The 140666-nt window shown below is 53.5% G+C and overlaps 1 protein-coding gene across 2 annotated transcripts; it reads left to right on the top strand.

The window, feature by feature from the left end:
* The first annotated feature begins 46182 nt into the window (after positions 1 to 46182).
* ABR (active BCR-related) lies at positions 46183 to 139296 on the top strand. Of its 2 annotated transcripts, none has more exons than XM_012657312.1 (22): positions 46183 to 46754; positions 68190 to 68288; positions 74161 to 74346; positions 79978 to 80085; positions 83173 to 83233; positions 88049 to 88101; positions 88672 to 88812; positions 90598 to 90719; positions 92222 to 92387; positions 95210 to 95332; positions 95706 to 95781; positions 96272 to 96376; positions 97382 to 97456; positions 100362 to 100459; positions 100798 to 100929; positions 129908 to 129967; positions 130241 to 130350; positions 131058 to 131197; positions 132292 to 132426; positions 133305 to 133408; positions 135823 to 135972; positions 136632 to 139296. In XM_012657312.1, exons 1-22 carry the CDS (start codon positions 46473 to 46475, stop codon positions 136719 to 136721), a joined length of 2616 nt encoding a protein of 871 aa, XP_012512766.1. In that variant the 5' UTR covers positions 46183 to 46472; the 3' UTR covers positions 136722 to 139296. The 2 variants fall into 2 exon arrangements, with proteins under 2 accessions (XP_012512766.1, XP_012512768.1); XM_012657314.1 differs by lacking the exon at positions 46183 to 46754 and adding an exon at positions 60272 to 60432.
* Positions 139297 to 140666: the final 1370 nt, after the last annotated feature.

Here is a 140666-nt window from a genome sequence, read left to right as displayed (position 1 = left end):
TCACTATCTGCTAGCCAGCCAATGGCTTAGCCCTTCTGCACCTAAATTTCTTCTTCTGTAAAATGGACATGAAAGCAAATTGGCTTATTGTGACGACTGGGTGAAATAACCTATGTAAAGCACATAGAGCAGTGCCTGGCATCTAAGCAGCACTCAATAAATGCTAGTTGTCATTAATTTTATTTATTCGACATGCATTATTGGATGCCAGTCTGCCAGTAATGCATGTTGGGCTTTTGGCGTAAAAAGCACTAACCTGGGGGCACAGTGCAGTTATAGTTGCTTCGGAGGCCTACCCGAGCCTCATTCAGCCGCTGGGCTGAGCACTGGGTGTGCTCCGATGAAAAAGATGCAATCCCAGCTTCGAAAGAGCTAATCTGCCAGGGAGGGTGCAAACTCTTGGTCTGTTTTCAATTGAATGTGGAGGGCTCCCCTTCCCCTTCTCCCATCACCTGTGCATCGAGCCTCTGCACGTGCTGGTGTTCCCTGCCTGGCCCCAGCCTGGGAACACAGCCTTTTCACCAGCAGTGACCTCCGGATGGTCAAGGAAGCAGGGACTCCTGGGGCCTTCCTATCGTGCACAACGGAGCTGAACTGCTAATGTGAGACAGGAAGAAGAAAAGTGAAGATACCCAGTTTGGCCCCATGGACTGGACAGGGAATGTTTAGAGAGCACTTGGGGGCGGCGGTGTGATGGATGCAGACTCATGCCTGGGGGAGCATTGGCTGGTACAGGTCTGTACTTAGCTGAATGAGGGAGGTCTGTCTACAAGAACACCTCCCTGCTGCTCTGACAGATTGGGGCTGATGGCTGGGATTAAGAGCACTTCAGGGTAGCATCACCTTTGGCAAAGTACAGATGACAATGACTCTTTAACTCTTTGTTTCCCAGGGCATGGTGTTAGGTCTCCCCAACCTCCTCCCTCTTCTCAGTGCCAGGGATCTGGAGGCTTCTGTTCTAGTCCCAAATCACTGTGGTGTTCAAAGGCCCACATACTGTCTCTATGGCCAACATTAGAATCAGGCTGAGCAGTGTTAACATCTACTGGAGACTGTCCAATAAAGGCATCAAGGGAATCTTGAAGTAACTGCCCTTTCTCAAGACACGTATATCTGATATACACACCTGGAGATGGAAGAGCGCTGGTGCAGGGTTTCCTATAGGGAAGGTGATCTCTAACCCACAGACCAACAAAGATTTCCAGGGACCTCTGACACCCTGCATTCACCAGTCAGCTGGCAGTGCAGGCAGCATGCTTGGCATTTAAGAGCACAAACAGACTGCCTGGGTTCAAGTCCCAGCCCCCACTTAACTTGTATGGGTGGGTTACTTAGCTGCTCAGTGCCTCTGTTTTCTCATCTGGGAAATGGAGAAAACTGAGATAACAGTGATGTTCACAGTGAGATCATTCTTGTGAACAAAGCACCGAAATCGAAGCCAGGCACACAGTAGGCATTTGATGTTAGCTATTAGAAGTGTTCCTCCCTATGGCCTCCAAGATTCGTCTCTCCCGCTACCCAATATTGTGTGCGGAGTGGAAGGTCCTCGGCAGGATTAAACAGAATGTAGGGAAAAAGCAAATTACGGCAAAGCTAAGGAGAGCAACTGCAACATTTTAGCTTGAAAGACGCTGAAAATAGCGTGTTCAAGCCTTTGTGGATAAAAATGTAAAATGTATGCAAATGTATGTGACTCACACAGAAACATACATCCATGGCTTCCTCACAGTCAGCACCGGATGTGGCCATCAGGAAAACCCCCCACAGTGTGGGGAGAGGGCCCAGGCTTTCTTGGTTGTTGTTGTTGTTGTCATTGGGCAGGGGACAGTGCTGCTGCCTCCCTGGGCTGGTGGCTGCTGGTGGCAGCAGCTCATCTCCTGTTTCCATCTCTCTCCTGGGTCCTGTGCGTTCAAAGAGCTCCATGTGGGAAGAAGAGAAGCCCTTGCCCTTCTCTGCCCCTCTGGCCTCACCATCCTCCATCTGTTCCTTGGAGAGCCTGCTTGTTCCTCTCCCATGCTGGAGCTCTATTTCTGGAGCATCTCATTGGAGATGCACGCCCCCCTCCATGCCAAGCTCCAGGTGCCTGCTCAGTCCTCCCTATCTTATGTGCGAGTCAGGGACGGTGGGAGGGAGACAGCTGAGCAGGGAGGGGCAGGTAGAGGCAGAACCAGTGCCTGAGCCAGAAGGGTTGGGGTAGGAGAGAGCCAAGTGGACTCAGGAAGAGGCTAATGTTGAAAAACATCTGCTGCAGCCACCTGTAGAGGCTTCCACACCCCATCTCCCCCTGCACCTCTCAGGGGCTCACCCAACCTGCCATGAGCTGGTGGCCACCATCTCCCCTTGGGCAGCTGCAGAGGCCTCTGCCCTAGCAGCTCGTGGGGCTGGGCACAGGCTTCCTCTCAGCATCATGAGTGAGGGTCTGCTTCTCCCCTTAATAACTTGATCTACAGCTGTTTGCAATGATGAGGACCCCCCCCCCCGCCCCGACACACACACAGTGTTCCGTAGATGCTGACAACACTGCCCTCCACAAAGGCCAGGCTCAGCTTAACCTTCCTGTAGGCCTCTGTAGAGCTGGGTCCCATGAAGGTTTTGCCCTTAACTGCCTGTGGATGGGGTGGGGTGGGGACTGCTCCATTATCAGAAATGTCACTGTCTGAGGTAAATAAGTGGCTCAGTGCAGGGCTCCCTGGTGGGCCCCACTGACCCCCCTCCTGTTTTGGCTGGAGGAGGTCTGCAAGACCTTATCTATGGGAAGATTGGCATGGGTCCCATAGAACCAGCACACAGGGGACAGGCATAAGGGCCCCTCAATCTCTTCACTGAACGTGGGGGAGGGGGCCTTTGTCAGAAGGAATTTTGCTTTTAAAGGTTCTGTTCTCAGAAATATCTTGACCCCAGACTTCCCTCAACTTGTACGGATCATGTATACAAGCTGGGCCCCCTGGGCTGTGGCTAGGTATCCCCGAGAGGGACCCGGGGTGGGGGAACCAGTGGACAGCCCGAAGCTTCTCCTGTACCCCAGTTTGTCCTCCCGCCCAGAGGGGGCATGTTGGAGACTGGTCTTCCTCCTCAGCCCCTCTTTGACCTCCGCCCCCTGGTGTGTAGGGCGGGAACTGGCGCGCTCTGAGGTCATGGGTGTTTAAATGGAGGAGGCTCTGTTGAGGTTTGGAAGGAAAGAGTACCCGGGCAGCTGAGCCTTCCGTGCGGCGCTCAGGACATTAACCCCGTCAGCGCCGGCCCTCAGGCTTGTCTAGGGGAGGGGCCTGGCAGCCGCACCGGCACCCGAAACTGCGCTTAGAGATCCTGGGGTGGCAGGTGATGTCACCCTGCGGGCCCATAGGTCTCCTCGCGGCACCTGGTCTGCGGATTGCCAGAATTCTGCTGAGCCCAGCGAGGGCAGGAGGGGGAGCCCGGGTCTGCGCCGCAGCCCGGAGACCCCCGCGGGACCACTCCTCGCACACCGCTGGAGCCCCTCTGGCCTGGGCGTCAGTGGGGCACAGCACTGCTCCCCACACCCCGCGCCCGGGTCCGGAGGCGTGCTGCAGCTAGGGGTGGGGGCGCGCTGGAGCCTCGCGCCGATTGGTCGCGGCCTCCGCCCCCCGCCGCTGGGCGCCGCACAGCCCCCGGGAAGTTGCTAGTTGGCCGGCGGGCTGCGGGGCCGCGACTCCGGGATCCGTCGCGCTGCTCCCGCGGCCGCAGTGGCCGGAAGGCTTCCCGGGGGCTCTCGCCTGCTCTCGCCCGCCCTCGCCTCCTCCCCCGGCAGCTCGGGCTCGCTCCTCCCTGCTACCTGTTTCCCTGCCTCCCCCGCCTCCACCCCGCGCTCGGCAACTTCGGCCTCGGGAGCCGGCCGCCCCTCCCGGCTCCCCGCCCGCGCCCTCCCTCCTTTGTTGTGCGATGAGGGTCTGGTTTCCGATCTGACGGAGCCGCCGCCGCTGCCGCCGCGGAGCTGCGGGCATGGAGCCGCTCAGCCACCGGGGCCTGCCGCGCCTGTCCTGGATCGACACCCTCTACAGCAGTACGTGTGCGCTCGGACCGGGGAGGCCGGGCGGGAGCGGGCCCGCGGCGCCCCGACGGCCTCGGGTCTCGAGGTGCCGGGCTTGCGTGGGAGCCGCGCGGGCGGGGGCCTGCGCGCTCTGCTGGCCAGGTGTCCAGCGGTCGGGAGCGGCGTGGGGCCTCCCGCGATCGACCGGGAGGGGTTCCCAAAGCGGACTTCAGGTGGGTGGGCGGGGGGCCGTGGGCCGACGGGGCCAAGAGAGCTGTGTCACCCCCTCCCACCTGTTGTGTAATCCGGCATTCCCAAACCCTCAGGAAGAGGGATGAGTCCTTTTAGGGTGCTACCTCGGTTTCCAGACTGGCAGCTTCTCTGTCCACACGGAAGCGGAACCGTCATTTTGGGAAAAGTCCTTGGTACCCGAGTTTGCCACCTCAGGGACATCCTTAGCCGGTTGTGTGGTTTGGGGTGGTGGGGGTGGGATCGGATGGGAAAGGAGACTGCAGGTACCGATTTCTGTGGGGACCACTGGATGGAGGAGCTAAAATCCCGGGCTCAGCAATCTTTCCTGCCAGCCTCATCACCACCCCCACCCTCATCACCACCACCACCACCTCCAAGAAAAAAAAAAAAAAAAAAAAACCTCCGGTTCTCCACCCCCTCGCTCCCAAATCTGCTTGGAGCATGTGATTGCTTTTGCAGGGCCAGGGAGGGGGGGCGGTGTGAGGGCGGATATGTAACTGATCACCGGTACTTCCTGGGGTCTTGGGCTAAACCCTGAGCCGCCCCCACCCTCACACAGCCTTGCTTAGGTGGCTGAAACGCCACTGCCCCTACTCCCCACCCCTCCTTTGAGACACCTTCCCTAGATGCTTTCAGTGATGTAGGAAGAGGGTCCTACTGGCCTCTGAGGAAGATAGTGAGTGGATTTCACCCTTCCTGATCCACCTGAGTGGGACCCTCCCGCTCTCTCTTGCAACATCTCTCAGCCCAGAGTTCTGATGTATTATAGGAGTTGGGGGAGGCAAGTGGGGCCAGGTTCTGGTCCTCGACACTGGATGCCATAGGACAAAGGCATTTTTAAAGGTCAACCTGGCTCAAGTTCCTTGATAACAGTCATATTTTGAGGTGGGGAGTGGAAAAGGATGTTGCCTTGAGCCCCAAGGTCTTGCACTGGAGGCTCTGCAGTGCTCAACTTTCAGCCTCTGACCTCTGCATCCCCTTGGGTCCTCTTCCTTCCCCTTATCTTCTTTTTCCTCCCCCTTCTCCTCCACCCCACTTTCCTTCCTCTCCTCCCCCCAGGAGCTCTCCTAGTGATGGTTTATTCTGCTTTGCTTTTTCAACATCAAAGGGGCAAAGCTGGATCCCCTGGGCGTGGGTCCTGCGCCAAGCGCAGCCACTCCATCTGCTCCTTCCCCTGTAGAGGCCAGCGTCGTCGGGTGAAGGTCAGGCCCATGGCTGTGTGGCGTGTGTATGCACGTGTGTCTGTGTGAATGGGGGCACACATCTGTTCTGAGCCCTGATGTAGATCAGCTTCTGACCCGAAGGAAGGATTAGTGACCCTCTCTTAGCTGTGCTGTTGCAAATAAGTCATAACAATGCCTCATATTCACATGCCGCTTGTGTTCCTGAATATTTATGGCTCTTTGCAAAACCCAGTACTGGTTTCCCTATTTCCCAAAGCATGGAATCCAGTGGAAACCTGTCTCTGGCTTTCTGTTCATTGCTGAAGAAGATTCCCCGACCTGATCATTTCCAAGTCTTCCCCACCTGACCCCTCTCCTCCTGAGCCTGGAGCAGAGAAGCAAAATTGCCTGAGGCCACCTTGGAAATTCCTGACCAGAGGAATGCTGGGAAAAGGGAATTAGGGGAAAAGGGAATTAGGCCAAGGGCATCTTAGGGGGTACCGCTAACCAGCCCTCACTCAAACAGGCTGGCATCTGAGCTGTCTACCTACTGCTGCTGCCCTGGTCTCTGGGCTCCTGGAGCAGCCTGGGGGACGGGATGGGAGGGGGCACTGACTTGGCAGCAGTGTGCGGAGTCCCTGCCTCCCTCTTCAAAACAGCTTCTTTGAGAGCCGTAGCATGAGGCTTCCTGGGGAGGTGCTGTACAGTCATGTTTGGGCTGTTAGCCATCAAGTTTCCTCTTGACAAGAGCCTAAATTAAAACAAATACCCGGGCTGTCATTTGCCTGGCAGCATGGTTTTGTGGCTCCCAGAGGAAGTTCCTGCCTCTCGGGAAGCTGTTTGCTTACAAGGCTCACAATCCTGGGGTGGCAAGTCCCCACAAGTGCCAGATCCATCAGGAATTGTAGAGGGGGTACACCCAGGGCACAGGGCAGCCAGTGTGACTTAAAGATGTGAATGACTCTGTGCTAGAGGTGCCTTGTAAGTGTTGCTGCTGGTACCAGTGATAATCGCATCTCCTGAGTACCTACTGTATGCCAGGCCCTGTGACAGGTACTTTGTCCATTCCCTCCAAGCCTCACAACTTTGCAGCTCTTACAGATTAGGAAACAGGGGCTTAGCACAAATCATTTATCCAAGGCCACATAACTGACCAGTGACAGAGCTGGAATTCAGATCATACCCTAGAGCAGTGAGGAGGACTCTGAGTGTCACTGGGTATGTCTAAGCTTATTCGGGCCTTAGGATATCATGCGATGGAGGACATCTCTCTCTGTGTACCTCTGTCGCAGAGTTCTCCCTGAAATGGTCTAGCAGGGTAAGTGGCTTTCAGTGACACTGACCCCAACCTGTCCCTGTGCCTCTTGCAGCACCTGGGGACTGGGCCAGGAGCCCAGGTGGGGATGGCTGAGGCTCTGTCTGAGTCCACTGAGGCCAGTGGTTCTCTACTGCTCAGGTGCCAGTCTGCCAACCGGCCCTGTCCCCACACACTTCTTGCCTTCAGAATTGTCAGCTTATTCTTTCTGGCTTCAGCGTCTGTTCCAGGAGGAGTGTGCATGCCCACTTCCATCACAGGGTGATGGTCATTTGATAAGGGGTGGGCAGCAAGTCCCCTCTCTCCCCTGTGGTGGAAGTTCTGAAGGGTTGGGGTCATGTTGATTTGTCTGTCTCAAGGAGATGGGTTGGGTCCCAGCTGCCGGTGTGATCTGGGACTGACTAGAACAGGGTCCTATGCTACAGACAAACTAGAGTGGCAGATAACGGTTCCAGCCACCCCAAATTCCTGTCTGTGTGCCACTCATTGTCCTGCATTGATGTAATAATGTCAGTTTCACCCCTCGATACCTTGCCCAGGTTTTTTCCCTGACGCTGGTGTGACTCTTTGGAACTGTTTTCTTCATTATCTTAACTCCTTTGTGTCTTTCACCACCCTTCCACTAAACACCACTTTCTTTTTGTTTTCGTCTATACCATGGGATCAGGCTACATTCAATTAAATTCTGTGGAGTACCCCCAAGATGGGTAGCGGCTCTGAAACTTTCTCTGTCCCTCGGAGCGGAGACAGCCCTCTGAGCAAGACCTGGATCGAGACCTATGTGTGCCCCAGGCAGGCTAATAATCTGGCCCCTCTTCAAAGGGAAAGTCTTTAAATTGTGTGTTCAGTATTTATTTAGAAGAGAGGAGGAGGGCTGCATTTCAGCTCTCTGCCTTTGCTATTTCAGCCTCTTTTTTTTTTTTTTTTTTTTTTTTGTCCTAAGCAATTCAGTTCTGGTCCCAAACATACCTACCCTACTGAGCCAATCAAAAGCCTGCAGTTTCTTGGACCTTGTAGAAGACAGAACGTGACCATCTGTTGGTACTACAGCCTGCCTTTTAGAGCCAATTTCTCTTACCCCAAGCAGTATTTCCAAGGGATATTTTGGTCTCTTGTGATATTTTCACGCCCTTTATAGACTCAGTGTCCCATCCATGGGCCAGGAACATATATGGGGCTATGAGGATACAAACCTATCTCCGGGTGGTCATGACCCTGCCTAAGTCTTTCATCTCAGTCCTACATTAGCTACACCAAGGACCAAGCCACTGGTCTGACAGACCAGGTGAGTTTGATCAGAGCAGCTTGCTGGCCCCAGCTGCATCAGGTCGCCCCTGATGTGCTAGTCAACACCTGCTGACAGATGCTTTCTTGTCTCTGAATAGCCCCAGTAATTGATTCCTTTTTGTGAACAGCAGCCCATAATTGTCATGGCTGCTGGAGTCTCAGAGGTGGGGCTGGCAGAAGAATTAAGTCTTCTACTCAGAGAAACTTAATTCGTTGTTGTTGTGACTGTTGTTGTTATTGTTCTTTGGGAAAAGGAAGAAATTTGTGGAGAATTAGCTAGAAAATACTGTTAGGGGGACAAAGGATGGGGGAATGGTGAGAAAATTCTGCGTCACTCTTGGGGGTAGGATAGAAGACATGAGCTGTCCTCTGAGACATGATCTGCTTTCTGAGACAATTCTGGTACCTTCTTTATGCCTACTCCTCTGTAAAGTGGAGCTATGATGTCTCTCATGGGTGTTGTGTGGATTAATTAATTAGTGTTTATAAAGTGCCTTGAAGATGAGGAGTGCTATTGACATGCTCAGCTGTCCAGCTCGTCAAGGCCCTCATCATTGAACAGGGATCTGTGAAAGGCTTGCAGATGAGTTTGGAAGGGGCTGGAAAGGGGATGAGGGGCCTGGCAGGAACAGTATTGGACCAGTTTTCTAGGTAGTGCCTAGCCCAGTGCCGCACGCGATAGTTTTCAGTTGCATGAATATGCGAGGGAAAAGAAAACTTCTGGGTTCTTAGCTCCTTTAACTCCTAACACCAACAGAAATCCCAGAAACCTGTTAGCTGGCCCATTCACAAGTTTCCTGGTGTGTGGATTTGGTAATTGTAGTAGCTTGTAGTGCAGTCAGAGACCCCCCCGAGGGAGTCCCGCGCTTTGCGAGGGCTTGTGTTTGGAAGGCTTCCCTGCCAGTGTTTGTGCTACAGCTGTCTGGCTCAGCTTGAGCCCTTTGGGGCAAGCCTGAAATGAGGCAGCTTCAAGACAACCCCAGGTCCTTTGGCTCCTGCCAGGCCCTCGGCAGTGGTAGGCTAAGGTGATGCTCTGGGGTTAGAGTACACGACCCCGATATGTTCTACCTGCAGGGTCCTGAGTGACTGCTTGTACCTGTGGAAGAGGCCTGCAGGCTCACCTGTCCCTAGAGCTGTGATAGAGGAGGCTGCATCTTTTAGGGCAAGATGTGGTCAGTTGGAGACATGGGTGCCCCTCGTTGGCAGAGGGCGTGTTCCACTGGTCCCTGAGGCTTGGGGAGAATGTCATCCAGACCCTGTGAATGGGGAAGAAGAAAGCAATCGGGGCAGCAGGCAGACCACCAACTGCACCCCAGATGGGGGTTGAGGATAATGCCCAAGCCTACCCCTGCCTGAGGCATCTGGCAGAGAGCCTTGTGAGGTGGGGCCAGCTGGTGCTATGATCACCGGTGGGTGGGGCAGCCAGTTCTCGGTCCCCAGATTCAGACCTGATTTGGGCCTCTCCCTCGGCTTTGTGACCCCATGCTGTATTCCCTCTTCTCCTCTTGCCTTCCTTCCTCACCACACACCAGAACAAAAGATGAATATGGGTTTACTGGCCACACAGAAAATGTCAGGGTCAGCCTGGTCTTCGGCAGATGGAGCCAGAAAGGGTGGGCTCCATGGGGAGTTGAGTGACCAGGTGCCACTCCCTTCTTTCTTGTCTCTTCTCTCACCTCTGATGCCTTCATGTCCCTCTAGATTACAGGTAGACGTGGCAGGTGTGATCTGGCGTTTTGCCTAAGGTGAGCAAGGTCTCCAGAAGGGGGTGGGTGGCTGGAAGGCCTCAGGTAGACCAGTGCCAAAAGAGCTCAGAGTGCTCATTACTCCGGGTGGCTTGGTTGTCAGTGGAGTGGGGCTGCCTAGAAAAGCCCAGTATTGACTGGGGATCTGTGGGTTTACTCAGGACTATTAGGGAAGGATGTGACCATAATTCCCTTCATGGGATTGAAGGGCTGATCCTATTAGTGTGCTTGGCTAACCCCTTCCTCCTGGGCATTGCCTCCTGGGCAGCAGCAAGGGTTTAATGGATCAAGATTATGGGGACCAAAGATGCTGTGTAATTAAACCCAGTTATTTCTCTGGCTGGGGAACAGGAACATCTACTCCCTACAGCAGCAATTGATTTTCTCAGTTGTGGCTACCCTGTCTAGCTGCATGTTACCCTGGGCCCAGACAGCTTGTGGGCCATCTTTTTGAGTGAGTCTCTCCCTCACTCAAAAGCTGCAGTTTTAGGAGAAAGATCCCTCTGTGAGAGTTCTGGGGTCAGGGTGGTAGTGTGTGCTATGTGACGGCACTCCTCTTTGGGACATGTGTCTGCATCCTGCAGGGGGACATAGAAACTGCATCTGTGCATCTTCCAGATTCACTGGGCCCATCTGTCCTGCGTTCATAGAAATCAGATTTTTCCATTTGGTCTAGAAAGAATAGAAGAGAACGTAACATTTAATCAGCCCTACTATGTGCCAGGTGCTGTGCTAGGTACTTCCCACATTATCCTGACAACCCAAGAAGAGGACCCATTATCATCCCTCTGTTTTATAGATGAGAAAACTGAGGCCCTGAGAGGTTAAGTTATTGCAGAAGGTCTTCTAGTTTGAAGTGGATCAAATCTGATCTCTCTCTGACTCTATGGCCCATTCAGCTTCCAACAGCAGTAATGATTAAATCCAGGACTGATTGAGTACCTACTGTGTGTCAGCACGGGCCCAGGCACTTCACATGGTCATCACCAGGACTCAGCAGCCCCCATCTTATGAGACTGGAATTATTATCTCTATTTTATAGAAAGGGAACTGGGGCTCAGGGAAGTTAAGAATTAATTCAAGGTCATAGAGCCAGACTGCAGGCCAGGAATTGAGCACCAGGTTGGCCCGACTCTAAACTGTGCTCTTTCTCCCACGCCCCCTGGCCCTTCACAGCAGTGCCAATGAGGGCCCCTTGGCAGCTGGTGTTTCACTGAGGTTGATTGATCTGGTTCATCTCTCTAGCTAGAGTGATGGTTGTGAAGACCATGTCTTTCCTCTCCCCCATTATATGTGGGCAGCTCTCTGTCCCCGGGTATCCCATAAGCACCCACCTGTGGGGCTGCCCCTTCCTATTGGGTGGCCCTAAGGAAAGCTCCCCTTATGGGCACTTGGAGCCCATATGCCAGTATTACCTTGTTCCTAGGATTATTGGCAAGAAGTGCTGATTGTTACACACACACACACAAAAGAGAGAGAAAACAGACTTTGGGGGTAGGGATGGGTATAACTAATGCCCAGTTTCCAGAGCAGAGTGGGGCCAGGGGCAAGGAAGTGGGGACTGGGAGAAAGAGAGGACTTGGCAGAGCCTAAGCACGCTGGCCCTGCTCTCGGGCCTTTTAAAATTCACCTCCACAGTTTCAAGAGGAAAATAAAAAGAGCCCTCAGCCATAAATCAGGCCACTGAGCACCAGAGTCCTTTGCTGAGGCCCAGGGCCGGTTGGGCTGCAGATCCAGCAGCTGTGTTTGAACTCACCCACGCACAGCATGTTAATGATGGGGTGCTTGGTGCAGGTCCTTTGGCCCCACTCCCCATACCCACTATGGCCTCCAAGCTCAGAGGGTTCCCTGCTGGGAGGCCAGTGAGGGTTGCGGGGAGAAGCCTGTGCCTGGGGGCTTATACCTTAGCAGATCCCCCTTTGGCTGGGACCCTGAGCCAAATCAAACTGTTCCGTAGCTCTGGATTCTGGCCAGATGAAAAGCAACCCCTGACACATCTCTCTTTGGACCCCATTTCCCAATGAAAATTAAAATAACAAAGCAATTCATTGGACACCTAATGGGTTCCAGACTTGAGCTGGTGTTCTCACATTCATGATCTCATTTAATCCTCACAGTAAACCTGGGAAAGGTTGTTACCCTCATTTTAAGGATGAGAAGGGGGGTAGCCGTTGTGAGTGGCCTCTGCTGGTGACTTTTGCCATGGGGGGCACACAAGGTCTCCTCTGCCCTCCTCTGCCCACCCCCATCCTGAGGGTAGCTCAAGCATCTGGCCTTTATGAGTGCCTCTGTCTAGATGAAACCCACGTCCTGCCCACCCCCATTTTCTCCCTGAAGGGCCAACTTTGGTGTTAATGGAGCAGAAAGCCTTGGTTGTTACTTTTCTAGTGCATCACTGAGAGGGTTGATGAGACCAGCTGGCGTGCCACCCAGCCATGTGGAACAGCCACTTTTCCTTGATTTAAGCCGGCAATCATTTTGCAGACCCCATGGTAGCTCCTGACCCAGTGTTCCCCGTCTTGGGAGGCCTGGGTGGACCAGTGGGCACCATGTGCCATCTTTGGGTGTCGAGCCTTCAGAGAGCAAAGGCAGGAGCTGATTTCATCTCCTACTCCTGGAAAGGAAGGGTGGAACACAAATTTGTTGTCAGAAGAGCTGTTTCTAGCCTGACGACGCTGTCATAGCTGGTCAGCCACCACCATAGCCAGGGCCTTGTAGCAGAAGCCTGCAGTATCCTCAAGCCCCCTCCCTGAGTGAAGGATCCAACCCCCTTTCCAGTTGGCTGTAGCTGTGCTAAAGCCATTTCATCTGCCTCTCCTTTGCCCAGAAACCTTCAGTGGGGCATTTGCTTTCTCACCACATTTGATCCAAACTGCCCTCAAGATGCGCAGGCTGGGGGCCCTCTTTGTTATCCATTCTGATTTTCCAGCTTCCCAGCACACCCCCCTCCTCCAGCCAGTGAGGCCCCTCACTGAGCTGCACCAAACCTCTGTGCCATGGTGAGCCCCTAACCAGCCTCAGCTCAGCTACCGCTGTCTCCAGGAAGCCCTCCGGGCCTTAGTAAGATTCCCTAGCTCAGAATCCCTAATGCTACTTGCTCTAGGCCATTTGTCACTTAGCACTTTCTTATCTATTGTTTTATAGTGTTTTCCTATATAGTGTTTCATGCCAGTTGTCATTTCTTCTCTGCCAGATTCTAAACTCCTTAGAGGCATGAAGAACAATAACAAAGGCTGCCATTTATAGGGTGCCAGACATTTCCCATGCACTTTACAAAAGATATCCCATTTACTCTTCCACGACCTGCTGAGGTCTTAACCATTTTTATTCTGTTTTATGGATGAGGAACCTTTTTTCCCAAGACTTCCCTAAGGGAACAAAACCCAGATCTATCTGGACGCCCCAGCCTGTGCCCTTTGCCAGAGGTACCCAAATGCCAGGACCTTCGGAATGAGACCTCAGGGTGGGGCGCAGGCATCTGTATGTTTGAAAAGCTCCTCTGCTTGCCTAGTCCCATTTCGGGACTGACACTTAACCACTGCGTGGTTCTCCCTTTCCCGTAACACCCAGCCACACACTGAGCAAGTGCAAGCTTGGGAAATGCTTGGTGTGAATCGAGGGGTGTGAAGAAAGGCAGTGCTCCGGGGCACCAGGGCCAGCTCAGGGAATCATGGAGCAGGGAGGGTCCAGGGAGAGATAGAGCTGGGCGTGAGGAGGGCAGAAGGGCAGTGGAAAAAGGATATTGGAGAGATCAAAGCAGGGACCCTCTCTCTGCCCCAGCCACAAGTCAGGGTTTGCCTAGACCATAGTAGATTAATCACCTGGGGTACCCTGTGGAAACGCACCCCACCCCCTTGTTTAAAGTCTCTCGTGGTAGAAATGCAGATTCTGATTCAGCGGGTCTGGGGCCTGTGACTCTGCATTTCTAGCAAGCCCCCAGGTTTGCTGCCACACTGCTGCAGCATCCGTCCCCTGAGCCTGATTGAGGCACTGGCCAGTCTAGCGTCTTCCCAGGTATGATAAAATCTAAACTCTTAGCATAGTGTGGGGGCCTTTTCAGAGTCTGGCTCCGACCCATGCCTAGCCGCAGCCTCACCTCCTGGTGCCCCTACCACACTCCTGACCCTGCGGCCACACTGAATTCTTCCCAGTTCCCCAGATGCACCACACAGGGTCACAGTTTGGTTCCTTGTGCACTTGCTGTTCCTTTGCTGGAGGAATACCTTTTGGCCTTTCTCAGCCAGGGGAAGAGGAGGCTGAGTGTTACCTCCTTGGGTAATCATTGACTGGGGAGTGGGCTCTAGACCCAGACCCCCCCCTCCCCAGCAATGGTCCCAGAAGCATGGAATCAGGTGACTCGATTGTTCTGCTTTGAACACTTGCCGTTCCTTGCCACCTTAGAATAAAAATAGACCTGAGAATGACGGAAGTGAAGCCCCACCTTGGAGTCTGGGAGAGCAGAGGTAGGGCCCTCCCAGAGAAGGCCATCCGTGGAGGCCTGGGCCGTCCGTGTGGGCTCTGGGGAGGCGCCGGGGTCTGTGCCGTGGACTCAGAGAGGCCGAGGCGCTGTCACGGCTGCTCTCGCTTGCTAGTTTTCTCTCTTGGCTATGGAACTATTTCAGGACTTCCTGAGGGGTTTCCTCTGGAGCTTCCTAAGTTTTCTCCTGGGCTTTTTGCCTCCAGGTCCCAACCCCAGGCAGGGGCAGCTCCCGGAAGGGCTGTGGGTGCCACCCTGGCTGACAGCAGCCCTCTTGTGTACCTCCCACCCCGGCACTGGTTTTGGAGGAGTAGTAACTCCCTCTCCCTGGGAGAAAACAACGCTCCCCCTCTAGGGCCTGAGGGGCAGGTTCTCATCACAGGGCTCCAGGCCTGTTCCCTCTTCTGAGAGGAGGGGTGCAGCGGGAAGGAGGCGGTGCAGGGTGCTGCTAACAGGGAACATGGCCTTTGAGTACCTGCTTGGACTGTTGTTATCTCGGGCAACTTACTTAACCTCTCGTGAGCTTCATTTTCCTTACCTCTAGAATGGGAACAACTTTACCAACCCTACCTAAAGGGTTGCTGAATTTTTTAGCATGTAAAAATACAGGATGCCCCGTTAAATTGGAATTTCAGATAAACAAGAAACAATGTTTTACGTATATCCCATGCAAATTTGGGACATACTTACATTAAAAACTTATTTGTTGCTCATCCACAGTTCGTATTAATTGGGTGTCCTGCATTTTATCTGGTGTTTCTACCACTGAATTAAGTATGTATGGAACACTCTGCAAGGGTCCCATCTGGATAGATGTTCCTTTCTCATTTCATTACTTTCTTCTGTCCTTCATGCCACCCCCTGGCACCCAGAGGCCAAGCTGAGGAAAAGTTTCTATGGAGTTGTCACAGAAATACTGAGATTGTTTTTGGAGTCGACACAAAAAATCATGATGTGATTGATGGAAAGAGGCCAGTGATAACAACTATATTAACCTAGCACTTGCTGTGTGTCCACACTCTTCCGAGCACTTTATGTATGTTAACTCCCTTATTCTTCATAATAATCCCATGAACAAACTTATTATCTCTGCTTTACAGATGAGAACACTGAGGCACAAATTTATTAATACTAATTTACAAATGTACAAATTTATGCCTCAGTCTTCTCATCTGTAAAGAGCAAGAAATTAATGTTCTTGCTCTTAGCCAGGCCCCTGCGGTGCATCTTGCTTACCAGTTGCTACAATTAAAGGACATACGGTTTCTTTAAGGTCAAGGACATGGAAACCCACGGGGATGATTTCACAAGGCAGGTGATAATGCAGCCTGCTCCCAGAGGAGGTGTGACTTCATAGCCAGAGGGTTCAGCCAGGCATGAGGCACTCACGCTGGGGTTTATGTCTTCCTGCCCACCACGCCCGGCTGTCCTGGAGACACTGGTCCTGTGCCAGCCTGTTCCAGGTGCAAACAACCCCGACGCATCCCGGAGTGTTCACTGAGAGCATCCTTGAATTGAGTGTCCCTAAAAGGCCTGGTTTCCAGGCCTGTCTGAAGTCCACGCCTACAAATCCTAATGCCTGGTCCATTTCAGACTTAGTAATTCACAAAGAATTGTGCCATGATGTGATGTCTTCCTTCTCCTCGAGAATCTTCACGATTCTCTAGGATAGAATTTTTTCCCCCACTATAAACTGGATGTATGGAGTTATTGAGAATTAGGAAAATACCTAAGAGCAGAAGGAAGGAAATCTACTTCCCACTGTCCCACCCCCTGAGAAGAGCCCTCCTTCTTGCTCTTCTCTGCCACCAGGGTCTGGCCATGCAGCCTGGCGGTAAGCTCCTGGCATGGACAAGGCTGAAGGAAACCTGACAGCCCCGCATCCCAGCACCAACCCTGGGTGCTTTTATGCCAAGGGGATGAATGGGAAAGAAGGTCTGGAAACCAGCAGGTGGCACCTCCCTTTTCCCAGAGTCTTGGCTGGCTCCTTGGGATAGGGCGAGCTGAGCCTCAGGCGCCTGCAACTTCGCCTCAAGGCCGACCTGTCCTCACCCCAGGTCTGTCCCAGAAGCAGGAGCGTTGTGGAAGTGCCTGTTGTTACAAAGGGCTGCCCCAGTGCTGCTCCCAGCTCGGGACCAGAAATCAGAGTTTGCAGAGTGCTCAAGTGGGTAGCACTAGTGACCCTGCTGGGCCTGGAGCCCAGATGCCAAGTTTTCCCCAACACTTTTCCCACGATGGGCCTCCAGCTTCTCAGTATCGTGGTCTTTTCTCATATTCCTAAGATTAAGTTGGGTTAACGCAAAGAGAAATGTGAGATCCAAGAGATTTGCCTGTTGTTTCTGCTACTAGCTCCTTCTAGTTCTCTGCCATCTTCCTTTCTTCTTGTCCCTTGATTCAGAGAGGCCCTGGTTCATCCATCCGGAGACCAGAGTCCCCAGCCTGGTTACTTACTGCCGCATCCATCAGGGTCCCTCAGGAAACAGAGAGCATGCTCAGACTGGGGAGTCTGGGGAGAGCTTATAACAAGACCATGACCAAAACATGGGCAGGGCGAGGGGACCAGATGTGGGGGTTCCCAGACCTGGAGACAGAGGCCGTGTGATCAGGGCTTCTGGGCAGGAGCTGCAACCTTCAATGGAGCATACGGCCCGGGTGGCCCACAGGGAGGAGCCAGGGACAGAATACCCCGGCCTCATGCCCCTTGTGCCTCTGGTCTCCTGCTGGGGCAGAAAACTGGGTGGATAAGCAGGGAGAATGGACTTGGAGGAGCACCCTCCAGGAAACTAGCCTGTGTCCAGGTAAAATCATTCTCTCTGAATCTCTCCCTATCTGCAAAGTAAGGGTTATGTATAGCCGCCCCGTGTATGTCCTGGGGTTGTTGTAAAAATCAGCTAAGAAGATAAATGTTGACCATGTGTGTTAACCATACTGCTTTATGCCAGAGTAAGGGATAATTGTTGTTATTGATAAACACTGGGTACCTGCCACGAACTGAGTCTTTTTTTGGAGCGGGGGACAGAGTCTCACTCCGTTGCCCTGGCTAGAGTGCCGTGGCATCAGCCTAGCTCACAGCAACCTCAGACTCCTGGGCTCAAGCGATCCTTCTGCCTCAGCCTCCCGAGTAGCTGGGACTACAGGCATGCGCCACCATGCCCAGCTAATTTTTCTATATATTTTTAGTTGTCCAGCTAATTTCTTTCTATTTTTTTAGTAGAGACAGGAGTCTCGCTGTTGTTCAGGCTGGTCTTGAACTCCTGAGCTCAAACGATCCGCCCTTCTCGGCCTCCCAGAGTGCTAGAATTACAGGCATGAGCCACCGCGCCCGGCCACGAACTGAGTCTTTTAACATTCTCACTTCTGCTGGGAGACTCTAACCTCTGGAGGATATGTGGGTAAAGTGGGTAAAGGAAGGAGAAATTGCAGAATTACAAAGCCTGGATTTGAATCCCAGAGCTCTCACTTAATGTCTATGCGGCATCGGGTAAGCCACTTAATAAGCCACTCAGCAGTGAAATGCACCTCGCAGGGCTGGTTTGGGGTTCAGAGGGGAATGGATGCTATTATTACTATTAGCCAGTGGCGTGGGACATGGTTAGAGGACTTAACAGGCGTCCTCAGTCCAGTTTTAAAAAGACTTCACCTCTGGATGGCTGGGGTTTTCTGAAAAGCCCAGAATAGGTGTTTGGAAGGAAGTAAGAGTTGGGGGCCCCAGCCCTTGTGCACCTGAGAAGGGAGGGCACACCTGGACTGGGAGTCCTTATTGTCCGTATAGAAGGCTGCACAGGCTGGCTGCCACCTGTCCCTTTCCCGCAGCCAAGGCACTCACCAGCAGCACTTCTCAGGATGGAAAGGCTAAAGACCAACAACTTGATCAAATGACAGTATCTCCACTGGACAAGTGTCCCACCATGACAGATTTCCATATAACCCAAGTTTCCTTCTCAATGCAGGGACTCTATTAAAAGTTTTAATAATTCACGATGGAATATGCTCTAAAATGTACTACATCTCTCCTCCCCTGCCTTCTTCAACAGAGAACAGTAGCAGCACTATTAAACCACACGTGGGCTCCTGGGGGCGGGCACTGGCTGAGTCATCTGCTTCACCGCCCCCCCTCCTCGGAGCCTCGTACGCACTCAGGGTGTGGTTGTTGCCTGAACTCAGCTCCAAAGGGCAGAAATTTTGTCACTTTTCTCTTATTATACCTCTGGCAACTGGAACAGTGCCTGAAACCTAAGGAATATTTGGGGAGTGAGTAATTGAATGAATGAATGATGGATGGTCTGGATTTATCCCAGTCTCTGCCTTCATCTTCACATGGCATTAGCTGTGTGTCCACATTTCCCCTTGTGTAAAGACACAAGTCATGCTGCACTGGGGTCTACCCTAATGACCTCATTTTACCACGATTACCTCTAGGTCATATTCTGAGGTACTGGGGTTAGGACTCCAACGTATCTTACTCGGGGATCACAGTTCAACCCATAACACTCCCCCTCACTGCCCCTGCCACCCACTGCAGACAGAGGTAACCACTATCTTGAATTTCACGTTCAGCTTTCCCTCTTCTTTAGAGTTTTGCTATTTATTTATATATTTATAAATTATATAAATAATGTTTATATATTATTCCTACATAATATAACTGTGTGGTTATTTATATAACTACAATTTATATAAATAGAGTCACAATATAAATATTTTTCTGTGCCTCGCCTTTTTCTGCTTAAAATTATGTTTTTGAGGTTCATCTTTGTTCTTGCCTATAGCTCTAAATTATTCATTGTCAAAGCTGCCTAGAATTTCATTGTAGGAATAAACTACAACTTATTTAGTGGTAATAATGTTACTTCTGCACTTTGGGACAAAATCCATAGTAGGAAAATCATTTACATGGCAGCACGCGCGCACACACACACACACACACACACACACACACACACACACACACTTGAAACAAGTTCCAGAAAACAATACCCACCCTTGTTAGGTGAGATATTCCTTTTCAGTCCATTCCAAGAGGTGAGCCACCAAACTGCATGATCCGTTAACGGGTTGACCTGCAGTTTGAAATAACGCAGGGCTGAATACGCCCCATCATGGTCTACCTCTGTGGCCAGAAGGCAGGCATGGGCCATGGTCCCATTGTTCTTACCAGGCTGTCTGCTCTCACACATCCATTGGCACAAGACCCCACTGTGTCTTCCATCTGTCCTGACTGTCAGCTTCTCCCTGCTTCTGCGGGGCCTGTCCTAGCTGTGGCCTTGCCCTTGTAGTTGCATCTCATGGGCTGTGGCCTGAGAGGCCAGCCCCCTGGGCATGTTAGAAGTATGTGTACTGTAGCATTACTGATTTAGTCAGGTGGCAAGAGAGAGGGTAGTGTCTGGGATCAGACTGCCTGAGCTCTAAGCTTGGCCACTCAGCAGCTGTGTGACCTTGGGCAAGATTGACCTCTCTGTGTTTCAGTTTCTTCATCTGTAAAATGAAGAAACTGCCTACCTTATAGGGCAGTGTGAGGATACAACAAGTTAATTATTGTATATGTGTGGGCTTTTATTATTACTGAGCCTGCTGTGCATAGGGGCCTGAAATTGATCTAATTCTTTGCTAGTCTCTCTGGACGCAATGGCTGTGTTGGAACGAGGTTAAATGCTTGTTAAGAGGAAGCTGGAGGTGGATAGAAGAGCCGGTTCTGGACTCAGGCTGCCAATGGTCAGATCCCAGCTCCACCATTAACTAGCCATGTGGCTATGAGTGAGTTATTTAACCTTCCTGTGCCTTGATTTACTCATCTACAAAATGGGGATTATGATAGAACTTGTCATGTAACCGTTAAGAGGATTAAATAAGATAATGCACATAAAGCTTTTAATACAGCATTTGGCCCTACCTTCCACTGGTTACCCGGCCAGAAACTCAGGAGGTGGCTTTTTTTTCAGACATAAAGAGGACACTGTTACCCTGTGCGAAGGGAGCAGCCACCTGGCTCCAGATTCCCTCTGAGTTCTTGGAACTGCTGCCTGCGTGAGCCTACTGCAGCCAGATGCCTGGTGTCCCCACAAGGTGTGTGCACCTTAGAGCCTCACCTTCCCTCTGGTGTCAGCTGGTGGTGACGGTGTCTCAGTTCGGGTCCCCTCGGGGCTCCCATTGTCCTAGGGAGGATCGTATGGTTGGAACTGAACCAGAGGTCACCTGGGCACCAGGCACTCACAGCCCCACAGGGAGCCCTTTCCTTCTGTCCCTGATGGCTGGCAGTGTCTGGTCACCCATGTACCCACCCTATTCTTGTTATAGACGTGAATGCAACGAGGAGGAGGATGGTATGGGATGTTTCCAGGCCACTGTTGTCCACCACACGCACCTGAGTCAGCATCTCTCCCCAACCCTCCACAGCTGGTCAGCCCCTCCCTGGGCACGCCCCGCTGCCAGCCACCTTATGGCTTCTCCAAACCAACATCAGACCAAGGCTCTCTCCTGCTTAAACCCTCCCATGCTCCCCATTGCTCTCTGGGAGGAGTCCGCTACCTGGTGTAACCTTCTGGCCTCTGGCCTGACCCTGCTGGCTTCTCTGGCCTGTCACTCGCCCCACCTTCCCCTCGTACCCGCACCTTAGCTCTAGTAACACTGAGCCCTCAGTGTTCCACGTTGATTCTTGGCTCTGTACCCCTACGAGTCACCTTCCCTTACTGCTTGCCTGATGAGGTCCTTCAAACCCACTTATCATCACCTCCCCTAAGAAGCTCCCTGGTCCTCAACAGAATGAATCACTTCTGATAATGCTCAATTTAATGTAATAATTCAGAACGTGGACTTTGGAGCAGACTGCCCTGAATGTGAATCTCGGCCCCACCACTTACTAGCTGCGTGATCTCAGGCTGGTTACCTAACCTCTCTGTGCCTCAGTTTCCTCATCTATAAAATGGGAACTCTGGGAGTATATATCTTGCTTTTGTTTTTTGAGACAGGGTCTCACTTTGTCACCCAGGCAGGAGTGCAGTGGCCTCATCACAGCTCACTGCAACTTCAAACTCCTGGGCTCGAGCAATCCTCCTGCTTCAGCCTCCCAAATAGCTAGGACTATACCATTATTGGCTTATTTTTCTATTTTTTGTAGGGACGGGGGTCTCACTCTTGCTCAGGCTGGTCTGGAACTCCTGGCCTCAAGCAGTCCTCCTGCCTTGGCCTCCCAAAGTGCTAGGATTACAGGTGTGAGCCACTGCGCCTAGCCCTGGGAGTACTTACCTCATTGTGAGGATTAAGTCAGCTAATACATGTGCTGGGCACATAATCAATGCATCTGTTCATCACATGTCAGCCTCATGAGCACAGAGGCCGAGTTTGTTTTACCTCCCAGATATGTCACTGTTACCTAGCACAGTGCCTAGTGCATAATAAGTGCACATTATCTATCGATTGAATAAAGAAAAGCTACCTTCACCTTCCTTGTAGAAATGCCTATTCTGATCCTCTGCCCATTTTTTAGTTGGGTTAGATGTCTTTTATTTTCATTGTAAAGTCATAAGATTTCTTTATATAGTCTAGATACAAGTCCCTTATCAGATAAATGGTTTGCAATTTTTTTCTGCCATTCTATGGGTTTTCACTTTCTTGACATTGTCCTTTGAAGCATAAAAGTTTTTAACTTTGATACTTGTGGTCTATGTTTTCTTTTGTTGCTTGTGCTTTTGGTGTCATACCTAAGAATCCTTTGCCAAACCCAAGCTCATGAAGATTTTCCCCTGTTTTCTTCTACGCATTTTATAGCTTTAGCTCTTACATTTACATCTTCAACCCATTTTGAGTTAATTTTTGTATATGGTACAAGGTAAGGGTTCAACTGCATTCTTCTGCATGGGGCAATCCAGGTGTCCTGGTACCATTTGTTGAAAAGACTATTCTTTCCCCATTGAATGGTCTTGGCACCCTTGTTGAAAACCAGTTAATCATGGGTATAGGAATTTATTTCTGGACTCATCTGAGTCTACTCCGTCGATCTGTGTGTCTAGAAAACCAGCTCAGCCCTAACAGTTCACGGCCTCTGCCCATCTGCTCTCAGCAGGCTTGGAGGCTCCCTCAGGACACGTTACCGGGACATCCCAGAGCTGAATGCCATCTCCCAAGTGGCCCCTGGAGTTAACCACTTCCCGCATCTGTTAGGGTGACCACTGGGAGGGCCCAGTGTGACTGGCTCCCGAGGGAACCCAGGGAGGGAGCTGGGGAGGTATGCTTTCCCTCCTCCTCCCAGTGCCGGCCTCGCGCTGGGGTGCAAGGTCCCAGGGCAGCACCTGTTTGTGCTGAGGCCCGGCTCCTATTGGGTGGATGCCCTCCATGAGGGCCAAGTAGGAGGGAGCACAGGGCGGGACGTGGCTGTTGGGATGGAGAAGGGAGCGGGGCCTGCAGGAGGGAAGCATTCCTGGCACCTGAGGCATCTTCACCAGGACGGCAGCCTTGGGAGGGAGAGCCCCGCATCCATGGGTAGGCGCCGCCGTGAGGCTAGAGGATGCGAGCATGCCAAGCTCTCTTCCCTGTTTCCTCAGTGTGTGCATGGTGGGTGGATGGGTGGCACTGGGCGACCTGACCTCCTCCTCTCTGAGTGCTCGTTCCATGAGGTTGGGGACATGGATGCTGTAATAGGTCGGGTGGCCCTTGGCTGGTATGTCCTCAGTGTAGAGTGAGTAAGACTCCCCAGGGCAGCGAGAGACCCTTGCAGAGTGGGATAGAGAGCTGCGAGGCGGGGCTTGGTGGTATCATGGGGACATGTAGCTTGCAGGGGAGTTCTGGGACTTGTGGGCACGTAAATGAAAATAAGGCAGAAAACACAACTGAGCTGAGAACGATAAACCTGCACCTGTTGAATTCTGAAGAGCCCGGCTGCCTGTGGGCCAAGAGAAGTGGGGGTGCTCAGCGGGTGGGGTGCTGGCTGAGCAGGTGGGGAAGGGGCCGTGCGGTGGTAGAGAAGCCCACGGTACAGTCTGTCTCCCCTGCCCCAAGGTCTCCGAAAGCCTTGGAGATGGGACATGGGAGGAGAACCCACTGCTCACTTCACGGCCTTCATCCCTTAGATCCAGCGCTGGGAACAGAACTGGGGGGAAAGCAGAGGTTCCCGGAGGCTGTGGGCCCATCTCCTCCCTCTCCATTTGCTCTGCCCACTCACCCGCCCCCGGTGGGAGCAGCGCTGGGTGAGGATCGGAGTTGCTCACTGCTGAGGATTGCGTCAGCCCCGCCTGGCACGCTGAGCGGAGCCTGTTGCTATGGCGACCACAGGCTTCAAACCAGCGAGAAGGATGAGGTAGTCACAGGGTGTGGTTTCCTCACCTTGTGATGCTGTCATGTGGTACGCACGCAGGTCTGGTGGGCACTGCACGCCCAGCCCTCCCACGGATGTGCTGTCTGCTTAGGGGGGCACGATGGGGAGGCTGGTCCAAAAGCCATATGGCTGGGTGTGTGGGACTGAAGGACACAAGTGGCCGTGCCAGGCCCACTTGGTGTCGGGGGGCCTCCCTTGGTCCTTCTGTCTAGTTCTGGGGGGAGGGATGAGATGGGGATTTGACCAAGTAAACCTGATTCTGGGGAAAGAATGATTCTGGTCCAGAATGCACCCCCTCTCCCAGAACAGAGGGCTGCTCTGACTTCCAGCTGATAAAACCTGCCCGGGCTGTGTCATGAATCTTTTTTAACCACCTGACAGAGCTAATCATCTTGCTAAACATAACAGGCTGCTTGGCCAAGCAGCACAATAGCTCGGTTCAGATCTCTTCTCTCATCTTTTGCCTACAATGGGAAAGGAGGTCAGAAGTCTGTGTTCCGGACACACTGCACACCTGCTGTGTGCCGGGCATTGCAACAGACAGCGTCCTGTCTTTTCATCGTACCCTTTCCCCAACCCTCGGGAAGAGGTAATGCTGTCCCTGTTTTGCAGAAGAGCAAGCTCAGGGACCCGGAGAGATCTAAGTGACTTGCCCGAAGAATTAAACCAAAATCTTTGGGCTCCATGTCCCTTTTGGATGTCAGATACCTCCAGAATCAGGCATCCTTAGGATGTCCAGTAAAGAAACATTGTACCTCCTCTGGTGGAGAAACCATGACACTCTATCCCCAGGGAAGAACACGGATTCTGTGTGAGGAATGGTTGACCAAGGCTCTTTCTGATTCCTGATTGGGAGGAATGAGAGCCGTGGGGGCACGGAGGGTGTAGCCCGTGGACAAAGGAAAACCCAGGAAGCAGTTGGTAAAAGCAGGGCACACACTGACAAAGCCCAGAATTGGTACATGGACTGACCTTGGGAATTTTGCTCGGGACCCTCTAGGTTTTAAGGACCAAATGTCAGATTGCTCAGCAGAGAAGGGTTCAGTGAACTGGTGCAGAGTAAATAAGTTGCAGAACCAGGACGTCTGCGAGAGCCAGGCAGTTATAAGATCTGACTTGCAGAGTTTACGAGGCATAGTAGTAGTCGTTAATAGTCTTCTAAGTGCGCCTTAGAGATATTTACTCATTTCATCCTCATAGAAACCCTGTGAGTTCGGGTGCTATTATTCCATTTTGAAGATGAAACATGCACAGAGAGGTTAATGATTTGCCTAAGGTCACACAGCTAGTAAGAGGTGGAACCTGGGATTCAAGCCCAGGCCGTCTGGCTCCAGAACATGAGCTTTTATCCAAAATATTCTGTTGCCTCTGCTCTTACTTTCTGGAAAGATGACAGGAAGTTGGCATGCTGTCAAGGACTATGTGTGTGTGTGTGTGTGTGTGTGTGTGTGTGCGTGCACACGCATGTACCAACATACCAGGGATGGAGGGAGGGCTCAGGACTGTGCTTGTGAGCTTCTGTGTGTCGATGGCTCTGCCCTGTGTGTTTGTGGGAGCCCACAGAGACCTGTGTCTTGGGTGCATGAATGCTCCTCCCTTCTTGCCCCTGCCTGTGTGGCTCCCAGGAGGTCGGGTGCTCGCTGCCTCTGGTTTAGAGATATGAAGGATATTGCTTCAGACTGTGTACTTGGATTGCCCATCCAACCCTGGCGAAGGGCTCCGGGCTCCCAGGAGGGAGCTCAGATCTAGGGCTGAGAGTGGACGGCAGCGACAAGAGGAGCAGGCAGTGAAAGCAGGAAGTGCAGTTGCTGTGTGGGGCCATCCCTGTGGCTCCCCTGGTACTCGGGCAGCCTGTGTGCTGCTCACAGAGTATGCAGCTGAATACAGCCCGAGAAGACACCGAACAAGCTGACCTTCCTCCTGGTGTCTTTCCCAGGGCCAGGACTGTGGGGAGAAATAACAAAAACAACAACAATAATGTCAGTGACAATAATAACAGCCACTAACATTACTTACTATGTACCAGGCACTGTTTTTAGGGCTTTACCTGTACTAACTCATTTAACTGTTACAAAAGCTCTATGAGATAGTGTTGTTATTATTATCTTCATTTTATAAATGAGGACACTAAGGCACAGAGAGGTTAAGCAAGTTGCCCAAGATCACACAGCTGAAACTGGGATTTGAATTCGGGTAGCCTGGCTCCCGAGACAGAACAATTCAAGCCCTATACCCTACTATCTCCTCTCATGGCTCCTAGAGGAAGCCTCTGGACTTGAAACCCTATTCTTGCCCCCAGTTCAGAATCTTGCTTTTATTTTTCCTGGAGACTGGGATGTGCCCACTTGCCTGCGCACGGGTCCTATGTGTGAGATGTGGCTTCTGACATCAGGCGTGCCCTGATTTTTGGAGGAGCTGTGCCCCTTCTCTCCGCTCACACTCACATGCCCAGGCATGGAAGGGACCTTTCCAGGAGCTCTTCTAGGAGCAGGGATGATTGACCTGTGGCCATTGCTGCTCCAGCCTCATCCCGCTGGTCTACCTGCCTGCAGTAAAGACCTGCAGCAGGGCAGGTCCTGCCAGCCCTGTGGGCCTGGTGCCTGTCCCTCTCAGCCTGTCTTCTCTGGCCTGTGGTCTCCAGCCACCCTTGCTGCGAGGGCCAAGTTGAGACATCTTATCCCCATGCATCCCCTGTCAACCCCTGAGCCAGGTCTGGTCCTGAGCTCGGTTCTTGGAGGAGGCTGCCTTCCTGTGGGAGGTGCAGCTGGCATCTCTTAGTGCCAGGTGGGAGGACGGAGCTGTGCAGATCTGAATGGAGGACTCAGGAGGTGGCAGAGGGGTGGGGCAGAGCCAGGGAAAGCAGTGACCTGGGGGGAAGTTTCATTTCTTGCCATGACCCTGGGCCATCCTCCATGTTCTCTGAGACATCGCCCATTGGCATTGGTCGGGTGTAGAGACAGGTCGAACTCTAGAGTGGGTGTCCAGGTGCTGCCTGGTGGGGGAGGGAGTATTGGAATTAGAGCTGAGAGATGCCTGGCAGCCCCTGCTTAGGGCTGAGCCAGGCTTGTCTTGTGCCAGGAAGTTGGCAGCAAAACAGAAATGAGCTTTGGAAGTGGAACCTGCCTCTGTAATTCAGAAGGTGACTCCAAAGCCCGCTTTGGAAGCTGAGTGGGCTCCGGGCTGAGTTCAGTCCCCTTGCCTCCTGCTAACATGCAGGAGTTTCTGTCTCTGGTATTGTTCCTTTGCTGTCTACTTTTTTAAAAAAACTATATTTTATTCTATTTTTAAAATTGTGGTGAAATACGCATAACATAAAATTTACCATCATACCATTTTTAGTGTACAGGTCAGTGGCCTTAAGTTGTTGTACAACCATCACTACCATCCATCTCCAGCACTCTTCTCATCTTGCAAATCCGAAACTCTGCACCTGTTAAACAACTTCCCACTCCTCCCTTCCCCCAGCCCCTGGCAACCACCCTCCTCCTTTCTTCTTTGGTGATTTTGACTACTCTAAGTACCTCATCTGAATGGAATCATACAGTATTTCACTTAGTATAATATCTTCAAGGTTCATCCATGTTGTAGCATGTATCAGAATTTCCTTCCTTTTTAAGGCTGAATAATCATCTTTTATATGTAGATGTCACATTTTGTTTATCCATTCATCTATCGATAATTACTTGGGTTGCATCCACCTTTGGCTATTGTGAATAGTGCTGCTGTGAAAATGAGTACTTCCCTGACTACTTCTGGGCTTGCTTCACACATCAGCAGTAGGTTATCCTTGGAGCTTAACCTGGCATGGGCCCATGGACTAGGTCTTGGGACAGTAGGTGGGTCATCATGCTGGTTGGGAAGGCCCTCAGGTGCCCACTTCTATGAAACCCTAAGCTCTTGGCACCAACCTACTTGCTGGAGGACATTCCAGACTTCCTTTCCCTCTGCCCCCAGAAGAGGGTACTAGGTTCCTTGTTCTGAACCTTCTGTCCTGAATAGGAAAAGGGTCTGGCTGGCATGAGTGGTATTGGACTGTCAGGTACTGTACTGGGAAGTGTGTATGGAACTTCTTTGAGACTTGGGCTGGCCAGCTGACCATACGTGGAAGAGCTGAAGGGTGGTGGTGCTAGGGTAGACTGGTTATGCTGTGGAACCAAATTAATCCTGAAATCCCCATGACTTAACACAAGCCAGGTTGTTTCCTGCTCACACTGGTCCATCCCAGGTAGGCAGTGGCCTGTGCTCCACAAGGTCACTCAGGGATCCAGCCTGGTGGAGACTGTACCACCTGGAACCTGTGGCCTTCCAGGTTCCTGCAGCAGGGGAACAGGAAGAAAGAAGAATTGTGCACAGCTTTCCACCAGTTCAGCCAGGAAGTGGCCCATGCCATATCCATGTATATTTTGTTGGCCGGAACTGATCATTTGGCCCTGACTAACTGCAAAGGGACTGGAAAGTATGGTCCTCGATGTGCTCAGAAAGAGAGGAGAATGGGATGTGGTTGAGCACGGGTGGTGTTGACCACACAGGGGCAAGTGGGTTATGTTAAGGAAGACGGCCCTTGAGCAGCCCACTCTGTGGCCAAGGTGGCAGTGGCATGGTGGCAGGTGCCTAGGTACTGAGGGGATTCAGTGTCACTGACTTCTAGACGAAATGGCAGAATCATCGTCATCTTCTTTACGTGCCAGGCCCTGGGCTGAGCTATTTACAGGAGTATCTTGTGGAATCCTCACAGCCATCCTATGTTCCATTTCACACCCGAGGAAACCTAAGCTCAGGACCACACGCTTGCCTGAGGCCACATCCTCTAAGTGGTGGCTGTGCTTGGTGGCAGGTGGGTGCTTATGCCAGTCGAGAGGCCAAGGGCTGACAGTGGGAACCAGAGGTGGCAGGACCACAAGGAGGTGTGTGGGTATGTGTGTGTGTGCATCCACACATGTGTGGATGTGGGCAAACAGCAGAAACAAGCTGGCTGGGCTTTACCCTTCCCCAGCTCAGCCCTCACCTGGCTTTGCGCCACCCCAGAGGACAGGTGACATTGGTGACTGGGGAAGAGACTGTTAACTTGTCCTCTCATCTCTCCTTGGATGACACAAGAAGTTAGAACAGGTATAGTCACCGTGGATTTGGAGCTGAAGGAGGGGAGAAGGAGATGAGCTATGAGGCACCCTCTTAGAGCCCTGTTCCATGGTAGAATTGTATTTAAGGTCAAGGAGGCTCTGGTAGAGAGCCAGTGGCTCGAGCCACATGCCAGCAAGTGTGGCTGCCCAGCAGCGTTGGGCAGAGGTGCGGTGCTTCCGTGGGTATGCGTGCGAGTGTATGCGTGTTGGCAGTGCCTAGGCTGACTTTTGCAGAGAGGGGTGGGAGCCTGGAGCCATGTGGCTCTGGGGTTGAAGGGAGCCCTGACGTGGAAGGCAGGGGTCTTCGATTCTGGTCCTGGCTGCCACCCAGAGGCAAGGCCACTTTGAGAGTCATACTGAGCTCTCTGGACCTTACATTACTTATCTGTTCTCTGAACTGTCCCTTCCTACTTCTCAGCACTAGATTGACAGTCATTTAATTTTTCACAAATACCCTAAGGACTCATGAAACCATAGATGGGAGGGGGGCTCTGAGGAGGCCGTCCCAGGCGGGTAATAAGTGCGGTTGGATTTGAAGGTCGTCCTCATAATGGTCCCTTGATTCTCCCAAGTCACTGAGTCGTCACCTCCTGGCCACTCCGCCCTTCTGCCACTGTGGGGCCGAGAGGAATTGCCCACCAGGGAAGAGGGGAGGGAGAGCGGAGCCGTAAATCAAGTCAGTCCAGGATCATTACTTGTTATCAATTCTTGAGGCGGTTCAGAGGGGAAGCAGGTTAAAGCTGTTAACTCTAATGAGGGCCAGAGCTCCTGTAGGGTTTGGTGACCCTAGGCGACCTCCTGGCCCCCAGACCCTAAATAATTGAATTGGTTGTGATAGGAAGAGATGAGAAGGGATTTTTAGGGGATTGTATGAGCCAGCCAGCAGTTATAGAGCAACTGCTGTGCGCGAATACTGTCCTGGGTGCCACAAATCCTATGTAGTAAATAGAAGGGGACGGTCCTTGCCCGCCAGACTCCTGCCACCTAGTGGAGAAACCTGGATATACCAACACCCAAATGAACACAGACTTATTTCTTTTTAGAGGATTGTGTGTGTGTCTGATCAACCGAATGCTTTATTGTTTGTGAAATGCTCTTTTTGTTTAGCATTTCTTATTGCTCTTCAGAGCAGCCCTGTGAAATGTCATCCCCATTTTGCAGATGAGGAAGTGGAGGCTCCAAGAGAAGGAGCATCTTGCCAGAAGTTGTGTAGAACAGGACGCAGGACCCAGATCTGTCTGACTGCTGGCCTCTTGCTAGTCTCACTGAATCCCATTGACTGGTGACAGGCCCCTGGTGAGGGAGCTGGGGTGCCAAGTCGTGCCGGGGGTCTGTTCCTATCACCGCGTCTGGTACATAATAACTTAGGAGGTGTTTGTTTAATGACTATTGCTTATTTACACATGCAGTAGCTTTCCCTCCCTTATTGGCAGGGTCCTCTGGGCATTCTGCACCACTATTCCTATGTGTTCAGTGGGCACATAACTGTCTTTCCTACAGAGTAATTAGGAATGTTAGGCCCCTCTGCCTGGGTGGGGGATTATGTCAAAGCACAAAAAACAATGAACTTGGTCCAAAGAGCAGGCTTTAAGTTGTGGCTCAGTTTGTTTATAAGCCACGTGGCCTCGGTTGAGACCTAGAATCTCCTTGAGCCTCAGTTTCCCCCATGTAAAATGGGGCCAGTAGTAGCTACCCTGATAACCTCCGTGGGTTGTGAGGATAAAATGAGATCCCGGCTGTGGGCTTGCTGTGCACCCTGTAAAACACAGTGCAGCTAATAGCGTTTCTCGCCCATTCCTCAGAGCCTGCAGCCTGGTGAGGCCACGCTCCCCGCTCTGCCCGGGCGCCTTTGGCAGCCTTCACCCTCTTCCCCTGCTGCTCATGTCCCAGACCTAAGGTTCCTTTATCTCAGGCTTTGGAGCCTTTGGCTTCTCCAGGCGGCCACGGTCTCTGCCTCCCACCCCCTTGAGGGATCCTGGAGGTGGTTGATCAGATCTCGTCTCCATGGCAACCAGAGAGGCCGTGCCGCACCCCCGCGGGGCCTTAAGTCTGTTCCCAGCAGTGGGGGCGGAGCCAAAACTTAGAACTCTAGCGACACCAGCTGTACCTCCACGAATGAGCTGCCCCATTGCCTCTGCCCCCGCTTCCAGTTGCCCCTTTGCTGCGTTAAGGCCGGGCTCTAGGCTTACCTGAAGGCCCCCCAGGGTGCTGGTGGCTGAGGGCCCGGAGCATAACTGCCCACGGTTTACAATTAGAGCCAAGCCCCTTCTGTCCGCCCCCTCCTCTATTCCCAGGCAAACCCCACAGTCCCTCAATTCAAGTTCAAGCCCTGCCTTTTACACACAGCCTTCCCTGTGTGTACTGAGTTTATCACGCTGCCTGGCTGATGGCTTCACAGGGCCGTTTCAGAGTCTGGGTTCCATTCAGCTTTAAAGGCCACGACTTCAGGGTCCTTACCTTAAACTGGTGTTTTTCAGCCTCCCTATATATTAGAATCACCTGGGGGGCTTTTAACAGGTCTGATGCCCAGGCCGCCCCATACCAATTTGCCCCATACCGATTCGGTATGAATCTCTGGGGTAGGAGCCGGACATCAGTAGCTTCCCAACCCCCCAGAGGATTTCAGTGTGTTGTGAAGGTTGGAATAAGTATCTTAAAATTCAAGATGTGAATTACTCCAATGGCCTGTGCTGAGTGGAGGCTGCTGATTAACAGCTGGGCCAGCTGACCAGCCTCGCTGTAGCCTTAACCTGGTTGTAAATTGCCAAAGCCCTGGTTTTGATGTTTCAGGACCAGGAGATTCCTGGAGGTACTTAGTACTCAGGAAGGAGACCAGGATAGTAATGTTAATAGCTACTGTTTATTTAGTGCCTACCCTGGGCTAGGTGCCTTGTATTGTGTATATTTTCTCACTGCAACCCCATGAAAAACTCCACAAGGTACAGACATTATCTGTTATCCCCATTTTAGAGATGAGAAAACTGAGACTCTGAATGCTTAAGTATCTTGCCCGAAGTCACATGGCTAGTAAGTGCTAATTTTGGGAGTGGAAGCCGAGTCTGGTTCCAAAGCCTGTGCCCTTGACCACTGTGCTGTCCTGGCTCCCCAGCCCCTCTTCCATCAGTCACAGAGCAGGGGGTGCTGAGAAGAAGGTGACTTGTCCCGTGGGGAAGATGCTGGTCCCCAGGACACCTCACCTTAGGGCCAGGCCACAACTAGGGGCTCCCAATGCCATCTCCTGCGTCAGCCGGGGTCACCTGGGCCCTGAAGGTGTCCCTCCCAGTCTCCTGTTCCCACGTGGCTCCAGCTCCGCCTCAGCTGACCTCTGTTGAGGACTCTTCTGCCCCAGATACTATGCCAAGTTATTTAACCTACATCATGTTATTTAATGTCACTCTCACAGCCACCCTGTGACACGGTACTCTTATCCTCGCCTTACGAGGAAACCAAAGCTCAGGGAGGCTGTGACTCAGAGAGGCCCCAGGTGAATCAGTTCATAGCACGCGGATCTGCCATTCAAACCCAGTTGTCCCGGTTCTGCGGCAGCTCCGCTCTGGCATGGGCGGGATGACTCCGGTCTCCGAGTGTGCCTTGGGGTCTTGGTTTCCACCAGGTTGTGGGGGAAGGCCGAGGACAATCAGACTGCTGGGGGGACACTGGGCTGTGAAGCTGGGCCTGTGTGTGAGGGAGATGGGGGTCACCATAGAGGTCGTCAGCCTCAGAATTGCCCGCAACTGTTGAGTCTAGCCAGCATCTGGTCCTGCTGGGCATGTGGGGAAGACCCAGCTTAGTTCAGATTATAAGAGTTTGAGGAAAATGGCAGATCTGTGTCGCACGTGGTGGAGAGGTTGGCAGCAGAAGACCAAGCCTGCACAGGATCATAATAGGGTCAGTGCAGGCCTTTGTCGAGTGTCTGGCACCCAGGGGAGAGCTGAGCAGGGACTGCAATCGTTTTCTGCGAGTTAGCCACAGGAGGGGCAAGTTGGGAGGACTCTATCCATGGAGGGGGAGGCCTCCTAGCTCTGGTCTAGATCCTGGGGCCTGGCAATGGTGGGAAAGGAGCAGAAGTCCCAGTAGCCAAGAGGAGGCCACCCACCAGGAGACAGCAGAGGTCCAGGCCTCACTCAGACTCAGCGGGAGCGAGCCTTGTGGTTGCAGGAGGAGGTGGGCAGCCAGAAGACACTGAGGTGTCCATCCAGAGCAGCGCCATGTGGGGAGGGTGGGCAGGCCAGAGTCCACACCTCCTCCTGCTTCCGTGGCTGTGGGCTCTGTCGCAGGCACCTTCCCCACTCCCGCTGCTGAGGCGTGGAGGGGACAGCCGATCACCACCCTGCCTGCCTAGTGCTATGCCACGGCTCAGAACCATGGAGATCCTGGCATGGGCTTAGCCTCCGGTGTCTGACTGTGTGCATCTTGGCTCTGCCGTCCAGTTTTGTGATTTGGAAATAGTCACGTCACTCAGCACGCTGAGGGATCAAGCCCCTTCTCTGTGCGAGCAGGCAGCAGCCTTGCACAGAGAAAAATCTGCTCCCCCTGGGCGCTTCTCCCCAGGAGAAGCAGCCCAGGCTCTGGCTTTGCTCTGGGGTGGGGTCCCCACTGGGCCTTCTCTGGGCCTGTCTTCCCAAGCCTGGGCCTCTGGGCTCTCCATCTGTGTCCCCACTGTCCCCGTGCTCGCTCCTCTTGCCACTGACTCTGTCCTCTGCTCCCTTTGAGCCTCTGAAAGTGCTGTCTCAGGGTCCCTCCACATTCCCAAACTGCACACTCTTCCACCTAGATCATATCCTGGACCCTCTGTGACACCTCACTCTAGTGATCACTGTCTCCTACGTCCCACTTAATCCCCAGCAGCTCCTTCCCCGTCTCCAGTGGCTCCTCTCCCTCTGCCCACCCCTTCGTCAAGGGTGGCTCTTAGCGCCAGCCCAGCCTCCTTCCTCTCTGCCCACTCCCCTGACCTGTGTGTTGCTGCCACCTATTCTCAGGGTGGTGAAACTCCCCCCATGGGGGAGCAGCAGCTTTTTGACTCCCACCTCTGAATAGACTAGAAACGACAAGAGGAAGGTCAGGTCTTTCACCATCCAGTCCTGTGTCAGGTTGTGCACCCTGGTTAGGCCAGCCCTAAATCATCCGTTCATTCATTCAGTTGAACAAATACTCATTGAGTACCTACCATGTGCCAGGCACTTCCTAAATGCTGCGATGCAGCAGTAAACAAAACAGGCAAAATCCGTGCTCTTCTGGATTTTACATTCTAGACCCAAGGAGGCAATGAATGATAAGAATAACATCTGAGTAAATCATCTCATCTGTTAGAAGGTCCTGTGGGAAGTGCTGCGGGAAAAGTATACACAACAGGGTGAGGAGGCTTGGCTGGTATGGAGATGTGGGCAGATTGTCATTTTGAATAGAGTTCAGGGTAGGCCTCCCTGAGAAATAACTCTCGGCAAAGACTTGAAGGAGTGGGAGGGTTGGCCATGAGGGGGTGGGGATGAGGGTCTCTTGCAAGCAGAGGGAACAGCAAGTGCAAAAGTGAGGGACACATGCCCCAGGGGTCTGAGGCTCAGCAAGAGGGCCACTGGGTGGGGCGAAGTGAGCAGTGGGAGGCAGGTAGGTAGGTCACGGAGGCCCCATTATCCATAAGGGCTGACTCCAAGATGGAGCCTTTGAAGGTTTTGAGCAGATGAGTGACCTTACGATCTTATCTTTTTCAAGGATCACAAACGATCTTATCTTTTTCAAGGATCACACTGGCTGCTGTGTTAAGAATACACTGAAGGGGAAAGGGCAGAAGCTGGGACACTGACTAAGATGGTATTTTCATTAGTCCAGGGAGAATTTATATAGCTTGGACCAGGTGGTAGCAGTGGAAGTTGGGTACATTCCACAAGTAGAGCCAGTAGGAATTACTGATGGATTGGATGTGGGCGTGAGAAAGAGAGGACCCAAAGGTGACCCCGAACAGCTGGAAGGAGGAGGTTGCCATTAGCTGAGATGGGGAAGGTGGAGGCAGAGCTGGTCTGAGGGGATGGGGACAACCAGGACGTTAGTTAGATGTATGGCATTTGGCATGCCTATTAGATATTCAAGCTGAGTAGGCAGTCGGATCAACAAGTCTGGAGTACAGAAGAGAGGTGTAGGCTGAAAATATATATCTGAGAGTTGTCAGCACGTACGTGGTATTTAAAACCACAAGACTGGATGAGACACAGAGGGGGTGAGAGAAGATAGGGAAGAGGTCCCAGCTCCAAGTCTGATAGCACCCCAATGACAAGAGGTTAAGGGGACCAGGAGGAACCAAAAAGGAGGCTGGGGTGCAGGGTTGGGTGAGGGAGAAGAACCAACACAGAGCCTCCTGGAAGCCAGGTGAACCAAGCGTTTCCGAGAGGAGGGTGTGGTCACCATCTTGAATGCTGCTGATCCTAGAAGACCCCATAGGGTCTCACCTCTCCATCAGGTGTTGGGTACAGGGGCTGAGTGTTGCTCGACTCTTATTCATTGGGTTCTGACCTTGTCACTCTCCAGAGCACTGGGTCAGGGCTGGGTGTGATACTGAGTTATGGTACATTTTGGGTTCAGCCCTGTCCCCATTTCTCACTCTGGAGCCACCTAGTCCAGGTGGTAAAGCTGTCCTTTCCAAGTGCGGTAGAAGATAATGACCTTGTGTTTGCAGGTGGGATGGCAGTTTTTGTATCTGATCCACCATCTCTGCTCCTGTTGTCCCAGAGAACATGATCTCCACAGGTGCTACCCAAGGAGCAGCAGCCAAGCTTCTACTGGCTGGATCCCGGACCCAGGGTGGCCAGGCTCCCAGATCCACATCTGCAGTCCAGACCCAGCTGTCTGGCTGCCTGTTGGACCTGCCCACGGGGATAGCCTTGCCTTTTCTCAGTCCAGACGTGTCTCGACCTGAGCTGAGGGCCTGCTCCCTGGTAACCAACTGCTCCTTTCTGTCCACTGCACCCTCCGTCATCCAAGCCCCTCCTTGGCTGCACTTCCAGTAGACTCTCCCACATCAAGGCTCATTCCCATTGCTACCACCCTTGACAACCCTTGTAAGGACTGTTTGCCCCACTCCAAATCTCCCATACACCATGGTCAGCTTAATTTTCCTAAAACCACCTCGCTATTGGCTTCAGTGTCTCCCGGTTACTGAGCGAAATCTGACTCTTCAGCCCAGTGTTGCAGAACCTACACAGTCTGACAGCTCTGGACCTCAGCTTCAGTGACAGCAATCTATTCATCAGTGCCCGGAACAAATCTGGGCTTATCCGGCCCCGGTCCTGCCTGCTCAGACCCTTCAGCAAATAGACCTCTTCCTCCTTCACACCCCTTTGACAGGTTGTTTCTTTCACCTGTAGGCCCTTGAGAGCATCCCACCCATATTGTGTTTTCTATTCTTGTGGGTCCTACATATTACAGTGGTTAAGAGCATAGTCCTGCAGTCAGACTACTGGGTTTGATCTATTTTCCACGTAGCAGCCATTAAACCTTGGGTGAGTAACTGAACTCCCTGCACCTTCATTTCCTCCACTGTAAAGGAGTCATAGTGGTACAACTTAGTTTTTAAATTTTTAAAACATTTTTCAAGTGCACCAATCTTAAGCATAGAGGTGTTCTTTTTTATTTCAGCATATTATGGGGGTACAGATGTTTAGGTTACGTATGTTGCTCTTGCTCCCCCTCCCCACCTAAGTCCGAGTTTCAAATATGTCCATTCTTCGGGTGGTGCACATTGCACTCTTTGTGTATGCATATACCCAAGCATAGAGTTTAATGAACGTTTATATATGTCAACTTGTGTGACCAGCACCTAGATCAAGATATAGAAGATTCTCAGCACCCTAGAAAGTTCCCTCGAGACCCTTCCCAGTCAACACTCTGTCTCTCTGCAGCCCACCCCCAGGTAGCCTCTGCTGTGAGCTTCTGTCGCCATCCACTCTTTCTGCCTGTTCTTGAACTTCATGTAATAAGAAATTTTGTGTTACAGGCACACCTCATTTTATTGTGCCTCCTTTTATTGTGCTTCAAAGGTAATGCATTTTTTTACAACTTGAAGGTTTGTGGTAACCCTGCATCAAGCAACTCTGTTGCTGCCACTTTTCCGACATCATGTGCGTACTTCATGTCTCTATGCTACATTTTGGTAATTCTCTCAACATGCTTTTTCATTAGTATTATTATATCTGTTACAGTGCTCTGTGGTCAGTGATCTCTGATGTTACTATTGTAATTGTTTTTGGGCACTGTGAACCATGCCCATCAAACTTAATGGATAAATGTTGTGTGTGTTCCGACTGCACCACCCACTGGCTGTTCTCCTGCCCCCGCAATGCTCCCCCCATTTCTCTCCCTATCCTCATGCCTCCCTATTCCCTGAGTCACAACAATATTGAAATTAGGCCAATTAATAACCCTACTGTGACCTCTCAGTGTTCAAGTGAAAGAAAGAGTCTCACATCTCTCACTTTACATCAAAAGCTAGACATGATTAAGCTTAGTAAGGAAGACACATCAAAAGCCAAGACAGACCAAAAGAGATAGGCCTGTTGTGCCAAGCAAAACAGGCTTATTGCTGCTATAGAGAAAGTTTTAGTGGTCTGCAAAGAAAATTAAAGCTGCCACAACATTCTCTTAAACTAAAGCCTAATCCAGAGCAAGGCCCTAACTCTCTTCAGTTCTTCGAAGGCTGAGAGAGGTGAGGAAGCTGAAGAGGAAAAGTTGGAAGCTAGCAGAGGTTGGTTCATGAGGTTCAAGGAAAAAAGCCGTCTCTATAATATAAAGTGCAAGGTAAAGCAGTAAATCCTGGTGGAAAAGCTACAGCAAGTTATCCAGAAGATCTAGGTAAGATCATTGACAAAGGTGGCTACACGAAACAACAGATTTTCAATGTAGATGAAACAGCCTTCTGTTGGAAGAAGATGCCATCTAGGACTTTCCTAGCTAGAGAGGAGAAGTCAATGCCTAGCTTCAAAGATCCTCTGGTGTGTACTGAGGTTAAAAAGAACTTCAAAGGACAGGCTGACTCTCTTGTTAGGGGCTAATGCAGCTGGTGACTTAAGTTGAAGACAATACTCATTGACCATTCAGAAAATCCTAGGGCCCTTAAGAATTAAGCTAAATCTACTCTGCCCGTGCTCTTTAAATGGAACAACAAAGCCTGTTTACAGCATGGTTTACTGAATATTTTAAGCCCACCGTTGAGACCTACTGCTCAGGAAAAAGAGATTTCTTTCAAAATATTACTGGACACCGACATGCCCCTAGTCACCCGGGAGCTCTGATGGAGATAGATGTACAAGGAGATTAATGTTTTCATATCTCCTAACATAACAGCCATTCTGCAGCCCATGAATCAAAGAGTCCTTTTGACTTTCAAGTCATATTATTTACAAAACACATTTTATAAGACTATGGCTGCCATATAGATACTGATTCCTCTGATGGATCTGGGCAAAACCTTCTAGAAAGGATTCCCCATTCTAGATGCCTTCAAGAACATTCATGATTCATGGGAGGAGGACAAAATATCAACAGTATCAGTGGTTTGGAAGAAGTTGTTTCTAACCTTCACAGATGACTTTGAGGAGTTCAAGACTTCAGTGGAGGAAGGAACTGCAGATGTGGAAATAGCAAGAGAACTAGAATTAGAACTGGAGCCTGAACATGTGACTGAATTGCTGCAATCTCATGATCAAACTTTAATAGATAAGGGGTTGCTTCTTATGGATGAGCAAAGAAATGGCTTCTTTTTTTGTTGTTGTTAGAGATGGGATCTCACTGTGTCACCCAGGCTGGAGTGCAGCAGCGTGATCATAGCTCACTGCAACCTTCAATGCCTGGGCTCAAGCGATCCTCCTGCCTCAGCCTCCCAAGTAGCTGGGACTACAGTTGCGTAACACCATGCCTGGCTAATTTTTATTTTTTTAATTTTTTGTAGAGACGGGGTCTCCCTATGTTGCCCAGGCTGGCCTTAAACTCCTGGCCTCCGGTGAGTCCCCCAGCCTTGGCCTCTCAAAGTGTTGGAATTATAGGTGTGTGCAGCAAATGTCATTGTTGTCTTATTTTAAGAAGTTGCCACAGCCACCCCAGCCTTCAGCAACCACCACCCTGATCAGTCAGCAGCCACCAACGTTGAGGCAAGACCCTCTACCAGCCAAAAGATTACAACTCACAAAAGGCTCAGATGATCATTAGTACCTTTTAGCAATAAAATATTTTTAAATAAGGCATATATATTGTTTTTTAGACATAATGCTATTGCACACTTAATAGACTACAGTATAGTGTAAACATAACTTACATGCACTGGAAAACCAAAAAGCATGTGTCCCCACTTTATCGTGATACTGGCTTTATCGCATTGGTCTGGAGCCGAGCCCACTGTATCTCTGGGGTGTGCTTTCACGTGATTTCTCGTGTCTGGCTTCTTTTGCTCCACGTAATGTTCGTGTAATTCCTCCATCAAAGGATCACTTTGATGATGAAGTGAAGTAATGTACAGCCCAGTGCCCAGCATAGAGTTAACAAGTGTCACAAGTGAGTCTTCATATGACCACACTGGGACATCCTCGAGGACAGGAATGGAGTCTGAAGTCTGTTGCTCTGTCACCACCTGACACAGTGCATGGGCTCTCTGAACACTTCTGGTGCTGTGTTGGTGGGAACGATGCTCAGGCCTGGGCTTCCCACAGCTGTTCGTGCCTCCCCCGCTCCCATCCTCAGTTCTCGGGCAGAAAATAAATTCATTACCTACAATCAGCCTTTGTATGACCCACGCTTAGGAGGGCAGGACCATTCCACAGCTGGAACTTAACTTTACCTTGTATCCACAGTTTCTCAGAATGTCCAGGAAGAGGTGGGAAGGGCCCTCAGACCTTCCCTCAGCATCTGTTTTAGGGGTTGGGGATACCAGGATATGTTCTTGGCTGTGTCCATCGGTCATTGGTGCTGGACTCAGAGAAGAGCGTAAACAACTTGCCTCCTGCCATTTGGGTACCTCTTCTGCCCCTTGGCACTTACCAGAGCTCAAAATGGTAGAAATAAGGACCAGTTATTTGCGTTTTAACCTACCTCTCTCAGGCCAGCTCTCCACATGGTCACTATGGCTGTTCTGTCACTGCTTGGCTCCTGTCCTGTCGTGTGGCAACCCTCAACGACACAGGCTTCATTACAGGTTTGGCATAGGTAGCCCTTCATCAGCACGTGGTCCCTCATCTGGGTAACTCCTAGGAGATCTGGAAGTCACAGGATTCTGCCTACATTGTAACACAACAGAGGAACCTATGCACCAGGAGGAATTATCTAGAGTTAGCAATGTTCATTGTTGATGTGGGCGGCGAGACCCCACAGAGGGTCATGGACTAGGTCAGCAGTGCCCTCCGAGCTCAGCCGGCAAGGCCCGCGGTGAGCTGGTCCGTGCCCGCCTCTCCAGCGCCATCCCCTCACCTCCACTCACTCCGTGTTCTAGCCATGCCCGGCTATTTATAGTCGCCTTCAGGGGCCCTGCTGTTTCACACTTCGTGCCATTGCCAGGCTGCCTCTCATTGCCTAGAACTCCGCTCCCATCCCCCACCCACCTGGCACGCACCCACACATCTTTCAAGATTCAATTAATAATATTAATGATAGCAAAGATGTATGGGGTGTTTACTATGTGCTAAGTGTTTTACATGCATTATCCAATTTAATCCTCCTAGTGGCCCCATGCACTCAGTCCCTGTGTCATCCCCTTTCACACTCATTTGTTTAATCAGTATCTATTTGTAAGTGGCTGCCTTCTGTCAGGCACTCTTCTGAGGCACAGAGAGGTTAGGAAGTGATGCAGCATGGATCAGCATGGGTTGGAACCTAGGCTGTCTAACCCCAGGGTCCTCCCTCTTAGCCACAGTGATAAACCATCTTCCTTAGAGTATCACAGAAGCCCTCCCAGCCATCTCTTCACCCCGACTGTTGCCGCTCCCTCCTCTCTGCTTCGCTGTGTCTGTGAAGTTCTTCTGTCATAGCATCCAGGTTTTGTAGCTTATTGGACTGTCTTCCTCTTCTGGGCTGTATGGATATCACTTGGGAAATGTATGCATTTTAAGTAGCAGAAAATCCAATATATAGGGGCTTATATTTCTTGTTTGATGGGCTATTTCTAGTGTGTCTCAGTAGCTGAACAGCATCGGAGAAATGGCTCTGTTCTTTCTTGATCTTTTCCTTATGGGAGCAATATGGCCACTGTAGCTCCAGTCATCACATCTGAGTTCAAGGCAGGAAGTCCCTTTTAATCATCAAAGTAAAAGCCTCTCCAGAGGCTCCAGCATACTTCACTTGGGTTTCATTGGCCAGAACGATGTCAGACAGCCACTCCTAGTTGTAAGACGGACAGAAAGTGGGTATCTTGCCTGGGACTGGGTCCACTGCCACCTCATATCAAATCAGGGTAGTATAAGCAAGGAAGGAGGGAAGGTGGATATTGGGAGTCTGCTAGTGTCCTAGAGAGCAGAGACCATGTTTTAATATCTTCCAAATTTCCAGAATCAGAATGTTCTATAATTGTTTTGTGTTGTAGCCTTCCAGGCTTTCTTCTGTGTGCATACAATTTTATTTTTTTCAAACACTGTATCATACATTACTGTTATTAATCTCCTTTTTCACTTAATAAGGTGATATACATCATCCATATAGTTTTTAATGGCTACATAACTGTTCATCTTGTAGAAATACTGTAATTTACTCAACCAATGCCCTATAATTAATCATTCCAGTTGTTTTTAATATTTCATAATCTTAAACAGTTGTGTGACTTACAATTTCATTTTTATGTACATTTATAATTAGTATCATAGGTCATAGTCTTAGATTAAGCTGGGTTAAAAGCTGTATCAACTATTAAAGTTTGATACCAGTTACCAAGTTGACTCTGGAAAATTTGTGCCAGTCATATATAACTCCAAGAGTTTCTGAGAGTGCCTGTTCTCTGACAACTCTGGATATTATTATTGTTATTCTTTAAAAATCCTTGCCAATTTGATCAGAAAATTGAAAAACATAGAAGTTTGCATCTTCTTTAAATACAAGTGACGTTAACGTTTTTAAAAATATGTACTTTGGGCATTTGTAGTTCTCTTTTTAATTCTCTATTCATTTCCCATACTCATTTAGAAAGTTGAGGTATTCTTTTTATTTCATTGGTTTGTAAAAGTGCTCTGTATGTTCAGGTATTGTCGTAATATGCAGAACACAGGGAAGTTCATAGGAGAGGGTACATCTGGGCTGGATTTGGAGGCTAAAAAGGATTTCCCCAAGTGGACAAGAGTGAGGAAGGTGTTTCAGCCACAGGGATAGCATGTGGGTAAGTCCAGAGATGGGAAACTGTGTGTGTGTGTGTGTGTGTGTGTGTGTGTGTGTGTGTGTGTGTATGTGTTTGGGCACTGTATTAGTTTCCTAAGGCTGCCGTAACAGACTGCCACAAACTTGGTGGCTTAGGACAACAGAAATTTATTCTCTCACAGTCTGGAGACCAAAAGTCTGAAATCGTGGCGTCCCCTGGGCGGGTGGCAATCCTTCCCAAGGCTCCAGGGGAGAATTCTTGCTCACCCCTTCTGGTTGCTGGTGGCTCCAGGCATTCCTCGGCCCATGGCAGCATCACCCCAAACTCTGCCTCTGTCTTCGCGTGGCCTTCTCCTCTGTCTGTGTCCGCTTCCTTTCTGTTTCCCATAAGGACACATCACTGGAGTTAGGACCCACCGGTTAATCTAGGATGATCTCGTCATGAGATCCTTAATTATATCTACGAACACGTTTTTTCCAAATGAGGTCACATTCACAGGGACCAGGGGTTAGGATTTGGACATATATTGTGGGAGGCCACTATTCAACCTGCCACAGGGACCTACAAGTCTGACATTCGGCAGGAGATCATGACCCTCCCTGTAAAAGTAGAGGCAGGTGCTAACCACGAAGGGTCTTGAGCTGAGGACTTTCTCGGCTGTAGGAGTTGGCGAGGGTGGGGAGGGGGAGGGGACAGTCACGGTGCAGGAGGCGAGGGACAGGAATAGGGGGCAATCTGGATTTCCTACTTGAGCGATCTGGTGTATCGGCCTCGGGAAAAAGCTGGGTTTGAGCGGGAAACAATCAGAGAAGGGCCTGCAGCCCACACCTCTCCTTGGAGTATAAATCAAATTTGGGAGAGGACGTGAAGTGGGGGTGACAGAAGCCAGGAGAGTATGAGGTTTTTCTCCCCCATCATTTCATGATGAAAAATTTCAAGCATGCAGAAAAGTTGACAGAATTGCACAGTGAACACCCACTTACCTACTATTCAGAGTCTATAATTATCAGTTTTCTACACTCGCATCCATCCATCTATCCCTCTGAACATCATCCATCTCACTTCTCGTGTATTTCAGAGTAAGTTGTAGACATCAGTGCACTTCATGCATATCACTAACTAGAGTTCAATATTTAGTAGTAAAATGCTCAAATCTTATGTGTATCACTTGAGAATTCTTGATGAATGCATCCACCTGTGTACTCCAAATCCCTGTCAAGATGCAGAGCATGTCCATTACCCCAGAAAGTTCCCTTGTGCTTGTTATAGTCTACTCCTCCTCCCACCTGAGACAACCATTATTTTGATTTTTTTAACCATAGATTAGTTTTGTCTTTTCTAGAACTTCATACAATCGGAAGCATGTAAGATGTATTCTTTTGTGTGTGGCTTGTTTCACTTAGTATAATGTCTGTGAGAGTCATTTATGTTGTTGTTGATTTTTATTGCTGAGTGGTGTTCTATTGTAAGGATCTATAAGGAACACCAATTTTTAAGAGGTGGGCAGAAAAAGACTTCACTAAGGAGACTAAGAAGAAACAGTGAAGGTCATAGTTCCTATGCACCCAAACAGGGATATCAAGCAAAACCATCTGGATCAGTTATAATTAGGTTTGACAGTATATAACATAAAAACTAAGTAGCAATGGTTTAAATAACATTTTTCTCTCTCTCTCACATGAAAAAATCCAGAGGTAGACCATCCTGAGGTGGTATGGTAGCTCCATTGTGCCATTAGTGACTCTTAGCTTTCTGCTCAGCCATCTATTCAGTGCTGGCTTCTTTCCTCAGGTTCACCTCATGGTTTAATATAGCTGCTGGAGCTCTGGCCATCCCATCTACTTTCCAAACTGGCAACAGAAGGAAGAACAGGGGTGCGGGACGTGGAGGAAACAGACAGCTTCATGGGCACTTTCCGCACTCCTGGGCCTCCCACTCCTTTGCCAGCACCTCATCCTCAGGTACCCCTCATTCCCCTCTTTGGTCAGCCTCCCTTGACAAGGAGGGCTATGGAAGGGGACTCTCTGGAGTGAAATTCAGAGGGAAAAGAATGGCATGTGGAGACAAACAAACAGACCCCGGTTCAGGTCCTTTGTGTGACCTTAGGCAAATATCTCTAAGACTCAGTCAACTTGTCTGTAAATTGGGGAGAATAACAACTGCCTTGCAGAGATATGGTTAGGCTGAAAGAGGCAAGAGATGGTGAAGCCCGTGGTCTGTATCTCTGAGAAGGATGAATTGTCCACACATCGGGGAGGACTGGCACAGACCTTCCTGCCCTGCAGGAAACGCCAGGCCGTGACGTGGCGGCGAGCCACACCACCTTCCCTGTTGTCCCTTCTACCCCTGCCCTTGGGAAATATTAACAGCTCAAGTATGAGGGCTTCATTCCTATGACTCCTGCGGATTGGTCACTGCAAGGAAGAGTCAGCGTGGCCTGATGGAATCTGAGCTCTTGGTTCTATTGCTTACTTTCCCTTGGCCTTGACTCCAGGCACTCACCGGGCAGCTAGAGCCTCCTGGAGGAGAGACGGCCGGCCACCACGATATCTGGATTCCCTCCTGTGCTGCTCCTCTTCCTCCCGCCCCCTGGAGATACCACAGTCAGCTCACCTCCTGCCACCACAGACACAGGCCTTGTGGCCTCCAGGGCAATGGGTCCCATTTCCCAGGTGCATGGCATACACACATCTCGGTGGCTGGGGTGTCACTAGTCATGCGGTTCTTCATGCACCTGCCTGTCTTGAGGAAAAAAATAGCCCACATGTCCTGACAGCTAAATGGGGCATCAGCTCAGGGACTAGAAGAGGAAGTTGGGAGGAGCAGGTGCAGCGAGCTTAGGGAAGCACTCGGCTGCCAAGAGGCCAGATTGGACTTAGTGAGGCCGTGGCCAGGCGTCCTGGTGACCCGTTGACACCATTCTCAGGCTGCTGGCTGCCGTGGGCTGGTGTGCTGTGACAAAGGAGGAGGAGCCAGGGCCCCTGTGGAGAGCTTGGCTGGCTGGGACCTGGCTCAGACCTCAGACCTGAGACGGACAGTGCATTCCTCTGCTCATTCATCCGCTGCACACACATTTGCTGAGAGCCGGCTGCGTGTTGGCCCGTGGGTGCTGGGTACACAGTGATGACCGAGACAGCCAGTCTGCCCAGGGGCTCAGGGACAAAGGAGCAGGATCCACACAGGCACCAGGAGGCCGTGTGCTGTAGGAGTTCTGAGCTGGGCCACCAGGGGAGACAACCTGGAGGAAGCGGTATCTGAGCAGAGGGTGGGACAGGACCCCCAGCCTCCACCATCACGTGGGGCGACATCCCAAGATGCCCGGCCCAGGGAATCCCACCCAGAAATGCTTGGGGAGTATTTAACAAATGGATGCTGCCACTGGGCAGTCCAGTGCGTGGGAGGCCACCGCTGGCCCCAGGCTACCGCGGAGCCCAGGGGGACTGGTGCTGTGTTCTTTGTGTCTCCATACCCACTATGGCGCTGGTGCCCATTGGTGTCCAAATGTGCTGAGTCTTTCCTACCCCTGCCCAGTGACGAGTGTGAAAGGAGTCTCCACCCCTCCGGGTAGTGGCCCCAGTACAAGGTGATCCAAGACGGGCCCTGGCAGTAGCCCTGCCGTGTTCTCCATTCCTGGTCCTGGAGGGTCAGGGCTAGGGGAAGCAAACAGGCCACGGGGTGGGGTGGGAGAGCGGGAAGGTCCCTCAGTGTCGCAGTGACGGGGTTTGACGCAGGGCCTTCTGGGGCCACCGTTGTAGCCCTTTCACTGTGGAGCCCTGAGGTGCCCCTCTCATTGGTCCAGCCTGCTGCCCCTAGGAGGGGGTATCTGTGCGTGGGCCCTGGCGCCTGGTGGTGCTGGCAGCCCACAGGGGGTTAATGCAGCTCAACTTCCCTGTAGCCTTTTCTTCCCTCCTCCTCGGAAGGAAGCCCACATTGAAATTATAGAAATAAGTGCCGGCTTTGAGGAGTATGCTGTTTGCCCATGTCCCTGCCAGGCCTGGGCACAGCCCCCGCGCCCACACCCTGCTGCCTTGGGCTCCGTCCTCCCTGCAGGGCCCTGTTCCAAGGGATGAGAGCTCCCTCAGTACACTCTCTCAACCCTCCCACCCCAAAACCTGCCCTGGCCCCCTGGAGGGATTGGGCTCTGTGTACAAATGGTACCCAAGGAGGAGGGGCTCAGGAAGTGACATCGCTTGGCCCGCCCCCACCCTCCTTATTCCCTATAAAAAGCAAAATGGTGACTCAGAGAGGAGAGTTGGAAGCGGCCTGCCTCCTGCTCCCACTGTTAATTTTTAGACTTGGAATTAGGCAGAAGGCAAAGGAAACAGCAGCTCGAAATACGCGACTGACATGCTATTAAGCAGGCGGCAACGGCGGAGCCGCTCCCCCCCGACTCCCAGCAGCCTCTGAACGTGCAGAGCCAGTGCCTGCTGGCAGTCCCCAGCCCCTCGCCAGGCCTGGGCCCCCGCGCAGCCCCTGCCCGGGCCAGGCGTGGATGGTGCGGCCAGGGTCATGGCAGCTGGGGGCCGCCGCAGGCGCCCACTGCGCTACCAGTCCCTGGCAGCCCTCGTGGAGGACTCTCAGTGGCCTTTCTTGTTCCTTGTCTCAGACTTCAGCTACGGGGCAGACGACTACGACGGAGAGGGGAATGAGGAGCAGAAAGGGCCCCCGGAGGGCTCAGAGACCATGCCGTACATCGACGAGTCGCCCACCATGTCCCCCCAGCTCAGCGCCCGCAGCCAGGGCGGCGGGGATAGCATCTCCCCCACCCCACCCGAGGGGCTGGCACCTGGGGTAGGTACACCTGCTTTTTCTTCTGGGTTTGGGGAGGAGTACGAGGAAAGCATGGGCATCATGGGCCAGGCTGTGCTTGGACTGATACCGAAGGAATGGGACTGGGGACATTTGGACCTGGCTGTCCTTGGTACCCTCATTATGGCAACTGGTCCTGGACTCCTCTCCCCCACCTGCTTTGCCACCCTGCACCTGTCCCTCCTCTAGCAGCCGTCTGGTTCCCAGGCCTCCAGCCCCCTCACCTCCTCTCTCAGCTTCCCTTGCAGTCTCCTTCCTTGGCAGGATGGGGAGAGGGCTCTAGCAGGGACCAGTCTCTTCTCCCTGCACCCAGGCAGGGCAGTGGCTGCGTATGTGGCCTGTGGGCTGCAAACATCCAGATGCTGGCCCCAGTGAAGCCAAGGCTGGCCTTAATGCTCCCTGAGGGGTGGCACGAGCTGCTTCTGTGGCATTCCCTGAGGACAGAGGGCCCCCTCCAGCCCTACTCTGTTCACTCTAGGAGGGAGTAAACCTGATGCTGTCCACCTCTCTGCTGTTGACAGAGGCGAGAGCTCTGCTCCAAAGAGCAGCAGTGTAGAAGGAACATAAGTATGTGCTCTGAGACAGGCCAGGGATAGAAATGTGTGGCGGGTTTGCCATCCTTGTAATTGATGCTGTTCCTGGCGACAGGGACTGACTCTGGGCCCGGCTTGTGTGTGCACGTCTGAGACACATGAGCAAGCAAGACAGAGCTTCCTGAAGGTTGTTTTTCCTGTAGTTGGGGAGAAGAACCAAAGCCATTCCTCTTTGGCAGCGTGTATTTTGCAGGGGTGGGGGTGGGGCTCCGAGTGCCCAATCCTGCCTGGTCCAGGCTGGTCCTGCTGTGTTTTGTGGGGGGTCTCCTCTCTTCCCCCTAATGCCACCAGAGGAGCAGTCACTGAGATGCTGCGTGATGCTTTTTTCCCTCCTGCAGGGGCCTGGCACCCCCCACTGCAGCGGGAGGCTCCTAGACACTACCATTTTTGAGAACCCCCCGGCTCCTTCCCTCACCAGCTTCCTTGGCGACCCTCCACCCCTCTACAGAGCTCTCACCCCCTCTTCACACACTGGGGTGGCTGTTATAGCCTTTGGCAACCAGGGCCTTGGCAACCGCTTCCCACTTGGGGGAAGCCACATTGTTGCCATGGCAACAGAGGCTGAGGTAGCGCTTAGCTACTGCAGGCAGTGCACGTTTGGGGAGGGAAGATGGGGGCAGGTGGGAGGTGGGGGGGGTTGAGCAAAGGTGTTGGTTAGCCCCACAGTCCCCCACAGCCAACAGTCTGGGGTGTTGTTGCCCTGTGGTCCTAAGAAGGGGTGGCTGGTTAAAGACAGCCATCATGGACATGCAGGGGCAGGTTTTTTGCTACCAATGGAGGAAAGGGTATTCCAGGGCCTGAGTTGAGACCCACCAGGGGAAAGCAAGGAGAAAACTTGCTCCTCACCCCTGCCTTCAGGGCTCAGACCGCAGCAGGGCTGAGGCCCCCCGGGGAGCTCGGCTCTTACCCGCTGTGAACAGGGCAGGAAGATGCCCTGTGGATCTCATTGCAGGGCCAGGGTCTTTGCTGTTCCCTCTCCCCTCTCTGCCGTCCTTTTTGCTTCCTGTCTCTGTTTCCTTCCCTCGTCACACAACCACCTCGCTGGACCGTTTGTCCACTGAGTTTTAGATTCCCCGGTGAAAGGTACTGTTGGGTGCTTTCTCTCGAGAAGAGATCACAGCCTCAGTAGGGAGATGCCCTGCCTGGTGCTCTAGGGCTTTGTGGCCGTGACTTCACTAGTGGCTGCCTGCTTTGCTTGGTGGCTCATGATGGAATAACTCAGTTTGAGGACTTTGAAATCTAGACACTACAGGATGACAACCCACTAAAGTGCTTGGGGCCCCCAGATTGATTTTTACACCACTGGCTAGAAGCCTCGTGAGATAGAGGTAGGGAGCATTTATCCAACCTGCGGATCTGAGATTCCAGCTCACTGCACCCCCTGTATTTCTGCTCTTCCCACTGTGTCACTGGCCCCACCTAGTGGACTCTGCTAGTATTGCTGTTTCCACGGGGGTGCCTGGAAGGAGGTGACACCTCTTCCCAAGTATTTGGGGATGTTTGGGTTAAAAATAATAATAAAAGGCCAAGATTTCTGCTGCTTGGCTGTGATTATTTGGCCAGGCAGGTCCCCTCCCCTGCCAGGCTTCCTGTTGAGGCCTTGGGAACAGAGGGAACTTTTGGATCAAATTAGACAATTGTTCTAGATATTCAGATATCTGGCCTCTGGCACAGTCTGATAGCTGAGCCTTCCACACCCAAATAAGCAGCCAACTTGTGCCTGGAAGCCCAAGATTTGGTCTTTGTATTAGTCAGGGTTCTCCAGAGAAACAGAACCAATAGGGTGTGTGTTTGTATTTTGTGTGTGTGTGTGTGTGTGTGTGTGTGTGTTTGTGTATAAAGAGATTTATTAGAGGTAATTAACTCAGGCTGGTGGAGGCTGAGAAGTCCCAATCCCTGTAGTCAATTGCTAAAGACCCAGGAGAGCCGACATGTAGTTCCAATCCAAGGCCGAAGGCCTGAGAACTAGGAGAGCCAATGGTATAAATTCTAGCCCCAAAGCCAGTAGTCTTGAGGCCCAAGAAGAGCCAATGTTCAGTCTAAGTCCAAAGACCAGTGTCCCAGTTCAAGTGGTCAGGCAAGAGGAGTTCCCTCTTGCTGCGCCTTTCTGTTCTATTCAGGTCTTCCATGGATTCGAGGCCCACACACACTGGGGAGGCACTTTACTCAGTCTACTGATTCAAATGTTAATCTCATCCAAAAAACGCCCTCACAGACACGCCCAGATTAATGTTTGGACAAACGTCTGGGCACCCCGTGGTCCGGTCAAGTTGACATATAAAATGAACCATCACAGTCTTGCTCTCTCAGCAGCCCAGAGAATGGAAAGAATGTAAGCTCTGGATAGATGAAAATCTACTACTCCCTAGCTATAAGACTTTGGATGGGTACCCTAATACAGCCGAGCCTCAGTTTCCTTGTCTCTAAATAGTGCTCACTCACTCCCCTGAAGGGCAGCTGGGAGGATGGAGCAGGATAGCTCGGGTGAGGCCGGCAGTGCCAGGCCCGGCTCACCATTGTACTCAGTCCTTGGTGACCGGGGCCCGCAAGACTTTTCTCATCGGCTTTTGAAGGGGTGGGAGACAAGAGCCTTGCAAGGACCCCGTCTAATAAATATTTGCTGGACAATGACTGAGTCTGCTTTTGCAGCCAGCCTCCTTTCTGGGGTTGGATCAGTCTTGGCAAGTGTGGTGGCCCCAGATGAAGTCCAGTGTCTGTGGTATTGGCAGGACACACACTCCTCACTCCCTCACACGCCCCTCTACAGCCTCGGTCTGCTGCTGTCATCTCAGTGTATGCCCCCGAGATGTGCAGCCCACAGAGGTATCGGGTGAAACCTGAAGCCCTGCCCCACAGACCCTCCTCAAGCCCAGTCTGAGCAGGGCACCCTGGCAGGGCCAGGGCCATCGATCACTGGTAGCCGAGTTCAGCTGACAGTGCCTGGCTTCGCCCTGAGAAGGAGGGCAGGGAGTCTCAATCTCAGCTCACAAGTGGGGGCGTAGGTTTCTCAGCCAGGACAGTGGTCTCACAGAAAAATCTCGCTCCCCACGGACCATAGACTCTTCCATCTCCCCTCTCAGGAAGCTCAGTGAAGAGGGGCCGCAAGGCAGAGAGGAGATCTGGGTTTTGTCCCGGCTCTACCGCTTTCTAACTGTGTGACCTGAGGGATGGCATGCACCCTCTCTGAGCTCGTTTGTTCATCTGTAAAGTAAAGACACTGAGAATTTCCTCTCTCTTGACCTCACACAGCTGTCATGAGGCTTCTGTGACATGTGTTAGACAGAACGTTTTGCAATTGTAAAGTCTGTGCATGGGTCAGACTCCAGCTGGCAGGAGAATACAAAGATAAGGGTGGAAGTGGATTGAAATGATCACCTTTGTCCCTCTCATCTTCCTTGCCTTCTCCTCCTCCTCATCACAGCTACTTAGAGAGACTTTGCTGAGCCTTCTGTCTATGTTGTCTCACTGAAGGCCCATGACAACCCTATGGGATAGATCCTATAACCATCTTCATTTTACAGTTGAGGAAATTGAGGCTCAGAAAGGTGACATAATTTGCTCCCAAGACCATGCAGCCGGGGAGCCAGAGCTGTATTTGAACTCGGGTCTTTCTGATGCCAGAGGCCATGTGGTGCTCCCAGGTCCTGCTCAGACACCTGTTCCCTGTGAAGCTTTTGCAGCCCATGGCTGATCTTTCACCATCTGGGAGGTGAGCACAGTTATTTGGGGGGCACATCTGCCCTGTGAGATTTGAAGCCCCAACTCTGATCAGCTCTGTGGCCTCCAGCAGGGGCTCCCAGGCACCCAGGGGTTCTCAACTGGTGTTTGTAGACCTGAACCAAGTAGTTCTGGGATGGCCAGTCGGGAGGAAGGGAGGGCAGGTGCTGTCTCAGCAGATAAAGCTGGCAAGAGTTGCTGCCCCTCTTCCCTTTCTTGGTCCCTTGTGGAGGCTTGGGGCTTGGGATTTGAGGTTGCAAAGCTGAGAGTTTGCTTCTAGGTGGGCGAGGAGGCCACGTGGGGAGCCGGGAGCTTCTGAGGCTGCATCCTGCTCCACTCTCTTGAGACCGTGTTCGAGGCCTGGGTGGGCTGCGTCATGGGTGCCCATGGTACAGTCAGAGATGTGCTCTCCTCACGTTGCCACCCCCCTCGACTTGGCAGCCAGCTTCCTCATTTCTCCCTTCTGTGGATCTTTGGTCCCTGCTGCAAAGAGAACACTAACTGGATCCTCCTATGTACCAGGTGCTATGCTAGGAGCCCAGGGGCTTCATTGCCACCTAACTCCTCCAGCCACTGGGGGAGCCCGCCTCCCGTTTGGTAGATGAAGACACTAAGGCTCAGGGTGGCCTCTTGGCTTGTCCAGGCTGGGAAGGAGGTAAGTAGGAAGTAGGTAGCCACAGTGCCTTGGTTGTGACCCTCAGTCCCCTTTGTTGCTGGCTCTTCCTATTCTCTCTGGCCCATCCTTGGTTCACACCTGTCTGGGATCTTGCTCACTGCCCCCATGCTGTTTTCCCCGATTAACCACACCTGGCTGGCCCGGCTCATCCCTGTAGCTCTCACCTCTCCCTGCTAGTGTGCTGGGGTCATAGTTCATTGATGTGTTTCACATCTGCCAATAAGGCTACTCACAAAGTAACATTATTCGTTAAAGGTCAGCTGATCTCCTGCAGGTCACAGACACTGTACATAGGAGGGTCCAGACCTATTCTCTGCCCCCTGGATCCCTGGAATCTGTGGGGAGGAAAGGAGAGAGACGGAAGGTGACCGGCCCAAATAAGCAAGTGCTATGAAAGTCATTAAGAGTGTCCTCACAGGTATTCGGCCACACAGAGGTGAGCCATCTGAGGGCGGGGCTGGACTTTGTGCTGTCCCTGGGTGCAGACTGGCGACAGAGAACTAACCAGCAGGCTCTTGTCCCACAGACGTTATTTTCTGTCATTGTCGCCTCGTTTCTCCACTAGTAGGTGCTAGTGAGCCCAGAGCATTTTTCTTTCACATGAAGGATGCTCTTGGAAAGACCAGAAACACATTCATAGCACTAACTCAATGCCAGGCACTGTTGGGATGCTTTATAAACATCAGTTCATTTAGTCCTCGCCACAGACTTGCGAGGTCAGCACCATTATTGCCCCATTTTACAGATATGGAAACTAAGGTGCAGAGAGGTTGCATAAACCGCCTAAGATCCCGCAGCTAGTAAGTGGTGGGGTACTCGTAACCACTGCCCTCCACCACCTCTCACAGCATGAGCCTTCACGTCCTTGTTTTACCTTTTTCTGGCTGTGTGACTTTGGGAAACCTGTTGAGCCTCAGTCCCTTCAACTACAGATGGGCATCAATACGTCCTACCTGGAAGGATTGCTTCGAGGACGAAGGGGTGTAAACAACTGAACGTGCGTGGCGCTGCACCACGCAAACAACCTGCTCCCGAGGTGATAGTTGCATTTGAGTCTCTTAGGATGTGAACCCCAGTTCTTTCGTGGGCCCCTTGCTCTGGCTACTCTTGGGCCTCCCCTTCCTCGCACTAGTCCTGGCCGGGGTGGCTCAGCTCCCAGCAGCATCCCTGCCTGGTGAAGGCCCCTCTGGAGGGCACCCCCATGGGGAATTCAGGGGGAAGAGAGAGGTACAAAGAAGAGAGCCCAGAGGCTGGGAAAGAGCTTTAGACTTGATCTGGGCCATTTCCCTCTCTGCCACCTCCTGTCCCTCCCTCCCCCCTCCCACTCCCCACTGTGGGTGAGTCCCCTGAAAGCCCTGGGCCCACCTTGCTGGACACTGTCCCACCACCTGAGGTTTGTGGGCTTGGAAAGAAGGGAATGCCGGGAAACACAGCTAAACTGGTGCTCGGCCCACTGTATCCCGCACTGGTAAGTGCTCACCCCGCCTCCCTCCTGAGAGCCAGCTCTGGCTCCGGAGTATGTTCAGAGCAGGCTTTGTGCAAAACGGCAGGTATTTCTTTGTTGTGGGGAGTTGTCCTGCGCATTGCAGATGTTCAGCAGTATCCCTGGCCCACACCCACTAGTGTCAGTAGCACCCCCAAGTCGTGACCACGAAAAATGTTTCCAGACATTGCCAAATGTCTCCTGGGGAGCACATTGCCCCTGGTTGAGAACTACTGGTCTGGAAGGAGGTTAGAAAGGTAAGAGTCTAGAACAGCAGTTCAAAGGGGTGGGGAGGTCCCCCAGGAGACATTTGGCATTTACTAAGTGGGAAAAAGTAGGTGCTCAGAAAATACTTAGTGAGTGGAAATGCCTGGAAGGCTTACAGGTCTCCCAGGGAAGATAAGTCAAGGTGTTCAGGTTGGGTGGATGATTCTTCAGGAACCAGTCACATGATGGAGGATCCCAAGGCTAAGGGGAACCAACAGCAAAGGATGGATTGGGCACTGGGTTCATCGGGCAAGGTAGGAGGCGAGCCTGGGAGTGGGCCAGGGCTCCTCCTCTGACCCCCAACACACACCTGCCAAAGAAGAAGAGAACAGCTGGTGCCAGATGAAGGTTTAACATGCGCCAGGCACTGCCCTACATGTACTAGTCCTTACAGCCACCCTAGAGTTGGTGCTACAGTTATCCCCATTTTAAAGACAAGGAAACTGAGGCACAGGGACTTTAAATGACTTGCCCAGGTCACACAGCTGGCAGAAGGCAGAGGATTCAAATCCAGAATCCAGGGGAGTTTTGTTTTTGTTTATTTGTTTTTCTGTGTAAGCAGTGTCACATAGTGGCTCATACCTAACATTTGCTTTATGGAGTTGAACTCTATATTTTTGGAGTAACTTCTACTATCACAGAGAAAGGGAAGGCAGAGGGAAGAGTAAAGTTATTGGGAAGGTGATGAATCCGGTTCCATCTGCAGCTATAGCAGCTCTGCCTGCCCTGGCACTGGCCCCTTGGAGTCATTTCTCATTGGCCCAAGATCTACTGAGCTCCATCAAGGAGCTGGGGCTTGAGCTTCTGCCGAGAAAGTTGAGAGTGCCAGGGATAAGCAGAGTGGATGGAGAAGATGCTTCCAGTGGAGGAACTGCACCTAGCAAAGGCCTGGAGGTGCGAATGTGCCCAGCCCTTGCAGAGGTTATCAACAGTGTGATCGGTTGAGTCATCAGCCAGGGCCACACTGCTCTTGTTTGGGCTGACTTAGTGGCTTCCTGTGGGCACAGAGTGAGCAGTGTTTCAGAAAGAGTAATCTGATGTCAGTGGGAGGGACGCATTAAGGAATGATCACGTCACTCCCTGCTTAAAACCCTTCAGTACCATCCCTTTGCCTGGTTGGTAAAATCCAAAGCCTTACCGTAGGTGTCAGGGCCCTGCCTGACCTGACCATTGACTCCTGCCTACGTCTGCAGCCTCGTGGCCAGCTCCCTATTGGAATGTGAGCTCCAGAAGAGAGAGATTTTGTTGGTTTTATAACAAAATTTTTGCTCATTGCAGTCCCTAGTGCCTAGAACTGTGCCTGGGATGCAGTAGCTGCTCAGTAAATATTGGTCGAATGAATGCACGAACACTCGCTGCCCTCCAGCCAGACCATGTTCATTTCATTATGCCTCACGCAGTCTCTTCCCTGTTGATCTCCCAGCCCCACTGTCATGGCTAACCTGTTCATGTTCAGGTGTGAGTTTTAATGTCACCCCCTCCAGAGAGGCTCCTGTGACTCTGCCTTTGTTGCTTGTGCCCTCAGAGCTCAGTCTGTGTTCCCAATCATAGCACTTACCACACCTCTTTTTCTAACTTATTTTCCCCTATTACATCATTAAAAATTCTAATTTTGCAGAAATACATAATGTAGAAAGTGAAAGTCCCTCAACTTGCATCCTACAGAGAGAACTTCTGCTAACGGTTGTATGACTCTCCTTATTTCTTCCATGTATAAACTACACACATATATTTTTAAATGGGATCATATTATTGGTACTGTTATGTAGTTTGCTCTTATTTTTTTTTTTTTTTTTTGAGACAGGGTCTTGCTCTGTCTTCCAGGCCAGAATGCAATGGTATCATCATAGCTCACTGCAACCTCAAACTCCTGGGCTTGAGCACACCTCCTGCCTCAGCCTCCCAAGTAGCTGGGATTACAGGCACACACCACCATGCCTGGCTAATTTTTCTATTTTTAGTAGAGACAGGGTCTCACTCTTGGTCAGACTGATTTCAAACTCCTGGCCTCAAGTGATCCTCCCACCTCGGCCTCCCAGAGTGCTAGGATTACAGGCGTGAGTCACCGTGCCTGGCCTGCTCTTGTTTTACTTTATAAGTCTTAGGCATCTTGCATACCAGTGATTAAAGATCCACCACATTCCTCTTCATGACTGTATACAGTATTTCCTTGTATAGATGTACCATAAACCATTTAACCTATCCCTTGGATAGACATTTGGACTGTTTCCAGTCTTTCACTGGTATAAATATCACTGCAGTGAACATCTTTGTACATACATCTTTATGCTCTTGTGTAAATGTTTTTTCAGAGACTTTCCCTAGAGTGGAATTGCTGAGTCAGAGGGTGTGAACATTTAAAATAACAATAGGTATTTCCACGTTATCCTTTCTAGAAGAGTTGTACCTCAACTGCATAGTTCTAAGATTGTGCCCTTCCCCTGGCACGGCCCTTCCCTTGGCACTGCCCTGGGAGTTAATCACAGTGGCCAGTCTGCCCCTGAGAGCATCAGCTCCATGAAGGTAGGCATCCTGTCCCCTGTTTGTGGCTGCATTCTGAATGCTGTCACAGTGCCTGATGCATTTTAGGCAATTGATCAATACTTGCTGATCGAGTGGGTAAGGGAATGAGGGGATGGAGGATGAGGGTAGGAGAAAGCCATCTGTGGGAAGTAACCCACTGGAGACTTTGAGATGTGGACTTGGCGGGTGCCAGAAATCTCAGTGGGCGCCCATCCATTGCCCATGGGGGAGTTCATGCCCTTCAGACTCCCCACTGCTGTTCATGGCCACTTCTCCCAGTTCATCTCCTGCCCCTTTTCTCTTCTGTCCTCTAGCCTTTTCCTTTTAGGCCTTCTTCCCTTTGCCTGGAAACCCTCCCTCGTTTCCAGATGCTGCTCGGAAGCCACTCTCCTCTGAAGCTTTGCCTCTCAGGCAGGGTTAGTGCCTTTGTCCTTTGTTCCCACTGTGGCTGATAAATGAGGACGCTGCCTCGTTTGTTCGTACGTCCTTCACCCCTAGCAGATCAAGAGCGTGCTAACGTCAAGGGCCCTGTCTCACAGATCTGCGTGTCTGTCATGCCAGGCCTTCTCTGGGTATGCACGAGCGAATGAATGAACAGATAGATGGACAGGCAAGCTCAGGAGTCAAAGTGGAATATTCTTGTGGCTGTGTGGGTGTCGGATGCTGCAAAACCTTGGTTGGGGTGGTGGCTTTGGAGAAGGAAAAGAAGGAAGAACCGAAGGCCTTAGTAAAAGGGATGTGGGGCCTGAGGGAAGGAAGAGTCACAAGATGGTGGCCCCACTAACAGAAGCGGAGAAGGCAGAAGGGGAAGCTGATTTAGGGAAGAGGAAGGGTCGTTGGGTCTAGGTGTGTGGCATCGAGGGGCTGTTGTTGGGACTTCCAAGTGAGGAGATCCAGCAGACGGTGCAGGTGTCAGACCTAGAGCCCAGCAAAACACCTGGAGATGGTGACAGGGTGCCATTGGCCGTGAAGTGAGGAGGGATGTGTTCTCCAGGGGTAGAGAACAGAGGGCCGAGGGCTGGGCCCAGTGGGTGACTCCCACGTCTACAGGAGGCAGGAGAAAGAAGGGCCGGCCTACACCCAAGAGTTGTCAGAAGTAGCACTTGCATGGTCATGGGGGCTGAGGGCTTTGAGGAAGTCCGGACTGCCAGGGGGTGGGAGGAGGAGGCCTCTGGCTTTGGACTAAGGCAATCTGGGGGGCCTTTTGGAGCAGGCCGAAGCAGGCAATGTGGAGGACACAGGGAGGAAGCTCAGGTCCAGGGCTGGCTCGGGGCATTTGTAAGGGAAAAGGGGGACACCATGGGACTTGTGAGTCACTTCCCCTCCAGGGGGACGACTGAGGGCCTGAGTGGAGTCTGTGTCCGACGGAGGGGGCATTCAAGTTACTCACTGGAATTTCCAGCCAACTGGGGTGGGGTGGGGTAGAAATGCCTTGGGTGTTCGGGGAGCAGCTTCTGTGAGGTTCAGGGTTTTAGGGAAGAAGTGGGTGTCGATCTCACCGTACTGGGTAAGGGTGAGGGAGATATTCCAGGAGACTTCTAAGGGCACCTCATGTTCTCCTGGGTGGGGGAAGGGACACAAGAGGGACCCTTGGGGTTTTAGGCCCTTCCTCCATGCCGCCTGCTTGTCTGACCCCTGTGGGCAGCCCAGCCACGCACTTGGAGCCACAGGGCGGGAGACAGAAGAACCTGTGGCACAGGGCCCTGAGCTGGCACACTTGTGCCCTGGGGAATGCTAGGCCCGGTTGTTCCCAAGCCCTGGGAACAGCCTCACCCGCCCAAACCAAATGAGGAATTGTGGCTGAAAAGGCCCTTCAGATGTGCCTGGGCTATTTATAACCCAGTGAGGGCAGGGACAGGGGAAAACCAGGGACTGGAGTGGGGAGACAGGGGTGTGCCTCTGCTGAACCCTGCTGGGACCAAAGACTGTTAGCCCTGGGGCCCCAGAGAGCCCGCCCCAAATCCCCTGGTCTGTGTTTCAGCTTTGGTAGCAGGTCTTGAGTTAGGGCAGGTTCTCGGCTGCTAATGGAATGGCAGGAGCTTCCACAGAATTTTGCGGGGAGTAGGGATAAGAAACCATATCCCTTCTTTTCCTTGTCCTCCTCTCTCCTCCTCAGTCCTCCACCCAGCTTGGAGGCTCAGCAAAAAGCCCTGTTCTCAGCCGAGGTGCCCAATGGAGCAGAGAGGAGATGGCACCATGTGGGCCCAGGATGGTACACAGTTGACCCTCCTTTGGAAACAGTTTTGACAGTTTGACTCTTTAGCCTGTGGCCATACAGTTGTCATCTGACAGGAGATGTCATATATGCGTGGGAGGCTGGTGCTAGACACAGGAGGCATTGATAGACAGCCTCGGACACTGCATCACCTGGTTGGTGGCACTTACTATACAGGTTTACAAAGAGAAGTAGTGGGTTGGTAGTGTGTGAAGCTGACTTTGATTCCAAGATGCCAGGTCCAGTAAGAAGGTGGGACAGAGGGGACATTCAGGGAACTTCCACCACACACACACACACACACACACACACACACACACACACACTCCCCTCCTAACCTTCCCAAAGAAACAACCAGCTGCAAGAAGAAAGGCAGTCCCCTGGTCTGTGGGCCTAACTCAGGGCACAGATATGGTTCATTTAGACTGCACTTTTTAAAAAATGTAAGTGATTTGCCATCCTTTTAAAATCAGGAGATCTCAGGTAAGAATCCAGATTCCAGCTTCTCTTAAACAATCAGAGATCAGGCAACATCCAGCCTGCATTGCCTTGGTAGCCGTCAGCTGGAGCTGAGTGGTGGTGTCTTCAGCTCACCCAGTCCCTCCCTACCTGGCTGACTTTACTGGTTTACAGCACCTGCAGCCTCATGGGTGTGTAACCTTTGCAAACTTTGCCCTGGATGTTGTGTTGTGAAAGAGCTTTCTTTGCCCCTAGGTGCTGCCCTTAGACTCCTCCCCCATGAAAGTAGGGGTATGTGCATCTCAGGAGTCAGGTCTAGGGAGCAAGAACGTGAGCTTCACTCCGGGGTGAATTTAGATTCTGTAACCGTGGAAGAAGCCCAGGGAAGCAGGCTTAGATCAGGCAGGACTGGCGATGGTACCTGTCCTGGATCATGTGTTCCCTCACCTTGTGGGGCTGGCTCTCTTGAGGGGAAACTGCTCCGGGGGGGTGGTACTGCTAGTCTCAGCAGCATCTGGAAGTGGGGATGTTGCTCCTCTGGCCGTGGTGCCCGCCGCACGTGCTCGGGCCCCTGGCTGGCACTGTGCGCCTGTTGCGGCGAGGCAGGGCCGGCCTCTCTTTTTTGTTCACTCAGCCGTGTTGGGGATGGCAGCTGTGGTTTCTCACCAGGCCTGGGCCGCCCATCCGCAGAAGTGTTGGAGCCTGAGGCCGAGGTGCGAAGGGGGCTCCGGCTGGTGAGGCTTTCCACGGAGCCTCTGGGGGCGGCTGCGCGGGGAAGCTGCTCTGCTGCCCCCCTGCCCGCTCGCAGCTCGCGGCGAGGAGTTGTAAATAAAGCCTGTCTCTGGGAAGCAGACCTCCCCCTACGCCCGCCCGGCCCGTCTGCGGCCTCCTCCCTCCCTCCTCCGCCAGCCGCTTGCCCGGTGACCACAGAGAGGGAACGAGCGGCTCCACCTCGCAAGTCAAGACGTGCATTTCCTGTGTATTAAGAGCAGCAAACGCGAACCTCGGAGTCCAGAAAGGGCGGGCTCTGTGGGCCCGGGGACGCGGCTGTGGGGCGCCCGGACCGAGCCCGGGGAAAGGGCGGCCGGGGCGAGCGGAGCGGGGGACGGGGCGGCGGCCGCGGGGCCCCGCCTGCGCCCGGCCGACCCGCGCGCACCCGGGAGGGCCGCGGAGGGCGCTGGCTGCGGCGCCGGCCGCGCGTTCGCCTCGGTGACATCCCTGCGACGGCGGCGGCGGCGGCGGCGGCGGCCGAGCTCCCCGCAAGAGGCGGCCGGCCGGCCGGCAGGGGCTGCCCGGAGGCCTCGCTTCCCCTTTCTCGGGGTGGGGACGCGGGAGGCGGGACCGCGGCCCGCGCGCAGGAGGGCTGGAAAGCGGCAGCAGGAAAAGGTTCATAATGGAGCCTTTCATCGGGAGCCCGTGGCCAGGTGCCAGGACAGACTCCGGGGAGGCCAGCATGCTGGTGTAGGCCTGCCCTGCGCGCTCTTCCCCTCCCCGCCTGCCTGCCTGCCTGCCTCCTGGGCGGCGCGGCGGCGGCGGCGGCGGCTGCTGCGTGGACCCTGCTTCCTGTTTGCCCTCCGCGGGCTCCGGCTGCCATGGAAGAGGAAGAGGAGGCAATAGGCTTTTTGGACAAGGTTCTGGAGGATGAAGATGTGTTTCTCCTGGAGGAGTGTGAGCTGGGAACCCCGACCAGCCCCGGCTCAGGGTCCCCCTTCTTGGTGGCTGTGAAGGTGGGAACCGTGACACGCCCTGGATGCTTGTCGGGGAGGGGGCAGGGCTGGCAGCGCTCACTGCCGAAGCAGTGTGCGGGCAGAAATGGCTGATTCGTGCACAAACCTCATGGGCGAGGGGGAGCCCCGCACTCAGCCGGCGGGGCTGGCGTGTGCCTGCGAGGGGATGCTAGGGGCTGTGCCCACCGGCAGCTGTTCGTGGGGGAGAGGAGCAGTGCCTGCCTCTCCTGGACCAGTTGTCCTCAGGGGGAGTGGCTGCTGGCCTTCCCCAGGTCAGCTGTGCTGAGGGCTTTCTCTGACAGTGACATGAGTCACCTGGTGGGCATGTCAGTGGGGTGAGCCTGCTGTCCTCAGAGGAGCTGGCTGACTTGAAACCGGTGGCCAGTAATTCATTGTTGCCATGGCATCCGTAGGATAAGGACACTCATGAAGTAGGGGCCAAAGGAGCCACCTTCGTCCTAGTTGAGGACACTGGGGACTTGGTGTATTGGGGCTGAGGCAAAAGAACATTAGGAAAGGTCAAGAGCCAGGGGTCACTGAGCTTCCTTGAAGGGATAGAATTGGATCAGCTGAAGGGAGGGGAGGTGACAACTGGCTTTGAGGCAGGAGCCAGGTGGGCAGCCAAGGTGGGAATAGGCAGGAAGCATCTGCTAGACCCACTGTGGGGCGACGCGCATTCTCTGCAGCAATTCTGTCCTGTCGGAGAGGTTGCCTCAAGGTAGAACAGGAGGGGAGTGGATGCATTAATGCCCTTGCCTTCTCTCTGCCCCCTCCCCAGGGGCAAGGCTCCCCCCTTGGAACCACGCCAGCTCTGAGTCTAGCATGGCACACCACACAGTTCTTCCTTTCTCTCTCTTGGGCCCACCTCTAAGGGCTTTAATCTCAGCCTTTTGCTCAGCCCCTCTCTGTCCTGTGGCTAGAAAGGAGGGCCAGTGAGAACAGATGGATGACAGGGAGTTTGCAGATTGCCAAGCCAGGCTGCCCAACAGAGAGTGCCCATGTGTGGGCCCTAGAGGGTGTGGCACACAGCATTGCTGGGGACAGGAGGCTGTCCCTGAGCCTCTCTGGCCCTCTCCTTTCCTCGTGGAAGATGGGGATCACAGCCCTGCCCCGCCCACACTACAGTGTGGCTCTGAGGAGGAGCTAGTGGCGGTAAAAATAGACTGCAGACCCATGGTAGATGGCTGACGTGCGGAGTCTGGGTGGAGCGGTTGCTGCAGGCCTGGGTGGGGAGTGGAGAGTCACCGTAGCAGGAGGCTGACAGTGGCTGGCCCCCGGCCCTCCACCCCTTGTTCTCCGATTTGGTGCCGGCTTGGAGCACTGGGGGTAAGTCACATCTCTCAGTGGGCCCACGAAGGCCTCTGCACTTAGGTCTGACCAGCCTCCCCACCAGGAACAGGATGGGAAAAGTCTGCTCATGAGCCCTGAGCGCCGGCTGGGAGCTTAGCAGTGGGTGGGATAGGTGGGATGTGGGGTTCCTAATGGGCCTTCTCTGAGAAGCCCTCCCCAGCACAGATGTGGCCCCCTCTATAGGCTGCCTCATGGGCCCACCATGTCTCTGGACTCTGGCTTATACCTCAGTCTTAGCTCACATTTCATTCTGCTTGGAACTCTAGACATCTGCCTTCTCAATTATGTCCTATTCTCCTCGAGGGCAAGGGCCATGTTGTATTCATTGCTAAACACTGCACAGTGCTTGGTGTGTGGCTGGTGCCAGTGAGAATTTGCAGAATGAGTGAGGCCCACTGGGGCCCGTGAAGGTTGTACCAAGTCCTTGGCCTTGTTCCATGTCAGAGGTGCTCTAAGGAGGTGGCACATGGATGCCAGAGGGCCTGGACACGTATTACACATAAAAATGCCACTCCTCTCAGGTCCCCATGAGCACCTGGATGAAGTCTTACCCTCTGCTTTGCTGTCACAGTGTTCCTGAACTTGTCTCCAGCATGGGGGAAGGGGACCTTGCCTAAGTGTTAGGGGAATCCAAGCTCCCTGTCTCTTCCTAGAACAGCCTTCTGTACCAGGCTTGGCCTCGGGGAGAGAAGACAAGCAAAGTGGCTGCAGAGAGGTGGGAATGATTGATTCATCATTAACAAACCTGTCAGGTGTGTTCTATTCAAAGCACCCTGCCTGGCACTGTAGAGAAGACGAAATGAACGAGGTATGGTTCTTCCTCACAAGGAGTTCAGAGCAAGGGGGCGAGTATGCAGGCAATAGGAATATAGTGCGGAAGTAGCCAGGGCCGTGCAAAAAGTTCTGATAAAAGGGTACCAAATTCAGAGGAGGAGAGACCACTTCTAGTTGAGTGAGGGATAGGCAGGGTGTGTGAGTACACACGTGCACGGCCAAGGGGCATTTCTGGACGGTGCACTCTTGTCCTGGGCTGCCAGTGGTCTTGGCACACTCCTTGGCCGCTGGTAGGAATCCAAGGCAATTCTCTCTTTCCTATTACTTTACTTCAGGGGCACTTACCTTAAATATTAATAATAGTTGTGTTCTGAGCATATGCCCAAATGCCAGTCCTATAAATCAATCCCATTTTTAGTGTAATTTCCAAGATACTTTATCTTCCTGGGGGATAGAGGTGAAGTTGGTAGTGGTTTTGTCCAGAGCTATAGCTGGAGTTTACTGCATCTCTAAATCCTGACTTCCTTTGAGGAATTAATGATCTACAAATTAATATTGAGAATACTGACAGCAGCATCACCTCCCATCTGTAAAACGGTATACGCTTTCCAAAAAATCCTTCATACAGTTCTATTTAAAAGTATGCAGGGCTGATGGGGGCCTTGTAGCAGCTGCTATTTAAAGGAACTCATTTGTCAGGAATAAAAACCCTCTTGTAATGCAGATTAACCTTTCAGGTGTGATTCTGTGCCAATTTTTAATGGATTGTCTGAAACTTCTGTATTTCTGGGTCACCTGCCCAGGTCTCCTCTGCCTCCTCCAGATGGAGCGATGGCCATGCTTGTGTCCCCCATTTGGGTGTTTTCCAAAGTGTGGGACACATACGTGGTGATTTAAGAGATGATTTTAGGTGGCACCTGGATATTTATTTTGCACTTTAATAGTTAAGTATATATTTTAATGTACATTGGAAAAAATATGACTTGCACATCTTTCCTATGATTACAAATATAACGCTTAGGATAAGACTGTGCTTTTTTAAAAAGTCAATTGTAAAGAACAAAATTAAGTAGATAATATTAGTAGTATACGAGTATGGCAAAATTGTAAAGGTAGGATATGAATAACTGAAGTTTCAAAACACAGCCAGGACCCCACAGGGCCTGCCTAAAACTTTAGACAGCAGCAGGGAGCCTGGAACACGGGGATCCACCCTTCAGGAGAATGGGGCAGCTGGAATTTGGTCCCCCGGCAGTTGCTCCTATCCTTGCTGCCATAAATTCTGCTGAGGCAATAGCTGATAGAGACCTCCCAGTGCCTCGTGCTAGGAGGAGGAGAAAGTCTCTGGATGTCCCTGCACTGCTTCAGCTTGGGAGAGGCTGATCCTTGGCGCGGATGTAAGCCCTCAGCCACTGGCACAACCCCCAGGCCCTGGGGCCTCTACTCTGAGCAGATCCTGCTGGGTGCTCCTTGCAAACCAGTGTGGCCCATGAGCCAAATTCTGTTGTTTTCGAGGAGTCTCAGTCCCTTGCTGCTTGTCCTATAGCTTTGAATCGCAGCCAAAGAGCCGGCCCTGCCTGTTGTCTTGGAGGAGATCAAGCCAGAAAGCCAGTCCTCACTGCTTGCTGTCTTGGAGGAGATCAAGGCTCCTGGAGAGATTTTGTCTTGGCTTGGCCTAGAACCAAATCTTTAGAGGCTTTATTTAGCCTCTAAACTCTCTGAAAGACCTAGCCGGAGCTGGCCAAGCCTTATCTGTAGATACTGCCCCTACCAGAGTGACCTGACATCTTTGATTTGGCAGCTTCAAGCTGAAAAACTTTCAGCCTAGCGGATTGGTAAAATGCCAAGGATGAATGAACGAGCCCCGCAGGGGCTGAGTTCTGCCTGTGGAGGCAGTAGGGACAGGCAGCTTCCCTGTGCTGGAGGCTGGCGGGCAGCGTGGCAGAGGCTGTGAGGCCCCGAACTCTGTGAAGAAGTAATGCAGGGATTCTGGGTGGGAGAGCTCAGGGGCAGAAACCACCTCCTTCATCTTCGTATTTCCAGTGCCCGGCACGTAGTGGGGAGTGGATGGATGAATGTGGAGCCCTGGTGTTTTCTGAGACAAGAATAGGTCCACAAGGATTGAAACAATTGCGAATTTCCAGACAGTTCTAAACCAGGATTACATGGGGTCTGAGGAGAGCAAAGCAGAGATGGAAGAAGTCTTTGGTGGTGACTGAGCAACAGACTTCCTGTTAGTAAAATGCACAACATTTAATTCTACATCCTTAAGCTCTGACACCTTCACTCCCATCCCAGCCAGAACTTCAGGGTGAATGTGGCCCAGAATGGGGACTCTTAGGGGTGACTCTTTATTGCCTTTTGGGGGGTGGGTCTTCCTGAGCTGTCTTCTCCTCAAAATCGGTCCTTCAAGATTGGATCATGAGATGGGAGTCCGGGGGGGCTGAAATGGGCCATGCCAGGGCTGAGGGGTCTGTGCTCATGCCAGGATGCATGAAGGCTGGTTTGTGACTGGGCCTGCAAATCACCAGTTCTTCACCCCGTCCTGGTCCAACCAGCTCTACAGTTAACTTCTCAGTATGCCACCAAGTGAGTTTCTTTGGTGTTTGCTAAGCCCTCAGGCAAATCCTTGGTTGGCAGGGAACAGCTGGGGAATGGGGCACAGTGGGGGAGCGCTAGCCCCCAACATGGAGCATGAGTTCCCATTCGTCAGGCCTGGGCAGCATGGGGAAGCCACCTAGGGTTTGGCCTCAAGGGACTGGGGCTGAGGGCCCTGCTCCAAGCTCTGACCTTGTTCTTCAAGGGTATGCCCCAGGCTGTACTCAGGCAGCTGGCAGTTTCCCCCCTCTGTGCCTGGCAGGGTAATGATAACACCTACCAGATTGTGAGATTCCAATGAGTTGATCCATGAGAAGCCCTTAGTACAGTTCCTGGTACTTATGAAGTCATTGATAAATAACTACCGTCCTTCCCTAAAGCTGGGGGTCTACATTGGTTTTCTAATGCTGCTGAAACAAATCATCATTAAATGTAGTGGCTTACAACAACTCAAATTTATCCTCATTTACAGAAGTCTGTATATAGGGTCAGCAGGGCTGGTTGTTTCTGAAAGCTCTAGGGGACTGAATCCATTTCCTTGCTTTCTCCAGCTGCTAAAGGCCCCCCGCATTCCTTGGCTCATGGCCTCATCCTCTGTCTCCAAAGCTAGCAGCATAGGATTCCACTTCTGTTGTCACAACGTCTTTTCTCTGACTCTGACCTTCCTGCCTCCCTCCTGTAAGGACCCTGTGATTACATAGGGCCCTCCTGGGTGACCCAGGATAATCTCCCCATCTCATATTTAATCGTATTTGCAGAGTCCCTTTTATCATATAAAGTAACATAGCTACCCCAGAACCAGATATTAATAACATTTCAGAGACTTTGGGGGCAGTAGCCTCCAGCACAGGTCTGCCAGCTAGGTTGCTGATGGGAGGCAAAGGCCCCTCACCTGGGGAACAGGTGGGAAAAATGTGCACCTGGGACAGCTGGTTAGAACACACTGGGGCAGGTCATCCCGTTGGGGGAAAGCAGCTCTTCTCAGGCTTATGGGTGTCTGATGGTCTCATTGTCTCTCCCAGCCTACGTTAAGGGTGTGCATTCAATGCCCAGAAAGGATCTGAGACCAGGTGTGGTGGCTCACACCTGTAATCCCAGCTACCTGGGAGGCTGAGGCGAGAGGATCACTTGAGGCCAGGAGTTCAAGACCAGCCTGGGCAACCTAGCGAGATACTCATCTCTAAAAAAAATTTTAAAAAAAAGAAGGAGAAAGGGATCTGTTTGAGATTCCGGATAAGCATCTGATGCTTGAAAAAGGCATGGGAGCGTGAGAAAATCATCAGAGCATTGAAAGAGTATAGAATTTGGTGTTGGAGGACTTGGGGCAGAATCCCAGCTCTGCCACTTTCTGGTCATGTGACTTCCCTCTTTTTGAGTCTTGTATGTTTCCCTTTATATAATGGTAAAATATAGTACCCACCTGGATGGGGTGTTTGGGGGCTAACTAAGAGCGTAGAGGACTCATAAGCCCTAGTAAACATTAGGTGTATCACATGGTGCCAGCCTCAGGGAAGTGGGATGTGATGCAGGGGCTGCAAAGGCCTCCCGAAATCACTGGGCAGGGAATGAAGTAGGACACACAAGGTGCTGCAGCAGGCTGGGGACGTCGAGGGAGACTCGAGCAGGAGGTGAGACTTCAGCTGTGTCTTTAAGGAGAGTCATGGCTGGCGGGGAGATTGGAAGGGTAGGAAGAGACACAGGGCCACTGCAGGTGTTTAAGTAAAGAATATGCTGGACCCCATGTCACAGTTTAGGGTCATATATTTGCTTGTTCATTTTCTTAAATGTCTGTCTCTCCCACTAGATTCTAAGCCACACGAGAGCAGGAACCACTGTCTGCTTGTTTCCATTGTATCTACAGGGCTGGTGGGCATTCAGTACATATTTGCTGAATGAATAAATGAATGAACAAATGACCTAATTGAATCCCCGCATAATCACGTTTTGCAGTATTAATATTAGGTCCTTGACAAGCATCAGGGAAGGTGCATTCTCTGCAGATTGATCCAGCTCCAGTGTGTGGACAGGAAGGAGAAGGGAGAGAGAAGTCAGTTAGGAGAACCGCAGCAGAGGGGAGGGGAGGGTGGAACAGAAGGGAACAGGAGGTGGAAGAGATTAGCAAGGAAATCTGAAGGGCTTGGGGGTTAAATGTGGCAGAAGGGAGGGAGAGAGAAGGAAGAAGGGGCCAGGAGTGACTCTTAGGGCTCCTGAATGACAAGAAGAATGACTATATATGTCTTTTTACTGAAGAAGGTCTTTTGGGTGCTCTCTCTGTGCCAGACACTGTGCTAGTTGACAGGCATCCAAGGCTAACGAGGGCATGATCTCCACTGTAGAGAAGCAGCAGTTGTGGAGAGAGGAGGGGGCTAGTTTGGGTCTGTGCCTTACACAGGTGATCAGGAAGTGCTGGGGGTGTGCAGAGCTAAGTTTGAGGGGCCCACAGCCTGTACCTTCTGTTGTGAGATTGAGCCCTGGGAGCGGGAAGGTATGTATAGTCAAAAGTGTAGCTAGAAGGCCACAAGGCTGGGCTCCCACACCTACTTCCATTCCATTCTCTGTACCCCATTTCTCTCAGTTTATATATCACTTCCTCTGGGAGTGGTGTCCCCCAGGCTTAGATTTGGGCCCCTGCTGTGACCATGCCTTGCCTCAGTCCTGACTCTGATTTTCCCTCCTGAATGGCCTTATCCCCCACCCCACATTAAACTGCCCAACAGACATAGGGTGGGTCCCTTGTACCTTGCTCACCACTGTAAGGTTGGCTCAGTGGATGGATGAATGGATGGATATAAAATGAGAAAATGTGGGAAAAATGTGGAGAGGGACACAAAGCAAGATGTTAGCATTAGGAATATGAGTGTTTTCCCTTTTATATTTCTGTATATTCCAAGTTTTCTATAATAATACCTGGCTTTTATCCCCTATGAAAGTGTGAGTTAAAAGAAGAGACAAAAGGCAAGAAAACAGACATAGGCCACTCCAAATTTTGGCCTGTTTTCTAATGAGCTGTTGGCTTTGGGGTTGTGTTGGTGCAGGTGGAAGCAGGGAAAGGCCTGGAGATGAGGAAGCTGGTTCTCTCGGGGTTCCTGGCCAGCGAAGAGATCTACATCAACCAGCTGGAAGCCTTGTTGCTGGTGAGTACAGGGTATGCGCTGGGGCCTTCCAGTCCCCTTGTTGGACAATGTCATGCTCTAAAACCGCTTCAGGAGTTGGAGAGGTATGGGACCTGCCCCAGTCCTTCCCTGTGGACAGTCTGCGGCTGCTCTGCTTATAGCTGGGCGTCAGGCAGCCAGGGTCGTTGCCAGAAAGGGTGCGTGCCTCTCAGCTCCATCTCTCCGTGACCCTGCTCTGGAAAAGGCAGGAGCAGAAGGACAGCCAGGTAAGGGATGGCAGACACACCTCCTGCCCAGGACCCTGGCACGGACACTACTAATCCATTACAGCACTTTGTCCCAGTGGGGGCCTGGCCACCTCCTCCGTGCTGTGTTCTGGGCAGTCTCTACCACTCAGTCAGGTTGAGACCTCTTTGTCATCCTTGGTCCAAGTCCTTCCTCCTTCCTGGGAAAGTGAACCGTTAGCACCGTCCTGAAGCCCTGTGTTTAGAAGCGAGAGGTGTGAGGCTGTCCGCATTCTTTTGAGAAGCACCATAGCTCTGAGGCATTAGACCAACCTCAGCCCCTGGTAGAGATGCTTCCATTTCCTTTCCAAAGCGGAGGCATTGTTGTGAGAATCAGATTGGGAGGGGAATATTAAAATGTTTTCCAAAGATAAAAAGTACTACACAGATGTAAGACGTTTTTGCCTTGGAAGAAAGTGCTTATTAGATGCGTCTGGATATTATGCAGAGTGATCATAGTATATAAAGTTCTTTCCTCTGGGTGTTTTGCAGTCTGAGACATAAGATAATCATCAGAAAAAGGGGGATAAGAAATGTAAGTGTGGATCAGTGGAAACTCATTCTCACAAGAATTATAAGATACACGTTTCTATACTTGCTATGACATGAGATGTTGTCTCTCGGTGTCCCAGGGGACCTGGTATTTATTACCCAAGGAATGCGTATTGAAATGTGAAGATACTTTGCAACACTCCGGGCTATGTTAGTGTTAGACCTCACCAAGAGTTTATCTGTGTGCACAGTGATGTGTTCCAAGTGAGGAACAGTATGGCAGCTGGATAAGGATTCTGGTCTGGGGCCAGAACCAGGGCGAGACCTGACTCTGCCATTAACAGTAGGCTATTGCACTGTTCCCACAATGCATCTCAGCCCATTAGTGGGTTGTGAAATTAGTACAGTCGGTTGTGAAACCAGTAGAGTGGGTTGAACCAGCATCGTAAATTGATGAAAGAGAAAATAGCATGCATCACACATAGTAAGGGAAAATACTGTTTCATGAAGCTTTTGGTTTGTTGCATGTATATGCAGGTATGTGTGTGTATATATGTATGTAATTATTGGGCCCCATTATTTCTTACATATGTTGTGGGTTCGAAAACCGCTGACTTTGATTAAACTATCCATAAACTCCTTGAGCCTCAGTTTCCTCACCTGAAGATGAGAATAATACCATACCTTTTTTCTTTTTCTTCATGGGAGTGAGAAGATCAGGTGACCCTTTTGGGACTTTGTATAAAGCCAGGTACTTAAGGCACTCAAATATTGGCTGGAGAAAGGAGGACAGGCAGACTGCCAGTCACACATATGTGAAATATACCTTAAATATACCTTATATATAAGCTGTGAATAGCTGTACCAGAAAAGGGAGCATGGTTGCCATTACTAACAGGATGCATATTTGAAAGGCATTCTAGCAGAGGAGCCAGACTGCCTGGCTGTAAATCCCCACTTGACTGCTTACTGACTCTAGACCTTCAGCAGGAAAATGAGCCTTGTGCCTCATTTTTCCCACCTGCAAACTGGGTATACAAATACTCCTCTCTTCATGGGGTTGTGAGGATTAAAGGAATTTGCATGTAAAGCTCTGAGAACAGAGCCTAATGTTGGTCGATAAGGTTATTCTCTCCAGTGCCGGGAGGGAGGACAGGTTAGGGCTCATTTGTGTCTGTCAGCACACCCTTGCCCTGAAGGAGGGCGTGGCACCTGTCCTCATCAGACGTGAAACTCTTAGGTCCCAACCTGCCACCTCATCTGGGCAAAGATAACAGATTTAGGGGCCAAGAAAGCCCCTCCTTGCCTTGCCTTGCCTTTCTAATGGTTCATGCCCCAAAGGCAGAAACTGTGAGGCAGGGACCCCCAGTGCTGAGGGGGAACCCCCCCACCCCAGCTTGTTCATCGGGCCCCTGCTTGGTTCTTTCTGGAGCCCTGGTGGGAGGGAGGAAGGGACTACTTGGGCGGCCAGGCTGTGGCTGGAGGGCTCAGGAAGAGGGGCAGGACCCTCCACAGCCAAAGCCTCAGATGATAAACCTCTAGGCTGCGGATTCAAGCCCTCCCTCCTCTCCTCTGGAGCCTAGCTCGCCCCCTCCCCTCTCAGCTACCAGGGAGCTAAACCCTCTGCTCTTCGGGGTGGTCTGACAAAGGGGCCAGCTCAGAGGAGAACAAAATCTGTTTCCTCCGTGCTCCCTCCCCCATTCCCACAGCTCGCTCCTGGCTTGTCTGCTTTCAGTTTAACACTTCCTGATGTGCGAAGGGCTGGGTGTGTACCTAAGACTGTGTACACAGGCATAGACAGGGACTCCCCTCAGGAGCCTCCGCTCCTGCCCTGTTGAGGGCTGGGGCCAGGTTTGGTAATCTTCTGGAACTCTCTTGGTTCCGGGTGGGCTCAGATTACAAGTGCAGTCTGGGAGCCTGGGCTGAGGTGGGGGATGAAGGAAGGAAGACGAAACCAAATGCACTGTAATTCTGCATCTCCCAGACTGTGCTCTGAGACCACAGGGTGTGGGGCCATAGCCCACAGCTCCTCCCGCTGCTGGGGCATGACCAGACCTCCTCTCTCCGACTCTGCTCTGGCTGTTGGAGTTCATAGTCCTGCTGCATCTCAGGCTCCTTATCTGTAAACCAGGTTAATGACACCTTCCTCCCTGGGCTCCTGGGAGGAGTAAGCCAGGTGAGAGTTTGCAGATGTTCCCAGCAGCCTCCAGGCCTTCTGGGGTAGGAGCTGGAGGAAGTGGGCAGATTTCTATCCCCTGTTTCGAAAGAAAGGCCAGTTGCTGGGGGACAGAGCAGACAAATGGCTGTGCGAAGTCCCACCGGCAAGTCAGAGCCAGCCCAGCCCCTCTTCCTGAGAAGCACCGGGGCTGGGAAATCGAGAGCCAGGCTTGAGGTCACTCAGGGGTCCTCTAAGAATTCTCCCCTGATAAAATGGAGAGCCGGGGCCGCCCATGCCCTCTGCAGCGGGACTAGGGAGGCGGCAGGGGGTGACTGGTGTGCTAGCACCTCGGTAGAATAGCGATGCTGAATCAAAGCTCAGTGTGGGTCACCTTGCCTTTCGGGGGTCCCTCCTGCCCCTGAGGCCTATGTCTGGGGCTTCACCAGATGAAAATAACTGCCTTAAGGGTCCGGCCAGCCAAGGGCACACACCCAGCTCTTTCTTATCCCTAAAGTGAAATCAGGAGTAAGAGCAAAGGTCCCTGTCATGAGAACCTTCTGATGCCCCAAGTGCAGGCCGCATGCATGTGACTGGCTGCTGGCTAGTGTCATTGCTTCCCCTTTTGTAGGCAGAGTGGGAGGTTTAGGAGGAAGCAGAGCCCTGTGTCTGTCTGCCTAGGTGGCAGATGAGCGCCACCTCAGTGGCTTCCGAGAAACCCTGTCACCTTTGCTTTCCCAGGACTGTTCCCTCCCTGTTTCCTTTATTCCTTCCCCAGTGTGGATTGCACCAGGGCAGGGACAGGATTAGTGGTTTTAGGACTCTGGTGACTTGGACCCCTCCATTGGATCCTGCGTAGAGGTGGAAAGGATAAACTCTATCACGTTGGTCCTCCAGTGGGCTCTGTATCCTCCACGGAGTGTTAGAGACCGTGACACTCCCAACCCGCCCACCTGGGCTTGGGAGGACAGTATTCCCTTTGTCCTGCCTCCTGGTTCCTTCTGTTTCTCTCCCTGGCATTCTTACCTAACCCCCACCCTTCCACCTATTCAGATCTTCCCAACCTCCAAGGCCCTGTACCTGTCCGCCTCCTCCATGAAGCCCTCCGAGCTGTTCCCACACAATCTTGGAACCACGTGGTTGGTATTATGGTCCAAGTTGGGTATATCCTCCCTAGCATTATCCACTAAGTTGTTTCATTTGTGTTGGTCCATTTCATCCAAATCAGTTATAAAGTTTTCAAGAGTAGAGATCATGGAGCATAAAAATAACCTCCTAAAAAGAAAACTGGACCCCCATCACTCCCTTGCCGGAGAGAAAAGCCCAGAGGTGCTAAGTGACGTGCCCACAACTATTACAGGGCAGAGTTGGGACTCATACCCACACTGCCTAGCCTGCACCACGTTGAACCTCGTCCTGTTTCCTTAGCGAGAACTGGATGCTGCGGGTCCATTGGTCTATTGAAAGGGTCAGAAGGAGGGGTTCTGCTTTTTCCCACCCTTATTGTTCTGTCTGGATTTTTTAGAGCTCAGAAGATGAGGGAGCCAGAAGTCAGAGCATTGTCTGGGTGTTGGAGTAGATGAGACTTCCTCTTGTGGACTGACTTGGGCCCTGCCACCATCGGAGTGAGGCGGACGGGAGGGTGGAGTGAAGCGTGGCTGGAAGTTTGGCTGCTGCAGTTGACTCGAGCTGGTGGTCATCACGCAGGGGGAGCCAGCGATAGCTTTGGTTTCCCTCAGTGTAGGTGTTCCCTGCAGTCCAGCATTTTCACCAGTCACCCATTCTCTGCCAGAATGCTTCTCTTGTCAGAAAGCTCACTACCTAATCTTCTGAGACAGTGGGAGACAGCTCTAGTGAGCCCAAATCTGACCCCATCACTTTTCCCCACTACCTGTGGGTCTGCAGAGCAACCCAGACCTCTTCCCACATGGCCCTCGGATACACGAAGAACAGCAACCATATCTGACTCAGGCTTCTCTCGTCTGGGCAAACATGCCCTCCCTGCCATGCCTTCTCCGTGTGGCTGGATACCAGACCCTGTCTCCTGCAGTCTGGGCATCTTTGGGGTCCTTCTAATCATACGTTTAATATTTACTGGTAGGTGAGTTAGGAAACACAGAGAATCACGCTGAAGAAAATGCGCGCAAGCCCCATTATCCACAGTCGCAGTGCTGGGCGTTAAGGGGATGGCTCCAGCTCCCAGCCAGTGCTGCAGGAAGGTCCTTAGTCGCTGTCTGTCACCTCAACCTCTCCACTTGCAGGCCCTGGAGCCTCTTGGTGTAGACAAGCAGGGAAGACAGACAGGTTTCATTTTCATGTCAACTGTGGCATTGAGACTCTGAGGCTACAACCACGCTCGGTGGAAAGGATCACTGTGGTCGTTTAGCGATGTCTGCCACCGGTGTGGAAAGCAGGAGAGGGCGTGTGTGCCACCTGCTCCTCTCCCCGTACTAAATGATGGGAACTTGGAATATCAGTGAAGCCGAGACTGGTCTTCAGTCTCTTCAAGACTCTACCTTCTGAGTCTTGAAAGGAAACAGCTAAGGGGATGAGTTCCCAGTCAACCCTCCCTTCCATGGAAGTGTGACAAGGAAGCTTACGACTCAGGGCACGAGGCCACTGTGGAAGAAAGACATGGATCCTGTTAAACCGACAAGTGAACCCGGTACAGGCTGTGGGCAGGATGCTGTCGAGGTCAGGCGAGTGGCGGGTGGCGGAGGTGCTCTGGCACCACCCCTTGGGCCTGGCAGGATCCCTTTCTTGCAGTAGCCTGTGGCTTGCTGGGGCCTGTGACCCAGCTCCTTGATACAGACCACACCTCGGGTGCGCTGCCTTTGGTAGCCTTGTCTAGGCAGGACTTGCGTGGTAGGAAGGGCTAATCAGTGCCACGAATGGCCCTGGGCCTGCTGACAGTGGCTTATTTGCCCCTGACCTCTGCCCTTTCTCCCTTTCCCTCTCCCAGCCCATGAAACCGCTAAAGGCCACGGCCACCACCTCCCAGCCCGTGCTCACCATCCAGCAGATCGAGACCATCTTCTACAAGATCCAGGACATCTACGAGATCCACAAGGAGTTCTATGACAACCTCTGCCCCAAGGTGCAGCAGTGGGACAGCCAGGTTACCATGGGCCACCTCTTCCAGAAGCTGGTGAGTCTCCCAGTGATGGCGGGTCCTCACGCAGGCCCTCAGCAGAGCCGCCCACGTTGGAAGAGGGCCTCGGGAGGGGACTGGTCGCCCCAGCTCTCTTGGCCTCCTTGGAGGCCTGGGTTATCTCTGAGTCCTGAAGGGAAGCCTGGGCCTCTTCTTTATGGGGCGCCTGGGCCTGGCGCCTTGACGCCAGGCCGCCCCTGCTGCAGCACCGGGGGTGCTTCTCGGGATGGCGGTGACAGGCTGTGTGCACGGGTGCTTCTGGGAGAGCACCGTGTCTCCCTCCCCGTGGGGGCACTGTGGAGCCAGTGCTGGAATGAAGCCTCCTTGCTGGGCTTCAGGTCCCCTGTCCCTCAGCCGACAGAGGGCCATGTGCCAGGTCGGGGGGCAAAGACTGCTCACCCGACACCCTGGGGCTTCACTGTATCTCAGCGCTGCCTCCATAAAATGAAGCAGTTGGATGCTTAGACTGTGTCAGCTAATGATTCTCCCCTGAGGTCTCAGAGCAGAAGGCACTGAAAGCCCAGCCCCACCCACCATCGCAGAGGAGGGCAAAGGCAGGAGAGGGCAGGATTAATGTCCAGCCTGAGTGTTGGGAGATGCTCATAGACGTCTGGTTGTCAGGCCTTCCATGACTCCCTCTCCCTCAGCTCTGCCTCTATCTCTGGCTGTGTCCCCCTGGGAGACCCCGGGGTCAGACCCGTGGAGCCCCCCACCCAGCTCTCCCACCATAACTTCTGACAGCCTAACAGGAGAGGAAGGAGACTGGGTGTCGGCGGCAGGTGCGGTTCTCTGGGAGTACGTGGCTGGGGGCGCAGGGAGCAGCGCAACCCCTTCCCCTCCCCTGCCCTGAGACCAGTTGAATGGACAGAGCTCGACTTTTCTTAGGCTGGAGAAATACCTTGCTGGACACTCGTTGGGCTTCAAGTTCAGTGTGCTCAGAACTGGACTCATCATCTCTGACGTTTCTGCTCTGCTTCCTGCCTTCATCTCAGTGGGTGCCTTGGACTCATCCTCGGTGCCTCCCCCTCACTACGCTACCCCTGTGCCACCCCCTCCTCGTCCCATGGAGCCCACATCTTGCATGTCGCTCACAGCCACCTCATTCTCCACCCCCTCTGGTGCCCTCCCTCTGGGCCACCAGTGTCCCTCACCTGGACCACCATGGACCCTCATGAGTGGCTCCCACTTCCCCCTTCTGTCCAGCAGCAGGAGAGTCAGCTGAGCCCCAATCAGACCTTGCTTCTTCCAGCTCCAGTCCCTTCAGTGGCTGCCCCTTGCCCACTGGAGGAAGGCCAGGCTCCAAGGAAGGGCTCATGGGACCCTCTGCATGCTGGCCTCTGCCCACCCCTGGCCTCTGGCTGCTCCCTCACCCTACCTCCGTGCACCCAACACTGGACTTCCTGTTCCCACTTCACACTGCAGGCGCTTTCTGGCCTCTTCATACCTGTGGCTCCATCTGCCTGAAATGTCCTTCCCCATCTTGTCCGGCTTCTCCTGGTCAGTTCCCAGCTTAGGAGTGACCTCCCCAGAGAAGCCTTCCCCAGCCCCTGAATGTGGCCTCTGTGTTCATCACCTCAGTGAGCTTATAACTGCCTGTCTCCCCAAAACCACAGGCTCCTAGAGGACAGACTGTATTTTCCTCTCATTAGAGCCCTAGAACATCCCAAAGGTCAATACATGAATGAATGAATGAATGAATGCACCATGACCTTGACCATTGGGTCCAGGCAGAACGCGGAAGGGTACTGAGGGAGACATCGCAGGGCCTGAGATCTGCATCCTGAGAGCCCTGTTTCTTGAGACCAGCAGTGTTGTGGGGACAAGCACAGCTTCTAGAGCCAGGTCACGGCTGGGTTTGAATCCCAGATTAAACCTGTGACCGGGTAACTTACCCAACCTCTCTGTGACTCAGCTTCCTCATCTGTAAAGATGAGGTTAGTAATAGTACTTACCTCATTGGGAGGTTGTGAGGAGTAAGTGAGTTAATAACTGCAAGTGCTTGGAACAGGCCCGGAACAGCATAAATTAGTAAATATGCGCTAATCACTGCTGCTACCATTATTGTCATGGTTATTAGGAAGAGGCACCCCAGAAGGCATCCTTCCCAGGAAGCTCCACGCTTCTGGTCGCAGTTGACCCAAATGGCTTCCAGCTCATTAAGTTCAGGATGGTGAACTCCCTGGTCCCGGGAGTCTGAGCTGACTGGCTGGAGGGGCAGCCTGTGCTCAGCTCTCAGGAGGCAGACAGCAAACCCAGGCGGGAGGGCGAGTAGCCCAGCACGGCGGGAAGGCTGTTGCAGTTTATCTTCATTGCTTGGACCCTGCTGTTACCTGTTCTGGTCTCTGCACCACAGTCCTGGTCATGAATTTGCTGCCCACCTTCCCTCCCCAGCACCGTGAACTGATGTCGGAGGCCCCTGAGGCTACAGGCCAGGGAGGGCCTGGGTGGAGGCCCGGGCATCTGGAGGCAGTTTATTTTCAGCTGAAGTCTTTGGGTTGTTGATTATTCATTACCAAGAGAAGGAAATTAGCATCTCTGCTGTTTGTTTTATGAGATCACCCCAGTGCCAAGCTACTGTTTCCAAGCAACCTTCACTTCCCAGTTAATGACCCTGGCAGGCCAGGCCTCGGGCCCTACAGCCTCGGGTGACTGTGAGGATGGCAGTGCCTGGGATGGCCCATGGCACACAGGTGGCTCCTGCTCCTGGCTTATGGGAGGGCAGTGTACCAACCTCAGCACCCAGGCTTTATCCTTCTCATGGGGAAGGGGACAAGGAGAGCCCTTTCCTGGAAGAAGAATATCAACGATTTATGCTTTAGCTTAGGAGGCGACTGTCTAGCACATCTCCTGTAGCTTGGGGCTCCAATGGGCCAGTGTTCCCACTGCTAAGGGAAACAGGCTCCATCCCTTCCTGGCCCTCCCCTGCAATTTTTTTTTTTAAGTCTCTGGGGCTGAGACCTGCACTGCTCTGGCCTTCACTCCCGCCAGGCACCCAGTTTTCACCCTCCTCACTGGCTGCATTGGACCCTTCACAGCCCCACCCCATCCGCCAGCTTCCTCAGAGAAGGGCTCTGTCCTGGGAGGCTCCAGGCCTGGGCGATGTCCTGGCCAGTGCCCCCATCACCCCAGCCCAGCCTCTTTGGGTCGCCGAGGAGCACAAGAATTCTGCAGAAAGTAAAGTGGTCTGTGCTGGGCCCAGCACCAGTTCACTTTCTCTAGCACCTTGGTGGGAAGCAGGTGCCCCCAAGGAAGCCAGGCAGCAGCTGTACCCCTTGCTACTTAGTTAAAAAAATTTTTAAATCAGAAAATCTAGAGAATAGCATAACAAACAACTATGTACTCACCTCGGAGAATTAACAGGTGCCAAGCTCTCAAGTTATATAGTGAAACTTTCTCATCAAGAAAATGCTATAAAGCATTACAGATGAAGCTGAAGCTGCTCCCTATGTTCCCTTTCCTCTTGAAGCAGCCACTGGCATGAATTTTGTGCATAGCCTTCGAGACTGTAATTTATATTGTTATTACATATTACATATCTATATCTTTTTTTGGCTTTGCATGTACTTTTTTTTTTTTTTTTTTTTGAGAGCAATGTCTCGCTATGTTGCCCAGGCTAACCTTGAACTCCTGGGCTCAAGTGATCCTCCTGTGTAGCTGGGACTACAGGCGTGTGTCACCATACCTGGCTGCATGTGCTTTTAAAATGTGTATAAGTGTACATGTATATCATATTTTGCAATTCAATCAGCATTCATTTTGAAACTTCTGGTGTTGCTACACATAATGTAGTTCATTCAGTTTCTTTTCTTTTTTTTGAGATAGAGTCTCACTCTGTCGCCCGGGCTAGAGTGCCATGGCGTCAGGTTAGCCCACAGCAACCTCAGACTCCTGGGCTCAAGTGATCCTTCTGCCTCAGCCTCCCGAGTAGCTGGGACTACAGGCATGCGCCACCATGCCCGGCTAATTTTTTTTATTTCCTATGTATTTTTACTTGTCCGATTAATTTCTTTCTATTTTTAGTAGAGACGGGGTCTCGCTCTTGCTCAGGCTGATCTCGAACTCCTGACCTTGAGCAATCCTTCCTGCCTTGGACTCCCAGAGTGCTAGAATTACAGGCGTGAGCCACCACGCCTGGCCCTAGTTCATTCATTTTCACTGGCGTGTGTGTACCTGTGAGCGTTTTTTCCAGCACCTCCACTACGAGGAAGAGCAAGGCAGTGAATACCCTTGTCTCCTTGGGCACACACATGCAGGTTTCTCTAGAGCAGCGCTGTCCAATAGAAATATATTATGAGCCACATATATAATTTAAAATTTTCTAGTAGCTACATTTTTAAAAGTAAAAATAAACAAATGAAATTAATTTCAAGAATATATTTATCCCACCAGATCCAAATATTATCACTTCAACATGTGATCAATATTAAATAATTAATGAGGTAATTTGAATTCTCTTTTACACTCTAAGGCTTTGGAATCCAGTTTGTATTTTACACGTAACAGCTCATCTCAGTTTGGACCGGCCATATTTCAGGTGCTTAGTGGCCACAGGCAGCTAGCTAGTGGCTACTATATTGAATAGCATAGCCCTACAGTTTGTGTGTAGAAGCGAATTTGCTTAAGCAGTAGGCTGAGATTGTACATATTTCCAGCTTCATTTGTTATTGACAAATTGCCCTCCAATAATTGTACTAATTTACACCCCCACAAGAAGTCTATAAGAGTTCACATTTCCCTATATTCTTGCCAATCCTTGATAGCATTAGACTTTTACATTTTGACCCTTCTAATGGGTACGAAATAGTATCTCACTGTGGTTTTAATTTGAATTTCCACCCTTTGCTCTCTTAAGAGGAAATGCATACGCACAGCCCAGAGAGGGCTCTCCATAAATATTTGAGGAATTGAATTAATGAGCCTCTGTTTCCCCTTTTGCAGTGAGGGGTGATGGGATCTGCCCTGCCTCCCAGAGGAGGCGAGGCTCTCTGTGATCATAAGTCATAGAAAGCTTTGTGTTAGATTCTGAGTGACATGCGGATGCCATAGTAAGGCGGGGGCTGTGCCTCCTTGGAGCGGGAGGAGGTGGGGATGGACGGGGACCTGGAGGCAGAGGGAATCAGAAAGACTGCACCTTTAAATGCTGTGCCCTACACTCTGCGAGGGGAGGGAGGGCTGAGCAGGCCACACGTGCTCACCCTCACCCCTCACCCCACCCCACGCCTCTCCCTGCTCCAGCTAATTCTAGGATGTGAAAGAAATGTGAGGCATGAAGGGGCTTCAAACCCTGGGAGACCTTCACGATGCTAAGGAAAGCCAAATGTTGTGATGAGTTGAATTTCTAGCATGCCAACAAAGGCCCTACCCTGCTTTCCCCCACCCCCAGTACCCTCTTGTTAACCTTATTGGCTGAGCCAGTTTCCATGGAAACTGTCAAGTTCAAAGGGATCCTGTAACATGTTCATCCCTGCCTTTCCCCCAGTTCCCAGCTAGCCCTTTGGAGCTGAGTGAGAGGTTCTGAGCACCAAGGGAGCTCCAGGTGCTCTGGTTTACGCTTTCATCCATTCATTAATCCTCTCCCCGCCCCACTCCCACCCTCCTCTCCCCCCATTCTCTGTCTCCTCCCTGCAGGCCAGCCAGCTTGGTGTGTACAAAGCTTTTGTGGATAACTATAAAGTCGCTCTGGAGACAGCCGAGAAGTGCAGCCAGTCCAACAACCAGTTCCAGAAGATCTCAGAGGTAGGCAGCTCACCTCGTAGCCACCCCAACAACTGGGCTTTGGGGGCTGCTTGGGGTCTCCCCGCCCTTGCCTGCCAGTAGGGGAAGTGGTTACCCTAATGGGTAACACTTAGCCTGATATTTGCTTTCTGACACCCGACATTTTCCCTTTCAATATAAAAATATTGACTTGTTGGATTTTTTTTTTTAATTCAATTTCAGGTTAGAGAGAGGAACAAGGGAGGTAAAAAAAAAAAAAAGAAAAGAAAAAAAGGTCATATTCTCCCACACTGTGGTGATCTTGAGTGTCACTTCCCTTCTCTTGGCCTTTGTTTCCTCTTCTGTGAATGAGGTATCCAGCTACTCCTAAACTTGCTTAATAAGGATCACTGGGGCCCTGTTTAAAATGCAGATTTCTAGGCACCTTCCCTGGAGCTTCTGATTTGGAAGGCTTGGGGTGGGACCCAGGAGTCTATTTTTAAAAGCTTCTGGATGATTTTTATGATCAGGAATTTGAAGAAGTCTGAACTAGGTAATCTTTTAAGATCCTTGCCAACTCTAGGACTATAATCCTACAGAGAGGCAAGGACCACATATGTGGAGAAGAAGCCTTAGACCCTCTGGCTGGGAACATACCTGTTCTGCTACTGCAGCTAAGCCTTTCCTCTGTGCTCCTCTGCAGGGAGGTGTGGCAACATCTGACATTGCCTTTTTTTTTTTTTTTTTTGAGACAGGGTCTTGCTCTGTCACCGGGCTAGAATGCAGTGGCATCATCATAGCTCACAGCAACCTCAAACTCCTGGGCTCAAGCGATCCTCCTGCCTCAGCCTCCCAACTAGTTGGGACTCCAGGCATGCGCCACCATGCCCGGCTAATTTTTCTATTTTTTGTGGCATGGAGGGGATGGTTGCTCTAGAATCCTTCAGGAACACAGCCCCACTCTTCCCTTTATCCAAATGACCTCAGTGACACACCTAAACCACTGGCATTGTAGGAACAGCACCCAGCTCCAAGCTTAGGGCAAGAGAACCTCTGGTTCTGGGGAGGGGGCGATACTTCTGCCGTTTTGGAAGTCCTGCCTTAAAGGCCTCTCTTGGCCCTGTGCTTTCTCTGTCTCAGCTCTGATGCGGGAAAAGTTGGTGAGACACAGGATGGTTTTCCTGAAACTGCTGGGGTTATGGGTTATGCCCAAGTTTGGAATCAACTGAGAGGCAGCACAAGAGTTGGACAGATGGAGTTGGAAATGTCAGCTTGATTACTATTAAAAGCTGGATTGGAAAATGTGGATTTGGATCTGTAGCCACCCTGGGCTTGCTAACACTTCACCTCGGAATTAAGTGTATCTGTTGAGTCCCTGGCAGGGGTGGGAAGCCACAGACCCCTCCCTACAGCGAGGGCAGAGCCTACCCCTCTAACTCAGGGTATAGAGAGAGGAGGGCTGAGCTCAGTTTCTTCTCCAAAACCCATGGATGAGATGAGTCACCCTCTGCCTGGGAGGACAGAGTGAGGGGTGGGGAAGTCCTTCCACACGGTCATGAGGATGGACAGATAGTGCTTCCCCTCAAGGCTTCCAGGCCTCCCTGGTCTGTGCTCAGAGTGGCCCTGCCAAGGCTGCCCAAGTGCCCAGGGTCAAATATGGTCCAAAAAGTGCGGGGTCTCTCCTCTTAGCCCGGGTTGATTGCCTGCTCTCTGTGCATAGGCAGAGACCCCTGCCCCCGTCTGTAAGCCCCTCTCAAAGCCTGCCCGTCCCAGAGGGCAAAGCCAGGCCCATGGCCCTCTGCCAGGTGGCTCCTCATTCTGACTCACTCGATGACGCTGTTGCTTCCTGCTGGCACTGCCACTTAATTACTGCAATTAGGCTCTTCTGCTTTGCAGCAGGAGTGATTTCATACCTCCAGGCTGCACTGGAGGCGGGGGGTGCGTGGAGAAAAATTCCCTTAAGCTGGGAATCCAGGCACCAGCCAGAGACACAGGCTGGAGAAGCCGAGTAAGCCCCCGCAAACACACGCACGCACATGCACGCACGCGGGCGCATGCCCCAAGCTCGGTTTCCGGGAGTTTCCTCTATCTAGAAACAGCTTGAGACAGAAGTAGGAAAGGTGGGCTCCTGCCCTCTCGGCATTTCCTCTCCCGAGCAGAGTGGGCAGTATCACCTGGGTACCTGCCCTTGGCCTCTCCTCGCCCCTGCCTTCCCTCTGACATTCCTCTTCGAGGCCCTGTGCGCTCAGTCTGCCAAGTGCGGATTGCATTACAGCTCCAATTGCAGGCCACACCGTCCTGTTAGCAAAAGCCGAGGCTGGAACCTCTCTCTCTACAGGGGGATACAAGAGGTTTGGATGAGATAAGCCATCCCTGGAGTCTGTTTCCAGCACTCACTCCTGGGTCACTTGGCGTGGGATCCAGGAGGGGTGCTGGCTGTTCCTCCCTTGCAGCTTCCTCTCTGTTGCCCAGCACAGGCACTGGGAGATAGGGGGTGGCAGGGGGGCTGGGGGCTGGCTGAGTCCCCCCGATATGGATAGGATGTAGCTTGGACTGCCCTGTGCAGCTCAGCATCTCTGCCCCAGGTCCACCACCTCCCTGCTTCCCCTGTGCAGGTGTGTGGGACCCCTCCTCCTTATTTCAAGGGTTGCTCCTGCCCAAGGAGCAGCTGCAATGCCTGCTGCTTATTGACTCAAGCCCCGTCTGCACTGGGCTGATGTGTGGGATCCCTGAGTAGTGGCTGCTGGAGGGATGGTGGGGTGGGGTCCTGCTCTTGCCACCGCTCATTCTCCGGAAGGCCCTCGGTTTCTGGGGAGGGGTCTTCGGGGAGGAGGCTGAGGCGTTCCCATTCTCCCAGTGCTCCCTACCAACCGGTCCTGTCTCTGCTACCTAGAGTCCCCTCCTTCTTTCCCACACTCCAGCCTCTGGACTCCACGAGGCTCCAGGAGATCGCAGGTGTGGGCACAGGGGATCTAGGTGGTGAGGCAGAGGCAAGCCCATGTCCATGGGGCTTTTTTGTCTCTCTTCTCACATTTGCACCGCTGGGTTTCAGAGCCCGTCTTCCTGCAGTGTTCACAGTGAGAGGTGGAGGGACAGACCAGGTAGTGATTCCTCTCCTCCCTTTGGCAGGAACTCAAAGTGAAAGGTCCCAAGGACTCCAAGGACAGCCACACGTCAGTCACCATGGAAGGTACTTTGGGGAACGGGCTGGATTACAGTCACCTTCCTTTGTCTGGCTTTGTGGACTACGGGCTGTGTGAGAGCGGCGCCCTCCCTGCTTATGCGCGTGTGAGCGTGTGTGCTCGTGCACGAGAGCGAGGGAGGAATCCAGCCTCGTCCCCAGGCAGCCAGCCAGCTACAAACGTGCTCCTCCTTAGGGTGCCAGCAGGCTGCTTGCGCCCTCCCCTCCCCTCCTCTCCCCTCCTCTCGCCTCTCCACTCGCCTCCCCTCCCTTCCTCCCTGCTGGAGGAGCACTTGGAAGCGGCTGCTTGGTTCTGGAAGCTGTGCAGCAGCAGCCGGCAAGGTGGCTGGGTGGCCGGGCTGCTGATGGGAGCCGGGGAGCCGGGAGCGATGGCTGCACGCTCCTGCGGCAGGGACGGAGGCTGCCATGGAGATCCTCCTCATCATCCGCTTCTGCTGTAACTGCACCTATGGTAACCCGGCGCCCCTCCACGGGAGGTGGTGCACTTCCTGCCTCCGGGGGCTGGCTGGTGCCACTTAAATGTGGCCGGCAAGGTTTGGGGATAGTAGGGAAGGAGGGTGGGCAAGTGGCCAGACCTGCGTCTACCTCCACCCCAGCCAGTGGGTGGCCTGGAGTTGAAGTCTGGGTGCCCCTCAGGGCAGGGTGGCTTTGGAATGGAAGGACGGGGCTGGAAGGGTCCAGGTCCCCCTGAGGATCCCTGGGGAATTGGTGAGTTAGCGGAGGCTTTGAGCAACTTCCTGGAGAGGCTCTCAAGGAGAGAAAGTGACAGGCTTACCTGTAGGCGGGGCAACCCTGAGGCTGGAGAGAGGGTCCACGGGGCCCAGCGGAGAGTGGCAGATGGTCTGGGCAGCAGCAGCCTCAAACCGAGAGGGTGCCAGCCCAGGCTGAAGGGAGAAGTTGGGAGTTTCTTTGTTTCTGGAGAGAGGAGAGGAGGTTGAGCAGCCAGGGTATTGTGTGCGCAGAGTGCGCTCGCTGCCTCCTCTCACGACGGCGGCAGTGGGAGGACGTGGAGCGGTTGTGAGGGCAGGAAGGTATTGGGAGGTGGGTTTCCAGCCACCAGAGCCCCTCCAGTGAGGTCTGGGCGCTTCGTGTGGAAGGTAGCTCGGCACTGCTGTGGAGAGGGGGGTGTGGCAGCCTGCTGCTTTGTGAAGGTCACACGCCCACCATTCGATGAAACGGACCTGGGGCATCCTCTTTGCCATTCCCCCGTGGCGGGGCAGGTGTCCTGGGACAGGTGCATGCTGCCAGCCAGGCTGTTGCTCAGGAGGCTGAAGCAGGCCCAGGCAGGGAGCTGTCCAGAAGCCCGTGGGCCAAGGGGTGACCCACGCTGCCTTCGGCGGGGCGGCAGGGCAAGTGCTACCTCCAGGCCAGCTGCTCTGGGCCCCGTGTGTTGGAGCGGCAGGCGGCTGGTTTTAGGACCTTCCTCTTCCCTCCTACCAGGTGTTTTGTCTGCACCCTTCTCAGTCACTTTGCTTTCCTATCTCCGTGGTAACCTGGAGCTCCTTGTTGAAGGCTGAAGGGAGTGGGGGATGGCAATTTGCTGGAGGAGAGATGATGAGGTTTCCTGGGCTCTTTCCCAGAGGCCTCTGTGCAGGAGGGGCTGTGCAGGGCCGTTGTCCCCTCACCTTCTCAGGCCATCATGTGTGAAGACCACTCATGACGGAAACAAGCTCCGAGGCAGCCTCCTCTGGTGGCCCCAGCAGGGCAGCCACAGGAGCTCTGTTCTGACGGGCCTGGGGCAAGGGGACAGCTGCAGCTGAAATTGGCCCATTCGAGAATCAGAAGGGAAATGCCCTTTTTGGTCTGGCCTGGGAGTTGGTCAGGTCTCAAGGCTGCCTCCCCTAAAAGGGAAATCAGCCCTTTGCTTCCTCTTCCCTCCCCAGAGGAAGCTTAGTCTTAGTGAAACAGACCTGGGACCTGGATCTTCGGTCCCTGCCATACTGTCTTTGAAATCAGCTTCGAAGTGGGGCGTAAGGAATGAAGGAGCTGGCTTGTAAGGCAAGGGCTCACCCATCCCTGGTGAATTTTCCTGAGAACCCTCCTGAGCTTCACTGGACTTTACAGGAGCTGCCCTCCCCCTAAGGAAGGAGAAGGCTCAAAGTTAGGAGCATGCGTAGACCTAAATTCAAAGCCTGGCTACCACTTATAGCTTGGTGATTGTGAGCATGTTGCATAATGTCTTTGTGCCTTAGTCTCCTCATCTGTAAAATGGGGCTAGTGAGAATTGCTTCCATCTTTAATCACAGGAAATAATACACATAAAGCACTCAGCGCCATTGGGCAGACTGAGTACCCTGCAAAGTAGAGAGAGACCAGCTTGCAGGTCCGCGGTCTGACTTTTAGACACTACAGGTGTTGTTTGCAAAGGTCCTGGTCAGGGAAGGCTTCTTGGAGGAGGGGGAGGGACAGGTATTGCAACTTGGTGTGTGGTTGGTAGCCCAGGCAGAAGAAGGAAGCAGGCCAGCCTGCCAGGGCCCGGGAACAAATAAAGCAGCAGGAATTCCTGGGGCAACAGTGACCTCCTCACCATGAATTCTCTGCATGCAGCCATGCGGGGGCCATGGGAGCTCAAACATCAGGGTTGCTCTTCTTGCCCTGGTTCCCTCCGTACCTGACTGTGGCCCCGGCACCCTGCCCCTGTACTTCCCCTGTCCCCACCTTTCCTCTCAGCTGCCCTCCTAGGATTCATTCCACAGCCCCAGTCAGGTGGACTCTTAAGATGACCACAGGCATATCAATAACCCCTCTGAAACCCGACCCGCCATTTGTGCAGACCTCTGAGCTTAGTCAGAACCGTCTTCCTCCTGCCACCGGAGACAGGGCTGGAGGGAGCTGACAGTGCAGCGTCAGCTTTCCCTGGGGCTGGAACTCAAGGGCCCACCCCGGCAGGTGTCTGCTGAGCTTGTGCTTTCTTTTGGGTCTCTGGGATTCTCGGGAGTGATTTTTCCCCCAAAGGTGGGCTGGGCCACAGGTGGGTGCGTTAAACAGCCTTAGAAATGGGTCCACCCTCAGCTGGGAACCGGGCTGTACCCTCAGTGTCGTAGGATACCCCAAGCCTGGTCTTGCCCGTTCAAGCCCTCGGAGCCTGTGGGGAGGGTCTCTAGAAATTGCTACATAAGAAAAGGCTACAAATAAGTCACAGGAAGTGGTTTTCAACCTTTACTATACATTCAAATCAGCAAAGGGACTTTTTTTTTTTTTTTTTTTTTGAGCCAGAGTCTCACTCTGTTGTCTGGGCTAGAGTGCCGTGGCGTCAGCCTAGCTCACAGCAACCTCAAACTCCTGGGCTCAAGCGATCCTCCTGCCTCAGCCTCCCAAGTAGCTGGGACTACAGGCACGCACCACCATGCCCGGCTAATTTTTTCTATATATTTTTAGCTGTCCAATTAATTTCTTTCTATTTTTGGTAGAGACGGGGTCTCGCTCTTGCTCAGGCTGGTCTCGAACTCCTGAGCTCAAACGATCCGCCCGCCTCAGTTTCCCAGAGTGCTGGGATTACAGGCGTGAGCCACCACGCCCAGCCCAAGCAAAGGCACTTTTTAAAGATGCTGATACCCTGTTTTACCCTGCAGAGATTTGGATTTCGTTGATGGGGGTGGGGCACAGGCATCTGTATCTTCTAAGAGCTCCCCCAGTGATTCTAAATGGGCAGCCAAGCAGAGACTGCAGATAAGGCTCAGGGCACCCCGCTGAGCCCACATCTTCTTCCCAGCCAGCAGATTGCTTCCCGAAGCTCTGCCTAGCAGTGCGGGGTATTTATATCTGGGGTTTCAAGGGACTCTTGGGTTTGGGGGTGGCTGGAGCATGAGTGTTGGCTCTGGGATCTGTCACAACCTGATCCTATGGGGCACCCAGTCTAAGGTCCTCCTTCCTCCGACTGCTTCTATGGCAGGAAGCCAAAGGTCATGACCCAGGGACAGAGGCATCCAGGTGCAGGACTGAAGCCGACCCCCCCCATGTTGGGAGGGGCGGGTCACAGCTGCTCTGCAGGAAGGATGTTTGGAAGTGTTGGTCTGCCAGCTGCCACCTCCACCTGTCCCTCCTGAATCCCAGCAATCCTCACTTGGTGTCTGAGTGGCAGAGGGGTGTGGCACATGGAGGCCTGGCTGAGCTTGCATTTTTCCAGCCTATTTGGGGCTCCCATATGTGAGGCCTGACCTGAGTTCCTTCAGGAAATCTTTGTCCCTCAGGCTGCCACCTGCTTGAAAGCAGAGCCTTTCAGTGGCTTTCTGGCCTGCCTCCCTGGCCTCCGTCCCGCCTGTGCTGTTCTGTCTGGGGTTTGAGGGTGTTGCCAGTAGTGTGGGTCAGAATGGGCAATGCCAATCCTGGCTAGCCGTGCCGTGCCTGTGACTGGAGGAGTCTGAAAATGACCAGGCACAGGGGAGCTGCCCTTCCTGGAAAAACAGCATGTCTCCTCCCCCCATCCTGGGGTCCTGGGTGTGGTTCAGAGTGTGCCAGACCTCTGCGGGGCATGGCAAGGTGTCACTGTGGGATTCAGGTGGGGGTACAGGGGAGCACCTGCTCTGAGCCAGGACAGGCCTGGGGGACAGCCCTGGTGGAAGGTGAGACAAGGAGGCAGGGGTGGGGGAGCCTTGCCAGGGCTTGCGTCGCCTGTCCCGCTCCTTAGCCCGCCCTGGGAGTGAGACTGGAGGTAGCAGTTGCCGTGGGCCTGCTCTGGCTTCCTGCAAGTGGGTGTTCGTGTGGGGAAGCAAGGTGGGCTGGGAGATAGAGCCGGTCTCTAAGGTGTCAAGCTGTTCCTGGTATGTCATCGTCTTGTCCCCTTCTCCCTGCCTCTCCCAACAGCTCTGCTGTACAAGCCGATTGACCGAGTCACTCGGAGCACCCTGGTCCTACACGTGAGTGTCAAGTCCTCTGAATGGCTGGGGAGGGGTTAAGAGTTTGGTAGAAGACGACGCCCAGGGTGCTGGAGTCACTGAGAACAGCCCATGCAGGGAGTCGGGCAGAGGGTCCCTGGGCCTGACTGCGCCTGCCTGGCCCACGGTAACCATGCCAACGGGGCCAGGGCCTAAATATAGCTTGGCTACTAAGCTTGACATTTGGCCAAACGCTCCCTAGGAGGCAGGCGCTTCCTGCTTCCTCATCCCCTGCCTCGAGGTCTCCAGTGTCCTTGGAGCAGCTGTGGAATGGGTAGAGGGGTCTCTCTCCCAGCTGCGTGGTGAGATGAGCCTCCACCTGGCTTTCCCCAGCAGGGGAAAGAATAATGACTGCAGCAGGAATGAAAGGAGCCACAGCCCTCAGCCCTGCTGCTCTGACTCTCATTTTTAGTTCATATTTGGCAGGTGTGAGTGTGGGTCCCTGAGTGCCCACCCTTTGAATTCTTTTAGTGAGGATTGAGCACTCCCCTCTGTCTTCCCATTGAGCCCCAGAACCGCTCCCCCCAGCTCACCACCCCCATTCCTTCCCAGGACCTGCTGAAGCACACACCTGTGGACCACCCAGACTACCCACTGCTACAGGATGCCCTCCGCATCTCCCAGAACTTCTTGTCCAGCATCAATGAGGACATTGACCCTCGCCGGACTGCAGTCACGACCCCCAAGGGGGAGGTGAGCTCAGGGCCCAGTACAGCCTCGCACCCAGGCTGAGGAGTACAGGTGGACCAGATCCTCCATCTCTCTCCAACCCGGACCCGCATTCCCAGCCAAGGAGAGATCTTCAGTCCTTGGCCACCCTGACTACCTATGGCATTTCAGGCCCTAGGCTAAGAGCTTTAAGTCCAGCATCTCATTCATGCTCATAATAATCCAGTGAGGCAGAAGAGGAAACTGAGGGCTGGAGAGTCTTTTAGCCATAAGTGTCAGAACTGGATTCGTTACCTGGGGCCATCTGTCTGCACGCCCCATGCATTGTCCCCCATACTAGGGAAGCTGTCCTCTGGGTACCTCATTCTTGAATGCAAACTCCCCACTTTGGCCAGTGTGATGCCATCAGGGTCCTCTGGGAGGGAACAGGAGCTCTGAGCCACTTTAGATGGGCTGGCACAGCAGGGGGAGCTGGGGAGTGAGCCCAACAGTGGGAAAGGCTGGGGCTAGAGGTGGCTGTGGCCTCCCAGGTTGCTGGAACGTCCCATGTGGGCACCTAGATGTGGTATGGCAGTCCCCTGTGCCTTCCTGGTGGAAGGGCAGGGCGTATCCCAGCGAGGGGAGGCAGTGTGAAGAATCACAGGGACAGTTGCACCCCCGGATCAGCAGCCTGGCCCAGATAAAATGCTTCCTGTCCAATAGACGTAATTAAGTGGCGTTTAGGAGTGAAGGCTGACTGGGTTTATGCTCTTTTGTTACATTTACGAGGCTGTGGTGTCTCCTGGGGAGAGAATCATGAGGAACAGGTCTGGAGAGTGACTAATGGGGCACGGAGAATGTCTCTGTGCAATTCCTGGAGCTGGTTTGCAACACCGGGGAATGTTACTAGTTTGTTTTACTCTGGGGACATCTGCAAAATCTCCAGAGGGCTTAGAGCACCATTGGTTTCAGGTTATCTTAATCGTATACTTTCAATATGCTCACCTACATATTGCAGCATATGTGGGTCACACATATGTGTGACTGCCAAATCCGAACTAAAAATGAGAGTCAGAGCAGCAGGGGTGAGGGCTGTGGCTCCTTTCATTCCTGCTGCAGTCGTATAAGACACACAGGAAAGGCTGGGACAGATTGTAACAGCTCCCGAGAAGCCCATTGGCTCTGAGGGTGGCCAGGAGGAAACTGGAAATCCCACCTGGAGCAAAATACTCCATCCAGAGCCCAGGTCGGAGTCGGCTGCAGGTCCCCTAGGACACTGCTCCAGCCCCACTGAGGATAGCCCAGGATCTCCCATCCGCTGGGGGTGGTGGACGAATCCACCAAGAAATAGTATAAACAGCACTGAGAGGAGAGGGTCTCCAGGTAAAAGCTGAGCTTAAACTAGACCGACTTCTTAGGCTTAGTTGGGAGGGGTTGCCGGGGGCTGTTTGTACCCCAGGGTGGAGGACCCAGGATGTTCTGGATGGGGTGCACCCAGGTGGGAGCAGTTGAGAGCTCCATTGGTTGCTCATATTTTATGCACCAGACACTTTGCTTGCTGTTTTACATACACCATCTGGATGAATCACCTTATGAGGCAGATTTCATTGTCCTCATTTTATAGATGATAAATCTGAGATTCAGAGAGGTCAGGGAACTTGCCTGAGATCACAGCTGAGAAATGGCAGTCTGGATTCAAACCTGTGTCCACGCGACCAGGCAGTACAGCCCGTGCCTTCAGCCCTCCCTGGCCGGACAGTGCCCCCGGCGCAGGCTGGGCCCTCGACTGCTCTCCCCTTGAGCAGGCTGGGGGTCTGTCATCTCCCTTAGACACGGCAGTTGGTAAAGGATGGCTTCCTGGTGGAAGTGTCAGAGAGCTCTCGGAAGCTGCGGCACGTCTTCCTCTTCACAGACGTCCTACTGTGCGCCAAGCTGAAGAAGACCTCCGCGGGGTGAGTGTGTGGAAGCCCGGGGGCAGGGTGGGGATGACCAGACTTTTAAAAAATATTTTAATCAGTTTTATTTCACTACGTAGACTTTTTCTAAAAATAAGTCATGTTTTTAATTATAAAGATAATATAAGGACTTTACAGAAAAAAAGCCATCACCCACCCGAACATAAGCATCAGTCTCCTGCTGCTATATTTCTTTCCCTTTTTTAAAATGTTCTTATGTTTTTTCATACAGTTGTAATCAGAGTGAATGCCCAATTTTGGGCTCTGCTTTTTCTATTTCATGTCATAAGCATTTTCCCTGTGGCTGCCTAATCTTCATAATCATCATTTTACTTTCCTGCATGATGTTACAAGTGGATACTCCATAATTTACTTAAGCATTCTCCTTTTATTAGACATCTCTGAATTTTCGCTAACTGCAATTCTGTGAATATTCACTCAGTGTACTGCTACCCTTTATTGAGGGCTTATGCCATGGCAGGTGCCATGACAAATGCTTTGAATGCATTATTTCCTATTCTTCCCAACAACTCCGCAAAGTAGTTATTATTATCCCCATCTCACAGATGAGACAAAAGCTAAGGTCGCACAGCTAAAAGGGGAGGAGATGGGATTTGAACCCTGTCTAACTTGAAAGCTCTTTTCCACCTCCATCTCTATACCCAGAAGTGTGGGTCTGCTCTGTGCCATGACCAGAAAAGATTATTCAGTGTCATTCACACATTCTTCCACCTGCATTTACTAATCATGTACAATATGCGAAGTACACCACCTTGCAGCACAGGGGGCAACAAGCCCATGCACTTGCTGCAACACTAAGGGACCAGAAGGAGAGGTGCAACTCTAAGTCCTTGGGGAAGTCAGAAAAGGAGAGATCATTATGAACTTCAATAAAGGGCATGGTTCCCTGGGACTTGATCACATTTGAAATAGTTCTGACGCAGAGATGATAGTAATAAGCATACATGCCTCTGCCTTCCATCCTTTGCCTGCAGCAGACATTACTAATCAATCACGGCACTCTTTCCCACTAGGCTTGGTTGTGGCTTTATCATCCTCAATCCAGTACCCCTTGTGGCCTCAATTGATCAGAGTTGGCATTCAGAATAACATCTGTATTCTATCTCTAGCCTAAAGGATAATGAATGTGAGCTAACTATGGATAGGCTAGAAGGGAGGGAAGGGTGTGAGACGGGGAATAGGAATATGTGGGCCCAACCAGGAAGGCTTCCCTCTTATTGACACCCAAGCAGTTTGGGATGTTTAAAACCATCAGTCATACTGAGCCAGAAGACTGGCAAGGTGCAGGACCAGAGCCCTCACTGCTGGCTAACCCTGGAATCCGCTCTCATTACTCCATGTGTGTGTTTCCTGATCAACTCAAGATCATTCTTGCCTGTGACAAGTTCTCAGTAAATCCCTTTCCAATAGTTTTTTGCTTCTGGGCCCAGCACTTTAGACTTGAAGAGCCCTTCAACTTCCCTCTGGCTTGTTTGCAGGAAGCACCAGCAATATGACTGTAAGTGGTACATCCCCCTGGCCGACTTAGTGTTTCCATCTCCCGAGGAGTCTGAAGCCAGTCCACAGGTGCACCCCTTCCCAGACCATGAGCTCGAGGACATGAAAATGAAGATCTCCGCCCTCAAGAGTGAAATCCAGAAGGAGGTGAGTAGAGCTTGGCATCTGAGCCTGAGACCGTTCTTACTGGGTCTCTTTGAACCAGGTGTGCTGGGGAGGTAGAAGAAGGGGAAGTTGTAAGGTTTGAGAATTTGATAGGGGGGCAGGATGAAAGAGTGGGAGCCCTTGAGTGTGATAAGGGAAAGACCCTGATGGTGTCAGAGTAGCTGTGAGCAGATGGAGGGAGAGCCAAGGAGTCAGAATCAGATGGGTTAACTATGGAGAGTTTCCTGGAGAACAATGTGTGTTGAACACTGTAGAAAAGGTAAGCAAGAGAAAAAGAAGGCCTTCCTGGGGACAAGCAGGACATCTGCAAGAGAAAGGACCTAGGAAGCCTCTTTCAGAAACCGACAGACCAAGTAGGCAAATAAATAAGGAGAAAGAGGACCTGAATAGCACAATTAACACGCTTGACCTAAAAATGCATAGAAGCTAGTGCCCCAGCAGAGAACTGAGATTCTTGTCACGTACACGTGGAACATTCACCAATGTTCATCCTATATTAGGCCACTAAGGAAATCTCAAATTGTTTGAAATAATTGATAGCATACAGGTCATGTTCACAGACCATAGTGGAGTAAAATTAGAAATGTACAACTAGCATATTAATTATATGCTTAGAAAATTAAAACTTACAAGATAAGGAGGAAGTCAAAACGGAAACTGAAGACCATTTAGAACTGCATGAAAATGAGAGCACTACATATCAAAACCCATGAGATGTAGCCAAAGCACTGTTTAGAGGAAAATGTATAGCCTTCAATTCATATATTCTAAAACAGTGGCTAGAGGAAAGCACTGCCAGAGAAGCCTTCCCAATAAATAGAAGGAAGAGTATGGAGTGGTTTGCCTGGCCTGGTCTCTCTTTCTCACCTGTCCAGTCTCGGCTTAGGCCTTACCTCCCCTGGGAAGCTTTCTCTGACGTCTGCCCCCACCGCAATCTGAACTGGGTGTCCTGCTCCTAGTTCCTGGTGTTTACCTCTGGCTTTGCCTTAATGGTACTGAATTAAAATTGCATGGTCAGCTTTTCCTCTTCTTCACTAGAATTTGAACTGCAGGCAGGCACGGTGGCTCATGCCTATAATCCTAGCACTCTGGGAGGCTGAGGCAGGAGGATTGCTTGAGGTCAGGAGTTCGAAACCAGCCTGAGCAAGAGTGAGACCCTGTCTCTACTAAAAATAGAAAAAAATTAGCCAGGTGTGGTGGTGAGCACCTGTAGTCCCAGCTACTCAGGAGGCTGAGGCAGTAGGATTGCTTGAGCCCAGGAGTTTGAGGTTGCTGTGAGCTAGACATCCTGCATGTATGTTTCTTACCCGATCCCAGGAGTCAGCGGGTTTTGTGTCCTCCCTTTTGCCCTAGGTGTGCGGGATGTGGCCTTCTGCTCAGTCAAGTCAAAGTTTACTGAGCTCCACTGGCTGCTGGCCGCCAGGAGTGTGCCACAAGCCTCACAGAGTTCCCTGTCCAGTGGAGCAGGCAGACATGTCCATTGCTGACCACAGAGCATGACACTAGTGATGAGAGTCATCGGAGAGGCACAGGTGTTGTCTATGAAGCTTCACAGCTTCATCTGTATTCACAGCCACTCCCCATCGCTCACATCACTGCCTGAGATCTGCGTGCTCCCCCACCCTCGTCCATGGAAAAATTATCTTCCATGAAACCTGTCCCTGGTGCCAAAAAGGTTGGGGACCACTCCCTGCAGGTGGGATGGTTGGAGCAAAGGGTGTGTGCATTTAATTGCCAGATTTACCTCTGAAAAAGTTGTGTGGACTACGTCCCCCCAGCAATGAATGAAAGTCACTGTTCCCCACACTGTCACAACACTGGCTGTGAGCATTTGTTACAACTTTGCCAGTGCTAGTGGGTTTTAAAAAAAATGTTACATAGATTAATTCTAACTGAGAAGCTTTAGGATGGTATTGGAACTGAAACTTGAGGTGTAATAGTGTTTAATAAGGGAGGGATCTTTATATAGTAGACACAAACTTGGAAAATTGAAAGAGAAGGGTACGCAGGCTTGTTGGAGAATGATGCTGAGCCGAGGGGACAGGGTGGAGCGTGGTGTGTTGTCAGGCAGCGCAGGGAGGCCAGAACCCTGCCGGCGGGGGACCAGGGTGCCAGGCCAGCAGATGGGGCTTTATGCTGAAAAGTATCCGAGGTTTTTTAAGCAAGGTGTCTCTGTTGTACCCAGGATTTAATTTAAAGAGGTGATAGAGCGACAATACAGAGAGGCTAATACCACTGAAAGATTTTTTATTACAGTTCCCAAGAGAAGGAGATACCACACCACACATGGCCATGTGGGGAAGCACCAGGTTTGGACAGGGGGCAGGAGTGAGGGGCAAGCAGGGCCAGCTTCGCTGTGTTTTCTGCAGAGAAGCAAGGTGGGGCAGGGAAGCAGTTTAGGATGGGCTAGTTCGAGTAATGCTGGCAGGCTCTAGGTGGTCTCTGGTTATCTGGCCCCTGGCCCTGAGTGATGAGGACAGAGGAAATGCTGGCTTGGGGGCTGAGAGTTGGATAAAGGAGTGGCTGGGGAGATGTGCTTTAGAGGAGCTGGTTTGCATATGAAAGGTGCGCTCACAGGGTTATCATTCACAGTCTCGGGAATTAGCCAGCCCTGGGAGAAGCGGTTTCTCCTCACTCAGGGCGGCCCTCCAACACTCAAGGTGTCAAAACATCACAAAATGTAGAAAATGAAAAAGCGTGGTTAATACACAGGGGAATGTTGTACTTAGAGCTGCTGGGTGAGCAGCCAGGGTTTAGGTGTGTCTGGGTGTGAGGGAAACCCACTGTGCCCTCTGTCCCTACAGAAAGCCAACAAAGGGCAGAGTCGGGCCATCGAGCGCCTGAAAAAGAAGATGTTTGAGAATGAGTTCTTGCTGCTGCTCAATTCCCCAACAATCCCGTTTCGGATCCACAGTCGAAATGGAAAGGTCAGGAAGGGCAGGGGTAGGACAAAGTCCCCTTCCTTAGCCCAGAGCTGCCCACTCTCTATAGCTCCTGGCCCTGACCTCTGGAAATCAGGGTCTCAGGTCCTCACTTCCCAAGGAGGCTGCCATGGCTCCAGCCCCAGACTCCTTCTCCCCACTGGTATGGAGCCAGTGTCCCCTGCTGGCCATCACTGGCACTGCCACTTCTGTCACCTGGCCTTCCAGGAAGGAGCCCCGCCACCACACCCCCGCCAGCTGCCTTTCTCCAAATTAAGGCATGCCTGAGTAAGAAGGAGCTTGTTAGCAGGCCCAGAATCTGGGAATATGCTTGTCCTAACTGTGGTCACCCCACTGAATTCTCATCTCCTCTCTTCAGAGCTACCTGTTCCTACTGTCCTCGGACTATGAGAGGTCAGAGTGGAGAGAAGCGATTCAGAAACTACAGAAGAAGGGTAAAGTCCTGCCCCCTCCTGCATTGCCCTGGTGGTGTCCATGGCAGTGATGGGCCTTTGCATTTCCAAGCATTTTATGTCCAATATCTCTTCTTCGGCCCTCGTAGTCACCCAGAAGGTGCAAAGGAGGTGGCACTTGATGACGTTAGCGGTCCATTGAGACCCAAAGAATTTAAGTGATTTGCTGAAGACATGATGAATTAGTAATAGGATTGGACCCAGAGCCCAAGGTCACCCGCCCCCTTTTCTCTCTTTTGCTCTCACTCTCTCACACATACATACACGAACCTCTTCAGTTAGATTCTCCTACCCTGACCCCTCCGACATCACCTACAATAGTCCTTGTGTGTCTGCAAGTCTTTCCCTCCTATCCAAAGACCAAACTCTGCCCCTAGAACTAAGTTGTCTTTCTGAAGCAGCCCCCTAGGAAGAGCAGCAGGTCCTAGTGGACCAGTGCTGATGCTCCCTTCTCTCTTGGCTCTTCTTTCAGATCTCCAGGCCTTTGTCCTGAGCTCAGTAGAGCTCCAGGTGCTCACGGGATCCTGTTTCAAGCTTAGGACTGTACACAACATTCCTGTCACCAGCAATAAAGACGGTAAGGACAAGGACCTGAGGTTGCCCAACCAGCAGGTCCCAGCTCCCAGGGCATTGCTGGCCTTTCTTAAGTACCCAGACAGACATGTGGCTGCAAATGTCTGATCCCAGCTCCACTGTGCTGGGACTATTCACTTGTCACGTACACAGAGCTCGAGTAGGGATTATAGTGCATTGAGTCCCCAGATGGCCCCAGCTTCTCCTCCGGCCCCCTCTGGCTTGAGAGAAGAATCTGGCATTCTGGTGCACTGGGATTGTGTTGTTAATATATCCATGAAAATAGTCTGGTAATGGGAAGCAAAAGGCTGACGCATGGGGAGGAGGAGGGAAGAGGGCAGGTGGAGTAGTATGTGAGAAATAAGGCTGAAAGTTTCCACGGACCGGCTCTTGGAAGGCCTTGAATGCCACACAAGGAAGTTTGGCGTTCATGCTGTAAGCCGAGGAGCCTACGAGAGGTTTTTGGGTGAGGGAGGGCCATGACCAGGGCTGGCAGCTGTCCATTCTTGCTGTCCGTGGTGCTGGGAAAGGGTCTGCTCTGTGAAAGGAGTTTTGAAGGCAAGCTGTGCCCTGCATATGGAGGTCTTCTAGGGACCCCTGTGTCCCAAGCAGGGCACACAGCTGGGCTTGCTTTCTTCTGTTAGCAGAGTGTCTTATGATATTAGTTGATTTTCACTTCGAAAGGCTAGACGGAGGGCAGGCATGGGATAGGCAGGATTCAGAGGGAGGGAGAGTACCCCAGGGGAACGGTACCAGATCCCTGGCCAGGGCAGTAGGTGGAGCCATGCTGCCCAGGCAGAGTGGAGGGGAGAAGGGCCCCTGCACCACCTGGGGCCTCTCGTGTTGGAGGAAGCAGTGTGCTTTGGAAACTTTTTCATGTGGCCACCAGGTGGTGCTGTCAGACCAAGGCTCAGGCTGCGTCTCTCCCTGTCTGCCTCCCCGCCAGCCTGGGATGGAGCAGGGGATGCGCCTCTCACTACCCCGCCCTGGGGGCTGTTTTCTCTTGCAGACGATGAGTCCCCTGGACTCTATGGCTTCCTTCACGTCATCGTCCACTCTGCCAAGGGATTTAAGCAATCGGCCAGTAAGTGCCCCTGCTCACCCGCCCTGGGAAGAAGTGTGGACCATTATCTGCCTTTCACAGAAAGTCCCTGTGGGACCACCGAGTGGGGTCTCCCACTGCTCACCTGCTCTGCTCTGGGCTACCCTGCCTTGCCTGCATGCCCTGAGATGCAGGACATTCCCCCAAAGGCTAGGCACTGGCTCCTCTTGGCAGGGGGGCTACCCCTACCCTTTGTCTCCAAGTTCTGCTCTCTCTCAAGTCCTCTGCCCAGGTGTCTGAAACCCTGGAGCTGCAAACACCTGGGCTCCAACACCATATCTGCCCATTACAAGCTGTGTGACCTTGGGCAAGTTTCTTAACCTCCCTGAGCTTCAGAGATTACACTTTTTACACAGGAATTTGTGAGTCAGTTAGACAGCTAATAGTTCCTACCCATTTGCAAGAGGAGGAAGCTGAAAGAAGTAAAAGGACTTAACATCACACAGGATCAGAAATCCGGAGCTCCTCCTCTCCACCTACCCCTTCCCACTCCCTTTCCGTCCTCTCTGGCAGGTGAGGTCTGCCCTGCCTCTCCCTTCAGCGCACCACGCGGAGGCTATGCCCTTGGCCCACAAACAGCCATCGGATCAACATGTGCTGTGAAGCCTCCCCGAGTCCCTGGGGAAACCGGCCTTTCCTCTTTGTGTTCCCATCACACTCAGCACCTGCCATGCCGTTTGTCGCATAATCTGCCTCTCTCACTATGAGTTCTTTGAGGGCGGGAACCAGGTCTTCTTTATTCTTGGATGAATAGGGGCTCGGAAATGCTGAAGTGGTTAATTTACAGAGTACCTACTGTGTACCCGGAGAAAACGAGAACACGAGCAGCATGGGGACAGTGCCTGGGCATGTTCAAAGCCTTTTCAGACTCGTCATCTGCTCTGATCCTCTGGCTTCCCTCTGAGGTCACTGGTACCATTCCCAATTTCCACACGAGGAAGCTGAGGCTCAGAGGGCTCAAGGGACCTTTGCACAGGCAGTAGGCGGTGCCGTAGAATCCCTGTCTTCTGACACCAAAGACCAAGCTCTTCCTGTGAGAGCATTTCTCAAAGTCTGGCCGGGACCACCGCGCTCATCACCAGGCTGCTTATTAGCATGGATGCTTCGCGAACCCTCCCTGAACCCACAGAATGCCCTTCCTTGGGGGCTGCTACTCAGGAATCTTCCTGGTTAACAAACTCCACAGGGCTGTTGCACACACCGAGTCTGCACCAGGCGCTCCCACCTCCAAGGTGTCCAGATGTCTCATCCCTCCTCCATCTCCTGCTTCCTGTTGGCTGGGTGGCCCTCAGAGAGCAGGCCCATTGGGGTGGAGCAGGTGTTTTGCCTCCCAAACTGGGTCAGGTGATAAGAAACAGGATGAGCTGCTACCAAATCTCTCCTTCCCTCCAGACTGTCTTTACCTCCTTCTTCCCACCCCCTGACCCACTCAGATGTTCATTCTGTCTCAGGGGTTATCTTCAACCATAGCTTCTTGTCCTAGTAAACTCATTGTGTCTGGACAGTCGGGCCTAGGGTGCAGGCAGCTTCATTGTTCCTGTTGTGAGAGCTAAGGCAGAGAAGTTAGATTTGTGCAGAGCCAGGATTTGAACCCAGACAGTCTGACTCCAAAGCCCTCACTTTGTGAGCTATCCCCTGTCCCCTGATGGAGGCTTCATTCACACTAAAATCAGTCGGTGCCGATGGCACTTCGCGATCTTCCATCTCTCGGCCACACAGACCTGCTCCCTGATCTGGCAGAGGCCGTGTGCACAGGCCTCTAGCACTGTCCACCTGCTAATCTGTGCTACGTGCTTGCGTGTTCTGATACTGCGCCCAGAGACCTCGCGGGGGCAAGCTCTACTCCCCTTTCCCTAGGAGGGCTGGGCTGCTCCTGGGGCCGATCAGAGAGGTGGCCTGAGCCGTGCATCCATCCTCTGGCCCCTGCCCCCTGCCCCCTGCCCCCTGGCTCATGCCACAGAGGGTTGGCTGCAGTGTCTCAAAGACATCCCCCCCAACCAGCAGCACCCTGGGAAATAGGCTTGGCAGTGCCCATGGAGGTGGGAGGGCTGCCAGGGTCTGAGCCCCAGAGGGAATGTGCAGATTTGCAGAGTGCCTGGGGCACCACCAGTGCTGTGGTCTCCAGGTTCCCGGATAGAGAGGAGAAGCTGTTCAGCCCAAGGCCAAGGTTCCCGATGGAAACGCTAGGGGGAGCCCTGCTCTGTTGCCCAAAGCACTGGGGTGGTGGTAAGAGCTTCATTCATTTGTCCCACAAGCATTTGCTGTGTGCCTACTGTGTACCAAGCCCTGATCTTGGTACCAGGGGTACCCTGGTGGGTAAGAAAACCCAGGGCTTCTCCCAGCGACATTCACACGGTGGAGGGAAGAGAGACTGTGACACACATAGAAATCACTTCAGTTAAAGCTAAAACAACAGCAGGCTGAGCCCGGGAATGTGGCGGCATTGTTGGTCATCACAGTCACGGTTACTGCAGGCATGCAGACCGGAGGCCAGGGTTACTAAATGCCCCCACCTCAAACACCCATGACGCCCCTGTTGAGAAACTCTGGGAGGAGCAATGGGGGCTGGGGGGGCTCCTTCAGTCAGCGTGTTGAGGGAAGACCTTGTGGGAGGCACCGCCGAGGGAGGAGGTGTCAAGTGTGGCTGGAGTGGGACGAGGAGGGGAGGGCCAGAGCCACCTGAGAAGAGGGCGGGGAAGGAGGAGGAGCCAGGAGGCGCAGGGCTGCGGGAGGAGAGTGCCAAGATGCCACCCCGTGGGGAGCTGGGAGGGACAGGTGTGTCGTCCCCCTCCCTCCTGAGCCCCTCACCACCAGCAGCCCCACCCTGGCCCACTCCTGGGCCTCAGGGGCCTCGCTCAGTGTGTCTCTATCTGTCCTTCCCCTGCAGACCTGTACTGTACCCTGGAGGTGGATTCCTTTGGCTATTTTGTCAGCAAAGCCAAAACTAGGGTGTTCCGGGACACAACAGAGCCCAAGTGGGATGAGGTGAGTGGAGGGGGCTGGTGTCCCTGCAGGGACCCCTGAGTTTGTCACCGAGTGTGCCCACCGCCTCCTCTGGTCTGCCGGGGATGGCCAAGCCTGTGGTTGGGCCAGCTCTGTGTCCGTGGGTGTGGGACACTAGCAGTTTCAGCCCAAACTCCGTTTCATCAGTGATGTGCAGGCCTCTGGGAGCTCCGGGAAATGAGAGTGCCCCGCCACGTCTTGTGATGTGGTCCTCTTGGGCCCTGCCCACCCACCCCTTGCAGAGTTGAGGCCTGCACCTGCAGGGAAGCCGTGTCTCCCTGCTCTGGAGGTTCGAGACCTCTTGTCCCGTCTTCCCCCAGGAGTTTGAGATCGAACTGGAGGGCTCCCAGTCCCTGAGGATCCTGTGCTACGACAAGTGCTACGACAAGACCAAGGTCAACAAGGACAACAACGAGATCGTGGACAAGATCATGGGCAAAGGGCAGATCCAGGTGAGCGTCCGGGGCACCGAGGCAGGGCTCGGAGAGCTGCCAGGAGGTGGTGCCAGCTGAGAGGAGTCCTTCTCTCTCGTCTTGGTCAAGGTGCCTGGCCTTTTGTGACTCGGTTTAAAGCTGGTTTGAGAAAAGCTCTCCAGGAAGGTGGTTCTCACTGCTAGAGACAGTGTCTGACGGTAACCCCAGAAACCCGCGTGTGCCGGTTCCTCTGGCGTCCATACCTGGCTCAGGTGGATCGTGTGCGTCCACACCTCCGCAGGCTGGACTGGAGGATGACGAGCAGCTTCCTTTGTTCGCACATCCCAACCTTCATGCTTCGTCTCGGGGTGGCTTTTCCTGGAATGCTGTGTTGAGAAGGATGCTGAGGCTGTGTCTGTGAGCAGGGGAGGAGTGCTGTGTTGATGAGCAGTGTCTGCCATAGGCGTGGGACCGGAGTGGGCACGTGGCCCAGGCGTTTGCCGTTCCACCAGAAGGGCTTAGGAGCTGGCTGGGGGGCTGGTCTCTGACTCGTTGCTAGGGTTGCTGGACCTTACCTGAGTTGGGAGTCATCGGCTCACGGTGGGCTCTCTGGGTACTGGCAGAGGCCCAGAGAGGTCCTCGGTCAGGTTAAGAGCACCTGTGCCTCAGCTGTGTTTCTCGGTTCCCTAGAATTGCGTGTAGGGAGAAGGCCCTTGTTTATAGCCCGTGCTTCTGGAATATTCTGCCAGTTTTGAAGATGGGCTGCTCTTCACTTGCCCGTCAAAAGAACTAGGCTTAGGGAGGGAAGGATAGGGCTGGGGTGAGGAGGGTAGCAGTGGTGACATTCAGCATGGAGCCATCCATACTCCTGCCTGGCACCTCGTGTGGCCTCCTACTTATGACACAAGGGGCCCGGCTTGTGGGTAGATTCTGTGACCATGAAATGAAGGGAAACAATAACTGTACGTACTGGGATTGAGCCATGGGCATCGAGTGCTTTGGGCTTCTCAACAGTTGCCCCAGACACGGTCTGGGTGCAGGCTGGGATAGCCCCGTCTACAAAGGGAGCTGGACGATGCTTTTTTGCAAGAAGAATTTGTTCTCTGATGCATTGTTGAGGCTGCAGAGTTTGATATCTGGCTCCTAACTGGGTGTCCTTGGTGGCATTGCTTCCTGGGACCCATGTGGGTCTCCCGCACTCCCACCTATCTCAGACTCCGGTGTTTGAACAGCAGGGATGGCACCATTTGGTGGGGGCCCAGCCATCTGCCTCGTGTCACCCCATGTTCCTGAGCTTGTCCCTTCCTGATGCTGTGGGACCTGCACCCCGTTCCTCAGCACCGTCACCAGGGAAACAGTGCTGCTAGGCAACTGTAAGTCCTTCATTATTTAGGAAATGGGGGTTGAGAGAGTGCTCTCTAAACTCAGTCCCTAGAACCTGCTCTCTGCAGGGATTAGTGGTAGGAGCCCTGTCTCTATGTCTTTGGGCCAGGCCAGAGGGGCAGGCAGGGAAGGGGTTCCGGGCTGGCCCATCCAGCCCCAGGAGACGCCCAACCAAGAGACATGACCAGCTGCCACATTCCCTGGACCACTGGTAGCTGGGAAATGAAGGAGTTAAAGAGGATACCGAGAGCAGCCAGCTCTGTGGGCGCTATGGCCCCAACCCCTCGAGAACTCGGCCCCCAGGGCCCGAAGGCAGCATTCTCCCACCTGGACTTCAGCCCTGTCGCTTTCCTCCTCCTCAGCTGTACAAACCCCAGGGGAGACACACCATAAATCATTACATCTTGGAGACAGGAGCAGATGGAGGCAGTGGGGGAAGGGGAGGAAGCCAGGTTATGTTTGGCAGAGCAGAAAGCCCAGTCTGGTAAGGAAAATGTTTCTGTGTTTAAGCTTCGAGGAATGTTAAATGCCTGGGAGTTGATATTAAAAGAAACACAAACCTTCCTGCTGCCAGCTGACCGGGGCCTGTGAGCGGGCAGTTCAGAGCCAGAGCCCTCTGGAGGCCTTTGAAGTCTCCCGGCACTCAGCTCTGCAAGGCACAGCCCCTGGCCCTCAGCTACAGGGCATCTGACCAGCCTTCTATGGATCAGAGAGGCGGAGGGGCTGTCCTTCCCCCGGGGGGGTGTCATGGCTTATAAAGTCTTGCCCCGTGACTGCCCTCAGGGCCACCAAGGATGGCCAGGCTGGGTGGAGAGTCTGCACCAGTCTTTCCCACGTGGCCAGCCCCAGAGAGCCCTGGAACAGTCTGTCCCCACAGCTGCGTCTCATGTCCCTGCCTGCCATCAGCCTCTGGAACTTAGCCCTGCTCCTCTCCCGCAGGTGCTGAGGATGGAGCTAAAGGTGGTCTTGAGGTAGCACTGAGTCCTCGGGGATGTTCGGGTGACCTGAAGGAAAGGCAGGGGGAAGAAGGCCTGTCTCTGTTGTCCCCCTTTCTCTCCAAGACCCGCCCACTCAGCCTGTCCAGAGGTTGCCTAAGCTGCAGGCATTTGCTCCTGCGACGACGAGGCTCCCAATGTGGCAGTGGGGGCAGGGAATCTGCAGCAGCAGCTGGGGGCGGCACATGGGAGCAGCATGTAGTGACAGACAAATGGCAGCACTGATCACTAACGTGTGTGTCTGGCAGTTGTCAGAGGCCCATTCCCAAGTGTGGTCTCATGTGATCCTCGAAACAGTTCCTCAAGGAAAAGAATAATCGTGTCCTCCCCATTTGGCAGATGAGGACACTGAGGCACTGAAGTTGAGTACTGTGGCCAGGGCATCTCTGCTGACAGTGTGCAGGGAGGCCATGCTCACTCTTCTGTGCCGTGTCCCTGGTCTCAGGCCTTCATCAGGAAATCTCCCAGCCAGGGCCCCGGCAGGGTTGGTGGTCTGCAGAAGGAGCCGGGGTGATGTTCCACGCCAGGACCCTGCTTTACGGCATAAGGGGGGCCCACAGCTTCCTTTGCCTGGTGCCTGGGAGGAAGTAGAATGAGCACGCAAGGAAAAGAGCAACAGCGGGGCGTAGGGGAGACTGACTCACTGTGCATCTGCGGAGTGAGAGGTGCCAGGATCCTAGTCTCCGAGGCGCCCACTGTCACATTGGAAAGGCAAGCGTATCCGTATGTGCCCAGCCGCCGGAGAATGGTGCTAGATGTAGCAGTAACGATGATGACGTCAGAGCTTGGGGTGAGCCCAGCACCGTGCTAGACGCTTCCATCTGCTATCTCAGGGGATCTGCACAGGACCCTGGGGTAGAATGTTATCACAATTGTAAAGATGAGAGAGCTGGGCACCGAGGGGTCAAGGCGCCTGTCCAAGGCCATGCAGCCAGGACTTGAGCCAGGCTGGCAGCTGGCTCCAGAGCCCATCTCTAGGTGCTCGACTGCCTCCCACTGTCCCGTAAGTCATAAAATGGAAACGGAATCAAAAGAAGGGAGGGACCGTGGACTGGAGTTAGGAAGGCTTCCAGGAGGAGAGATTTGGAAGCACTGGGTTGTTTTAATTCCAAAAGCAATATTTACGTTAGGAAGAAAATTGCAATAATGGTAAAGAGACTTGAAACGTAATCACAAACCATCCCTACTCCCACTCCTCTGAAACAGCCACTTTACTTAGTGCCTTTTCCCTTCCTTGGGTATATACACTGTTTTATAGTTTTAATCACAGTGAGCATTTTGTATTTTTTCCTATTTCATGTGCTATTGTCATCCACCTCCTTTTTTCTAGGGCTGTAGGTCTGCCAGTCTTTATAAATACCTTTTTTGATACATTGTCAAAAGTGCTTTATATGCCTTATATAAACCATCTGATACAATGGCCAGCACAGTAATTGCCGTTTTAGGGCTTTGTGTTATTCTAGCCAGGTGGGCAGGCTCTGGATCAGCAGAGAGGAGGGGGTGGGCGTCCGGGGGTCGGACCCGCGTGGCCAGGGCAGGGAGGGAGGAATGCGCAGGGAGCGGCCCAGGAAATGAAGGACCTAGCCTGCCGCAAGCATCGCAGGTAGGAGGGAGGTTAAAGGAATGAATAAATGAAGAGGTTAGTGTGGGCTTTAGACCAGGCATCCTAGAGGGCATTTCATCCATCTGCTTTTGGAGGAGAAGGAAACCAAGACCAGAAAGGGTGAGTGCTGTGGCCACAGTCGCAGAGTTCGTTAGTGGTTGCGTGAGGGCTCGATCACGCAACTCAGGGGCCCGATCCCAGGCTGGTCAGGCTTGGTCAGGTACAGGGCAAATGAGTGGAGGGAGGTGCTCATAGATGCGAGGTGGGGACAGGCTTGCATGGCCGTCTGTGACTCTGGGGTCTGTCCTTTGTCACTGCAAATTTAGTGAAAGTCCCCACCAGCTTGGCCGAGGTCTGCCCTTCCAGGCTCAGGGGTGCTCCGTTCCTTTTCCAAACCTAAGGAGCCTTTTCCTCTAGACTTGCCGTGCAGGCCACCCCACATCCACCTCTTCTTTGCTGCCCCGTGCTCATCCCGGCCAGGCCAGGGTAACAGCTCAGCCAGGAGGCCCCCTTAGTCTGCCTTGGCTCCCTGGTCCCAGGGGACTCGTGTATGTTTATCCTAGTCTATTTCCAGCCACGCTGCTCCAGGCTCCAGATGTGCTGTTCCCAACTGGGACCTACCCATTGGTGATTAGCATATTCCCAGGGTCCAGCCCTTCTTGGCTGGCTGGGCCAGAGGAGACAGCTTCCCCTCAGGGCCCCACAGCTCAGCTCCTGCCTCTGACCCCAGACTACCTAAGCCAGAGGAGCCCTTCTGCCCCCGCCTCCCTGCTCCGCTGCCCCCCATTCCCTAGCTCACCTGCAAGCCTGGAGTCAGCGCGTTCCTGTCTCTGTTCCCCCTGCATGGGAGGCAGCTTGACTTTCCCATAAGCCTTCCAGGGCAGCCGTCCCTGGGCACAGGAGTGCTCAAGACCCTGGGTTGGAAGGGGCAGGGATCCAGCCCAGGAATAAGCTCCAGCTGTCTCGATGCCTGGGGTGGTTACTCACCCTCAGCCCTGATTGAAAGTAGAGGCCCAGTGGGAAGCCCCCTCCATCCCCTTCCCTTCTGGGGCTCGGAGCCTGTGTCTGAAGGGGACAGGGCTGGAGGGCAAGGGCCGGGGGCGACCCCTTTGACATTCTTGACCTGGCCCTTGGAAGCTTGTGCGAGATCAGAGCTATTATAAATGATGCTCGAGAGGAGGTTATGAAGGCCTGTCCCCTGCCTTCAGGACTGGGAACATCCACAGAGCCCAGATTGGCAAACCTGACAATATCTAGGCTCTCTTAATATATATTCTTTTTTAAAAAATTGTAGTAAAATATACATAACATAAAATTCACCACTTTACTCATTTTTAGGTGTGCAGCTCAGTGGCATTAGATAAATTCACATTGTTGTGTCGCCATCACCACTACCCATGTCCAGAACTTTTTCATCTTCCCCAACTGAAGCCCCACATCCACTAAGTCATGACTCCCCAGCTTCCGGTCACCACCCTCTACTTTCTGTCTCTGTGACTTTGACTACTCTGGGAACCTTATATAAATAGATCAGACAATATTTGTCCTTTTGTGACTGGCTTACTGCACTTAGCATGATGTCCTCAAGCTTCATCCATGTTGTAGCAGGTGTCAGAATTTCCTCCTTCCTTTTCGAGGCTGAAGAACTTCATCGTGTATACGTACCACGTGCATTTATCCATCCATCCATCCATGGACGTTTGGGTGGTTTCCCCTAAGATCTTGCTTGTAGGTGAGAAAAAGAGGCTGCATAGCCTCCCTCTCCCCAGACCCGGGGTCTGCCCCCACTCGATGTGTTCATTACTCTCAGCTGTAACAGAGAGCAAGGCCTCGTGCCCCCAGGCCATGACTGCTCACCAGTAACCTTGTATAGTGGGAGAAAAGAGTTGGGCCCCTAGCCTTTAGGCGTCCCTGGCTCCTTGCCCCTTCTTCCCTTGGGTCTCCTGTCTGTCCTCCCCTGGTCCGTGGTTTAGAAGCATCGAATGTGGAATACAGTCACCCTGATGCTGTGGGAAGAGCGCTGGACAAAGGCTCAGACCAGTTCCTGGTCCCTTGACCTCTTGGAGCCTCAGTTTCTTCATCTATTAAATGGAGATAACAGTTCCCACTCTACCTGCATTACTGGCTCATGTGGCTCAAAAGATCAAATGTACCTAGAAGTGGCCGGGGCTGTGACATGCGTGTCCTGCTTCCCCTAGTTTATTCATTCGTTTCTGTTTAATGAGCGCCCTCTAAATGGCAGGCACCGTGCTGTGGGTACAAAGAATGGGCAGGACCTCACGTCTGGTGAAGAAAACAGAAGGGAATCTTGATCACTCAGCCCAGTTAGAGGGGCTTTGAGGCTGGGGCCGGGCAGATCTGGGCTTGGAGTCTGGCTTTCCCTACTCGGTAGTTGGGAGAACAGGATGAGTTACTGTGCCTCTCTCAGCCTCAGTTTCCTCACCTGGGAAATGGGCTTTACTGAGGGCTGAATGTGAGAGTCCGTGAAGGCCCTGACAGCCTGGCACAGTACTCACTTAATGATGAGGGCCCTTTGCCCTGAGTGGCAGGTTCAGGGACCCTGTTTGCCACCTCCCTGCAGGGATTCTGGGTGTGGCTTGTCCTGCAGCCCCCGCCTAAAGGCTGTCACCTGCGAGTGGTTCCCTGTGTTTGGGCCTTTGGCTGAGGCTGCATCTGTTTTCTTAGGCTGACGGAGTCTGACCTGGCTTTGACAGACTGACCTCAGAGTGGGTGGGGAAGTCAAGGTTGGCCCCTCACTGCCTGCTGTGACCCCAACCCGCAGCTCCAGGCTCTTCCCCCCAGCGGCTCTCAGCCTGGCACGGTACAGTCAGGCCCGGAGTGCAGAGTGAGTGAGGAGCTGGGGAACAAGGGGCCTTTGTCAGCGGCTGGGGAGCAGCTTCTGGTTTCAATTACTCTGCGGAGCATGAAGAAACTTGGAGCAAGCGTGGGTCAAGAGGCTGCTAGGGCAGGAGTCAAGGGCTCCCCACCCCGTTCCCTCCCCAGGCCCCTTAAGGGTCTGTTGTCCCCGTTTGACTCTGCCTGAGGGTCCCACGGGCCAGCTTTAAGCCTGGGCTCTGGGGACCTTGGCCTAGGGGACCCAGAGCCCCTTCCAGCTTTGACCCATTCCGATTCTTCATGGGTGATGCCTGAGTGAGCCCCTCCTGGATGAAGACAGAAAGCCATTAATGTGGTCCTTGACGCCTTCTTCCATCCGACCTTCAGGGCCTCGTTTAGGGGCCACACCGACCACAGCTGGGCCCCTGGCACCTGGAGGAGGCCTTGGTTTGCCTGGAATGGAGGGCAGAGTGGGCTGTGGAAAGCAAGCCTTTCCCTCTCATGCCGCCACCCCTGCCCTGCAGGCCCCCACCTGGAACACTTATGGCCCCAGGCAGCTCCCTGTCCGGGGACACTGGAGCAGCCCTTCCCTGGAAGACGGCCCCCTCCCCTGCCCCCACCTGGGCCAGGCGTTCTGCGTCCCTGCTGCCCTCAGAGCCAGCCCACGTGGGGCTCTTCCTTTGCCGCCATCCCCACCACTGTGCCAGCCTGGAGGCACATGGGACAGGAGAGGAGGGGACCAGGCTTGGCTCTGCTCCCTGCCTCAGATACCACCTCCTCCCGGGGACCAGGGAGCTGGAGCCATTGTCCCACCCCGGCCCCACCCTCCCTAGCTGCTTCAGACCCATTTGCCATCCGGCTGGCGTCCCACCTGCTGTCACTCTTCAAGGCAGTTCTGGACACCTCATTATACTTGGAGAGTAGCGGAAAAGCCAGGGGCGGGTCCCGCGAGATTGCCTGCCCTGTGTCCAAAGCTTTTCCAGACATGCAGCGCACACTCTCTCCTCTCGTCCCTGCTGGGCCACCTCTGTCTCCCAGGTGTTCCTGATTTGGGGAGCCTGGACTCTGCCCAGTGGGTTCTGGAGACAGGAAGCATGCAATAGGGAGCAGATGGAGATGTGAGCCTCCCTCCCTCCCCCCGTCCCCCACTTAGGAATGCCACCGCGGGAGCCAGGGTGGTGCCCACTCCACCAGACCTGCCTCTGAGAGAGGGACGACTAGCAGAGAAGTCGGTCCAGGGAGGACCTTGGGAATGGATTCATCCAGGCCCTGAGAACGTCCAGCCTCTCAACAAACCCAAAGAAGGGAGCTCTCCTCTCAGCTCTGGGATGGGGGGGCTCCCAGACTCAGAGGCAGAAGACTCGGTTTGACCCCAGCTGGCTACCCTTGGGTGACTCTCCAGAGCACATCCTCCCAAGCCTATGGGCATTAAACGAGCCACGGAGATGCACTCAGTAAGCAGCTAACGTCCCTGCAGGCACAGACTGTTACTTTATTCTCCTGGGGATCCAAAAAACTGGTCCCTAGGGTGGTCCCACTTTTGATTTTTTCTGAAAGCTTAGAGAGCAGGACTTAGCGGATTTCCAGGGCACTCAGCTAGGGCCGAGGCTGCGGTGAACACCATACCAGTGAGGGGTTCCCCTCGGCTGGACTCTGCTGGCCTCCCTCAAGCCTGCGGCGGCTGCAAACTCCCAGAGGCCTCTCACGGCCAGCCCAGCCTTTGCCGTGGCACCAGGGTGTGGGCAGTGGTGGCACTGGGTGAGGGCACCCTGCCCACGGGCTGGGCGCAGTGTGCTTGTGCCCTGGGAGGCGAGAGCTGAGCTGCACTGGCTTCGCAGCAAACCCCAGAGTGACTTGAGAAGCAAGGTGACCCAGAAAACACCAGAAGCACCAGGCTGACCAACTAGATAAGTGCTATCTCACTACAAAGCCGCTGAGAAAGATGCACACCAGCCAAGCGGAAGCCCAGCGCTTTCCCAAAGCGGGGAGGGAGGTGCAGATAAGACATGAGTTTTGGATCCAGCACTCGGACCAGGAAGTTTCCTTAAAAAGCCCCTAACCTCCCCGACCTCCACACTTCCCCCAGCCCGAGGGAGCGCGAGGGCCGAGAGCTGTGGGCCGTGGGCAAGAGAAGCGGCATTCCCATGAGAACCGTTGGAACTGCTCTGAGCCCACACGAGGAACTGCGGGTTCCAGCTGTGGTCGCTTGGAGGGAGGATCGGGAGCTGCAGATTCCCGCTGCAGAGCTTGGGACTTCCCAGGAGGGACTTGAAGAGCCCCAGGGCAGGCAAGGGGGTGGTGGACAAAGGAGGTGTGAGCAGGTAGGTCCCCTGTCCCCATTTCAGCCAGGGCCTCTGCTTTCTGCCTCTGCTTTTGTCTGACATAGGGGCGGGGGCAAGGGAGCAGGGAGGCTTCCGCGAAAGATTTCACTTAGAAAGGCGGAGGGTTGGGGGAGGGTCCTCAGCAAAAAAAAAAATTTACTGAAGATCATTGTCTGGTCTAAGCTCCTGACTTGACAGGTGTGGAAACTGAGTCAGAGAGGAAAAGTGGCTACTGAGTCCATAGTGACCAGGCAGGACTTGGCCCCGGTTCCCTGGCTCCCCGGGGCTTTCTCTGGCCACCCTGAGCTCAGAGTTGGGTAAAAGGGACTTGTTCAACAGCAGAGGAAGAAGAAAGAGCCAGAGGCTCAGCAGACCCTGACCTACTTTAAGGCTTCAGCCCCTCCTGCCAAAGGTAGTCCTGCCTTCCGTGTGCGGCCCGGGGTCCTCTGCCCATTGGCGGTGCTGGGAGACCCCACCACACCACCCTCCTTCGTGGGCGTGCTCCCGGCTGTGACTTGTGTCCTGGGGTGGGGAAGGCATGTTCTGACTACTCTGTCCCTGGGTGGGTTTTGTTCTAGAAAGCAAGATGTTCCCAAAGGCTCAAGTGGATTTTCCACCCTTTTTTCCGTGACTAAATGTGCCGTGAGAATTGCTAGAGGTTGCCAGGGATGTGCCGCCAGGACAGCTCTGCAGCAGACAGGCTCCTGGGCTGTGTCAGCCTCTCCTATCCACCTAGAAGCACCAAGCACCCCTGAGACACCAGCACGAGGTGGGCAGGCAGGGCGGAGACTGGAGCTGCGTGGGAAACGGCACGTACTCTGGACTCCCCAGAAGCTGGCGCGGGCCTGTGGGGAGATGGAGGACAGCAGGTTACCTTGGGCAGGCTTGATCTGGGCTGTGGAGCAACTAGCTTTGAGTCCTGTCTGCCGCCTTTCCTGACGTTGTGCGCATGATAAACCTCATGCCCACGCTGGAACTGTTCCCCGGCCCCGCCTGGGTGTCTTTGTGTAACCACCAGTAGCCACTTAGGACTGAGAGGTCAGATTGCTGTGACCCCCACCCCTGTGCGCAGCTGTTGGCAAGCAGGGACCAGTCACCTGGGGGACTCAGTCTGCGGAGTTAGACTGCAAGCTATCCAGGGCCTCCCTACCTGGCACGTGCTGGGTATCCGTTCAGTGATGAATGAATGAATGAGGAAATGAGTGAAAAGGTGGCTTCTAGGCTCAGCTCTACCATCAGCTGCTTGGCGACTGAGCAAGGTGTTCCCATCCCTGGGCCTAGTGCGGGTCTCAAATGTCGCACATATTCAGAGGTATAGGATGGGCAGACAGGAAGGTGTAAACGGGTCTCAGTTTCTCTTTCTGGGGAGACCTCTGCCCTTGTAATCAGGTTTTGGTTAAGGTAGGTGCAGAAAGCGGTGAGAACACACAGTAGGAGTGCAGGGACCACAGAGCCATTCACGTTACGGGGACACTCCCATCCCCAGTTCCCCACTGTCGTCCCTGTGATGTGCCATCCTCCCCAAACTTGCAAACCCGCACGGCCCTGCTGGGTTCGCTCTCCACCTGGACCCCACGCCTGTCTTTGGGCAGCCCACTCCCAGGCTTCCGTCCAGCTCGCGTGGCCTTGGGCCCTGCCTCACTGTCCACCAGCGTCTTGCCTCCAGCTCTGCTCCCTTGGGGCCCACAGTGCCATGCTTTGCCGGGGCTGAGAAGAAGTGTTCTTGGTGGACCCAGGCCACATCCCTCTGGTCCTCACACTGAGCTGTATGCCAGGCTTCTCTTGGGCTCCCAGTCCAGCACGTGGGACTGTGGGTGGCCTATCAGCTCTCTCCACCCCCAACCCCGGCTCCCGGCTGTCCTGCTCGGGTGCCTGTGGCCTCGCTCTAGCTGGCTGCTCAGAAACCTCCTTTCCAGCCAGGCATGGTGGCTCATGCCTGTAATCCTAGCACTCTGGGAGGCCAAGGCGGAAGGATCGCTTGAGGCCAGGAGTTCCAGACCAGCCTTAGCAACATGAGCGAGACCCTGTCTTTACCAAAAAACTAAAAATGTAGCTGGGCGTGGCAGTGTGCACCTGTAGTCCCAGCTACTTGGGAGACTGAGAAAGGAGGATCACTTGAGCCCAGGAGTGGTAGGCTGCAGTGACACCACTGCACTCTACCCAGAGCAATAGAGGGAGACTCTGTCTCAAAAGAAAAGAAAAGAAACCCCCTTTCCTGGCTTAGCTGTAGAGGACAAGACAGGGAATCGGGGTTCTAGTATGGGCCGGAGGGGGATGAAAGTCATTCCAGTGGAAAGAGGAGGTCATTCCAGAGAAGCTGTAGCCGTATCCCTAGGTTCTGAAAAAGAACCTTCCTCCTGGTGTTCACAGGCTGCAGGATTTGCCTGGAAGCTGTCCCTACCCCCAGCTGTCACCAAGGCAGCGCCGTGGCAGTCCCTCTCCCACCCACACGTCTCAGGATGTGTATTATTCCCTGTTGATCTTTTTCCTCAGTGATGCTGCTGCTGATCACTTTAACCTGATTTTGCCTCGGTCACAGCTGTGCCAGGTGGCGTGTCCCCTCCCTAGGTATAACCCTGGGTCCCACCCACATCTCCCTAGGGACAGCCCCTCTCATTCCTCTGGCAGAGAGCCTGGGGAGGGGATGAGGGAGGATGGGACCATCCTCTAGGAATGTTTTTAATTCCTAAGGCAGTGACATCTGTTGGTGGGGGCCTTACCACCCAGGCTCTGTTTATCCAACCAAGGGGCCCCTACATGTCCTCAGAGGAGGTTCTGCAAGGTGTGGTGGGATGGAAGTCGTGTGGGAGGAGGGAATGCAGTCACTTCCTGGGGGGCCAGGGTCGCCTTAGCCTAGCCCATCCAGCAGAGATGAGGAAGGGTCTGTGGTTGGCTTGGAAGGACTAGAAGTCAGACTGCTGCTTTTGAGGAACTTGCCAGGGACGTTTGTCTTGCACAAATCCTCCTCCACCCTACACCATTGATTCCAGCAAGGAGTGAGTCTGGCTTGAAGAAGAGAAGGCAAATCTGTGCTGTCCCCAAAGGAGGCCCCCAGTCCAGGGGAGGAAGGGAAAGATGCACATCTCAAGGGAAGAGCTTCCCAACTCGGCTACCCATCTGCTAAGGCACTTATGTCACCATGGAGACCAGTTGGCCATTGCTCAGCCAATGAGAGCTTGCTTTACCCAGACAAGTGTTGGGCCTGGGGTTCCTAAGATAGACAAGTGTAAGGCTTTGGGAACAGGGTTTATACTGTCCCCCTTCTCCCACACACCCAGCGGCAGGAAGGGGCACACCATTCCCCCAGACCACACCCTGTGGCATGTGACCCAGCTAGAGGGAAGAGAACCTTAGAAAGACAGCTAGGAGCTAGTTCTGAAGTTAACCAGTCAGTGCCAAGCATGTTGCAGCAGGCGACGTGATGACCAAGTATGATGGCACCTCACCAGCCAGTTACACAACTAGCAACCGTGCATTTGCCAAGGGGATGGAGTCAAGCTGGGGCCCAGCTGGGGTGGATGGCCTTCCCCCACAGTGCCAAGGGCCCTGCGCCACCCCATCTCCTCCACGGAGCCTTCCCTGATTCCCTCCAGCTAGAAATGTTCTCTCCTTCCTCTTTTTTTTTTTTTTTTTGAGACAGAGTCTCACTGTGTTGCCCGGGCTAGAGTGGCGTGGCGTCATCCTAGCTCACAGCAACCTCAAACTCCTGGGCGCAAGCTATCCTTCTGCCTCAGCCTCCCGAGTAGCTGGGGCTACAGGCGTGTGCCACCATGCCCTGGCTAATTTTTTCTATATATTTTTAGTTGTCCGATTAATTTCTTTCCATTTTTAGTAGAGACGGGGGTCTCACTCTTGCTCAGGCTGGTTTCGAACTCCTGAGCTCCAACAATCCGCCCGCCTCGGCCTCCCAGAGTGCTAGGATTACAGGGGTGAGCCACCACGCCCGGCCCTCTCCTTCCTCTTGACACTCACAGCACTTTATCTGTGCCGTCCTGATGGCGTAATACTGGGTGTTTTGAGGGCAAAGACGATGCTTTGTCCATCTGGGTATGACGCATAGTAGGTGCAGAGCTGATATGTGCCGAATGCCTTTCTGCCTCCTGGGACGTCCACATTTGTCCTCTCTGGCGCCGGCAGCTTTGTCAAACGCTGGCTTTTGGTTCATCTCTGGGATTCCTCAGCCCCCACCCCAGGCTCAGGCACACAGCGAGGCCCTCCTGCACTACCTCTTGAATGAAATGAACGGGATGAAGGAATGTAGCCTGGAGGAAGGGGCAGAGCCCTCCTGGAGGAGAGGGGTTTTGTGGCTGTGGGGAAGGCGCTTCCCGTGAGGGGCCAGAGGAAGACTATCTTCAGAGGTGGCACCCAGGTGCCCTGGAAGTGGCGGGTGGGAGATGGGTCAGGAAGGGGGACTCAGGCCTCAGCTGGGCCGGGGACACAGGTGTGCCCTTGCCTCTGTCGGTCTCTCCCCCTCCCTCTCAGGTGGTGCTGGCAAAGCTGTTGTAGCTCAGCCTCCATTTAGCCGCAGTGGCTTTGGGCAGCTTCGGCTCAGGTACGCGGGATTCCATGTGGCTGTGGCAGTCCGGCCCCATCTGCGTGCGCTGTGCAGAAGGGGGTGTGCAGTGTGGAGCCCTGGAAAAGGTGGGCCGGCCTGGCCACCCTGCCCTGGTTCCGGCCCAGCAGGCCCCACCTCCACCAGCCAGGCAGAAGGCAGTGCAGGACCAGATACTGCCACACCAGGGTCCCACAGGGGTGGGGCGTAGGCTGTGCAGTTAGCCAGACCCCCGTGTGTGTCCCAACCCATCCTGGCCTTGGGCAAGGTGCTCAATTTCTCAAAGTCCTTAGTTTCCTCAAAGGTAAAATGGTGGGGGTGTGCTTCCTTCGTAGAGTCCCAGGAGGATTGAGTGAGCTAATCCTTGTATGTAGGCGGTCGGCATGGTGACGCTCCCATGCTAAGCCTCAGTGACGGGTAGCTTGTACTATAACCAATTCTTGACTTTTTCTGTGCTAAAGCCACCCCACCCCTTGCTCAAAAAACACCGAGGGCTCTGAGGTAAAATCCTAAAACCCATCTGCTGGTTGAGACGTAGCAGGAACATTCCGGATGCCAAAAACAGGTCTCTGTGTCCTGACCCACCTGCCCCGGGGACAGCCAAGAAATGTCGCGTCTCAGCTCTTTTTCCTGAATCCAAAGCACCCTCCACACTTTGGCAGCGCATGGTGGCTGTGAGCACCAATGGCTTTGGAGGGGACCTGTCACACTTGCAGCTGCATGACCTCCAGCGAGAATTTCACCTCCCTGAACCCCAGTTCTCACGTCTCTAAAATGGGGACAGTAATACCAATATCACAAATGCAATTGGATATGTGAAAGACCTGGCCCACGGTCGGTGCTGTGCAAACACTGGTTTCCTTCCTACAGTGTGCCTAGCTCTGCAGTGGTGTGACTTCCTGGACGCCTCTGGTTTGTGTACTCTAACCATTTGGGGTTCAGCCTTTCTTCTTTCTCTGAATACCACACTCTTACTTGTGATGTCACCTCGAGAAACAATTCACTTCTCACTCTTCAGTTAGAATGTTCACTAGCTTGAGGGTCAGAACAAGTTCTTACTCTGTGTCCCGCGGCGCCCAGCACAGACATGTGGCCGGTTGCCCCCAGCATCCTCTTTCCCTGATAGCAGAAGCCTTTGTTGGTGAGGTGCACAGGCCGTGGTTAAAAGTGGCATGTGAGGAGTGTCTCTTGCTGGACATCTATGACCAGTGTCATCTTTGGCTTTTGCTCACGTCCCTGGAGGGGACCCACAGGGGCCTGATTCCCGCTGGGGTGCTAAAGCCCAGGAGACTGCCACACTAGGGATCCTCTTTATCCCTCACATTCCTCAGAAGGGAGGGTCACGAGTGCCCATCCATAAGTGTGCGGCCCTGCCACGAAGCTGGCCCTGAGCGAGGTGCCTCGGGGCAGGCGTTGGGGTGGGGAGCAGAGCTCCGGGGCAGTGCGAGTCCTTTGCAAGGGAGGAGGGCAGCTGTTCATGGCCTAAATGCAGCTCCTGCCTGGATCTCTGGCCCCTGCCAGCTCTGGCCCCTCTGGCTTGGCCCCAAGCCTCTTTGGTACCCCCGGCCCCCGGGAGCAGCACGGTGCTGAAGGAGTTAGGGCAGGGACCGGAAGGGACTGGATTTGTTTAGCTGCGTGTCAAACTTTAGTGGGGGCTGGAGGGAGGGACACAGAGTCGCAGTCGGTGAGAAGCAGCGCCAGCTTGCCAAGAGTTAAAGCCTGGGGTTGGGTTTTTTGGAGGGGCAGCTCCAGCGCCTCCTTTGAGTCATTTCCTTCGGTGGGGGCGGGGGCTGCCCGGCCGCCTGTGGCGCACGCACGGGGCGTCCCAAGCCTAGCCTAGACTAGCGGGCGGGAGAGGCCGGCGGCCGCGGGGAGGCGGCGGTGCGCCGGGCCTGGCGGCTGCTGGGGCACAGCGGGCTGCAATCTCCGGGGAGGGCGGGAGGGACGTGCAGGGGAGGAGGCGGCCGCGCACCATGAGCTTCCCCGGCCGGCTCGAGTAACAGCCGGGCCGAACGCTCCGCACAGTCCCTCTCCAGCACTGCCCGTGCCTGCGTCCCCGCTGGGATCTGGCCCCGCCGGCCGGGCCGCCAGCATGACCGACGTCCTGCCTCAGCCCGACTGCAGCCTGAAGGCGGTGTGCAAACCTCTGGAGCGCTGCTGCCTCGACCAGCTGGAGGAGCCGGGGAGCAAGCGGCCCCCCAACACAGGCGCCCGGCTCTGGGGCCGGGTGCGCAGCAAGCTGCTCCGCCACAAGGTGCTAGTCGGGGACTGGAGGGGTCTGAGAGGGCTGGGCTAGAAGGACTGAGGGAGGGTTGGGGGCTACTGGGGCCCCTCTCTCGGCCTCTGCCTTTCCAGCTCCTGCCGGATCCTGCAGTCCTAGGACAGAGGCTGGGGTGTGTGTGCATCTGCTGTAAGTGGCTTAACTTAAAGTTGGATGCCGGTTGCTACCCCTACCCTGGCGGCTTTCTTGCATCTGTCTCTGTCTCAGGAAAAGGGAGTCTGTCTCCTACGCAAGTGCGCTCTGCCTGGCTGCTTTCTGAGTCCATACCGCAGCAATAGGAACAGACTGGGCAAGGGGCTCATGGGTCTCAGTGTCCTCTCTGTGTCCAGCCAGACCCGACCTCCCTGCATCCAGTGGACGTTGCCGGCTGCCCCTTTGCTGAGGGGCACTGCAGCACCGTCTGCCATGTGGGGTTTCTTTGTGCCAGGCGTGGGGGATCATTCCCCACCCAGGAGGAGGGGGGAGGGTTGTGGGGAGGTAGCAATGCTGCTGAGTCTGGGGGCTGTAGGCGTCCCCTTCAGGGACCACCCAGTTGACTGCTGGCCCAGTGCCAGCCGGGCACCAAGCAACTCAATCAGTGTGCCAGGGGGTTCCTGACCCAGCAGGCAGCTCAGACCACGCTGTGCCGGGGCAGGCTGCCCGTCCTGCCTGCAGCCCCAGACCTGAGCTGGGATTAAAATTGGAGATAGAAGCTGACTGTCCTACAGCTGGGCAGGCTGCCCTGGGGCTGGCTTCGGGCCCTGGCATCAGGCATCCGAGGAAGAGCCAGACCCAGTGCCTCGCACACAGGAAGCACTTGATAACTCTGAGACCAAATCAGTTGCTTGAATGTCACAGGGTGCCAGTCCCGGCTGGCCAGGGCCGTGGCCATCCTTCAGGGTAGCAACAACACAGCTAGTCTGTGCTGGGGATTTGAAAGCCCTCCTGTAGCTAGAGGAGGACCCTCTGTGCAAGCTCTCTCTCCAGCCAGCTTCGAGGCTCCTGGCACCTGCAGAGGGGAAGTGATCTTGGGCCGATTGGCTCCTTATTTAGTTTCCTCTCCTGCCAGTGGGGCATACTTGACTTCCCCGAGGTGACATCATTCCTGGAAAGTGCTGGGCAGGGCAGCAACTTGAGCTGTCCTGCATTGGCCCCCGTGTCACCTTCAGCCTCCCTGGGGACCAGCCCAGCAGAGCCCCTCTGTGCTGAGCCAGCTGTCTGTGCCCGGCAGCATGGAGCCATCCCCTCCCCAGCCCCTGCTGAGGCCGGCAGACACCAGCCGAAAGCTCACCATCCATTTCCAAACCTCAAGCTTGGCAAGAAACAGACCCAGTAGGTTCCTGACCCAGTGCTGGCCAAACAGAGCCCTTCTGGTTCCCCTGCCCCTTTGGGGAGGTGCCTGGCAGGTAGGGGACACTTTTTAAACCCTAAAGTCCCAAACTTTCAATTCTCCCTTCCCTGTGCATTTCTAGCTGGTAATATCAAGAAGCAACTTTGGGAATTCTTCAGCCGAGTTTGCGTCTGGCGGTGTCTGATAGCTCCGTGTCTGACGGCGATTCTGGGCAAGGGTGCTGGGCCAGCCGGGTGCTGGGCTGCTAAGCGGGCTGGCATCAGTGCCACTGTGGGGTGGCTCTGGCGCTTGGCTGCTCTGCGTGGTGGGTGATTCGGTGTGCTAACACATGCTGTGTGACAAAGTGTGTCAGTGTCATGGACGCAGGGTCTGCATTGTGGGTGACAGAGGGATATCCACCCTGCTGTGCCTGTCTCACTGCAAGTAAGCTAGTGGGTGAGCAGGCAGGGTCGTGAAGCCACTTCCCGCTGTTCTCTTTCCTTCTTCCCCCAGCCGTGCTAACCTCTTCTTTTCAGTGCAGCGGGCTCGCTACCAGGCTGAGGGGCTGGGCTCAGGCGGAGCTTTAGGTGGGCAGGGGAAGGGAGCCAGGTGCTGCCCAGCCTGGCAGGAGGGGTCGCCTCAGTAATGCCTCATTAACTTTGCCCTAAGGGTTTGATGTTGTGGATGTGAAAGATACTTGTGTCCCTCCTGCTCTCATTTAGCTAAAGATGAAAGGCTGGAAGGAGGAGTGTGATTCACCTGGGGACCTGGGGCTGGGATTGAAGAATCTGTTCAGATGGAAAGGCCTCCAGTGTTAAAACCAAGCCTTTGAAATAGTGTGGAGCCTCTGGTCCCAGGAGTCTCCGATTGTCAGGGGAGAAGAGGCAGGGACCACTCATGGGCCCTCCTCTGGGTCCCAGAGGGCCTATGGTTGGGTTCTTGTCCCCAAGGAGAGTTCTAGGGCTGAAGCCTCATTCCAGCTCCTGGCTTGGCAGTTGGTTTGTTGTGCAAGCATTTAGCAGAGGAGACACGTGGCATTTGGGTTTGTGGGTTCAGCCAGTGCTCTCGGTATTTAACTTTGTATTTCTACTTTCCTTTTCCTCTTTTTTTTTTTTTTTTTTGCCTCAAATCACACTCAAGTAGACCAGGCTCAGTGCCTCGCTCTTCCTCCCATCCTTCGTGCTTCTAGATTCTTAGGTTGAATTTGGAGGGGAAGGGGCTGAGGGAGGAATCCCATTCCTAGCCCCCGAAGCATCCAAAGGTTTGTTTGTTTTTTTTTTTTTTTTTTTTTTTTTGAGACAGAGTCTCACTCTGTTGCCTGGGCTAGAGTGCTGTGGCGTCAGCCTAGCTCACAGCAACCTCAAACTCCTGGGCTCAAGCGATCCTCCTGCCTCAGCCTCCCAGGTAGCTGGGACTACAGGCATGTGCCACCATGCCCGGCTAATTTTTTCTATATATTTTTAGTTGTCCAATTAATTTCTTTCTATTTTTGATAGAGACGGGGTCTCGCTCTTGCTCAGGCTGGTCTCAAACTCCTGAGCTCAAACAATCTGCCCGCCTCGGCCTCCCAGAGTGCTAGGATTACAGGCGTGAGCCACCGCGCCCGGCCCATCCAAAGGTTTTAATAGGGTCACTTACAGGAGCCATAGAGAGGTTACGAGGGCCCTGAAGCGAGGCCAGCCCAGGAGCATTTGTCTGGCAGGGCAGTTGAGGTCCTTATATAGCTCTGCAACCAAGGCAGAGCTGCCCCTGACCTACACCAGGCCAGGTAGGGGCCAGAGGTAGGGACTGAGGCTGGACTGGTGGGGCCAGGCAAGTGGAGGAGAGTTGAGGACAGTTCCTGGTGACCTTGTCTGTGCTTCATGGGGGTATTACGTGCGTCTGGGAGTTGGCTCCTCCCAAAGAGCTTCTCTCAAGAAGCTGGAGGCTGGTGTTGCTGAGACCCCAAGTGGGCCCACCCAGAGTGATGAGGTTTGCTCCCCACGTATAAAGGGTGAGAGGTGCTGCCTATGGAAGGAGAGCATGGAGAGACCCCTTTGGGCCACTTGTCTGGGGAAGCTAAAGGCTCAGGATGAAGACCCTCTGTGTCCACTTGATTGCCACCACAGGACAGCTCCTAGTCCCTCTCAGAATCTGTCATTTAACTTCACAATTCTCCTAAACCACGTCTATGCAAACCATGTGCACGTCCCCAGAGGTTTCACTCAGCCATTCACCGGCTGTTCCTGCCACTGAGGGCGCAAAGCGCTGGGTACAAGACACAGATATGTCGTGGGCTTGTTGACTTTATTTCATACTCCAGCGCTAGGCTTCAGGGAAGATCTTGGAACCTTCTGCGATAGAAATCTATCCTGCGCTTGGCTGCCTACCGCTCTGCCCGGCCGCCCTCCGCCTTGTTTGCCTGAGTCCGTGTCTTCCCCGCTCGCACGCCAGCCCACTTCCTCCGGGGCCTTTGTGTGGGCCACCACTGTAGCCGGGCCAGATGGTAGGTTGGAAGCAGGGACAGGGTGACTCTCAAGCATTTCCACAGCACTTGCTCACCCCCTCGAGTGAGAAGACCTTGCTCCTGGGGCCGCATGGACAGTCTCCTGCCTCTCTGCCCAGTTGGCTCCCAGGAGGCCTGTTTGAGTCCACAGAGCAGGAATCCTCGACTCTGAGAACCTGGTGGAGGCTACAGAGCTGACCCAGACATGGCTAGCCACGTGCACGAACTGTGCTGTCTCAGAGGGACCCACAGACCCCGAGGTAGAAACCCCTTCCCTAAGCGGACTTGGCAAGATGCTGTTTCTCGGCACCTGGAGGGGCACAGACAGCTTGGCCAGTCAGCTGTGCTGGGCCTGGTGCCCCAGCTTTTGGATGGCCTCGGACCAAGGAGAGCTGAGCCTGCCAACCAAGGGGGTTCCTGAAAGGCCAGAGCTGCCCAAGCCCAGTGCTGCAGTAGCATCCAGGGGCAGCATGGCCCAAGGCTCAGGAGGGCAGACATCCGAGAAGAAACTACTGCAGATGCTGGTTTAGAGGAGTTGCCAGGTGTTGGTCAAGGGACACTAGTCTGGAAAGACACGGCCCTCCACTGAGTGGTCTTGCCAAGTGCCCAGATTGTTGGGGACTGGTCAACAGGTGCTATTTTTTGGCTTCCTTTCTGCTATCAAATCATGCTAGAGGCAAAGAGGGTGTTTGTATTCTGCCAGCCCCTTGCACCTGTGACCCGCCTGCCCAATCCCCAGGAGAAAACCAGTGTCAGTTCTGATCCCAGTGAGCCTTACACTAAGGCCCATTGTGCTTGGCCCCCATGATGGGCCTCGGAGAGGTGGAAGTGGCCGTGGGAGCTGTTCACAGACTGCTTCTGCAGGGAGGCTGGGAGGGACCCAGGACCCCTGCAGAGACCTCCCCAGCCCTGTTTAGACTGTGAGAGCAGAATGATCTCTATCCTGGACAGCGACCCCAGCCGGGGCTGCTGCCTCAGATGGACACAGCCAGAGCAGTGACGTCGCAGCGCCCCTTCCCACCAGATGCCCGAATGCCTCATCCACGCTCTGGGAGGCCTCCTCCTTGGAGCACCCCCAGCCCTCAGGCTTGTGTGGCACAGGTTGCCAGAGGAGGAAGGCACCAGGCTGGTCAGAATCAAGAAGCTTCAGTCTTTCTAATCCTGGGTCTACTGCTTTAACTTGCTGGGTGACCTTGGGGAAATCTCTTCACCTCTCTGGTTCTCTGGCATCAGCACAATGAAGGAGCTGAGCAGGATGATCTCTTAGAATCCAGTTCATATGATGATCCTGGCCGTGTCTCAAGATTCCTAGTCATAAGCCATAAACACTCAACACGCTGGGAGAGTCTGGGTAGGGAGGTCACAGGGCTGCCCGTGGGCCAATGCCAGCCATTCAGTGAACACGGGAGAAGGGAGGCCAGCAGGAAGGTAGGGCTTCTTGGCCCTTGTCCTGAAGGAACCCTGGAGGGGAGGCTTTGCTGTCTCCACCCCCCATATCCCAGTTTGTTCACTTGGTCCACGGATGTTGATGGGGCACCTTCCACGTGCGGGGTGCGCGGGCACTGGGGATCCAGCGGTGCCGAGGCAGACGAGACCCTATCCAGAGGAGGAGTCAGCCAGTAAACAAGGTCATTTTAGGTCGGATGAATGCTATGAAGAAAATAAACCTGGGTAATGGATTAGAGGGGAGGGAGAAGCCTTGCTTAAGGAGATCAGTTTTGAACTAAGATTTAAATGACAGGAAGAGTTCAGCCATGAAAGATCTGGGGACAGTGCATTCCAGGTAAAAACCCGGAGGCAGGTGTGTTCAGAGGCAGACGGAGGCCTCGTGGAGAGTGTCAGAGATTCGCAGGCTGAAGGGGGCAGCGGCCAGATGATGGAGGGCCTTGCAGGTCATGACAAGGAGTTGGGCCTTTAATCTGGTGCAGTGGGAAGCCGCTGGAAAGTTTAAACACAGTTTTTGTGATGATGATATGTTTCGAGCACATGCTGAGTACCAGGCAGTATTCTTAGCCCTTGACGTAAGTTAGGTGATGACCTACGAGGTAAGCACTATTATTACCCACACTGGTTTGTGCGTGAGGAAACTGAGGCTCCGAGAGTGACCTAGATAAGGTCACATGAGTGGCTCAGTGGAGAGGCTGGTGCTCAGACCCTGGCAGCTCGGCCAGAATACAAGCTCTTGTGGCCTCCAAGGAGGACGCCCAGAGCCCATGGAGCCCTGTAGCCGTTTCTCAGTTGTCCAGTTGTCTGGGTGGTCATGGGGCCGGTTAGGGTCAGGGATGCGTGCCCTAGATGGGGACATCTGGAGCCTTGCTGTGTGTGGCACCCAGACTCAAGTACTGTGCACGGGAACAGGCACGATGGTGTCTGGTGAACGTGGGACGCAGCGTGGAGGTGAGGCGTGCACGGGGAGGCCCCCCAGAGCCGGCACAGGTGGTAGAGTTGCCGGCACCCCTTATTTTCACTGACAGAGGCTCTTTGCCGGAAACGGCTCCTGGCCTGGGCAGGGAGGATAAAGTCTGTTTCAAACAGGGACTTTTATAAGTCTCACTGAACCACTGCGAGTCCAGAGGGAGGCCTCAGCCCATGGGGGTCTTACAGGCCCTTGGCCTTCCCATAGCAGTGAGCGTGAAACTTCTGGGTCAGGACCGCAGAAAGCCTCTTGCCTGGCACTTTGACCTCTACGGTGGCCCCTGCCCATTGGGGACAGAGCTAATGAGGGCTGCCTCCGTGCTGCTTGGGCCCTGCCCTGTCCCTTTTCTCAAGAGCGACCCACTGCCCTTGCCTTTACTGCGTGGTGCCCCCAGCTTCCCAGCTGTGAGTTTGCAACCTCGTTCTGGGCTGAGATCTCTAGGCTGCCTGGGTCAGGGAAGGTAGTGGTGGGTGGGCCCACCTGGGGAGGTGTGCCTGGCCTTGGGGGCCTCCGAGAGCAGCCCAGGTTGGAGTGTTGTCTTCTCCTCAGGGTCCGCCATGCCCAGCTGGGGGCTAAACACGTAGTGGTCGCGGGGCAGGCGGAGCCGCTAGAACGGGAGCACTGGGGAGGGCCGGTTGCAGTGGGTGTTTAGAGGCTAACCTGGCTTCAATAAGAGCCTCACTCTGCGCTGCTGAACCCCTTCCATATGTGGGCCTCGGGGACTTCAAAGTTCTCGGGGGGTGGGGGAGGCAAGCCCAGGCAGAGTGGCCTCATCCGGGTGGATGCCTTGTAACACAGTCAGCCCAAGTGGCTGTGGCTGGCCTGGGGTAGCTGGGCAAACCTTGGTGGGGCTGCCGGGCCCCTGGGAAGAGGAGGAGAGTTTACTGGGCCTGATCCTGGTCTCTCCTGACCCAGCTGCCAAGCTGGAAGCCAGGCCGCGGGCCCCACAGCCCCACCCTCTCTGCGTCTCAGAACAGCCACGTTGACGGAATCCTCCAGTGCCCTCCCGAGGGAGGAGAGGCAGGCTCTTGGCAGCTCCTGGTTCCCCACTGCCAGCAGTACCAGGCCTCTCACGCCTGCGGTCCGTCCCAATGACAGGCTGGCTTCCGTGTCCCAAGGGGACCCATCCCTGAGCGTCGGCTGCACTTGGGAGAGGGCAGAGGAAAGCCGGCCCAGGACCGCCACCGTGGCCACCGGCCTGGGAGCCACAGGAAACACGGCCACCATCGGACACACTTCCTGGAGCAGGGCCCGCTGTGCACGGCCTCTCCAGGGCAGGCAGACAGCTCTCCCTTCTGCGCAGAGTCCTGTCCAAGGGCAGGCCTCATTCAGGTCTTTCCTGAGTCCTTTTCTAACATTCCTGTCCTGCCTCGTAGAGTGACTGGATTTACTGCCCTGTTGTCAGGAAGCACTTAGTTTTTATTAACCTCTAAAACCAACTCTGGGCTTTGAGGGAAGTCCACCCACTTTCCAAGACAGGGGTGCCAGGCCTGGGGCTCAGAGGCCAGGGGTAGGGCAGAGGCGAGAGTGAAGGGAAGGCGGGGGGCATGCAGGGGCAGGAGACTGGGGCTCTGGAGAAGGGGGTGGAGCCTGGCGATACTGTCATCCAGCCAGCCCCTGCGTGACATCCAGAGTAACGCTGGCTGAAGGCTGCTCCGTGCCTCCACCTCCCCTCCACTGCGTGGCTGACTCTAACCGTTAAGCCCCAGCTGACCATAGATGGAAGGACCCCATGCAAGGGCTTATGGGAAGGGAAGGTGGCAAAAATCGTCCCAGAAGATTTTGGTGTGGTATGGTGGAAAGAGTGTGGTTTGACAGTCAAGGATCCGGGTTTGAACGTGGCTCTGTCACCTATTAGGAAGCAGGAATGGAGACCCCGCAGGTGACAGTGCCCCACACTCAAGCGCTGGGAGCTGGCCTTGAACAGGCAGAGGAAGGAGAAGCGATGGGGTCACCTGCAGCAGGCTGGTGGGACACGGGCCGGGAGGAAGGGCTTAGACCTGTCAGAGGGGACCCCAGGACATTCCTGAAACTCAGCCCTAGAGGATGTGCAGGCGTGCAGAGTTCCCTCCTCTGTCCCTGGAACCTCAAATCCTCTCACCCCGCTGTGAGGTGGCTTGGGTGCTTCCTGTCCTCCACAGGAGGCTGCTTCAGTCCAGAAAGGTGAGGCGGCCTCCCCCAGCCACCTGCAGGGCTCCCAGCAGAGGCCCAGGTTTTTGGTGCAAGGGACCTGGTGCTCTCCCAGACACCAGCCCCAAAGGTCAGTGTCTCTCTTGGGGGAGATCTGAACATGTTGCCATGATTTGACCATGGCTAAACGCAAGACAAAAAGAAAATAGTTGAGCTACTCTTGGTGACTGTGTGTGGCCCAGTCATTCATAACCTCCTCCTAGATGTTTTGCGGCCCGTTTCTGTCGCCTGCCTATGCCCCACCTGGGGGGAGCCCCACTGTGTGTGTGTGTGAAGGAGGTGCCCTTGGTGGGTCTCCCCAGCCTGGCCCTTTGCAAGCGCCATCTGTCTCCCTCCTTCAGGTGATCTGCTGTCCCTCAGGTACCTGCTCCCTGGGGCCCAGGGATGGCACCTGTCTGCTGGGCCTAGAGGGTGAGCAGTCAGGTATTCCTGTCCCCTGACATGCCAGGGCCTGGCTCCTTCGCCCGGCACTAATCTAATCAGGAAATAGCAGAGTCCACATTTCCCAGGAGTTATAAATAACCACAGCAATTCAGGCAACAGCATTTCTCTGGAAAAATGGGCCCTGTCCCTCTCCACTCCCCACCCTCCCTTCTCTGTATTTAAATGACATCCTGAAATAGACTTGGTTTCTGGAGGCTGTTGGCCTCCTGGGAGACAAAGCATCGTTGTCAGGGTGCCGAGAGCCTAGGCAGGCCTCCCTCTACGGGCACTAGGAAAATGGCAGGGATAGGGTATGGACTCGCAGCAAAACAAGAAGGTGGCACCTTACCCAGGCCTGGCCTGTGACGGCTGGAGCGTGTGAAACGGCGGCACGTGGTACCTGGCAGGCAGTGGGGGGTGGGATGCTAGTGGGCAGGAAGGCAGAGAGCAGCTGACAAGTCCTGTGGCCTGGGGCTATCCAGGAAGGCTCTCTAGAAGAGGCGGGGCTAGAATGAGGCCTTGGCATCAGGCGGTGCTTTCCCTGTCTCTGATACTTCCAGGAAAATGTAGGGTCGCACCAGGCAGCTGGAACAGACGCTATAGGGAGGGAGGGAATGGAAGGAAGGATTGCACTGGAGGTGGCCTGCTGGTACCCAGGTCTGCTCACCCTGGGGTAAGACCACAGGCCAGGAGGCCTGATGTCTTTCTGAGTAAACTGTGGCAACAGCAGCTGCCGTTGTTGCTGCAAAGTGTGAGCACAGGTTAGAGACTTTGGTTACCTTGCAGCTTCAGCAGAAAGAGTGAGCCAGGGAGACTTGATTTGGACCCCAGCTCTCACTGCCTGGATGGATGGCACTGGGCAAGTTCCTCGTTCTCTTCAAGCCTCAGCATCCGCATCTGTGAAACGGGAGCAGCTGTGAAGGCTTAAACCTCACAGGCTTGTGATGATTAACTGAGATGCTTTGTGTAAAGGGTTTGTGAGACTTACAGGAAGTGCTCAAAATATGCCCGTTGTGGTTACTATTTCCCATAACAACCCTGTGAGGTAGGAACAATACCCCCATGAGGAAACCGAGGTTCAAGGAGGTTGCATGACTTGCCCAAATTCACACAGTTGAGTGGGAGACCCAGATCAGCCTGACTCCCAGCCGTGCACTTGCCCCACTCGGGCTGTGTCCAGACGCAACTCCAGCACTCACACCATTGGCTCAGCCTGTAGCAGCCACCAGGAGGTGCCCGGTCATGGGAAGCCGGGGCAGAGGACTCTGACCAGGTGCCGTGGAATCGGCCTGAGGCTTGTGCTGATGCCTGGAGAGATGTGCCTTGAAAAGGGGTAGTATCGAAACATCACATTGTCCCCCATAAATACATATAATTACAATGTGTCAATTAAAAATTAAGGGCTGGGCACAGTGGTGCAAGCCTATAATCCTAGCTACCCAGGAGGCTGAGGCAGGGGGAGAGTCACTTGAGCCCAGGAGTTCAAGATCAGCCTGGGCAACATAGCGAGACCCTGTCTCTACAAAATAAAAATATATAAATAAATAATTTAAAAATATTTTTTTGAAGGGGGCATGACAACTCCAGAATGTTTCTCCTAAGGGTAGCATCTGCCTTGGTCAGTTGACAAAAAGCATTTGAGATCCTTCTGCCCTGTGTGGCCACTGCTGGGGCACAGAGCTGGGGACAGACCCTGGCCCTGTGTCCGAGAGCCAGCAGCCTAGATGAGATGAAGGAGCTACGAGGGGCAGGGAGGGTTTGGAACATAAAGAAGTTTAGAGGGGAAGGAGGTTTCAGGAAAGTGAGGCCAAAGTTGGCACTTCCTTTGGGGACCCAGCAGGGACAGGGACCTGTGCAGCAGCCGGGTTGGCGATGGCCTCCCGCGTGCCTTGCATTTGAGGATGTGCTGAGGCAGTGGTTCTCCCCAGGGGTGTGTGCCTCTCTCCACGCCACTTTCCCTGCCTCCCCTCAGTTCCATCCCTCCTCTTGGCAGGGAACTGACTGCTGAAGACTAGGCCTGGGCCACAGCCAGCCCAGATACAGGGCCCAGGGTGAGCCAAGTGCAGACCCCAGACCTGGTCAGAGGCTTGAGTGCCACTTGTCCCCAGCCAGTGACAGAAGGTGCTGGAAGGACTTACCTTGAGCTGCAGGAAGCCACAGGGCCTGGCCCACCCTGGGCTGACCCAGATCTGGTTTTCCTTCTGTGGTGGTGGTGGCCTGTTATAGCAGCAGTGTTCGTACTGTGGCACACACACCCCTGGGGTACACAGACTTTCCAAGGGCTGTGTGGGCTGGGAGAGTTTTAAGGGACTCAGTTTGCAGATCCTGAGCTACCACAGGTGCTCTTGCCAAAAATCACCCTGCCCAAGAACCGACATCTCGACATCTCGCTGCCGGGCCCCTCTCCTCCTCTGCAGATGAAAGGCCCGAGGCTTGCCGTGGGGGCGCCCAGACCTCCTGGGTGGCAAACAGAGGGGCTTTTAGAAATGTCCCTGGAGGTGTTGAGAAAGTAAAAATCTCTAATGGCCGGTTACAAAGCCTTTCAGAAGTCAAGTAGTATCTAATTCTTTGCCTCCCCCAAAAATGATGGAGGACTTAATTGTCAGCTGAGAGATCATTTAAAATAATTTCCATACTAAGTACGTTGTATGCAATTTAAGGCAAATACGTTGGAAAGAAGTTAAAGAATCACATAACATCGCTGTAATAAAACTCTTTTCACCTTCATCTACTTATTTTTGTGAACAGAATGTTTCATCGTCCACATCTTTTAAAACAAAACCAAAAAAAAAAAACAACCCCAAAACAGGAACAGAATTGGCGCTGGATATATATGGTCATAAAGAGCTATAACGGACACTGGAAACTAAAAAAGGGAGAGCGTGGGAGGGGGCGAGGGATAAAAATTACCTGTTGGGTACAATATACACTGTTCTCCTGGCGGGTACACTGAAAGCCCTGACTCCAGCCTGATACAGCTCATCCACGTAACAAAAAACACATTGTACCCCCTAAATAAGAAGGTTTTTTTGAAATTAAAAAAAAAATTGGTGCTGAACTCCATTTCTCTCTATGTGAAAATAATATTCATATAGATACGTGAACTGAAACAAAAACTATTCTGCCCATCTTGTTAAGAGATACAAGTCTACCGAAATGTTACTTCGCTGCTCAGTGTGTATTTGCATTTGTGGGCTCAGTTTTTGACTGTGTGCCGCACATCGTGGCAATAACTAATCCTGGATATCTTTTGAATATTCAGAGCCCCGTGGTCCCAGGATATTTTTCTTTTCCATTTATACAGATGTTTTTGTGGAAGCAAAATGTAATAGGGTGATGAAGAAAAGACTCGAAAATATAAAAATAAAAACTGGGACAGAATTTTTTTTTAGGAAAAATGGAATAGAAAGGAGGAAAAAAACAATGCAGGGTCTCTGCAAAGGAACAGAGAGCTTGTTCATGTATTTTTTAAATGGATGATTGCGGGTATTATATCCCTATGGTATTTAGATTCCACTGAATACACTTGAAAGAATGATGTAACAGTTTTATTTTAAAATGGCAATATTTATGTTATTCTGGAAATTATATTCTTTGCAACTATTTAAATTTGCCATGGAAATGTTCAGATGTTGACTTAAAAATGTGTCGGGGAGTGTGTAGGTTTTCGGAGTTAGTTTGTGGGTGCACAGGCAAAACAGTTCGAAGGCCTCTGAGTTACAAAAACAGTCTGGAACATTTCCAGGAGAGGGACGCCTCTGACCCTCCCCTGGTATCCGCACCTCGCTGGGTCCAGCCCACGTCGGAGACTTCCCCTGTAGGGTATTGGCTTATTTGGGAGCCAGCTGCTTCACCCAAGTTATCCTCTCCTGATGACTCCAATTCAGGAGTAGAGTTTGTGAATCTCCATTTCTGCATCTGTGAAATGGGGTAATAATGCCCATCTCACAGGGTGCTGGGCAGAAGTACCTAACAGTGCACCCTACCTCCTTCACAGGGGGGGTCCTTCTGTAGCCCAGGGAGGGGGGCGGGAGGCCTGGGGGCTAGGGCCACCCAGAAAGGTTGACTTCCAGATCAGCATCAGGGTCCTCCCCTCTCCCCTTCGATCTGCCTTCCCGTGTAGCTGGTTGGTGAGCAGGTGCTGACCAGCAGGGAGAGCTCCGGCTTGGTCTCTGAGCTGTTGCCTCTCTCTCACTCACATTCTCTCTCTCCCTTTCGCTGCAGCTGGACCCACAAACTGTAGAAACCAAGAACTGGCACACAGACGTGATTGAGATGAACGGGGTGAGCCAGGAGAGGTGGAGGTGTCTGTGCGGTGGGTGGGCAGCCCTGCCCTCTGGCTGCTCCCTCGGGGCACTATGCTTCCCCTGCCTCCCTTAGCCCAGTCCCTCTCTCCCCGCTCTGCCCTGCCCTTCCCAATACCATCTCGCAGGTGTTTAGGGAGCCCTGGGTGCTAGCCCTTGTTTACAGTCCTGGGGAGGGGGAACCCTATGTTTTGGGAGGCATTCCTCAGGCACTCATGCCCTGGGGAACTTGTGCCTGCCTCCCCCCTACTAGATCAAAGTGGAATTCTCCATGAAATTCACCAGCCGAGACATGAGCCTGAAGAGGACCCCATCCAAAAAGCAGACCGGTGTCTTTGGTGTGAAGATCAGCGTGGTGACTAAGTAGGTGCTGCCTCCATTGTCCAAGAGCTGACATCAGCACCCTGGGTCCCCGCTGGCCCCTCCCCCAAGCCCTTCCTGCCTGTGCCCGTGCCAAGCACCTAATCAGTCACCCTCAGTTCAGCAGTCACAGATGGCCAAGTTGGAGGCCACAATGGCCCACAGAGGCGTGTCCTCTGGCTCCCACGATGTTTTAGAAATAAATGAGCTAGCATTTAAACACTGGGAGGTTGCATGTGCAAATCCCAGCTTGTCTGCTTCTCATAATAAATGGGAAGATTTGTCAACCGTGGGTACGCATTTTGGCTCAGCAGCAACAGGCTGGAATCCAGGAAGTAGCTGTCCCCTGGGAAGGGACATGTGTCCTCCAGTTCACTGTGCCCTCTGACCCTGTGTCTCAGGACCTGACCCACCTCCCGCGTTACCTGCTGGGCCCCCCATAAACATCTGAATCTGAGGGAACATTCTTTCCCCGAGTCTTTGGGCTTATCTTCCAAAATGTTCTCCTATAGCGTCCTTGATGTCCCTCGGCAGGTGGCTTTGAGTGGGGTCGGGGTGGCATGGCCTCTTTCTCAGCCGTCTCCTTGCTCCTCCCACCCCTGATCCCAGAGGCTAGAGCTCTCCAAGGCCCAGGCATGCTGGGGTGGGGGCGCTACAGGCTAGCTGCCATCAGGAACCTCCTCCACCCTCCCCTCACACCCCTCCCCCAGGCGGGAGCGCTCCAAGGTGCCCTACATCGTGCGGCAGTGCGTGGAAGAGGTGGAGAAGAGGGGCATCGAGGAGGTCGGCATCTACCGGATATCAGGGGTGGCCACGGACATCCAGGCGCTGAAGGCCGTCTTTGATGCCAGTGAGTCTGGGAGGCCCGGCCTGGGAGTGGGGGCGAGCTGGCTCACAGGGCTGGTAGGAGAGCACCGGGGAACCAGGAGCGCTTGTCCACGGAGAGGCCTGCACTAGCCCGTGGCAGGGGAGCCTTGGTCTGCGACCCACGCACGGTCCAGCATGACTTGGGGCAGACCGTTTCTGAGCCCCTGTGGCAAGTGCTTTTTTTGCATTTTCTCATGTAATCTCCCTCCCCTCTAATCTCTCATCCATTGCTACAGATAAAGAAACTGAAGCAGCTCAGAGAGGCCAAGTCACTTGCCCAGGATTACTCAGCTTGTAGGTTTTGATCCTGGACTTAAACTCAGACGTGACTGCAGAGTCTGTGTTCCTGGCTTTTTGCTGGTGCCTAGTGGGCTGCAGGGAAATGAAAGGGCTTTGAGCCTGGGCTTGCTGGCCCGGGCTCCCGGCTGCTGACTCCAGGGCCCCGAGTGCGCTTTGGGGTAGCTCTGCCACTGTGTACCGTCCACGGTGGGGAGGCCTGACCTTTCTGGTTCCTCTTCCCTCCTCCTGCTGATTCAGGTCGCAGGGGCGGCAGCAGCAGCAGACCCGATAGTCAGGAGACCGGAGCTGGCCAGGCAGTGATGGTTCCATGTGGGACTGAGTGGGGGGCCTGGGGCAGAGGACAGGACAGGCCCTGGGAACGTGCTGACACTTGGCTCATCTGTGCAACCTGGAAGCTGAGGCTTTGTCAGGATATGATTTGGGGTGTGAAAAATGGGCAGTACGTTCCAGAGAGGGTCTTAGCAATGGGGAGACTCCAGCTGGAAGGACGGTGTGGTTTGGACGTGGCTCCAGAGCTCTGGGCGATGCTCCCTCCCACTCCCCGGGAGCACAGTAGACCGGACCCCAGCCTGTCTCTCCTTGCTGCCCCCACCCCCAACCGACAGAGCTGAGTCACAGACACCTGTGGGCACTACCTACATCCTTCCTTGCTGGGGGAGACCAGAAGCAGAGATGGAGTGGGTGGGGGCTGTCTCAGATGGGTAAGGGATGGGGCAGGGCCGCCTGCCCAGCTGAGGGCTGCCACACAGCCCCTGACCTTGCCCTCCACCCCTGCAGATAACAAGGACATCCTGCTGATGCTGAGTGACATGGACATCAATGCCATCGCCGGCACCCTCAAGCTCTACTTCCGGGAACTGCCCGAGCCCCTCCTCACAGACCGGCTTTACCCAGCCTTCATGGAGGGCATCGGTGCGGCTCCTGGGGACCTGAGGGCTGGGTGGGGCTGAGCCAGGGCTCCCTGCCCACTGAAAAGAGAAGCTATCTGGGTTCCTTTGCTCATGGATCTTTCCAGTGCCCTGGGGCCATGTGGCTGAGGGGCCCAGAGGGTGACAGGTGGCTGGCTGAGACGCCAGGCCTCTTGCCTGCCTCTCTCCCCTCATGTCCCCATGGGCAACCCTCTGTGGTTCCTGCTTGGACACTGGCCTCCTTGCTTGGAAACTCAGGCATCCAGGGAAGCCTGCCCTGAGGTGAGCGGGCAGAAGCCAGCATCCCTGAGCCAAGGAGGAGGCTGATTCGAGCCAGAGGGCACTGGAGATGGCTCACGCTGAGCCTTCCAGAAGGAGCACTCACTCATCTGTCCCCTGTGCTGAGCCCTGCCAGCAGGCCTTCTGCCTCCACCTACCTGGGCCAAGTCTAGGCCCAAGTGCATCTCTCCTGCCTTTTCTTCTCCAGGGGCAGCCCCTGTGGGGAACGAGGAGCCCCACGAAAGGCTGCTTACTCCCATGCATCAGCATCAGGTAGTGGAAAGAAAACATTCCCATCACTGGCAGCATCTGTCACCATTGGCTTAAACTTAGCCATACAGACCGGGCATGGAGAACGGCGGCAGCGGCTAAGGCCCGTGCAGTCGGGGCAGGAGGGGTCTGCTCCCCGCCCGCCTGCCTTCTGCCTGAGTGACCAGTCGTGCTGGGGCCTCCTGGAGGAGCCAGCTGCCCATAGCCCACCCAGACGCCAGGCCCTTGCCTGCAGGGTCTGCTCCCCTGTACACCAGGCAGCTTCTTGACCATGGAGGCCCTGGCTAGGAGCCCCAGGAACTGAACCCTGCTTGAACCCTTCTCTCCCCACAGCCCTGTCGGACCCTGCTGCCAAGGAAAACTGCATGATGCACCTGCTCCGCTCCCTGCCCGACCCCAACCTCATCACCTTCCTCTTCCTGTTGGACCCTTTGAAAGGTTACGGGGGGGGGGGGGGGGGCGGCCAAGGGGAGGGCAGGGAAGGCGGAGCAGGCCCCAGCTGCAGAGCACGTGGCCTCAGCCCCACCTCGTGGGTGCTGGTCTCTGTCGGGCTGTCCGCAGCAGGGTGAGAGTTTGCTTTCCAGCTTCTTACACTCACATTCTTCTGTTTTGAGAATATTTGGGTCCTAACAGCAACCTCAAATATTGGCTATAGAATGGTGGGGCTAGAGCCAAGGACTGTAGGTGGATTTTATAACCAGTGGGTCCCAACCTATCATTGGTTCATTCAGTCAATTTAGCCTTTTGAAAATGAAATAAAATAGACAGCATTAGGGTACACAGTAAGCAGTGAACCTAAGTAGTGTTGTTTTGTTCAGTTACATACAGACACGTGTACTGTGTTACAACGTAAAATGTGTTTGTTATTGTGGGTCACAGTCAAAAAGTTTGAAACCCGCAGTCTTGGCCCACATCTCACTTAACAGATAGGGAAACTGAGTCCCCAAGTCCAGCGGGGACTTGCTTGGGTTAGTAGCAGATCTGTCCTTAGGACCCACATCTTCTAAATCCTAAACTAAGACCCTTCTCACCTTCCCCTCCACCCTTTCCATAGTCACCTCAAACCAAGAACTGTGAAAGCTGATGCCTGCAGCAAAGTTCAGAACCGAAACTAGCCCTGAAGGTGTCCTCATGACTCACGTTTGAGCCCAGGACCAATCCCAGGTGTGAGTGGGGAGAAGTCACTGGGCATCCCTTAAGTCCACTTGCCACGCAGGACCAGGGAGCCCCCCTAAGAGGGGGCTGCTCTGCAGACCAGTTCCTCCCTGACTCAAACCCCCTCCGGCCCGGGCCCTGCGCCCTGCTGCAGCTCAGCCAGGCCAGGCTCGGTGGGGCCAATGGGGACCTGGATGTGCCTCGGGCTGGTGTCTTGTTTTTCCCATTATGAGACATTTTTCCTCTGGTTTGGCCAGGACCAAAGCCCTAACCAATTCCCAAATAGTTTGGCAAGCGCTGTGGGGAGGACACACAGAGGAGTAGGAAGGGAAAATTCATTAGGTTTTCCACCCTGGGAACCGGGCACAGTCTTCCCACATCTGGCCCCTGGTCCGTCTGCGTGTGTGTGTGTGTGTGTGTGTGTGTGTGTGTGTGTGTGTGTGAGAGAGAGAGAGAGAAAGATGAGGGCACTGGCCGTGTTTGGGTATGTGTGTGTGTGAGAGAGAGAAAGAGAGAGAGACAGAGAGAGAGAGAGAGAGAGAGAAATGAGGGCACTGGCTGTGTGTGTGTGTGTGTGTGGGTGTGTGTGTGTGTGAGAGAGAGAGAGAGAGACAGAGAGAGATACAAGGGCGCTGGCCTCGCCACACAGCTGCCTGTTGGCGTTGCAACATGTCTGCCCTTTTCCAAAGCAAGCGCCCCCGTGGCTCCTGCCTAGAGGGTAGGATGATGGTATCGTAGCTGGTAGTGGGGTGAGGCACTGCCCAGGGCTAGTGGGTCTCAGGCCCAGAAGTATTCCTAGGACTGAGGGAGACCCAGAGCCTCTGATGTGTTTGGTGGTACTAGGCCTTCCTGGACACCAGCCACAGATGGCAGCTCCTGCTGTTACTCAGGGGAAGTATCTTCAGAGCATCTGGCCTATTATGCAAGAGAAGCAGGGAAAGATCCAAAGGGAGGCAACTCTGGGGTCCCTTGAGGCAGACCCTTCTGGAAGGGCATGGAAAGACAGCCCCTGGGCTCATCTGGGATTAGGGATGCTCCTGCCATAGCACAGCAGGCAGAGCCTGGGTCTAGCAGCAACTATTGCAGGGCCCCAGGCCCTCCCTTCCTTTCTCTGCTGCCCCAGCCACTGTGACTCTTCCTCCAGGTTACAAAGCACAGCTTGACCTCTTGATCCTAGGTAAACAGCAGAGGGGTCAAGAGCATGGGCTCTAGGGTGCGCTGCCTGGGTTCAAATCCCAGCCCTACCACATGCTCGTGACCTTGAGTGAGTCACTTAACCTCTCTGTACTTTGGTTTGGTTTCTTCATCTCCACATTGGGGATGATGATAGTAGTACCTACTTCAAAGCACTGTGATGAGTATGAGTTATCACAGGGAAAGTTCTTAGAACAGTGATATCGTTCTCTGTAAGGTGGGGGGGTGGGAGTTGATGTCTGTGGGGCCTTCTGGCTCTGGCAGGTTACCATCAGTTCCAGGGTGGCCCAGAAGCTGGGATTCTGCTTTAACAGTACACTGGGACACAGCTGGGGCCTTGGTCCCTTGGCTTAGTCCCCTTCCCACCAGGCGGACTCTACCCTTAGGAGAGGGAGGCTAGGCGAGCACCTTCCAGAGTCCTTCCGGGAGTGGCTTAGCCAAGGGTCCTGAGCTCCAAGTGGCTGCTGACGAATGACTTCCTTCTACCCCTGCTCTCCCTTTCAGGGTTGCTGAGAAGGAGCCCATCAACAAAATGTCACTTCACAACCTGGCTACCGTGTTTGGCCCCACGTTACTGAGACCCTCAGAAGTGGAAAGCAAAGCACACCTCACGTCAGCTGCAGACATCTGGTCCCATGATGTCATGGCACAGGTATCACCAGTGCTGCCCAGGCCTACAGTGGAGGGGTGACATAAGTCCCCTTACGGGTAGAGAACAGCTCAAAGTCCCCACTCTTCTCCCTTCATGGGAAGCTGGGTTGATGGTCTCTAGGCTGTCACCAGAGAGACAGAGCTATGAACAGTCCTGCCCCTCCCAGGCCAAAACAAAATGTATGAGCCTAGACAGGGGTGCAGAGAATGTCCCAGGTGCTGGCTACATTCCAGGGGTACCTTGGTCTCAGAGAACAAGCTCAGCAGTACAGGAATATTCTAGGGGTCTGCCCTCATGCATGGAAGCTCTGAGGTTGCTTCCAGGGTCAGGCCTCCCTAGGATACCTGCGAGACCCAGGGCAGGGGCCTGTCAGAGGCAGAGCTGCTAAGCCAGAGCTAACCTCAAGATGAGGTTGGAAGCTTATGACTTAGGAAGTGGCCCCAGGCTCCCGTACTGTCTGCCCTGCAGCGCCCTCTACTGCTGCAAAAGAGCAAACACAGCGGGGCTGCTGAGGAAGGGGCGATGGCCAGAACCGGCCTGGAGAGTAGGAGGGGCAGCGGAGACTTGCCCCAGCCCAGGGACCATTTCTTCTCAGCAGAGTAGATGAGGAAGGCCAGGAGGACAAGGTCCTCAGCCTCAGTCTCCCTGTCTCCCCACAGGTCCAGGTCCTTCTCTACTACCTGCAGCACCCCCCCATCTCCTTTGCAGAACTGAAGCGGAACACACTGTACTTCTCTACCGACGTGTAGCCCAAGGCGGGGGCAGCTGCGGGGGGGTGGCCAGAGCCAGCCCCTCCGGCCAGGGGCCTACCACAGACTTGAAAGACTGCAATAGCAAACTCCCAAACCCAGCACTCCAGACTCCGAGGGAAGCGGACTTCCAAGAACTGGAATGTGTGCGTCTTTTGTGCCACCTGTACAAAGCCAGCTGACCAGCCCCAGCCTCACCGCCACGCCCTGGGCTCCTGCCCTCCATACCTCTAGCTGTGTCTGATGCTCTGTGTTGTTCGGGAATTGTTTTATGTATATTTGTCATGCAGAAAAGGTAGTGACTGACTCGGTGTGGGCACACAGACAGCCTGCTTTGTTCTTTCATTTCCTCCAACACTTTCTTTCCTCCCGAGTCCAGTCCAAGGGCTTTTATTTTGCACTGTATAACCGCTGCCAGCTTCTCCTCTCTTGGCCCTGCTCCCAGATTGCCGTCTCCTGGCAGCCTCCCCTCGGTGCCCTCCACCCTCTCCTCCTTCCCAGCCTGCCCGCGTGCATGTGCAGCTTCGGTTTTTGCTCCATCACCTTGAAAGCTCTGAAGAGGCCCTGGGTGGTGGCGGCCGTGGTGGCCCGTCTGCTGCTGCCGCCTGCTGCCCCGGCCCTCTCCTTGCCCCCACCTGTGGAAGCACATTTGCTTTGCCTTGCTGCCTGTGCAAATGTTGGACAAGGAGACAGACTCACACTAATCCTCAGCTTAGCACAAAGCTGGAGAGCTCATTTCTGGAATTTTCCACAAGAGAATCTCCATTTCTGGGGTTTATTTGCTGTCTCCTGCCTACCAGTGAGGCACCTTTGACTGTTTCTTCTACTGCTTTTCAGTTCCTTTTCCCCTGGTGTTCTATTTCCTTTGAGTGTGAAGACTCACAAGTGACCTGCTAGCAAGACAGCCAGAGTCAGGAGAGAACCTGGGGGAGGTGGGGCGCAGTCAGGCTGCTGAGGAACGAGACAGGGCGAGCAGTCAGAGGAACGGCGGCAGCACTGCGTGTCCTGAGCTGTGCGGGCACACTCTTAGAAGCAAGTTGTTGTGGCTTTTCTCGTGGAGCCAGGCTTCCTGGAGGGCAGCTAATATGGCTAAAGCGGGTGTCCAGAAACAGGCAGGCTCTACCCAGGAGGCCACCTGGCACCTCAGTACCTCGTGGTGCTCTTGCCTTAGACTTTACACACATTCTCTACAACCAAGCACTGCCATGGGGCAGCCCCACTGCCACGTGTACTCCAGGACCTGGGAAAGAAAGGCACAGTCCAGTCGCTAGCTGTCATGGTGCTGCCCCCGCCCCATCCCTAGCTTCTGGATGTAGGTTTTGAGTGAATTCTGGGAAACTCCGGAAGTTGGGGGCGGACAAGGAATCACAGGCACCTGCATCTCTTGGGACCAGGTTTTGCAAGGGGCCCGCCTTGTTGATGCTGTACTCCTGAGTAGGGGATCAGCAGGTTCCAGTCCCAACTTCCAGAACCACTGCTCAGTACTGGAAAGGAGTGAGTATTCCCAAAGTGCAATTCCCCTCTGAGCAGCAGCTGTTAGCTGTGGCAATCAGCCTAGGAGGGCAGACACTCCAGTGACAAAGGCTTGCGTTACAGCACAGCTCCTGGCCTCTTGCATGTGGCAGAGAGTAGATTCTAGGCCATCAGGATTGGGGAGAACAGCTCTCATTGCTGTGCTCAGGGCTAAGTCTTAAAGAAGGACTGCTGGCCCTAAAGCTGTAGTGCTTGCTCAGTGAGAGACAGGGTCCTTTCTGATCCTGTGTGTACCTTTTGCCTTCTGCAGAACAGTGTATATTCTGTGCACATTGGAATACTGACCACCCAGCTGACAGTTTGCAGCTTAGCAAAGAGCCCTGCTCCCTGAGACAGGAGGTGAAGGGGAAGGAATGCCACTTGGATCTAAATCCAGCATCTGACCACTCCTGAGGTCTACTTGGCACTCAGGTGTTGGTGTGTGGCATGGAAGGCTCTTGCTTGCTTCCAAAGTGATTGACAGTAATGAATTAGAGGCCCAGCAGAGCTAGTTACAGCCCAAAGTGGGTGCCTCCCACCTTCTAAACAAGGAATGTTTGCTTCTTAGCATCAGGGAGCCCTGCAGCCCACAAGCTTGCTTAGGCAACATGAGAACAGGAGCAAGGCGGCAAGGGCCAAGAAATGCAAAAGGCTCCTATTTATAAGTTCTACCCCAGAGTGGGGAGGGTTGGGTGCCAGAGCTGGACTAAGCTGTACCAAGGAAATGACGGGGGGTTCTCCTGAGAGACAGGGACTGTGCAGCCCAGAACTCCCAGTTTGCCCAGCAGGGTGGGCTGTGCCAACAGGAGCCCAGGACAGGCTACCGGAATCCCAGGTATGCCTGTCCTTGCCGGGCAATAGCTGATGGCTGCTGGTTTTTTGCTGATACAGGTAGGATGGGACCCTTCATTAATATTTGACTTTAATAAGTTGGTAAGGATATATTTTTTTTGTCTATGTTCTGTTTCAATTTATGTAGATTATTATAAATTGATGTAAACCATGTGAGAGGAAAATGTTAATAAAAAAAAAATGCAAAGCCCCAACATTTGCACAAAACTCATCCCTGTGGTGTGGATGTTTGTGTTCTCAGTCGTCCAGGGAAGACCACCAATCTAAATATTTAACTCTTCCAGCTGCATCCAGATGGGAGTTTCCAGGAATCTATTTACCTAGATCACTCCCTTGAGCCTCCCTTTTGGCCCCTGGGGATGGGGGCAGAGTGTGGGGGAGGTGAGCCCAAGCCCTGTCCTTGCTCTTCACGGAGGCCTCCTTCCAGGTCAAGCGCCAGCCAGGCAGCTTCTGGTCTTGCCTTCTGCATTTGCTGCTACAGTTCCTTCCACCAAGTACAGAAGTCTCACCAGGGACCTGGCCATCAATATGCTACGGAGAGATGGCAGGAAGCTGTCCATTGAAGAAGCAGCTGCTTATTCTATGTAAACTGTTCTCTGCATTTTCCTTGGAAGTGGCACATCTTTGGGGCAGTCTTTGGTCTAATCTGCCTGATGGAGAAGCTGGATCCCCCACAAGGCCCACCCTCCCTTTGGGAGAGCCAGTGGGGTTAATGCAGCCTCCCTCCAGCCTAAGCCATTGGACACTGAGTTTATTCTGGAGATCAGGAACAGATGTCTCTGAATGTTGCTGTTTGGTTTATGAGCTCATGCTGGCTCCCTAGCCATCTAAAACAGGAAACTATTCATCTCCTCTCTTGATTGAATAGTCAATGTGGACAATGCTTGGCTTATTGAACTGATGGCTACTGACAGCCTCTGGGCTCTTCTTTTCCAAGGCAGTTGTGAGGGCAGCATTTCTTGAGTTCGGTCCCATGTGCCAGACCAGCTGATAGATGATCCCAGGCATCCGAGTACTTTGACAGTACCAGGTAGGAGTGTCTGACCGCCCCTGCTTCAGAGTGCTTATAGGTGGGATGCATTTAGGTAGAGGAAACACTCCTAAATTTGTTCTTAGAGCTCTGGGGAATGCTCCAACTTGCCTAGCGTTGATAAAGCCTTGTGGCTGTGCAACTGGGAGGGGCATTATATAGAATTCACCATAGAAGGACAAGAGCCCTGTGCACTGGCTCAGTTATCCCAAGGAAACAGCAGACACAGCCAGAGGAAGGTGTTACCAGCTGGGTTTGACACCATCCCTCACACACAAATAAACACTTGGGATGCCAGGCTGTTTAAACTGAGTCTTTGAATTCTGGTTAAGAGTGGGTGGGCTAGAAGACAGAGCAGATGAGGAAGAAAGCAAAATAAGAAAAGGCAGAGGAATTACTGTGCAGTAGATAAAAGGAGACCCATTGGCACTGGCTGAAGGTGGCTAGAATTACACGGCCCCCTCGAAGCCTACCTGCCTGCCCTCCACCCTAGAGCAAAAGCCTGCATTAATCAACTTTATCTCTCCACCAAAGCACCAGAGCAAAGCAGC

The sequence above is a fragment of the Propithecus coquereli genome, unplaced genomic scaffold (assembly GCF_000956105.1).
Source record: "Propithecus coquereli isolate 6110/MARCELLA unplaced genomic scaffold, Pcoq_1.0 Scaffold536, whole genome shotgun sequence".
Taxonomy (NCBI): Eukaryota; Metazoa; Chordata; class Mammalia; order Primates; family Indriidae; genus Propithecus; species Propithecus coquereli.
This window is presented reverse-complemented; position numbering and strand designations above follow the sequence as displayed.

What these genes read in the sequence shown, in the direction of transcription:
- ABR (XM_012657312.1), top strand. Translation starts at nt 46,473, where the DNA reads ATGGCAGCTGGGGGCCGCCGCAGGCGCCCACTGCGCTACCAGTCCCTG. An exon ending in TCACGACCCCCAAGGGGGAG is followed by an intron (nt 88,813 to 90,597) that starts GTGAGCTCAGGG and finishes CATCTCCCTTAG; the next exon opens with ACACGGCAGTTGGTAAAGGA. An exon ending in AAGATCAGCGTGGTGACTAA is followed by an intron (nt 130,351 to 131,057) that starts GTAGGTGCTGCC and finishes CCCCTCCCCCAG; the next exon opens with GCGGGAGCGCTCCAAGGTGC.